Source organism: Phallusia mammillata, chromosome 3 (assembly GCF_965637545.1).
Source record: "Phallusia mammillata chromosome 3, kaPhaMamm4.hap1.1, whole genome shotgun sequence".
NCBI lineage: Eukaryota > Metazoa > Chordata > Ascidiacea > Phlebobranchia > Ascidiidae > Phallusia > Phallusia mammillata.
Window position 1 is genome coordinate 6,787,171 of NC_137254.1, and position 144,179 is coordinate 6,931,349.

The 144,179-nt window shown below is 36.7% G+C and overlaps 7 protein-coding genes, 5 long non-coding RNA genes and 1 pseudogene across 19 annotated transcripts in view; 7 read left to right on the top strand and 6 right to left on the bottom strand.

Moving 5' to 3' along the window:
* Nucleotides 1-6,067, top strand: part of LOC145219371 (uncharacterized) — a 13,249-nt gene extending 7,182 nt beyond the window's left edge. Inside the window, exon 6 of the mRNA XM_080086744.1 lies at nt 4,719-6,067. Within this exon, the coding sequence (XP_079942870.1) occupies nt 4,719-5,595 (877 nt within the window). The 3' untranslated portion in view covers nt 5,596-6,067. The remainder of the gene's footprint in view (nt 1-4,718) is intronic.
* Nucleotides 6,068-13,534: 7,467 nt separating this feature from the next.
* LOC145217402 (uncharacterized) lies at nt 13,535-16,120 on the bottom strand. Of its 2 annotated transcripts, none has more exons than XR_013857383.1 (3): nt 15,077-16,120; nt 14,829-14,932; nt 13,535-14,530 (listed from the first exon to the last, which is right to left on the bottom strand). It is a non-coding gene; the product is annotated as an uncharacterized LOC145217402 (long non-coding RNA). The 2 variants fall into 2 exon arrangements; XR_013857382.1 differs by having other exon boundaries at nt 13,536-14,530; nt 14,833-14,932.
* An 11,739-nt stretch (nt 16,121-27,859) lies between these two features.
* On the bottom strand, nt 27,860-29,606 carry LOC145217403 (uncharacterized). 3 transcript variants are annotated; one of them, XR_013857385.1, is made up of 5 exons: nt 29,566-29,606; nt 29,431-29,484; nt 28,629-29,278; nt 28,270-28,376; nt 27,860-28,125 (listed from the first exon to the last, which is right to left on the bottom strand). It is a non-coding gene; the product is annotated as an uncharacterized LOC145217403 (long non-coding RNA). The 3 variants fall into 3 exon arrangements; XR_013857384.1 differs by having other exon boundaries at nt 29,431-29,585; XR_013857386.1 differs by having other exon boundaries at nt 28,219-28,376; nt 29,431-29,585.
* Nucleotides 29,607-31,979: 2,373 nt separating this feature from the next.
* On the bottom strand, nt 31,980-33,116 carry LOC145217392 (phosphomevalonate kinase-like). Its single transcript, XM_080084667.1, has one exon. It carries the CDS (start codon nt 32,841-32,843, stop codon nt 32,475-32,477), a length of 369 nt encoding a protein of 122 aa, XP_079940793.1. The 5' UTR covers nt 32,844-33,116; the 3' UTR covers nt 31,980-32,474.
* Nucleotides 33,117-33,179: 63 nt separating this feature from the next.
* On the bottom strand, nt 33,180-33,990 carry LOC145219372 (dihydrofolate reductase pseudogene; annotated as a pseudogene).
* A 13,955-nt stretch (nt 33,991-47,945) lies between these two features.
* LOC145217393 (uncharacterized) lies at nt 47,946-49,127 on the top strand. Its single transcript, XR_013857372.1, has 5 exons — nt 47,946-48,032; nt 48,124-48,206; nt 48,423-48,600; nt 48,725-48,813; nt 48,874-49,127. It is a non-coding gene; the product is annotated as an uncharacterized LOC145217393 (long non-coding RNA).
* Nucleotides 49,128-54,167: 5,040 nt separating this feature from the next.
* Nucleotides 54,168-56,200, top strand: LOC145217355 (uncharacterized). The gene has a single exon (XM_080084608.1). The coding sequence runs from the start codon at nt 54,753-54,755 to the stop codon at nt 55,731-55,733; it is 981 nt and encodes a 326-aa protein (XP_079940734.1). The 5' UTR covers nt 54,168-54,752; the 3' UTR covers nt 55,734-56,200.
* Nucleotides 56,201-56,639: 439 nt separating this feature from the next.
* On the top strand, nt 56,640-62,170 carry LOC145217377 (uncharacterized). 2 transcript variants are annotated; one of them, XM_080084642.1, is made up of 4 exons: nt 56,640-58,342; nt 58,702-59,157; nt 59,508-59,708; nt 59,803-62,170. In XM_080084642.1, the coding sequence occupies exons 2-4, from the start codon at nt 58,772-58,774 to the stop codon at nt 59,804-59,806; spliced, it is 591 nt and encodes a 196-aa protein (XP_079940768.1). In that variant the 5' UTR covers nt 56,640-58,342; nt 58,702-58,771; the 3' UTR covers nt 59,807-62,170. The 2 variants fall into 2 exon arrangements, with proteins under 2 accessions (XP_079940768.1, XP_079940767.1); XM_080084641.1 differs by having other exon boundaries at nt 58,768-59,157.
* A 9,114-nt stretch (nt 62,171-71,284) lies between these two features.
* Nucleotides 71,285-79,955, bottom strand: LOC145217398 (uncharacterized). Of its 4 annotated transcripts, none has more exons than XR_013857378.1 (4): nt 77,992-79,955; nt 77,569-77,803; nt 77,061-77,288; nt 71,285-76,977 (listed from the first exon to the last, which is right to left on the bottom strand). It is a non-coding gene; the product is annotated as an uncharacterized LOC145217398 (long non-coding RNA). The 4 variants fall into 4 exon arrangements; XR_013857379.1 differs by lacking the exon at nt 77,061-77,288 and having other exon boundaries at nt 71,285-75,311; nt 76,315-76,977; nt 77,992-79,933; XR_013857377.1 differs by lacking the exon at nt 77,061-77,288 and having other exon boundaries at nt 71,285-76,561; nt 76,764-76,977; nt 77,992-79,918.
* An 8,028-nt stretch (nt 79,956-87,983) lies between these two features.
* Nucleotides 87,984-89,290, bottom strand: LOC145218784 (G-protein coupled receptor GRL101-like). Its single transcript, XM_080086185.1, has one exon. The coding sequence runs from the start codon at nt 89,288-89,290 to the stop codon at nt 88,121-88,123; it is 1,170 nt and encodes a 389-aa protein (XP_079942311.1). The 3' UTR covers nt 87,984-88,120.
* A 14,165-nt stretch (nt 89,291-103,455) lies between these two features.
* LOC145220258 (uncharacterized) lies at nt 103,456-104,792 on the top strand. Its single transcript, XR_013858056.1, has 3 exons — nt 103,456-103,572; nt 103,766-103,813; nt 103,955-104,792. It is a non-coding gene; the product is annotated as an uncharacterized LOC145220258 (long non-coding RNA).
* Nucleotides 104,793-106,571: 1,779 nt separating this feature from the next.
* LOC145219373 (uncharacterized) lies at nt 106,572-112,949 on the top strand. The gene has a single exon (XM_080086745.1). It carries the CDS (start codon nt 106,572-106,574, stop codon nt 112,947-112,949), a length of 6,378 nt encoding a protein of 2,125 aa, XP_079942871.1.
* A 19,651-nt stretch (nt 112,950-132,600) lies between these two features.
* LOC145219374 (uncharacterized) overlaps nt 132,601-144,179 on the top strand; it is a 15,962-nt gene continuing 4,383 nt past the window's right edge. Inside the window, exons 1-3 of the mRNA XM_080086746.1 lie at nt 132,601-133,614; nt 135,179-135,956; nt 138,651-139,322. Of these exons, the coding sequence (XP_079942872.1) occupies nt 133,091-133,614; nt 135,179-135,956; nt 138,651-139,322 (1,974 nt within the window). The 5' untranslated portion in view covers nt 132,601-133,090. The remainder of the gene's footprint in view (nt 133,615-135,178; nt 135,957-138,650; nt 139,323-144,179) is intronic.

Sequence of the window (144,179 nt, forward strand, 5' to 3'; positions counted from 1 at the left end):
GTGTGACTTGACAGTGCTCTCTTTGAATTTTTTATTTGAGTTAACACGCAATCTATCTTAACTCAGTAGAGAAACGGAACAAGATAAAAAAATAAACGATTCAGACTACTGACGCATGTTATCAATAAAACGTTAGGGCTTAAGAGCTAAAGGGCAGAGTCTTAGTGTTTTGTTTTCGCTACCTATACTTCAAACGCCTTCGGTTTACGGCAACTTAAACAATCGGTATTAGGTGTCGTACCGTGTCGAATATTTTCTATTTAATTCCAAACGTTTTTTTTTTTTTTTTTTATGGTACCTGCCCAAGCTCGTAGAAAAAAACGTTAAAATAATAAAATTACTACGTAAAATAAGTAATGGTCTGAACTATAGTATCAATGGACTTTAGTAGAAAAGTGTAACGTGGTCAGGCACGTAGATAAAAATATTGAACAACGTCACCTTTTACAAATCGCTCACACTAGTAACTGGATAAGTTTGACCAACTCCATTCCTGACCGAAAAGACCAGATAAAACTATGCGCAGTAACGCCTGACCTAACCTTACCTTCAACCACCTTTCATTCGTACTGCGATTTTCGGTGCATATCTTAGTTTAGTAGATAAAATGTTTGAAATCATTTTGAGCTCACATCAGCCGTTTGTGGCAATAAATCACCACACAACTGTATTGCTACTTGACACGCAGAAAAACGCACCGTAGGCGAACTCTCGCTTATTTCTGCGCGATTTAAGAGCCCGAAGTCTGTTAAGCACGAAACAAGGCAGGAAAAATAAAGCAAACAAAGTTTTTGTAGGTCTGAGTGCAACGTTTGTGCCTTTTGGGGTCCCTTTGCGATACTGTTATCTAAATGCGAACCCCTTTGAGTTATAAATATTTTTGTGCTTTTAATAATCAATCTCGTTATGCGCGAATTAACAAGTTGTCGCGAACTCCCTGTTGAGGACCACTGGTCTAAACAGACTTAAAGCCTCACACCTACGGCTCCGTACAAGCAAAATGCACCATTGGTAAAAAGAGCTCAAAAATAAATTTAGATCTTATCTATACTTGCTAATATTTTCATGTCTCAGACAACTCCTGTGTATCCCAAAAAAATGATGAACATTTTTTTTCAAACAATGCTTACTCAGTTGCAGTTTACAATATGCTTTAATACAGCTTTGACTTACTTACACACGTCTGTTTGTTGCGCGTGTCTGTGCTAGCACAAAGAAAGCAATAAGTAACAAAAGGCCAAATAGAAAAGTGTTTACTCGTTCGTTACTTTGACTACAGCGAGATATATTGCTTCAAATAAAAGTTGCAGGTGTTTCCCGCATTATATATGCAGGTGAATATTGAACACTTTACAAACCTGAGCAATTTTGCAAGCGCTAATGAAAATCTGTCCTTGCAGTTAGTTTGGCCAATTTCAAACCAATATGATATATATATCGTACACGCTTGTAATCGGAAACGCTGAAAAACAGAATTGTTGCACAGCTGACTGTAATATTGCGAACCCAGCAGACATGGGGCAATTCGTATTCATCATTCGTATTCGAATGCATTCGAATATAGGTTTTACCACCTTCGTGCTGTATTCGAATGATTTTGGCTTTCATTCGATAGTGCATGAATACAATTCGAATGGTTGATGTTAATTTTTGAGTAACAATTCACGAATACAAAAGCTTGAATAAATTCATTCGAGTACAATTCGAATTGTTGTAGGTCTTTGCCAACTTAAGAATTGGCAAATTCGAAAAAACGATATTTTTTTACGAATACAATTCAAATTGTTGTCCGTCTTTAACGACGTAACAATTCGTAAAATCGAATACATGACTACATTTTAACGAATACAATTCGAATTGTTGTCTGTCTTTGGTAACGTAACAATTCGTAAAATCGAATACACGACTACATTTTACGAATACAATTCGAATTGTCAAATACCTCAAAATATAGTAGTCGAGAATATGTTGCCACATATTTTTGCCAAATAGATTCGAATACAATTCAAATTGGCAATGATCTGTGACCTGATTTGACAAGTTTTGTTTATGTTACGAAACAATGACACATAGAAGTTTGTTTGTGACGTTACATAAATGGAATTGTATTACAAAGCTTGCAACATTGGTTTGTTCTCAGCACATAGCGTGTTTGTGAAGCGAAAATCTCATGTTAATTACATCATTCAAGCTAATGTGGCAAAACAAAGCTCGTTGGTTTACATTTTCACCAATAAATTTGCAATTCATAAACCCATATGTTACTTTTTGTTCGAATACCATTTGAGTTTCGGGGCTCTTTCATTTTGCACAACTACAAACACCCGAATCGGTGCATTCGAATGCTATTCGAATTGTTGGCTTCTTACAACGACTGTATTCATGAATACGAATACACACTTGGGGTTTATTCGGATAGTATTCGAATTACACGCTGCTGTTTTTGGTCAAACATTCATGAATACAAATACTTGAAACATTTTATTCGAATACAATTCGAATTGCTGTCACCTTAACATTACGAAACAATTCGTGAATACGAATGCTTTATTGGCATTATTCGAATACAATTCGAATTGCTGAAGTTCAAAAAAAGTGTAAGTATTCATGAATACGAATACATGGTTTGGTTTATTCGAATAGTATTCGAATAACATGTCGTCGTAGTTAGGTCAACAATTCACGAATACAAATACTTGACTCGTTTTATTCGAATACTATTCGAATTGCTGTCACGCAAAAATTACCAAAGTACTCATGAATTCGAATACAGTCATGCAGGTATTCGTAAAGTATTCGAATACAGGACGCGTGTATTCGACCCCATGTCTGGAACCCAGATGGTGTCGGCAGACTTATAAATTTTGATTTACAGATTGTTGATTTTGCATTAGTGTTTGTCCTGTTTGCAATCGGTGCCTTTAATTTTGAGTATTGGGATTTAATTTGAGTATTGGGATTGAATATCATTTGGTTGGTTTACATGATATGTTAGTGCTTAATGCTTTATACTTCGGTCTTTATTACATCAGGGAAGTAATGGGTAGTACGAATAAACTGCTGATGCCAGGCATACTGTATCAACAAATTTGTAGCTCTTCCAGCAGTTTTGATTATAATATGCCGACGTTTCGATGTCCCATACGAGAAACCTTTATCAGGGTAATGACATAAATTGAGAACACAAAGTTGTTACATGGCAACAAGGGTGGTAAAACACACACAATACGCAGTGGTTAAAAAAGCAGTGCGCGCCAATGATCGAGTGATAACACCTAGCTCAATGCTGCAAAAGCGACCGATAAGTTATCGGCATTAGAACGTCCGTTTTAGCGTTCGTCATGTTGGTGCGAAAATGTATGTTCCGCGACTCTAGGAAACCTCACTTGTGGAAGTCGGTTTCCCTGCAGCAGAAAAATTAATGGTGTGATTACTCACATTAGCATGTTTTGCTAATGCCGATTTTTTTGCATCTTTCTTGACCACATCCCTTTCATGTTCTTTTTGGCGTGTACTCAAAGACCTTCCCGTCTCGCCGCGAAATCTCATTACACTTTACACAGGATATTGCGTACACCACGCCCTTTGTTGCGTTTGGATCTATGGTGACTTTGGATTACGACAGCATCTGACGTAGGGTGTTGACTGGTTTAATCCCTCCCGAGTCCCCAAAATCGGTCAACATGCGACGGATTACATCCGTTAACTTAGGAACGTAAGGCAAAGTGACAAAAGCACGCTCTTTGGACTGAATCTTTTTCCGTGCAATTTTGGTTTTTCGGTCACTGATAATCACACCATTAACTTTTCTGCTGCCAAGGTGTTAGCGAGGAAAACTGATTTCCACAAGCGAGGTTTCCTAGATTCGTGGAACATACATTCTCACACCAACACGATAAACATTAAAATGGACGTTCTAATGGCGATAACTTATCGGTCGCTTTAGCACCATTGAGCTACGTGTTATCACTCGACCATTGATGCGCACTGCGTTTTTTTACCACCGCACTTGTGTTTTACCGCTTTTTTGCCATATAACAACTTTTAGTTGATAATTTATGTCATTGCGCTGATGAAGGTGTCTCGTATCGGACATTGGAGCGTCAGCATACGATTATAAAAACTACAGGAGCTAAAAATTTGTTAATGTGTAGTATGTTTCACCTTAGCACGTATTTTGATGGAAAATTTGAGTAGGATGTAAATATATTTATGATATATATGCAAAAGCTTTGGTTTAAAGGGTGGTGGGACTTCAACTGTAGGTACCTGGATGTGCTGGTTTGTTTGTAGACAAAAACAAGAATATTTTATTCCTGGATACAGAAATTTGGATGGTACACTTTGTTTAAGCGTACATCCAGTATTACAAAGTACCCACAGTTTTAAAATAAATATAAAAACAGATGTTCTAATACCGATTAGCTATCGGTCGGATTTGCAGCACTTTTTATCCATTTTTTTATCCACGTTTATATCAACGTATTATCGTCCGTTTCGCGGCATTGTCTTTTTCGTGTTCACTCTCTTGCTGTTATAAGAACCACGGGTTGGCTAGCTGACGTTACCCTTAGGTAGACGCCCAGTGTAAGACGTCGAATGACTTCTTTACATTTTTTAGAGGAAATCAAACCCTATCTTGTTTCAGCTCATAACACCTAAATCGTAAAATAGCTCAAACATTTTTTGTTTATAATACCTGAATAACTAATTTAAAGAGAGATGACATCAACGGATTTGGGCGTGGATCAAGCTGATACTTGTGATCAAAGGTTTTTGGAAGGTGGAAATGTAAAACGACATATGCCAAAACACCGCATTGAGAAACTTCGTCGATGTGATATTTGTAAAAAAACATTTGCCCAACGTTGGATTTTAAAAAGACACATGTTGACTCACACCAAAGAGAAACCTCATCGATGTGATGTTTGTGAAAAAACATTTGCCCAAAGTTGGATTTTGAAAAGACACATGTTGACCCACACCAAAGAAAAATCTTATCAGTGTACTGTTTGTGGAAAGACATTCACTCTGCTTGGAGTATTAAAAAAACATATGGTGACTCACACCAATGAAAAACCTCATCGATGTGACGTTTGTGAAAAAGAGTTTGCTCGTAAAGGTGATTTGAAAGAGCACATGCTGACACACACCAATGAAAAACCTCATCGATGTGGTGTTTGTGAAAAACGATTCGCTCGTGGTGGAGATTTGAAAAAACACATGTTGGTTCACACAGATGAGAAACCGTTTCGATGTGATCTTTGTGATACACGATTTACACAGAGTGGAAATTTAAAAAGACACTTGTTGACTCACACTAAAGAGAAACCTTATCGATGTTTTGTTTGTAAGAAACGGTTTGCCCGTGGTAGTACTTTGAAATCACACATATTGATTCACACCCAAGAAAAATCTCATCGATGTGATGTTTGTGAGAAACGGTTTGCTCGTGGTATAGATTTGAAAAGACATATGTTGACCCACACTAAAGAAAAACCTTATCAATGTGATGTTTGTGAGAAACGGTTTGCTCGTGGTAGTACTTTGAAATCACACATATTGATTCACACTAAAGAGAACCCTCATCGATGAGGTGTTTGTGTGAAAAAGTTTGCTTGTAGTGGAGAAAATTAACATGTTGACTCACTCTAAACCACTAATGAGAAGCCCGATTGATGTATTGCGATTTGTTGTCATTTTAAATTTAAACAAACACTTGTTGACTGACAATACACAGTGACTTTACCGATATGATGTTAGTAAATGGACATGTTTTGGCTGAAATATCACCTTTTTTCGACTTTTATTTTACCAATGTGAATAAAACATGTATCATACAGAGTAACAATAAAAATCGTTACGTTTTGTACATGTAACGCTGTTCACCAAACCATTTGAATGCACTGTAAATTATGTGAACAAGTATGTGCCAGTCGATGGGATATTATGAGATGCATCCTATTTCTGTTCATCTTGATGTGTTTAAAATCATATAATCCGCAGAGAAATTCACATCTCGTAAATTGCACCGCGAACCTTTTAGCAAACATGACATCAAAATTAACGTGCATCGTGTTGTTTGACGAGGTGATAAAATCCACAAATTTACGACCGTTTAAACAACAACCGCATGACATAGTTTACTTTGTGGTTTAGTTTTCCCATGTTGGTCGCTGGTGCAATGGATGAATAGTCAGCAGTCAAAGTACTTGCCAGGTTTCATATCCAATTGCATTGTAAGATAACAGTTTCCAAAGGTTTTGTTGGATTAATCTTTAAAAAAAAGTTGTTGCGATGCAAATAGTTGAAGACAATTACCTAGAAACACGCGTGTGGACGTTGACTATATCCTACTTTACAGAAAATATTAATAGTTCACAATGGTCTCGTTAGTGCGCTAAAGACAGGGTTGCAACACCGTCCTTGTTTCTAAGATTTCTCCTTTTTTGAAGGGTAATGTTTCAGAAATGGCCTTCACGTTTTTATTGTATTCAGGTTTACTGTGACATGATAGCTGGTGGTGGTGGATGGATTCTCGCGGCCACTATCAACGATAATGATTTAAGTTTAGATTAAAGTTATAGTGATTTGTGGTTTGTTATGTCGTCAAACAACAACGAAAATGTTATGGGTGAAAAAGAATATTTTCTTCACTAGAAAATTGTTCTTTCGTGTTTCCTTAATTTCAGATGATCAAATTTGGATGAAAACGAATACATTCGGAACATTCGACAATTGCACCAAATCAGATTTCAAAAGTCAAACTTATTATGAATATCAGGCAACTATTTTCTTGTATAATGCATTGTATTTTTAATCAACTGCTAGTTTTTAGGAAAAATACGTTATGTTACGTTATATTACCAATCAAACACCACTGGAGGTTAGCATAAAGCAGAGTGTTTTGCAATATCAAACAGAGAACGGGTTGATGCAAATATACGGAGGAAATTTGCACGAAGTGTTTAACTTTCGGCATCCACTCAAACCAAAAAATGGTAAGACAAACACTTACAATGTTGTTTTTGCAGAGAATTTAATCCAATAAATTATTAAGACTGTCCGTGAAAAAAAAATTACTGTTAATGTAGATTTACCTGCAAATGCAATGTTTGATATCAGCACCGATTGAACCATTTTAACGTAGTACCATGTAAATGTATTTGGCATTAAATCAACTTTTTTCAGTTTTTTATCCCGATGTGAATTCGATGTTGGATCGACTTCTTTATCCAAGTGTTATGGAATTGAATGATTAAAAAATTAACGAAGTATGTTATTGTAGATTTTCTTAAACCCAAGTCAAACTTGCTATTCTTGCGATTACGAAGCAAATTGTCAAACTGGTTACCTACTAGACCAGTGGTTCTTAACCTTTTTGGTGCGGTTTCCCATTAAAGTAAATCACCAAGTTCAAATTTCCCCCTCTGTTATTTTTATAATGATGTTTTGTGCCAAACATTAACAAAAAAATTGGTCTTTAATCGAAATAATTTTGTGAAGCGATTTGGTCGGGACCTTAAAGGGATATACTGCTATTTTATTTAGTTTGATTAGTGATTTCTTGAGAAAGTCATCGTGTGGAATTTCGAAAAATCTCACGTGCTTGCATTAGTCATTTATTGCATCACAACCAACAGATCAAATGCATTTATTCGCGAACAATAACAAAGTCATTGATACTTTTAGTAATGTCTGTGACGTAACAAACGATTTTTGGATTTTTATGCGCCTTGCAAAACTAGATGTAGTTAATCTTACATGTTGTTGCGGAAAATATTGTATTAAATTAACTTTCGACGTTTAATTTCAACCCACGGGCCCGAGTTTGGTGACATAATAGGTGTAGTAAATGGCCTTCGTAACCTGCTTAACAACATAGCGCTTATGTTGGTAAATTTACGTATAGCGTATAGATCGTGATAACGATCAGCTTCGTCTGGATCTCTGATGATTAGTTGATTGAAGCTATACGTTGTGGTAATATACCTTCGGTTGGTATTGAATGAACTTATTTGCACGGCAATGTCTTTAGTCAAAACACTTTCAATGAATTCTTCCCTAGGCGGGAGTTCAAAATAGTCTGCTAGAACAAACAGTCTAGCGCACCAGTCTCTGTATACGTTTCTGTAATAAACCAGCGGACGGCGCGGTGGCACGCCAAGCGGTATTACGTGTGGTAGATAAAGGCTACCTGTACTTTCGTCCTCACTTTCAGAGTTTTCTTCATCAATCAATGTCATGAGTCTCGATCAACAAGGGTTTTGCACCTCAGTTTGTTTATTCAATCAACATGCTTATTCTTATTCAAATAGAATGTTTAAGAAACAAAACAAGTCGTTAGAAAGTAATAATAACAACCTTTACTCATAATTTCAAGTTCTACTAACAACAAACATATTACTCTAAAGTAACCATTTTGGACAGCAAGCAAATTAAGTTAACTGCTATTGGGCTAAAACTGTTGTGACCAATTACATTAGCGGTGCGTTTTATCAATTCATAACACGTGGCATTAAACTGCACAACTATGCTCTGGCCATTGGCTCTTGCACAAATTTCCACAGAAAGTAACGTCCAATCACAGCGCGGTACAAAACATACGGTTAAAGCTCGCAAACACCAGATCACAAAGTCGTCTCTGCATCCTAATTAACTGCGACAGGAAATATTACAAAGTCCGAACACGATTTGTCAATACAGTGGGATTTGGTTGCTATACATTTTAACTTCCTCGCAGCCTTTGAGCTAGCGAGTCAAAACCGAGCTATTTTGGTAAACAAATATTGCAAAGTTTGCACAAATTATGTCGCAACCGCTACACTTCTGATTCACATAATTTCCCTCTCAAACCATCCCACTAGTGGGAAATTTCCCACCGGTTAAGAACCACTGTACTAGACTATGGTTTAGATCAGTGCTTTTCAACCGGGTGTATTGTACACCCCAGGGTGTACCATATTTTTCAAATGGTGTACCGCTCTGACGGGGTGTACAGTTGCAATAATACAGTATAATGTATACTTTAACTTATTTACCTATGACTAGGTATCGCAATAGGCAGCTTTACGTTTTAGTCTAGACTGACTGAACTGTACTATACATGGTACAACTGTTTCTCAGTTGTATATATCTTGTAAATAACAATATTCTATTTGTGACGTCATAATTAATTCATCATTGAACAAACAGAACTTTTCCTAAAAATTGTTGTTTTTTCAGTAGAGAGTAGATTACAAATTAAAGTTTTTACCGAATTGTTTCCTACAAAAAATAGATGGTAATGGATTTACATTGTGCTTACCTCATTCCAGCTGGGACCACAGATTCAGTGTATTACAAGCGATTCTATTTGAATAAGGTATTGAATAGGCAATAGGAACCATGACTCTTAAAGAACTGCAAACTGAACTGCAAGAAATGCAAAAGAAATTGGATATTTTATTCAGCGTACAAAAAAATATTGAAGAAATTAAAGAAGCTTTACATGAGGCAAACACAGAGGCAGCATTAGTAAGACAAGAACTACTGGACACAAAACAAGAGTTACGTAGATGCCAAGAACAAACAGGAAATGTGCAACAAAAACTAAACAGTACTATTTACAAATTGGACAAACTTGAACAATATGGACGGAAAGAAAGCATACGGATTTATGGACTACCGGAATCAGACACTGGAAATGATGATGGGGAAAAACTTTTACATGATGTGGCAAAGCAATTGCAAATTTCTTTGTCGCCATCAGATGTTCAAAGAGCCCACAGGGTTGGCAAAAAGAGAGAATCCCGCCCCAGACCAATAATTGCCAAATTCGTATCCTTTAAGAAGCGTCAGGAATTCATGATGAAAAAAAGGGAACTTAGAAACCAAAAAATTTATATAAATGAAGATCTGACACCTATAAGGTACAAACTTATGTATTACCCAGTGGCGGCTCGTGCCTAAAATTTGTGGGGGTGCTGCTCCAAATTTTAGCCTTTGTTGAACAAATATTAGTTGGCAATATATAGAAAAGCCACATTTCTAATTTTCTAGCCATTGTTTTGTGTACAAAAACAAGTAATACAAATCTTAATCGGCAACTCCATTGTGACGTAATGTTTGTTACGCAATAATGTACACGAGTGTAAACCGCAGACGGTATCATGGGGGAATTTTGTTTACTTGCACAGCGACGGACTAAACTTAATAACATGCACGAAAAAAGTGGCACAAAAACACACGTGACACAGACTCGAAACGAAGCGGTTATAAATACGGTAAAACACAACAACAGTACATGGAAAAAAATATTAATAAATGAGTCGAAAAAGATCGAAGTATTTCAGTTGGACAACATTAAAGTAAAACTGGTTATAACAATGACTACTAACTAACACACTTGCTATTCAGTCATTAATATGGTCATGTATCATTTAGGTAACTTATAGCCACAGTCAGCATCTTCAACATATTCTATGACACTTCACAGATTATAATTGCCACAAAAAAACTAGCCATAAAGCTTTTAATTTGTATCATAACTGATAAATTTAACGACCACATTACATTTGTGTCAGAACTTGTTTATTTTATTTAACATCTTTACTTAACTTTTGTGTACAACTATTAATTGTTTTTAAGGCTCTTAACTGCTATACTTGCTGCTTTATTTGGTGGCAAGTAGCTTATAATTCCTTTTTTTGAAGTGCAAAACTCTCCAAGCTTTGAAAATTACAACACTCTCACTTAAATTTAAAACATAGTATTGAACCTTGTGCTTCTATTTTACAACTTAAATGAATCATAAAGTTATAGTTTGAGCAAAATAATGGATAGCTTCTTCCTTGATTTCCAAATGACAACTAAGAAACTGTTTTTTTTTCTTCTATTTAGTGCTATCACTGCAAGTGCAAGTCTTTTTGGAAATAATGGTGTTCCTTAGAAAAGTTTGCATCCTTTTTAGTGTTGACAAGAACCGTTATGCCTTTGAGAGACTCATGGAAATTGCTGGCTAACTGACTTTTCTTTTTAAAAGTTTCAGTAACTTTTCTAACAACAGGATATGCTTGGTGGTAACTACTATCTCCCCTGTAGAATGTTCATTCTTGAGAAAAATTTCCTGTGAAGCAATTTAGCAGTTACTGTTTAGAGAAACAGTACATGTCCATTATATCAATACACAAGATTGCACTTGGCTGCAAATACTGTCCACATGGTGTGTTAAGAAACCAAAACTTGAAATTGTCATCACTAAGATATTTCAAAATTCCTGTTGCTTGTGCAATTTTTTGTTCTGCATTTAATATTGCCTAAATTTCAGTAAGGCATTTAACTTCACAGTCACAAAGCTATTTTTTCTTTGTTAGCATTCAAAACTAAAACTGAGTAGTTCTTGTGGTTGCTTATTCCTGCATGACATATTAGGAATAGCGGATGTTTTATCCCAGTTTTCTTAACTTTTTATTCAGGTTTTTATTATAAAGGTTAATCGTGACTTTTCAAACGGTTAGATGACCTTTTTTTCTTTTTCAAGGTGGTAGATACACTTTTTAAGTAGATACACTTTTTTGGGTAGATACACTTTTTTTCACCCTTTTTAATTCAATGATCACTGCAAAAACTAAAGCCCACTTACAGTCATCTTAAAAAAGCCACGACTAACCTTCAAACAATAAATTAAAAGATGACAAAACAATTATTTAACTGTACTCACAGTCGAACTTAAGAATATAGCAAACGGGTTTGGTTTTGTAGCACAGTAAACCCGGAACAGACAACACTGAACTACAGGCCGGTTCACACGCTGCGTGATTGGTGGAGCTGCGCGAGCCGCAGCACCCTGTCGCCTATTTCGCCCGGCATGTAGCTTTCCCAAGTGCGCATGCGCACAAGTGCAAAACGTCATGAAACGTCACGATTAGTCATGAAACTGGAGCTGCAGTTCCACCATAGATAACATATTAATGCCATAATTTTTTTAAAAAAATGAAAAAAATTCCGATCAAGGCGGAAATTTTACTTATAAAAATTATACTTTAGAATAAAAAATAAGTATCATGAAAGTTATCTGTAATGTTGTGGTGGGAATTTTAAGCCGCCGCTGGTATTACCTGAAACAAACCCCAGCAGTGGAAGCAACTGGCAGTTCATATGGTAGAATCAGTATAAAAGTGAATGGAAAGTGGCTGCAAATTGACTCGCCAGAAGACCTTCTGAAAACTGGACTTGAAATTGATTGGAATACAGTACAACAAATCTATGAAAGATAAGTTTGTTTTGGGTTTAATGTTTATGTGGTTTTTGTGTGTCAAGTAAATATGCAATGGATTCCGGAAAAAAAAAATATTACACAAAACAATACTGATTGTGATAAAATAAGAAATGAATCATTTGAAAACATGGGACAATGTAAAGTTGAATCAATAGGAGCATTAAATCGATCAACTGAAACACAAACAGATAAAACACTGACAATCCTGCACTGCAATATACGGAGCCTAAACAAAAACAAGCACAAACTTGAGGAGTTACTAGCAGAAATGAAAATTCAACCAAACTTTATTCTATTGTCAGAAACTAGAATAAACATAAGCCAAGCCCCATTTAATTTTGACATAAACGGATATTGTTTTTTTCATTCTGACTCCACTACGAAGGCAGAAGGTGTTGGTATATATGTCAACAAAGACATTTCAATAAAATTAAGAAACGATTTGCATATTCCCACCGTTAATCAATGCGAAGATTTATGGCTGGAAACTAAGAATAGGAACAATAGCACCATTATCATAGGTGTCATATACCGTCACCCTAATTTTGACTTTTCAGATTTTGAAATTGGCTTTGCAAAGCGTTTGGACCAAATTCAACAAAACAATTTCACATACTACATAGGAGGGGACATCAACATAAATTTGCAAAATGTCAGCTGCATACCGAAAATAAAAAACTACATTAACACAATTCACAGTACTGGCTGCAACATACCAATCGACAAACCAACCAGATATGGGCCTTTTAGTCAGCCATCAATACTTGATCACTTTTACACAAACACTAGACATATGGTATCTCCTGCAATTATAAAGTTTGACATATCAGATCATCTACCAATTATTTTATCAATTACCTCCACACAGACACTTCATACCAAGCCAGTTTTATCATACACTCGCTCATTAAAAAACTTTAACATTGAAAACTTTTTGACAGATCTGGACCTCCGGTTGTTGTTTGAATTACAACAATCAGAGAGTACAAACATCACAGATCTAGAAAACAAATTCACCTCTTTCATTAACATTTTTGCTAAAACCTTGCATGATCATGCACCACTGCGCCCCTTGTCAAGAAAAGAAAACAAACTTAAACAAAAACCATGGATTTCAAAAGCAATCCTAAGGTCAATAAAAATCAAAAACAAAATGTTTAGAGAATGCTAAAAAACTAAAAGCATTACAAAAATTCAAAAATACAAAACCTACAGCAACATATTGAACCGTGTTAAAAGGGTGGCAAAGCAGGAATATTACCACACACAGCTAAAACACAGTGCAACTTCCACACAAACATGGAAAACTATAAAAGAAATAATTAATAACACAACAAATAAAACAGTCATTAATCAGATAACTAACAATGGTAGCAAAATCACAGACAGCCTGAAAATAGCACAACACATGAACAAACATTTTGCAGCAGTAGGTCAGACACTGGCACAAAAAATCACACCCACACAAGAACATTTTACAAAATTTTTAAAACAGCCATGTCCAAATTCCTTTTTTCTGCCACCCATAATCAACATTGATGTACAGAGACAAATTCAACTTTTAGCTGACAAAAAATCACAAGGTCCACATCACATTCCAATTCGGTTTATAAAAATGGCAAATGAAGTCATCACACCATATTTAACAGACTTATATAATGAATGCATAATGTTGTCATATATTCCCAAATGTTTAAAAATTAGTCACATCACACCAATACCCAAAAATAAAAATCCGACCACATGTTCAGACTTTCGGCCAATCTCCATAACTCCCATTTTCTGTAAAATATTTGAAAAACTTTTACTAGCTCCATTGACAAAATTTATTGAAAAACATAATGCCATCTCTGAGCACCAATTTGGGTTTGGTCGACAACACTCAACAGACCTACTAACAGCTGACCTTTATGAAAATATTTTGCATAGCTTAGACCATAAACAATACCATTGCACTATATTCATGGACCTCTCCAAGGCATTTGACACAATCGATCATGGTATTTTAAAGCACAAATTACAACATTATGGTATACGTGGTGGGCCGTTAGATTTGCTCATGAGTTATGTGACCAATAGAAAACAACACACAAAAGTCAACAACACTTTATCAAATGCATGCACACCATCACACGGATTACCTCAGGGCAGCATTTTATCACCACTATTGTTTCAAATATATGTCAATGATCTACCACTATCCAGTCCCCTCCTATGCAGATTATTCGCAGATGACACAAAATCTTTCAGTCTGACAGCTCACTAACAAGCCTAAACAACAAAATTCAATGCGGAATTACAGGAGCAGACATTTGGATGCGGTGTAATAAGCTATCAATTAATTACCAGAAAACCAATTTTATGTTATTTCATAATACTCGTCCACCTGATCCACTACAATTTTTGGTTACAATGAATAACCAACCAATTTTAAGGACTAATGTCACCAAATACCTTGGACTTTATATAGATGATAAACTTACATGGAAAAATCATATATCATGCATATCATCAAAAATAGCTAGGTCAATTGGGATAATTGCTAAAATAAAAACTTTTGTCAACAAACCTACACTTTTAACTCTGTACTATGCGTTGATTCATCCACACCTTCAATATTGTGTGTTAAACTGGGGACGTGCTTATCCTACCAATTTGGCCCATATTCAAGTACTGCAAAATAAGGCAATAAGACTCATAAGTAACACTGACATCAGAACACACATGCAGCCAATATATAAAGACCTACGGATACTTGACATTAATGACATGCTTCATTTGGAAATATATAAATTTATGTACAAATTTGATAAACACCTTCTGCCTTCGGTGTTCAACCAATATTTTATACCAACATCCCAAGTCCACGATCACAACACCAGGCAAACCAAATTCCAAAACTATCATCATCCGCAGGTACAAACAAACTCAGGTCTCAAATGCCTACAATACTTTGCAATTAATCTTTGGGCCCAAGCTCCAAATTCCGCAAAAACACTTGGGTACTCAAAATTTGTCTCCCATGCAAAGCGCAGTATCATACAATAAACTTGTTGACAAATACGCCCTTGACAAAAACGCACATGTTGTTTTGAAAAAAAATCCCATGCGGCAGAAGAATCCTGTTGCAAACATTGCTTATTTTTCGTTTACAGTTTGTTTATTTTTTGTTTACAGTTTGTTTATTTTTTGTTTACAGTTTGCTTATTTTAAATTGGCTGCAACGATGTCATCTTTTCAGCTCGTGTTTTTCGGTGTCTTATTTATTTTCATCTGTTCTCTCGTCATCGTTTTTGTTTTTTATTTCCTCACGCAGCCTATTTTCGGTTCGTTAACTATTTATCCACCCGCTTTCTACTTTTTGTATACATTTCGCTTTACTTAGTTCGCTACTGCAATGCAATTTTTTTCTTTTCATCTGCGTGCTCTTGTCATCGTATTTCTTTTTTTCTTTCGTCATCGTATTTCATTTCCTCACATATTTTCGGTTTGTTTATTATTTATCTAAACGCATTCTATTTTTGTTTACACTTTGCTTACTTAAGTTCTCTACTGCAATGTTGTTTTTCAGTCCATCATATAAAGTTACGGTTAGCAGTTTTTTATCAATTTTTCCTCTTTTTTTCTGTTCCTTCGTCATCTGTTTATCTGCTTTCCTTTTTCATTTCCTTATGTGCTTTCGGTTTGTTTATCATTCTTTCACCTGTACTTCTTTTCATAATCACATCACACACATTGTTTTTTGTTCTATGCGTATTTTTCCCCATTTGTCACCGGTTTTTGCTATCGTAGTTCGTTGTTAGCTGATCTTTTTTACTCTGGTTTTCCTACCACAATCGTCTTTTTCGTCCCGTGCCCTTTTTCGTTTCTTCTGTACATTTTGTAGTACACTTGCTTGTCGATCCATCTCTTTTTCGTTTTTGTTCTTTGCTTAAATGTAAATAGGCAAATTTTTCCGATGGGTGATTATTTTCTTACCTTTGTATGTTTTCTGTTTTGTTTATTCATTTGATTGCCTGTTTTGAAATCAAGGGTGGCTGACAAGGTGACCTTAGGGTCTTTCGCCACCCTGCCGCTTAAACAGCGCAAAAAAATAAATTACTTACTATTACTTACAAGTTTTTTTGACCGGGGTGTACAATATTCAAGTAAACGTTAAAATGGTGTTCCACTTTAAAAAAGGTTGACAAGCACTGGTTTAGATTTCGGGTAACTCTGAGAACTTTTTTTTCCGTTCTTAATTTTAACGTTTCTATTCAACTATAAAGATGTGACCTTGGCAACATGATGCGATCCAATCGAACAATGCATCCTTTCTTTGCTCTGTTTGCGGTGGGAAATTTTGATCACTGCTTCGACTATTTCTACTTTCAGGTGAGCGAATATTGAAACAAAACATTGTTTTCGGGTATTTTGCGTCTTTGATATTTATAGGTAAAATCATACCGATCAAAAACAGATTTAAAAGATTAAAAAAAAGGAAATCAAACTCTCAACAATTTCTTTTTACATTATGAAGCACAACGTAGAAATGAGACGACATCTGCCAGCTTGTGTGATGTTTGGTTTTATGTCATTAATATTAAGGTACGTTGGGTTCGTATTGGCAAAATTGGCGAAGCTTTAAATAGGTTTGACGAATTATCTCGTATTCAATTCTAACGTTGTTGCTACAAAACTTACTATTGGGACGATTTCTAATGTGTTTGCTAATCGGCTACCAATCGATTTGTATTGATGCTTTGCTTGTAAACGAAATTTTTAGTTTTTTGTTTTGTTGGATCATGACTAAACGAAATGCAGCTACACCGTATTCATGACATAAAATATTAGACAGTGTAAAAGATTTCCTAAAGATACGATAGAAACTAAAGATTAAGGGGACATTATAGTTCCTGTTTTCGAACTAATTGTACGCTGTTTGTGACGCGAATATATATTTGCACCATTGCCATACCAGTTTGTATTTTCTTTTGGTCATTTTTTTCTGTGGTAAACGAATGACATCACTGCGAACGTTAAGCGAACTTTGGCCGACAAAGGAAATTTGTGTGCACTCAACGAGGTAATTTCCAGTTCGTGGTTCAGTGCATTGCTATATCAGAAACGCTTTGATCAATAATAACATCTGGCTATTAGTTTAAAGTGAACTAGAAATGTAGACTTTTGTAAAGTGTTCTTCTTTCCCGCGCTTGAAACTATCCGGCGGCGGCTCCCCCATCCCCCCGCCCCCATTCGTGTTATACTCACTGCGCTCCACATACTCACTTTCTTGTGAGCTCTAGTCACATTACGCCTTATAATACGATGTAACTACAACGCGTTTACCCATTATCCACCGATTGTGCCCGCAGCATATTTCCCCCCTATAACGTTTTCACTTTGTGCAGTTGTTTCCGGCTTGGTGATTGTTTTAGTGCAATTGTTTTGCATCAAGCGAAATAAATTAATCTTATTGCTCTTTGTTTCATGCGCCCTGTAAGCACGTCTATTATTACGCTTTGTATCAACATTAAAAATCGACAAAAACGCCCATTTTGCATCCAATTAACCCAAGACAAATGTAGTTTTTTTGCGACCACTTAAAAACTGTTTGTTTCAAGTTGAAGCAACTCAATACCAATTTTATTTTTATTTTCCTTGTAACGCGGATATATTTACTACAGTGCAATAACAGTTTGTATTTTTATTTATTAATTTTGGTCTGCGGTGAACAAATGAAATCACAGTCTACGCGAACGTTGATCCAGGAAGGAATTCTCTGTGCACCCAACGTGGTAATTCCCGGTTCGTGCTTTTGTGCATTGCTTCCCGAATAATGTCAAACAGACTCCATTATGTTCATAAGCGTACAGAATTTTCGAAACACACATGCCAACTAAAAAGAACGTAACAAAACACAGCAAACACTTTGTTACATGCACCAGTTAATGTTTAATTAGATATTTGTGTTTGTTTTAATGAGCACAGTTGCTCTAATTGTCCGTTTAATGTTGCGTTGTTAAATTGGTTGTGGTAAACTATCTTGATATTTTTAAAGAATTTTTGGTTTACAATTATACTGCGCCATACCAAGTATTGTTTCACAACAAACTGGTTGTGAAGCACGTCTATTATGAAACTTGACACCTACTCTGTACCATAATTTGCTTTTACATCTCTATTAATGACAGCACCCCACTGCGCCTGATAAACACGTCTATTACTACGCTTTGACAACATTGGAAAATCGTCAGAAGCGCACTCTTTGCATCCAATTCACCCAAGACATATGTGATTTTTACAACCAAAAAAAAATTGTTTATTTTTAGTGGTAGCAACACCTTAATACCGATTTTAATTGCATTTTCCTTGTAACGTGGTTATATTTACGTCAGTACCATAACAGTTTGTAAGTTATTTATTTTATTAATTTTTCGTCTGCGGTAAACAAATGACATCACAAGCGAACGTTGACCCAGGAAGGATTACTTGTACACTCAACGGGGTAATTCCCAGTTCGTGCTTCGGTGCATTGCTTCTCAAATATGCCTGGATTGCAACAGCCACGGTATTTACATTGAGACATGCACGCTTTGTTGCGAAAGATACGTTGGCCAAACGAAAAATACGTTTACAACAAGGTGGCGTAGTCATCGCGCAGCATGGAAAAGATTTGCCATCACATAGCACCAACACAAGGATGACAAAGCTGCGCTTTTTCGCCATTACGAACAGAAGCATATGTCTGCGCTCGTTAAAAAAACAAACATCGCACAGTGTTTTTCGGTCATATTGCAGAACAACCTGTGCTACAAAATTTAGATATGGCCGAAGCAAAGTGGTTGGGGTTGATTAACGGCAAAATAAACATACAGCGCATGATACTACCGCGTGTTCGCTAAATTCGTTTTCCACGCATTCCCCTCAACCTAATTACTGTCTTATCTTTTTCTGTTTTGCAACACACCTGCAGCAGACTTGACAGTCCGATAGTAAACAGTTCGGCGTTCACTCTCGAAAGTTTCTTCACCAGTTGCATGTTATACTGGCAGCTTGTTTTAGTATTTTATTGTTTTTACTGTTTTACTATGCGTTTCTAACAGTATTGTATTCGCTTACAGAACTGAAGATGAAAAAACGTTTTGGTGAAATATATGTTCCATGAAACTATTGTGTACAACGATTGATTCTGTTTGGCCTAGGGTTTATACACTGGGTTTTGAATTGCTTCTCAAATAATATCTATCAGAAAACAAGATTAGAAGGGGGTTATTGAACATTCAACGTCAACTAAAAAGGTAACACTACACACGAAATACCGAAACACTTTGTTATTTGCACCATAATTTGCTTTCATACCCTTATCAAAGACAGTAGCCCACTTTGTTTATGCGTATTTTTAAAACGTCTAATACTACGCTTTGCATCAACATTGGAAAATCGACAGAAGCAGATGTGATTTTGACGACCAGATAAATACGCTGTTTAATTTTTGTTGAAGCAATATCTTAAAACTGATTTTTGGCTTATTCTTCTTGTAATGCGGATATATTTTCTCCAGTGCTATACTAGTTTGTATTTGCTTGTCTGCGGTAAACAATGACATCACAGTCTAAGGCTCTAAGCGAACGTTGACCCGGAAGGAATTCTCTGGGTATCCAACGGGGTAATTCCCAGTTTGTGCTGCAGTGCTTTGCTTGTCAATAATAGCAATCAGGAAGTAAGCTAGGAAGGGGATTATATGGATTCCAGTATATTTATAATCAGCGTGCAGACACGAAATTTGTTCAGATAGGAAATATTACTGGCGTCTGAACGTGAGAAATTCAAACAGCTTCTGCCATTTTTTAACCAACTGAAAAACTTAGCGAGAGGAAAATTGTTCTTAATGCCGCACTGAGCAGGGTAACACATACCCTACCTAACTTTTTGAATGCCAGGCGTCGCTTCTCCCTTGTGATTTGTAATGTGGTGAACTGTTTGTTTGATGCGAATACTGACTTGCAGTGTGGTGTGCTTTAGCGATTAGTTAGGTACAGTTGTTTCGCTTGGTGCTGACTACAAAACGAAGTATTTATACAAGTATAAGTAAACAAAAGGTAACGTTTAAGTCAATTTCCTTTTTTTATTCTTGAGCTGAAGTAAATCAAATCACCTGACTGTGTATTTTCCACTGCAGCTAAGGTATACAAATCATAAGCATGCTGCTGTTGCTATTGTTTCTATCGATTTCTGTCCGATGCACGGAAGGTGAATGTCCATCGAGGATCTCACTTTCGCTGCTCGACCTTATCCAAGTAAGTTTCACGGGTTTAAATCATTGCTATAGTTAACGACACATCGTTGTAGCAAATTAAATTTCTAAAGGTTTTTCAACGTTTCAATTTTTGACTTTTGTGTAAAACTTATTTTTGCAATTTTCTCCACAAAACCAGAAAATCTCCTGGCGTGCGAGAAACCGTACCACAGTCCCAACTGCACCTGCCCTTCTTCAATGTTCGAATGTGCTTGTCACGAGTTTGGTCGATGTGGGAACAAACCAGGATGTATTGAGATGTCTCATGTAAATGACAAGTTCAACCAATGTGGAGATTGGAGTGACGAGTTAAGTAACATTTGTCCTAAAGACAGGTTTCAGTGTGACTGCATCAACACTACTTGTAAAGGTGTTCTCGGGTGCGTCGAGAAGTGGAAAATATGTGATAGAAGGATAGATTGTTTGGATGGGAGTGACGAAGTAAATTGCACTAGTTGTCCAGCCGATAAGTTTAAATGTGATTGTTACAAAACAAACAACTGCAAAAATGACAATGGTGGTTGCATCCACAAAGACAGGTTATGTGATGAAGATAATGACTGCGGCGATTGGAGTGATGAAGTTAATTGCACATGTCCAGCTCATAAGTTTGAATGTGATTGTTATAAAACAAACAACTGCGCAATTTACTATTACGGTTGCATCGACAAAGACAAGCAATGTAATGGATTTGATAACTGTGGCGATGGGAGCGATGAATTTAATTGCACTACTTGTTCAGCTCATAAGTTTGAATGTGATTGTTACAATACAAGCAACTGCGCAACTGGCTATGGTTGCATTAACATGGACGAGCAATGTAATGGAGATAATGACTGTGGCGATTGGAGTGATGAAGTTAATTGCACTTGTCCGGCTGATAAGTTTGAATGCGATTGCTACAAAATAAAGAATTGCACAACTGACAATAGTGGTTTCATCTACAAATACTCGCAATGTGACGGAAGGAATGACTGTGGAGATTGGAGTGATGAAATTAATTGCACTTGTCCAGCTGATATGTTTGAATGCGATTGTTACAAAATGAACAACTGCACAACAGAGTATAGTTGCATCAGCAAAGACTGGCAATGTGATGAAGAAATTGACTGTGGAGATTGGAGTGATGAAATTAATTGCTCTTGTCCAGCTCATGAGTTTGAATGTGATTGTTACAAAACAAAGAACTGCACAGCGGTATATAGCTGCATCAACAAAGACGAGCAATGTAATGGATATGATGACTGTGGCGATGGAAGTGATGAGGTTAATTGCACTTGTCCAGCTCATACGTTTCAATGTACATGCGTTGGCACGAAGCAATGCGATATCGGTAAAGATGGAAGTTGTATTGACAGATCTTTATTATGTGATGGAAATCGTGACTGTTTTGATGGTAGTGATGAGACACATTACACATGTAACTGCTCTGGAGTTTCCGGAAGATGTCCGTGTGATCCTGGCAACAAACATTGTCCATCTACTGGCAGATGCATACCTATGGGCTGGTTGGGTGACACTATTAAGGATTGCTATGATTGGAGTGACGAGCAATGTTCAGTTTCCAACTTCTCTTGTCAATCTTGCACAATGTTTGCTATAACTTGTAAGAGTGAACAACTTGCTAGGTATCTTGTACATTCCACAGTTCCAGCAGAGTGCAACACAGTAATCCAACCATCGTGTGCTGATAACATTAACAGTTGTAGAAGCAAAAATGTTATTTGTATCTCTTCCAACTGCACAAATACAGAAAGATTCTGTCAAAATATTTTTATGTGTGAAAACCAAAAAATAATTTCTGGAAATCATTTTTGTGACTCAGTTAGTAGTTGTAGTGACAAAAGCGACGAAATCAAGTCAGGATTTGGATTTAAATGCTCTGGATCATCGAGAAGTGGTCTTTGTGTTTTGCCTCAAACCAACGTTTACGATTCAGTGGCTCAATGTTCTGATAAATCTGATCTTTGTTTTAAAAGTGGAGAGTTTAGATGTTTTCAGTGCTTGGATAAAAAGTTGATCATATCACCGAAACAAGTTTGTGACGGTATAGTGGATTGCTTCGATATGTCAGATGAGTGTTTGTGTTTGAATCAAAGTTTGTGCGATAATATAAGGGGTGCTTGTCCATCAAATCAGATGCATTGCCATAATGAATCTGTATGTTCGGATCATAGTGGAAAGTTGTGTAACCCAAGCGTGGAATGTGTTGATCAAATAAACATGAAATACTGTTCTTCTCCATTAAAAAATAATTTGGAACAAAGTCAGTGTCCACCAGAAATCGTTGAAGGCCTCGGGCTTGACGAAATATTTAGATGTGCAAAAATAGACAATCAAGTATTAAGAAGAGAATTTCAGACTTGGCTAGTTTTCGGATATGAAGCCAAAGTTTTGTTGAACTCAATATGTGATGGAAAAGTTGAGGACAACCTGGGGTTATATGGCGAAGTGAATTGTCCCAATATGTTTTATTGTTTCTCAAAAGGAGAGATCAACATAAAAAGCACTGAGGTGTGTGACGGAAAAGCCGATTGCGACGATGGCTCAGACGAATTGACAGCACTTTGTAACAAAACTCGTTTTTATTGCAAAAGCAAAGACGTAATTTCCATTGATAAAGAAATTGTTTGTGACGGAATTATCGACTGCGACAATGAATCTGATGAAATCCGATGTCAATGTGAACATATAAGGTTTTATTGCACAAATAAACAACCTTTGTCGGTTGAATTAAAACTGGTGCAGAATGGAATTCTGGATTGTTCTGACGGAAGTGATGAATGCGTGAACTTGGCTGGGGACGCATTTGCAGACGTCAACGAAATGATTGCCAATCCAATATATCGGGCGATTTTCTGGATATCAGCTGTGTTAGCTTTTGGGGGAAATTTGTTTGTGTTTGTTGCAACTGCTCACAGCTTATGGAACGCAGACAGAAATCAAAACGTTTTCATTAACACAAGCGTTTTTATTCTAAACCTTTGTTGTTCAGATTTCCTCATGGGAATTTATCTATTTGTAGTTATAGTCCAAGGAACTCAATTTTCTGGCTCGTATTGTTTGTTTGATAAGAAATGGAGATCAAGTAGTTTGTGTTCGGGAATTGGAGCACTTGCAGTTGTTTCTTCTGAAGGATCAGCCCTTACCATGAAAGCAATGACCACTTTTCGCCTTGTATCAGCCTTCAAACCATTTGCAATTCGAAATGTAGGTGTGCTTACAGTTTTACTTGCTGAATTGTTTTGCTGGATTTCAGCTGTTGTTTTGGCAACTCTTCCTTTACTGAAATATACTTCAGGATATTTCACAACTGATGTCTGGTTTCCAAACAACATTTATGGAAATGACTTCGTCTCACGGAAAAACATGTCCCTTCTTGCGGAAAGGATTACTGGTGTGGAACCGGAGAGTTGGAATGATGTGAAACAAACTGTTAAGAAAACATTTCCTCGCAACCCAATGAAAGGAGAGTTTGGATATTATGGAGAAACAAGCGTTTGTATGCCACGTTACTTTGCCACAACCAGTGAATTTGCTTGGGAATATTCCACCTTCCTCATTACAATCAACTTCTTTATGTTCATCTACATGGTGGTTGCATATGTTTTAATCTACAAACAGAGCAATCGGATGAAAGGATCCAGGAGCAATGATGTCAGTTCCAAGATGCAGAAGAGAATTTCAAGATTAATTTTGACCGATTTCTGTTGCTGGATTCCAATTTGTGTTTTGGGATTTTTGAGTATTGGAGGAATCAAGATGTCATCAGATGCTTACGTGTTAAGTGCTTGTCTGTTGCTTCCAATCAACAGCGCCCTAAATCCCTTGCTATACTCAAAAGTATTAGAAGACCAACTTGCCAAGGCAAAGAAATGGCTGTTGGAGAAATTATCCTCCGTACGAGCATCTACCAATCGCTCATCTGACTTAGTTGTTAAACACAAAGCTGGTGCCGATGAAGAAGGCGACAGAGTGATCGAGATCGTTGAATAAACACAACAAAAATAAACTTTAGCAAATATGCAACAAAAAGTTGTTGCAGTTGATTTATTCAATCATGTTGTACTTGATCTGATTTTTACCATATAATTACGCTTGTGTAAATACACATTACGTTTAAAACCATCACTTTAAGTAAAGTATGTTGTCCAAGAACTTTTGATTTGGTTATGTTTTAAACTAAGTTAGGGCTGCCATACGTCAGGATTGTCAAGGAATTTAGTGTTTAAATCTGCGTCAGGGAGAAATGTTAAAATGTACTCAAAAGTCAGGTTTCAGAAAAAATATAAATATGCTATGAAATTAATGTACCAACGGAGAAAAATTCTAGTAGTTATTCTAGTAGTTATAGACGCTACAACCGCGTCTATACCATGAAACTGCAAGAGGTAAACTAGCGGCGCACAGGTTAACGCACAAGTTTAATGTTTCGTTTTGCAGTGTGTGTCCGAGCGTAAAAATACCTGTTTGTTACTAGTTGTCTCACAATACGCGTTAAATACAGAAATTGAAATTGGTCCGAATAGTTTTTAGTGTCAAAGGCTGGCGACCCGCGATATATATGCTTATTATTTCAAGGATAGTGAGAGTAGTAAGCTTAGCCTAATAAACTTAACTAAACATAAGCCTACATCGTTCAGACGTTTCGACAATCCCTGTTGTCATAATCAGTGCAGGTTGTAATTTCTATATTCTACGGTAATTTAACGTCAGTTTGTGCAACTAAATAAGTTTAAATCAAAGTGAAAATGAGAATCGATCGTCTCAATTGCCAAACAATAGGCTTTATTGCATGCCAACTAACAAAAACGCAATTGTTCGCGCACAATGGTAATGTTTTTGTCTTGTCTGTAATGTCAGATACGGATCAATGTTATGCAGAATTTTACACACCGTAACTAGCCAAAATCATGCAATCAAATTTCCCTTTTCTGAAAAAACACATTCCGGCTTAAGGACACAAGCCCTCGAAATAATGGCAAAGAGACCGTTTAGAGAAAATAACGAAAAAGTTTGAGAACCACTGGGTTAACGCAACTTAGATAAATTTTGTCAGGGATTGTGTATTATAAAATATGGCAACAAAGCTGTCACATTGATCACTAGAAAGTTGCCAGGGATTTGAACCACCAATCAGTAACATCACTAAGAATAGGGATAACACTGAACTAGCCGAACATTCATTGAAAAAAAACTGTTGCAAAACACCAAGATTGTGACTCACTTCTATTTTTATTTGAAATTGCAGATGTGGAAAAAAACGCAAATGTGATTTACAGTTCTTTGGTGAAAGTAAAGTTAAAGGCCTTGTTTGTATTCTTAAATAAAGTAGATTTTGTGTTTAACATCTACCAGTTGTGGAAGACTATTCAAGTTAAGCTATGTATAATTTGATTTTAGTTTTAAGAATCTCTTTCACTATTTGTTAAACACACCCACATTTCTCAAATGTTATTCTCTGTCCTGGTGAGTCGTTTGTTTCAAGAATTAAACCCTTCGTGTGGAGAAAACTTCCACACTCACGTTTATAATCCTTCTATCAATCTAATTTTGTGTGCAAAGCAGATTTCTTTCAATTTAATTTAAATAAACATTGTTCAGACCAAAATTTTCAGTAGTTAGGTGGACATAAAAAAACGATCATTTTATCACAGTTTCTGAAACAAAAAAAAATGAAAAAGTTTAGTCCAAAAGCAAAGTTATAGCTCAGTTAATTTGCCTTTGATAAATAGGGTATAATATAAATCGAATGCCCTAAGCTGGGTTTAAAACAGATACAAATTCTGTTCGAAAAAGTATTTCAAGCCGTAATAGATCTTCCCAAACTGTTTTTCGCAAAAATGCGTATGTTGACATGCAGTAAGCTCTTATCGCGGTAACCTTGATACTTAATACCATGCGTAAGCAAAAACACATGTAATCTTATCTTGGAACAGTACACGCAGTGACTCGCAATTGCTGACAAACATACAAAAATGAAATTACTGTATATTGTAGCAGAATAGCGTAACCAACTTAAAATAAAACGGCTGGAGCGTAACTGCAAAAAAATATTTTAAAACATTTAACATTGCTTGACATTATTATAGGAATTCTTGTTCCTTATAGTTGGGTGGGTCTTAGAAAGACAAAGACATGGTTGCATGCTTGCAGCTTGTGTTGATTAGATTTTGCCAAATGCCAGTACCTACTTTAAGTTTTGTCGTCGTTATTTAAACAATCTGTACGAATGCAACAGCTACGTGCCAGTGAAATGCTACTTGTTGCGTTAAGACTATATGATTAAAAATGCACTAATGGAAAACTCCCCATCAATATTTTTAGTGAAACAAAAGCATGAATTCTGCCCCAGCAGTTTAATTTAAACCAACTAATAAATCACAATACTTGCAATGCTTAAAACTGTTTGCATTAAACTAAACACAAGCAGTTATTATTTTAATTAAATACAACATTGGAAACATGTAGTTTGCCACTTGACGTGACATGAGTAATCAGTTCACGATTCATAAGTGAGACTCGTACGAAGGGTTGTTGACCTCTGCTTTGAAGGAAGTTGGAACTCGTTAGCGATGACAAGTGGCAGTTTTGCTCAACGACATTCTGACTACAGCTGAAAGTGAAAACTCTTTTCAGTTGTTTCAATATGTGAGCAGAGTAAACGTAGAAAAGTTTAGTATCTTTATGCGTTTTGTAAAACAGTGATAACGAATTGAGGTAGTGTTTTTAAGAACAAAACAATTTTAACTAATAAAATTGCGTATTAGCACATCAAATTTTCTTGTCTATAACAATAAAATTGAACATTTTGTAATTCGCATGTTTATACCGGGCCGAAGCTCTTTGATCCAAATCTGACTTCCACATTTTTAACTTTGGTGTAGCTTGCGTGTGTGTTCATTGCTTGCCATGATGAAATGCAGCAACACACAAAAGAAATCGATGCCACTATTGCCAAGTTTACATGAGATCTGAGGATTTCACACGATCCCGTTTTCCGTGTTGTTTCACTTATATCTGGATTTATCCTAACATCAGTTAATCAAGTTTATATTTATACACACGAACACCTAGGCTAGGGTAAATAATTCACTTCTGAACATAACAATTCAAACCAGTGTCAGGTTTGCAGATGTTTAGGCATAAAATGCGTCACTTTCTGTTTCGGCCTGCGGAAGTTGACAGATGTTGTTGGCTGATACTGTGCTTGTAACGCTAACGTTAAACAAAGACGTTTGATTTTACGTTTTTGAGACGTTCCACGCAAACGTAATATTTTTCATGTAACGCTAACCTTAAACAAAGACGTTAGACTTCACAAACCTGCTGACGTAAAAATGACCACAGACAACAACGTAATCTACGAACATTTGTTTGAGATGCACCAGAAACGTTTGCTTCCGACCTGGCTGCAACGTTGTTGGTAGTCCCTAATCGGCTCTTAATGTCCCAAAAACGTTCACACATAACCAATTTGCAACAAATGTTTATTTTGTTCATGAAATTCGCTGTTTTACTCGTCAGATGAGTCAGACAGGACACGGGTGTCATCTGTTGAGCTATTGTGGCAGGCAGATTGATGTGACTGTGGACAAAAATAATATTCAAATAAATACCCATATCTAGTTCGTTAGATCCTGTACACTACCACATAAGAATGAAACAAAAATAAACAGACCTGAAACCAACGAAAATAAAACATTGCGTAACAGGTGATAACATTGATTACTTTGATTTTCGACCCTCCTGGCCTATTGGGCGCATGTTTCAGTACTTCCGACATCTCACGCTGCACTTCTTTCATTGTGGTGTGGCAATGTATCTTCATACAGGCCCCTTAAAAAACAATATGGGCACATTTACACCTGTTTTGTACGAATGCAACTTTCGGAATACAAAAATCCTAAAGAGAAAAACAACATTTTTTCAGCACTTTTCTGTGTCATAAGCACATTTTAAGTTTTAGTTTATTTACCCTCATTGAGCGACAGGGTGGTGAAAGACGCTGAGGTCACCTTGTCACCCACCCCTCCCTTACTATTCTAAGGCACACGAAAAACAAAGCAAGTTAAAATCCATACAACTTACTTGCCACCAACTTGCAGGTTCTGGTAGTCAAAAAGGGCTTCTTTTGCTTTCTGCTTTTTAAACTATGTTCTGACCTTTGGGAGTAAGTCCCCAAAGTTTTTAGAATTCTTCGCACTGTGTCTCCTGCTGTGTGACCTCCTAATCGTTACAGACTTCCAATCTTAAATGCACAAATAAATGGTAACATCCGGACACTAGAGATGCTAAACAGACTTGACAATTTAAAGTTAACACTATTTCCAAAAAAACATTTTTTTCGATGATATTGTGTGCAGTGATTTCAAATCTCATGTGGATTAAAACAAAAACTGAAGTAAAAGTTTCAACCAGTGATCAAAATAATTGTCACAAGAGTATTTTGGCGCTTCAGCCCTACAGTATCATGGCACTATTTAGTGGAATCCACTTACACCTGGACTTCCTAACAAACATATAACCAGCACATTTTATGCATATTTTTACAAAACATTTTCTACATACTGATGCTTTCTGGAATTGTTTATCTTCAAATTTAGTTTCAAAATGATTGAAATCTTCCTGGGTGTTCATTTGATGTTCAAACAAAACATCACTCTCCTCGTCGTTGTTGTGCTCGACTCTCAACATGTCTATTATGATTTTTTGTTGAGCTAACACTGTATCAACTTTTTCTGCAAGTATACACAAAACAACAGTGTCATTGAGTGGTACTGATTTTCAATGATAGCGAAGCTATAGGGCTAAACAAAATTGCTGTCATGCCAAAATTGCAGGAAAAAAATATGCAGTACCGACACCCAAAATATAGTGCAAGTACGAGTACCTTCAATTCTTTTTTAAACATCTCTTTCAGCATCCATTTCCTCAATTGTGACCCCTAAATGGCAGATTGCTTAAAAATACGCTACCACAACATTTAAGCATTTATACACTAAGTGTGAAACATTCTTTAACACACCTGAGCATTCAAATGAATCGGACAGGATCTGACTGCTGGATAATTAATTTTCAATATGGTCTGCAACAGAACACTTTAAATATAAAATACCTTTATTTGTGGCATCACAAACATTTGGCCTTTTTTGTGGTATGGAACTTTCTTCACAAATAAATCTGTATGGTCTCTTCCGTGATCGTGGAATGTCATCAGCATCGTCAGCACTTTCTAAATATCCTTGAATTTTAAGTGCATATTTAAAAAAGTTTCATATATTGTGACAATTTCTAAATCCGATAATAAAGCAGAAAGTATAGCAGTTAGGAAACTGAAAAACAATTTATAGTTGTACACAAAAATTAAAAAAGATGTTGAATAAAATAAACAAGTTTGGGCATAAATGTAAGAGGTTGTTAAATTTGTCAGTTACGATACAAACAAAAAGCTTGATGGCTAGTTTTTTGTGGTGGCAATTATAATCTGTGAAGTGTCATAGAATATGTTGAAAATGCTGACTGTGGCTATAAGTTGCTTAAATGACACATGACCATATTATTGACTGAATGGCGTGTGTGTGAGTTAGTAGTCATTGTTATAACCAGTTTTACCTAAATGTTGTCCAACTGAAGGACTTAGAACCTTTTCCGACTCATTTATTAATATTTATTTCAAAATACTGTTGTTGTGTTTTATCGTATTTCCAACTGCTTCGTTTCGAGTTTGTGTCACGTTTGTTTTTGTGCCACATTATTGAGTTTGGTCTTTCGCTGTGCAAGTAAACAAAATTCCGGAATGATACCGTCTTCTGTTTACACTCGTGCATACATTATTGCGTAACGAACATTACGTCACAATGGAGTTGCCAATCGGGAATTCGACTACTTGTTTTTCTAGACAAAACAATGGCCAGAAAATTAGAAATTTGGCTTTTCTATATATTGCCAACGCATATTTGTTCAATAAGGGCTAAAATTTGGAACATCGCCCTCAGAAATTTTAGGCACAAGCCGCCACTGGTGTTATCAATCGCGGACCTCTTAGTTATTTTTGTGCTTTTAATAATCAATCTCGTTGTGCGCGAATTAACAAGTTGTCGCGGACCCCTGTTGAGAACCACTGGTCTAAGCTTCAAGCCCCACGCCTGTATGCTGGCTCAGTACAAGCAAAATGCATCATTGGAAAAACAGATCAAAAATAAATTGTGGCCTACTGTCCATAATCACACGAATAACTTTTCTGCTGGCAAGGTGTTAGCGAGGGAAACCGACTTCCACAAGCGAGGTTTCCTTGAGTCGCGGAACATCACAGCAACACGATGGACGTTCAAACATACGTTCTAATGCCGATAACTTATCTGTGGCTTTTGCACCCTGATCTAAGTGTTAAGTGATCATCAATCGACCATTGCGTTTTTACCACCGCGTTTGTGTGTGTTTTGCCGCCCTTGTCGCTATATAACAACTTGTTTTGAATTTTTGTCATTACCCTGATGAAGGTGTCTCGTATGGGACATTGAAACTTAGGGATATTATAAAAAACTACTGGAGGAGCTAGAAATTTGTTCATGTCTTGTATGTTTCACCTTAGCACTCATGTTGATGGAAATTGTTAGTATGATGTAAATATAGTTCAGCTTATACCTTTCGAAAGGTGACAAATTTGATCAACTAAATTTGTGTCAAAGATTTCAACGAAACCCATTTTGTATGACTCTTTGGTGTTCTTTCCGACGCCCGTTCATTGATCTGTCCGGCACTTTGATATACAAAGGCTTTGGTTTAACGGGTGGTGGGACTTCAACTGTAGGTACCTGGCTGTGCTGGTTTGTTTATAGATAAAAACGAAAATATTTTATTCCTGCATACAGAAATTTCGACACCCCTGAATGGTGCAGTTTGTTTCAGCGCGCATCACAATCCAACCAGTATTACAAGGTGCCTACAGTTCAAGATGAATATAAAGACAGAAGTTCTAATGCCGATTAGCTATCGATTGCTAATCAGTGCTTTTTTATACGTAGAGCTTTCGCAACTCTTTTACCAAAATTTTTATAGCAGAAACGTTAAATTGCTGATAAGCACATAATAAATGAATAACTACTGCACTAAACTAAGACTATACGTTGTTACAGGGTCTATTAATGTGCATATTTTACTCACATGATGATTTGTTTTCCAGTTGACGCATCAAATATTTCATCGTCGTCTTCATCGCTATCGGGAACAAGCTTACAGCACTTAACTACGATTTTTATCAACGCTTTTATCTTCGTTTTCACTCAAAGGGTGCTAACGCCTATGTTGGGTAGCTGACATTACCTTGATGAAGACACCCGGTATATGACTTGGATACGTACATTTGCCAGATGAACAAAGCAGTTGTCTTGTTTCAGCTCATAACATATTCATCGCAAATCACTTCAACCATTTTGTTTATAATACCCAGAATAACTTATTTTAGGAAAGATGACATCAAAGGATTTGGGCGTGAAAGTGATATTTATGATCAAAGGTTTCTTGAAGGTGGAAATGTGAAACGACATGGGCTGAAACACAGCCTTGAGAAACTTCAGCGATGTGATGTTTGTGAAAAAACTTTCACCCAGAGTTGGATTTTAAAAAGACACATGTTGACTCACGCTAACGCGAAACCTCATCGATGTCATACATGTGATAAAAGATTTGCAATTTACAATACAATTAGGTGCAGCATGACATCATAAATAACTCTTTGCTGGTCCATTGCTAAAGCTGCTATTGACAGTGTTATAGGTTTGAAACTAGGATTACTGAGCCAAATCAGTACAATAGTTTGTACTGTTGCATAATGCTTGGCTTAAACATAGTAAGAGCAGTGCCACAGATTTTAACAAAAAATAAAACAAGAAGCATAGGCAGTTTTATGTATGATATTGCAATTATGATGGGTTTTTAAGAGTAACTTTCTTTTATGGTATTAAAAAGCTTCAAAATGTTTTCATTTGTAACATAAGTTTGCATGTTGTCATCATTGTTTATCACAACATTCCAGGTAAGCCCCTCATCCAAATCATATTCAGATTCAGCATCATCAATTCCTGTCACAAACTGCCAGCCCCTAGCAATCTGTGTTGTTTTACTTGCTGTTATTCGAACAAAAATAAGTTTTGTGTCGGGAAAGTCCCTCTCAAAAAATGTCAAATCTGACTTTCGGCGAGCATCAGTTACAATCCAAACCTGTTTAGCTGAAAAAGGAGCAATTGCCAGTTTGCAAAAATACTCTGGGTCATTGTTTCTTATATCCTCACCCCAGGCTATCATTTTCTCCCTGCACAACTTTTTGTATTCACTGGACTTTAGTAGTTCTTTATAATTTATCCCATTACTTTGGCAAATGCAAACTTTAGGGGTGCTGACAGTCTAATTATACCACATCTTTCTGTTCCAATAATGTGGGATACTTTCGTAGCAATGAAGTCTTTTCCACTTTTACATTTGCCACTAAAAATTACAATAATGTTTGGCATGACCAATTAGGTGTTAGCTTATTCAAATAGAATGTGTAATCTTTTTTTATAGTATTTCTGTACTGTATGCAATAGAAAATTTACATCAAACTTGTTTTGCTACGTATAGTCACAAACTATAATGCAAGCATATGTACAACGGCAGTTTCTTAAATTGAGGTATTTCAATGTACAACTAGCAGGCCTGCGAAAAAATGCACAGCAAACTGAACATTGGTACTCCAAGTACATGAAAAAAACGCACCTATATGTGATCGCAATGTAGGCAACATAATTGACACAACAAAATTAGTAACACATAAACTTCAAAGCACATATGAAAGATTTAGGTATTTAGTGAATCAATTCAAGAGGGTTTATGTTTTTGGTAAACTTTAACTTTCCACTTAGTACCGTTTTTTTTTCATGTACACCCTGTGGTACGTTGTCAAATTAATCTGTTGGGAGCAGCTTAAACGTTCATCCAGCTTGGGAAAAATGTGTCACATTTAAAATCAGCCATGACCCTTGTAAGATAAACTTTACCACAATAAGGAGACTCTTGAATAACTTTGTAAATGTCAGCACCTCCAATGTTGATTACTTCATGTATCTTGTTTTGCCATTGTTCACATGATAATAATTGAATTAAATTCAAATGGCCGAACAACGGCATCCGCTCCAGGTGTGTTCAAAGGTAGTGTCCGACTCATAACAATGTTGTATCGATTTATCATTGGTTTAAAAGACTTGGGTATGCTATCCCAATTTTTTCTTCCCATTACAACAGCATTCTTCTTGCCCTCTGGTGGTGATCCAGTTGATGCTTTGGTGAACCATGCCACTTCCATTCTTAACCTCCAAAGTAAACTGGCATTTACTCAAATTCCCCAGTTGTTACAACAAGCAGCTAAAGAGTGAATTTCAATACTTTCATGTTGCCTAAAATAGTTGATTCCAACAACAAATTATTCCTAATTTGTTTATTCAAATAGAATGTATAATCGACGTCCTATACAAGACGTCTTCATCAGGAAATGACATAACTTGCAGGACAAAATTCTTATATAGCGACAAAGTGCAAAACATATGAGAAACGGTTTGCTCTTGGTAGTGCTTTGAAAATACACATATTGATTCATACTAAAGAGAACCCTCATCGTGATGTTTGCGAAAAAAGATTCAATGTCATTTCAAGTTTAATAAGACACTTATTGACTCACAATAAACACTAACTTTGCCGATTTGATGTTCGTAACAATATTTGCTTTGATTGTAAAACACCCCTGTTCGGTCTTGGTGTCCAAACAATGTGAAAACAATCATGTACTACACACAGTCGCAATGTAAACGCTGATGTCTGTCATATGCATAATCATCTGTTTCACAGCAATTACATATTTAATTTCGTTCTTGCTAATACCAGTCTTGACAAACTTTTGAGCTATTTAAAAACTACAAATTAAGCAGTTTTATCTTACTTGGTTTAATAAGAATTCATCGCTAAACCAAATGATCATGTTTTTGTGGTGTTTTCTTTTGACCGGTGAAATCTTACAGGGTTTAAACAACAATAAATTTTGCTGTATGCCGTAATTTGTGTTTTCGTGCAACTCATACAAACACAGAACATGAACAGTGTATTAATTTTGAAAACATACTACATAAGGATTCGAAATCAGCACAGAGAAAACAATTTGAGACGTTTGGCCGAGTATGGCACCACAATCAAAACTTTTGTAGGTTTGTGCGCGCTCTACGTATAGTTTAAAGCTCCACATCCACCTATTTCCTGGCTCAATATAAGCAAAATGCATCATTTGCACAAAAAAAAAACTTTTAATTTTAAATCTTATCTATACTTGCTAATATTTAGATGTCTCAACTCAAATGTATCACAAAAAATATATGCACGTTTTGAATCAAACGATGTTTACTCAATTGGAGTTTACAAAAGGCAACATGCTTTGATTTTTTTAACTTTACTTACTTTACTCAACTTACTTAGCAATAACCAGAAACAAGCAAACTTGATTGGTGTTTACTTTTTGGTTACAATGGCTACAGTGAGATATATTGCTTCATATTCAAGTTACAGGTGTTTGCGCATACACACGGGTCTATATTAGCGTATTAGACAAACATAAATTTTGCCAGAGCTATTGAAAATCGTTCCCAACAGTTGATTTTGCCAATTTCAAATATAGATGACCTTTGTAATCGGACACGCTGGAAACAAAAAATGTTGCACAGCTGACCGTAATTTGCGAACCCAGATAGTGCTGGCAGACTTACACATTTTAATTTGGAGATTGTTGATTTTGTTTGCAAGCCAGTGCATTGTTCACAGGATATTACGTAAGCCACGCCCTATTGATGCGATGTTTGCGAAAAAGGATTCAGTGTCATTTCCAATTTGAAAACACACTTGCGTGCATTACTAATTTACAACGCAGTATTATCTCAGTGGACCGTGCGAAAAACGGTTTGTTACATACCACAGCTCGACCAATCAGATCGCCACATTCGATCACGTGACATGATTTGACAAACGAACAATATATGACTGAATATGAAATGTGAAGTTTCAATAAATGTTCATTTTTTAATGTTTTTGTGGCCTGTGTACCACAAATGACTTTGAGCGCCGTAATTCTTAGGGTGGCAGTTTTGCTTTACTTACATCTAATGTGTTACTGGTGTCGTTTAGCAAGCGCAGGAAATAACACGTCATTCAGCTCATATGGTGAGCCATGTCACGCATGCAAGGATGGCAGTACGGTACGGTACGCAGGAAATTTTATCAAAAAGTCCGGTACGTAGGTACGGTACGCAAAGAACGCTGAGGTACAGGTACGGTACGTGGTACGGTCCTTCACTAGACCGTACCACCGTACCAAAAGCGTACCGTACCACCGTACTGGTACGCATAATAAATGTTGATTAAACGGCCATTTTTGAATCGTTACCATTTGCAAATAATATCAAAATTGTCTGAAACTTGAATTTAATTGATTTCGTCACAGTGTTCCTGTACCAAAATAGTGCTTAAAATTTTATGACGTCACTGCTTAATAATTTGTGCCTAATATGCAAAAGGACATGCATAGGCGACGAGTGGGCGGTGTCGGGGTGGCGCCGACACCTTGGGTTTGTAAAGCACGGTGTCGGCCACCGTGGATATTTTGATTTGTTTGTAGCGGTAAATCTGAAAAAAATTGGGAACAAGTTTGCTCTCAAACAATCAAGCTGGAATAAAAGCAACAAAACGCTTGGAAACTGCAACCGTTGGCTGTCCCTGTCTGGCCCGCGTGAGGTTTAAGTAAACTAAAACATCAATCCAATATAGGTATATTTATGCTATGCATGAAATGCTACAATTTTGCTGTTATTTTAAAAAGCCATTTGATATGTATGATTACGTAGTGATGCACGTGCGTAGGCGAACAGTTACGTGTGATGCTGGTCAAAATCGTCATAAAACACAAGTTGTTCAACCCATTGTTACGCGGTAAAGCCTAGGCTTAAAATAGCACTATATATAGTCAGAATAATACAGTTTAAACGCGAATTTGATCAACCTAATTGAATAAAACTTTGGGTTTAAACATTTCAGCGTAATATTGCAAGCTAAATTGATATTTTTCATGTCAATTTGCCTGCTTATTTTTTGTGCAAACTATAAATATTTGCATTACAATGCTCAAATGTAGAATAAAGTTTAACCAAGTTATCGTTGGTTTGGCCCTCGGACATAAGTCAGGTTTTTATGTGGCCCCTTTCAAAAATTAATTGCCCACCCCTGCTTTAGGACGTTTATGCGATGCAAGAGCAACAATTTGATGACACATTTTTAAAACGTTGCTAAATAATAATAACGTTAAAGCAAAGTGTTTCAAATAAATATTATTTTAAAAAATGTTTTTTTTTTAAAGAATTCAACGAATGTTACATTCTATTGATAGTATCTTGGACTTTGACGTGGGTTCGTGTGGTTGCACACATTGGTGACGTTATAATTTACCTCCGCCACCTCGCATTTTTATAAAACTCGGCGCCTATGGTCACACGTACCGTAGACGTATTATTAAAATGCGCACATGACACGAACAGAGATTAACTCGGCATATGTAGTTGATTCTCCAGTTAGTTGAAAAAGCTAGCTAGTGTTGTTGTCTCTTTCGCAGCAATGATTTTAAGAAACATGCTGTTGAAAATTACACTCTGTCACTGCACGAGACCATCATAGAAAACGCATCAACCTTTCATTTCGAATAAGCTGGTTGTAGTGGGGCAGCTTGTTTAGAGTTCAGACACCTCTCCTTTAAGTGCATGTCATATTGTCATAAAATGTATCCAACTTAATCTCGATTGGTTTATTTGAAAGTACGGTACGCAAATTTTCGTACCGTACCTTGAGTACGGTACGGTGGTACGGTACGCTTTGATTTTTGACATTTGGTACGGTGGTACGGTACGCTTTACGTACGAGGTACGTGGTACGGTCAACGCAATACGTACCGTACCGTACTGTCATCCTTGCTTAAAAGTGTTATTTTGCCTGCGGTAAAATGATGCTGAAATAAAGTTTGCGCGCTCATTACAAAATACCCAGTTGATCGCTTGCGCATTTTGCATTGCTTGAGAAGCTGTTTAATGCCTGCGGAAGGACGAGCCTTGTGCGTGTAGCAAATTACCTGGAGAGTGGTATGCTGTGTATTTTCCATGCTTACGTAAGACCGGTGTTCAATTGCTTGGGCATTTTGCAATCATCGTCTTTAACAAACAGGTCTGGGCTTTTGAGGCGTGCTATATATGTGATAAAAACCTTTTTCTTTACATCTGTAATTTTAAAACAAAAAACAGGAGATAATTGTCGTGATCTGCAATGCGTCTGTCGTAGCGAAAAGATTGTTTAAGTGTATAAAACTAGATTAAAAATTACATGCTGCCCTCGACATAATTTCCAAAGTGCAATTTGCCCCCCGAACCCCACGAGTTTGACACCCCTGGTATAATGTGTTGGTTGTATATGTTTTTCCTAACAATCAAACCTTCGGGCCTAAACGGGCTTTCAAAAACATTTGGGTTCGGGTCGGGTTTTGGCTTCAAATTTCAGGCCCGTTTAAAACTCTCTTTCTACTTGCACGACTTTGCAAGCTTAAAGCAGTTTTGCTAATAATATTCGTGCGATTAACAACAGCGCTTGTCACATGCACGACTTTGCCGGTTTGAAGCGGGTTTCTAACAAGATTCATGCAATTAACAACAGTGCTTGTTACATGCACGACTTTGCAAGCTTAAAGCGGATTTTTTAATAAGCTTCGTGCAGTTAATCACAGCGATTGTTGCATGCACGACTTTGCGAGCACAACGTAAGTTTATACGCAAGCTGTTTATATCCAAAACTTACACTATACTTGTTAGTGTAAAGAAACATTAAGTTGTTTTGCAATTAAAACATACGTACAGTTTGTGGCGAAAACCGGCGTTCATCATTTGATTTCAGAAAATAAGCTGGATGAGACCGGTGTGTAAGATCGAAAGATAGAAGGGTGCTACGTATAACCTGTCGTTTCCGACTATAAATATTCTGCCAAATGGTGGTTTATTCAGAATGCGGGGGTGTTTGGTTAAGTTCGCAGTGTAAAGTAGCTCGGGAGATATTTAGTCTAACAGAATTGTGACAAGTTTGTTTATATCAGTTAAAATATATTTCATTTTGTGATGTTTCGCTTTTAATTTTAAATTCTTTGCAACGTCAATTGGATAAAATCAGCCATTTAGTCCAGGGGTGAGCAAACTATTTCAGTAAGAGACTACATAAAAAATGGTTCGGGCTTAGTTTTTTACGCTTTGTGTCAGTATTTTTTGAATAAATTTAACTAGCTAAATAGCCAGCTAAACGGGCTTTTAAAAAACGATCGGGTTCGGGCTCCAATTTCAGGTCCGCTTACAACTTTGGCCGAACCAACAATAATTTGAACCTAATTCTGCTCAGTTTTAATTTTTATTATTATACATATAACAATGAAATATATATTTTAATTAGTGACTACTGGTTTTCAGAAGAACAAGAATATTCTGTAATGCCATGGTTTTTGTGTTCTATATTTAGGGTGCGTGCCACGGTTTTCGTGTTCTGACTTGGGTGTGTCACGAGTTTTTTGCTCTTCTGGGCCACCGTACAAAGGCAACGAAACAATAAATCAATTGACACATAATGGTACAAAGTTTTAAATGTACTGGTTTGCTACGTGGCTGTGTTAATTGTTATTAGATTTGTATTAATGTCACATTTAATTTCGACATAGTTATGAGGGTATTTTTCATGCTTACATAAAACCGGAGTTTTAATGCCTAGCCATTTTGCAATCATCGTCTTTAACAAATGTTACCTCGCGGTTTCTTTCGGCATTTTTCAAAACTTCAGTGAAAACGGTGCCCCCAAAAGATCTATACGTATGTATGCTTTTTGTTTGATCAAAACACGTAATAACGCTTTACCTACATGACGTCCCACCGATAAAGCGGGTTTTCTAACGAGCATCGTTAAGTCAACCACAGCGCTATCTACACAGAGTTGTAAGTCGGGTCGGGTTCGATTTTTTTTCGAATAAATTTAACTAGCTAAGTAGCCAGTTGCGAAACCTGACCTAATGTCAAACAGCACCAAAACGCCTTGTTGCAGACCAATTAACTATTTTTGTCTAATGTGTTTGTTGTCAATGTCTTTCCTAAGGCTTCAATCTATTGGCAAGTCAACCAAACTTTCCGGCCTAAACGAACTTTTCAAAAACGATTCAGGTTCGGGTCGGGTTTTGGGCTTAAATTTCAGGCCCGTTCAAAACTCTGTTTCTGCATGCACGACTTTGCAAGCTTAAAGCAGATTTCCTAATAATATTCGTGCAGTTAATAACAGCGCTTGTTACAAGCACGGCTTTGCCGGTTTGAAGCAGGTTTTCTAACAAGAATCATGCAATTAACAACAGCGATTGTTACATGCACGGCTTTGCGAGCTTCACGTTAAGTTTATACTCAAGCTGTTTATATCCGAAAGAAACATTTAGTTGTTTTGCAATTAGAACATACTTACAGTTTGTGAAGCAAATGACGTTCGTCATTTAATTTCAGAAAACAAGTCGGATGACACCGGTGTGTAAGATCGAAACATAGAAGGCCGTGCTACGTATGACCTGTTGTTTCCGTTAAAGTGACTATAAGCACAGTATACTACGATAGTGGCTTCCCTTACAGTAACGCGCTTTATTGAGATTGCAAGTGGGTTGAGTTAAGTTCGCAGTATAAAGTAGCTCGGGAGATTTTTAGTCTAACAGAATTGCGTCTAGGTTTATTTATATCAGATTTTTAAACAGGTTTCGTTTTGTGATGTTTCGCTTCTTATATTTAATTCTTTGCAACATCAAGAAGATAAAATCAACCATAATCAGTATTTTAGTCCAGGGGTGGGCAATTTTTAGTAAGAGACCACATAAGAAAACGGGTTTCGGGCTTAGTTTTTACAAAAAAAAACGGGCCTGATTCGGGCCTGACGCTTTGTGTCAGTATTTTTTTAAATAAATTTTACTAGCTAAATAGCCAGGTGCTTGACCTGACCTAATGTCAGAAATCTCTAAAACGCCTTGTTGAAGACCAATTATGTTTGTTGGGTTGGTCTTTCGTGAGGCTTCGATGTATATGCCTGTCAATCAAACTTTCGGGCCTAAACGGGCTTCTCAAAACCGATTCGTGTTCGGGTCGGGTTTCAGGCTTGTACTTTCGGGTTCGAGCTCCAATTTCAGGTCCGTTTACAACTCTAGACCAAACTAACAATAACTTGAATGTAATTGTGCTGTATAATTTTATTATTGTAAATACCATTGAAATATATATGACTACTGCTATTTAGAAGAATAAGAATATTCTGTAATGTCATGCTTTTTGAGTTCTAAATTTTGTGTGTGTCACGAGTTTTGTGTTTTGCGCTTCTGGGCCACCGTACAAAGGCAACGCAATAATAAATCAATTCAAACATAATGGTACAACGTTTTAAATGTGCTGGGTTGCTCTACGTGGCTGTGTTAAATGTTATTAGATTTGTATTAATGCCAAACTTATTTTCAGCATTGTTGTCGACGAAATTTTTTGTCGCAGTATTTATGTTTACATTGCAATAGGATTGGTATTAAACATTTTGCAAGAAGTTGGTCTAAATCAGTTATTCTCAACGGGGGCGCCCCACCCCCCATACCAATTCATTAGTTTAAAGATTTCCAGCATCTGAAACGCCTTGTTTCGGACCAATTGTATATTACGGTCCAATGCGTTTGTTGTCTTGGTCTTATCTGAGGCTTCAAGTACAGTTGAAAAATAATTTGGTTTTGTCCTGATTTATTTTCGTTCTCCTTGCCTGACAATTTCATTAGTTTAAAGATTTCCAGTATTGATTGTTTGTTTGAAATTAAAAACGTTGAATCGTCGGCGTATTGTGGATTTTGGTTTCAATTTTTCCGATTTTAAATCAATTTGGATTCTTATTTTTATTTACAGCATTAATTAGGGCTTGGCACACGGCCACTCTTATTATTTTTTTTTTTTTCAGTTGTTGTATCATTTACGTTGTTTTTGTTGTTCATGTATAGTAGGCTTATTTTACCCCTGTTTTGTACATTCATTTATGTTTAGGGTCTTTAAAATTTGGTGAACGTATTCATGATCGACGGTATCAAATGCTTTCTCAATGTCTATCATCATAAATGCGAGAGGAGTTTGATTGTTTTTGGGTTATATTCCAATGCAATTTGCAGGTCGTAATGGATATGTTGTATATATCTATTAATCAGAACGCATTTTTGACTAATGGAAATTTTTCAATAAATTCTTTTTGTAGTCGCACTGAGACGGTTTAGCTGACAATTTTTTAGTCTGCGTTTAGAAGGTAAATCGGGTGCCACTTTTTTGGGTATTAGCTTGACTTTTGAGGGCAAGGGGGGAGTTTTTTTGTTAAATATAACTTGTATACACGTTCTACAAAATTTTCTTTAAGGGCCAAAAAAATAATTACAAAATTGTTATCGCCAGCGAAACGTTTTCAATCATTAGTCTTTTAGATATTTCTATTCCTTCTTGAGTAAAAGGTAGTCGTGTAAGTTTCTATTAATTAAGTCGTGTAAGTTTCTATTTTGAAACTTCCAGATTTGTTCATACTATTTTGTTTTTGCCAAATACTTTTCTAGAACTGACGAATAATTTTATTCTAGTTTGATTCAATTTTATTATTCTTTTAGGGAAATCAAATGCTGGTGGTTTCCTGTTTAATTCGTTTGGTGTTAAAAAGGATTTATCAGCTCTTTTTTTGTTTTTTGCAATCTTTAAATCTTTGATTCGGACGTTAATTTTAGCTCCATTTACAGTTTGTTCATTAATTTGAAATAAAAATGCATCACCCAAGCCTTCCCTCCCACGAACATGTAAGCACGAAACAAAATAAAGAAGAATCGGGTATTTTTTCTGGGAGTTGTAAATTAATTAATCAGTTAGATGTAATGCAGAAATGATTTTAAGTTTGCGCATCCGGTTAAGTTTAAAAAGGTGTTGCGCAAAAATATTTCTGTACACAACTACAAGTAACAACACTTAACTAACATTACATAGGTAGGAGGTTTTTTTGCAGAAACAAAGTAGACTCTTGTAACACTTGCTACATAGAAATCATAAACATGCTGTGGTTATTACTTCTATTGTTTTTCGTCGGATGCGCGGAAGGTGAATGTCCGGCCGAGGATTTCAGTCTCGCTCCTCGACCTTATACAAGTAAGCTTACCTCGATCAAAACCAATCCAAAAGTTAATATCACATGTTTTGTAGCAAATAAACTGATGTGTTTCTTTCCAACTTGTGCATCATTTTACTTTTTGCAAAAACTTTTAATCTTATTTTTGCAATTTTATTCACAGAGCCTAAAAATCTCTCGGTGTGTGAGAAACCGTACCGCGGTCCCAACTGCACCTGCCCTTCTTCAATGTTCGAATGTGCTTGTCACAAGTTTGGTCGGTGCGGGGATAAACCAGGATGTATTGAGAGTTGGAGGGTAAATACCTGGTGGCACGACTGTGGTGATTGGAGCGACGAGTTTGGTGAGGTTTGTCATGAAGGCTGGTTTCAGTGTGACTGCTTCAACACAACTTGTAAAGGTGCTGTTGGGTGTGTGTGGGAGGGGTGGCGATGTGATGCAAAGATAGATTGTTTAGATGGCAGTGATGAAGTTAATTGCACTTGTCCAGCTAAAATGTTCGAATGCGATTGTTACAAGACAAAGAACTGCACACATGGCAGTGGTGGTTGCATCGACAAATACAAGCAATGTAATGGATATAATGACTGTGGAGATTGGAGCGATGAAGTTAATTGCACTTGTCCAGCTAATAAGTTTGAATGCCCTTGTTACAAAACAAGGAACTGCACATCTAGAGAGGGTTGCATCCGCAACGCCTGGCAATGTGATGGAAGAAATGACTGTGGAGATTGGAGTGATGAAGTTAATTGCACTTGTCGAGCTCATAGACCGTTTGAATGCCCTTGTTACAAAACAAACAACTGCAGAGTTAGATATGGTTGCATCTACAAAGACAGGCAATGTGATGGAAATAATGACTGTGGAGATTTGAGTGATGAAGTTAACTGCACTTGTCCAGCTCATAAGTTTCAATGTGCTTGTGTCGACACAAAAAAATGCATAGGTATGGAGGGAAGTTGCATTGATCGATCTTTATTATGTGATAGAAATCGGGACTGTTTGGATGGTAGTGATGAGACACATTACACATGTCACTGCTCTGGATTTTATGCCAGATGTCCGTGTGATCCTGGTAACAAACATTGTCCATCTACTGGCAGATGCATACCTTTTGACTGGATTGGTGATGGATTTAAGGATTGCTATGATGGAAGTGACGAAATTTGTTCAGTTTCCCACTTCACATGTCAATCTTGCACAATGTTTGCCACAACTTGTAAGAGTGAACAACTTGCCATGTATCTTGTACATTCCACAGTTCCAGCAGAGTGCCATAAAGTAATCCAATCAGCATGTGCTGATGACATCAACAGATGTAAAAGCAAGAATGTGATTTGTGTCTCTTCAAACTGCAAAAAAACAGAAGAGTTTTGTCAGAATTATTTCATTTGTGAGAACCAACAAATCATAGCTGGAAGTGATTTTTGTGACTCAGTTAGTAGTTGTAGTGACAATAGCGATGAAATAACGTCAGGTTTTGGGTTTAAATGTTCTGGATCAACAAGACAAGGGGTTTGTGTTTTGCCACAAACCAATTTTTACGATTCAGTGGCTCAATGTTCTGATAAATCTGATCTTTGTTTTGTCAACGGACAGTTCAAATGTTTTCAGTGCTTGGATAAAAAGTTGATTATATCACCCAAGCAAGTTTGTGATGGTACAGTGGATTGCTTTGATATGTCAGATGAGTGTTTGTGTGTAAATCAAAGTTTGTGTGATGACATAAGGGGTGATTGTCCATCAAATCACATGCATTGCCAAAATAAATCTGTATGTTCAGTTCAAAGTGGAAAGTTGTGCAACTCAAGCGTGCAATGTGTTGATCAGATAAACACGAAATACTGTTCGTCTGCAAATAATTTGGAACAAACTCAGTGTTTGCCAGAAAACTATAAAGGCCTTGGACTTGACGAAATATTTGAGTGTGCGACAACTGACAACAAATGGTTGAGGAAACAGTTTCAATATCGGCTAGGCAGGGGAATCGATGCCAGAGTTTTGTTGAACTCAATATGCGATGGAAAAGTTTTGGACGTGCTGGGGTCACGTGGTGAAATGAATTGTCCAAATATGTTTTATTGTTTCTCAAAAGGAAAGATCAACTTAAAAAACACACAGGTTTGTGACGGAAATGTCGATTGTGATGACGGCTCAGATGAATTTCCTGAACTTTGCAACAAAACCCAATTTTATTGTAGAGGCAAAGATAGGGTTTCCATTGACAGAAAAACTGTTTGTGATGGAATTATCGATTGTGACAATGAATCTGATGAAAGCAAATGCCGTTGTGAAATAAAGAGATTTTATTGCACAAACAAACAACCTTTGTCGGTTGATTGGAAACTGGTGCAGAATGGAATTCTGGATTGTTCAGATGGAAGTGATGAATGTGTGAACTTGGCTGGGGACGTGTTTGCAGACGTCAATGAAATGATTGCCAATCCAATATTCCGGGCAATTTTCTGGATAACAGCTGTGTTAGCGTTGGGAGGAAATTCTTTTGTGTTTATTGCAACTGTTCACAGTTTATGGAATGTAGACAAAAACAAAAACGTTTTTATTAACACAAGTATTTTTCTTCTTAACCTCTGTTGCTCAGATTTCCTCATGGGAATTTATCTACTTGCAGTTATAGTGCAAGCCACACAATTTTCTGGCCTGTATTGTTTCTTCGATAAGAAATGGAGATCAAGTAGTTTGTGTTCGGGACTTGGAGCACTTGCTGTGGTTTCTTCTGAAGCATCAGCCATGACCATGACAGCCATGACCACTTTTCGCCTTGTGTCAGCCTTTAAACCATTTACAATTCAAAGTGTAGGTATTTTTAGAGTTTTACTTGCTGAATTGTTTTGCTGGATTTCAGCTGTTGTTTTGGCAACTATTCCTTTGCTGAAATTCACTTCGGAATATTATACAACTGATGTTTGGTTTCCAAACAACATTTTTGGAAATGATTTTGTTTCCAGGGAAAACATGTCACTTCTTGCAGAAAGAATTACCGGTGTAGAACCCGAAAGTTGGATTGATGTGAAAAAAACTATCAAGAAAACATTTCCCCGCAACCCAATCAAAGGGGAGTTTGGATATTATGGAGAAACAAGTGTCTGTATGCCACGTTTGTTTGCCACAACCAGTGAATTTGCTTGGGAATATTCAACTTTCCTCATCACAATCAACTTCCTTATGTTCATCTACATGGTTGTTGCATATGTTCTCATCTACAAACAGAGTAACCAGATGAAAGAATCTAGAAGCAATGATGTCAGCTCCAAGATGCAGAAGAGAATCTCGAGATTGATTTTGACCGACTTCTGTTGCTGGATGCCAATTTGTGTTATGGCATATTTGAGTATTGGAGGAATCAAGATGCCACCAGATGCTTATGTGTTAAGTGCTTGTCTGTTGCTTCCAATCAATAGCGCTCTTAATCCCTTGCTGTACTCTAAAGCAATAGAAGATCAACTTGTCAGGGCAAAGAGATCGCTGGTGGAGAAATTGCCCTCTCTACAAACATCTACGATTCACTCTTCAGATTTAGCTGTAAGATACAATGCTCGTGCAGATAAAGAATGCGACAGAGTGATCGAGACCATTAAATGAAATCAACAAAAACTAAAACAAACCAATACAATATTAAATATCCCACAAAAGTTTTCTAAGTGTAAAATCATGTTGTATTTGATCTGATTCTCATCATGTTTTACATATGCTTGTGTGAATATCTATTACTGTTGAAAACTTCTGAGTAAGGTATGATTTGTAATAATTATAAATGGAAAGGTTTAAACTGTAGCGGTCACGTGCTTTTAAACCATCATTTTGACACTTTGGTTTGGCTAAGCATTAAAGTAATGGAAAATTTTAACTTTGCAACCATGACTTTTTGTTCCATGGAATTTATATGCTGCTTTTGCGACATATGGTATCGAGCGGTGTAACTTTACTGTTCCATGTGTTCTCATGATTCAGTAACTATTGGAAGCACATATTCAGTGTCGTTGTTACATGTTCCCGTCTTCCTCATATGTTCCAACAGCCTGACCATAAGACAGGCTGTTGCGTAAACCGGGTGTTTCGAAATAGTTTTGCAATCCATTGTAGTGCTGCAAATCTTTGCAAGCGTTTAACTTAAACAAACTAATAACTGATGTGAGTAAAAGAAGGTACTGTTCTGGAATGATCGCACGAAAAACGAGTATCAGTTTAAAAGCCAATGTTTATCGTTGATCTCTCTCTTTCCATCGTATCCGTTCCTTGATATAAATGAGACTTGATGTGTGTTGCGTAACCAGAATAAAAGACAAGAACTAAATTGATCTTTTGTGGATCATGTCGGCTCTATGCAGCAAGCGTTGAGAATCGTAATAATGAACTTACTCGCTACTGCAGACAACCGATACGAGCCACGAGAAGCAGAAGTATCAAGCTTTCAAGTAAACAATAACGCAGCACACGCGAGCACCCTCGTCACCGCAAAACTAAGTGTTATGTTGTAAAGGAAAGGTAAATGCATAGAACGAAAGGTATTTCAGGGATAAACAAAAGTTTACATATTGAAAAGAGCGATGATAACATTTATTAGGTTATTAATATTTACTATTATGGCGTTTTACCGTATAAATTTAGATGCGATTTTTAGGTTTTTGCCGAAACTTTTATAATTTTTTGAATTCTGCATGCTCGACTTGGTACAGGTGTGAAATTTTATCCTTCTAGCTGTTTTTGAACAAAAGATATGCGATGTTTTGTGTGGTTTGCTGGAGCCCTATTTCCACGGTTTACCAGGGTAAGGAAATTATAAAACAAAACATTATATCTTAACAAATTACATTGTTTGCATTTGATGTTTCCAGGTACATTCCAGCCGACCAAATAGTGATTCAAAAGTTTTGTTCGAAGGAAATCACGCTCTTTGCAATCACTTTTTACATTATAAAGCGCAGAGTAGAAATGGGACTTTGTATGCCAGCTTGTGTGATGTTTGGTTTTATGTTATTAATACTAAGGTAAGCTAAAGGAACTTTTGTTGCATTTTCGGGTTAAAGAGTTAAAGTACTAAACTACATATGTCAACCTAACAATAGAGCGTGTTGTTTATCGCGTAGGTTTGGAATTCAACAACAGAACATTTTCAACAAGCTATTATTTTGGATTTAGAATTCGTGAAGCTGTATCCAACACACTTTTTGGATACACAATAATTTCAAGGTGAACTGTTGTTTTGTTGCAGTGATATTGTGTATAATATTACTAATATGGGTATCATACTATTTTTGTTAAATTTGACTTTCCTTCATAGAAAAAATGCTACTTCGATAACCGAAACTAAGATCAACGCTGTAACCTACAAAATATTGGAAATAATTTCAGAAAATGACTTCTGTGAGTAAAAAAGTTGAAAAGAACCTATGCTATCCTAATGCATTGTTTGACTTGTTAATAATTTTAGACGATTCTCATTATTTGAATTTAGATATCATGAACTGATATCTACGTAAGTATGTTATATTTTTTTTCCTTTATTATTAGTTTTGTTTTCAAATCTCACTTACATTCCCAGTCATCAACAGGACGTTTTTATCCATTTTGTTCTTTCAGGTCAAGATTGCTTTTATGATGATGACGTACTTTCAGTACCAGTTCAATTTTCCATCGGAAACGATTCAGTTGCTAACTCGATGCTGCCACCAAGTGTAAAACCTCTACCGACTGGTTTTGTCCAGTTTCGTGCTTATGGAAGAACTGGGAGCGTCTACGCAATGTGCCCTGCTGTCAAGTAAGTCGCTTTTTTGGTAAACTGTTCAAAATATACATACGATAAGCGATTTGAAGTTAAGAGGTTCACAATGGTGCCTAAACTAAACAAATTGAATTATTTATCTATTTTCTGAATTATTTAGAGTGAACGATTGGAGAAGCGAATTTGTGTGTATTGGAGGAATGAAGAATCCAGATACTTCCTATTTGGATGACTGCAATGATTTTACAAGTAAATTACCATTTTGTGCCCTATCCATTAAAATTTTTGACTTATTTTAATTAAACCTAGATTGGAAAGGAAAGCCGAACACTGCACTACAAGAAGTCACTCCAATTAATTATTCTCATTCTCAGAGAGATTTGGATTCAACAATTATGATATTTTATCGATAAACACGATAAATTGAAAACTGTAAACAGTTTTAATGACTTTGTTGTGGTTATCATTGTACATTTCAAATTAACTGATTTAACCCTTTCTTATTTGTGTTCTAATCTTTGAATTAGAATATTTCAATCCATGTTTAGTTGAATAAGTATGTGTTTTAGTGATCATACTATTGCTTCTCTCATACTTTAACTTCAATTTTTTTTAAATTATCAAAAAAAGTTCGTATCTCTACACCACCCTATACAAATTGTTTTGTGTGAGAGCTTTTGCCTTTACTTTAATTCAAACTCGCATTAAGTGTGTATCAATCTAAAGTTGGACATAAAATTTCAAACAGCCAGGCGTAGGTTAAACTGTTTACATAAACGCCCTTACTTCAGATTTGCCAGCGATTTCAATTTCATACAAGGTTTTCCAGTCTTTGTCGCATGTAAGGCATTTGAATGACGATCGCCTATTAATTCAATGCTAAAAATGAAAGTATATAGGCCTATACTGACAATTGATCAAGTGTTTCATCAATACAAAACAAATGCTTTCTTATATCAAGTGTGATTAGTTGCTTGTTCAAGACTCATGTGAAAACTGTGACATATTTAATATCGAAAGTTGTACTGGCGTCTCAAAGATCTTGTCTATTTTTTTCCATGGGTTCAGTAGTTTCTGTGACAACAAGACTTGTGTTGAACAGCCATTAGTTTCGTATTGTCAACTAGTTCAAAGTGCGTCTTGATGCCTGTTTGATATGCAACGGTATTACGGGTGTGATGTTTGTTTTAAACAGTGGTTAATGTATTGTCAACTACTAACCAGGTCAAAAAGTATCTTGATACTTATTTTATATTCCACCGTATTACAGCAATGTTGTTTGTATTGTTGGCACAGTGAGTTATTGTTTGCTTGCTCGTATGAGACACCTCCCACTCGACCAGCTTAACACATTTAAGACCGTACGCGGTTGAATTAAGAATCTAGTCAGCACATGCCTAGTTACTAATACATCCTTGTACAAACAACATTTGTGATCGAACGCGTATAAATTAAAACTTCGGTGTACATGAAAACCGGTTAAAAGTTATATTTTAAGAACTGTGTATTAAAACGATAATTTTGAATACATATAGTGTAATTAGCAGTCTGTTACGTTTTGTTGTTGGTATTGCAAGCAAATGGTCAGGCAGTTTTGTTCAGCAACTTGTTCGTCAGTTTTGGGTTGATTTGTACGTCACCGATTTGGGTCACATAAGATCAAACAAACCAGTAGGTCGCAGTAACTAAACAAATTTTATGGAATATTAAAATAAAACAAAATACACGTGGAACCAACGTGCAACTCCTACAAAACATTTACTCGAAATGTTGTATTGATTAATAGACAGGATTGTTTCTTTGCTTCTCACAGTTTAAGTAACAACCATTAAACAACATCCCCACTTGTTGGAGACTGTGTGCATTTAAATAAAACTCTAGTGGGCAAGTTATGCACTTACATTTTTTCAATTTCTGTAATAAACGCAGACCGGGACTGATTGCCAAAAACATTGTGCTTTCGTTGAATTCCATTAAAATCCATATGCGGTTTGCAATGATTCAACGGACAAATGAGCGACAGAAACAGGGCGGGCCCGATCCGGACCGCGACAGGAATTTGAGCGGCCCGCAGTCAGTTACTGGTCTTACATGAAAACGTGGCCCGTGGCCACGGTCTGCAATCCCCTACTACAGCGATGGCGAACCACTGACCCGCGGGTCACAAAGTGACCCACAACATGAATTCCTGTGACCCACTTGTAGTTTCAAAAATTTATACTGATTACTATAGGTAGGGTTACCTGACTTTCAGGATTAAAAACCAACGCAGCAGTTAACTTTAAGTCCTTTGTCAGATTGCCTACTGTCTCAAAATACAAATTGTTGAGTCAATTGTGAGGCAACAGATATGTTTATTTAAACGTACAACTTGAAACGATATGTTGTGCCTTTGTTGACGCAGTTCGGTTCAACCTATTCATGCGAATCTTTGTTTTCACACATGAATTTCATAAAATCAAGTGCCAGGAATCGTCTCAGCTCAGATATGACTACTGCGTGTATTAAACTGAAAACTACCTAGGATTGCAAGACTTGCAGAAAAGATGCAGCAACAAGCATCTAAGCATTGACATATAATAAAATATGTGACCCACTTTGTTTTATTTCCGAATTTAGATATCATCTTTGACCCATTTAACGAAAAAGGTTCGCCATCCCTGCCCTACTACTTGCTCACTGCGTCAAATTATAGATGTACGGACAGTACGCTCCCCAATAGCGAAAAAAAGTTAGCCGACTGCCTTCTAAAAGTGTAATGCCCTTATCTCGTTACCACCCTAAAACCTTTTTCTTACACCCTTTTTATCACAGTAATTATTTCTTTGTTTCGGGGCGACATACCTTCGCCCCAGGTCAAAACTACACGTTAATTTCCCACTATAAATATAAATTTTCACGCAAAATAGTATCAGGCACTCACTGTTAAACTAGTAACCACTTTGTGTACGTTCGTTTGTTTAAGATTACAAGACAAAGATTAAAGATTACTTGCTGCAAAGTAAGTAATTGTGTGTGGTGTTTTGTTTAAGTTACTTGTATTTTTCTATGACGTCTCTTTCAATAAATTTTACTAACGCTCTTAAGTATTGTTTTGTTATACTCCCGTGTAGTCAGATCGCGCATATTCTTTCTTTAATCCTAGTTGCTTAAATAGATACACAGCGACATAACTGCATCGCAATAGTACATAAATCGCAACACATGTATCGATTCTGGAATCCGGTCCGCCAACGACTTCATTTTTCCATATCAGGCCCGCCGACTGGAGAAGTTGCCCGTCCCTGGACAGAAATCTGTAATAATATTATGACATTTAATTCCTGTACGCAGAAGTATAATTGTTGAATGAGTTGCCAATATTTAAAAAAATTATTTGCCAATTCATGAAATAATTTAATAAGTTTGTGGACATATTGATCAATTGTGCTTATCGTCGGTTAAATGATTTGCAAAAATTAAACATTCACAGACATATCGGCCATATATATATTCTCATTGAATACATTCCCGGGAGCTTTAATTTAGGTTATTTGATCGCCTAAGATTGATTGGAAAATAAATTAGCTTTGCATTGCGTTGTAAATAGTTTCTGGTCTTCTCATGCTTTTAGAACTTAACAAATGTATATCGTTCCTTTCTAAAGTCAAACTCGGTAATAAACCAACAAGCACTGGATTGTGACGACGATCGCTTATGGTTTAAAAAAGTGGCTTTCTGACGTGTGTTCGAAAGGTATTTGCTTGTTTGTCACATTGGCTACAGCGAGATGTATTGCTTTAGATTAAAGTCACATAAATATCGCGCAAAAATATGTACACATATGTTTTTTTATTAAAGCACTGGAGAAAGCATTTTGATTTTACCAGCGCCAGTGGACTGTGTCCGATTAGTGGTTTTATAAATGAGGCTTGTAATCGGACACGTTGGAAAAGGAAATTGTTAAACAACTGACTGCCGCATTAGGAAGCCAGGGCAAGTTAGACTGTAGTTAATCGCATGCGTTTGCTGAATAAACAACTTGTGCAACTCCTAACCGTTGCATGCGCTTATCAAAACAAACTTTCATTTGCCATTAATGTAGCATATTGGCAATATTAGGGCTACACAAAGGCATTGCATTTTCGTTTTTTATAGAGATTTTTATCTGCAAGCACGATGACATTGTAAGAAGGCTTAAAGCTAATTCAAAATTTACGTGAATATTGACACGTATACGTATAATAAACCAGCAAGCACAGGATGGTGACGTCGCCCGGTGGGTCACAAAATAAACCGTCCATAATTTGATATCACTGTACTGAAGCACTGGAGTCATATTGATTTTAGCAGCGCCAGTGGAATATGTTCTAACAGTAGGTTTGACCCAGTTTTGGACCAATATAACTGACGCTTGTAATCGGACACGCTGGAAAGGGAAATTGTTGCACAGCTGACTGCCACATTTTGAAGCCAGTTGATGTCTGTAAGCTTATGCGTTCAGTGGAAAAAGGGCTTTGCACAAAGTTTATTACATAAATGTTAGGCCTATGTTTGGTTTTGTAAACGTTGTAATGTGCCACATAGTTCTTTGACTAAGCAAGTCAGATAAAGTTGATGTTTTGATAATAAATTTTGCTTTCATTTTAAGCTATAATTAGCACTTAGAAAGTCTTAAATACCGGAGAAAGTCTAACTAGATCATAATCTCAAGGACGTAATTTACATTTACGTAAGATTATGATTGAAATTTAGTAACGTTATTTATGATAGCTTTGGCAGTTACTTCGAACTTGAAAGGACAACTAGAAGCAATAAAATGTAGTGGAATGCAACAGAATTTATTTTATGTTAACTTTCCGAGTATCACAAACACTTTGCTCTAAATATGGTATATATAGGCTCACGGCATATGTCAAAATGAAAACACTTCAAGTCTGGCCGTATGCGAAAATTGAGATAGATGTGACAGTCGCTTTTTGCCCAGGCCTTTTAAACTATGCACCATTACCAATACTTTGGTCTACTCGTAGAATCAGTGGACTTTATTTTCACATTTGAATTGGGTTCATCAAATGGGTTTTGTAAAAGTTTGTTACCTCTCAACAGCATTACAAGCCTTCTTTAATTTGGCTTTACTGGATATTGCGTGCTATATTAGTGCCATTGAGTCTAACATGTTATTAAGTTCTAGACCAGTGGTTCTTAACCTTTTTGGTGTTGTTTCCCACTAAAGTAAATCACAAAGTTCGAATTCCCCCCTCTGTTGTTTTTATAATGATGTTTTGTGCCCAACATTAACCACAAAAATTATTCTTTAATCGTTTTTTTGTGAAGCGATCTGGTCGGGACCTTAAAGGTACACTGCAATCTTATTTAGTTTGAATAGTGATTTCGTGAGAAAGTAAAATCGTGTGGAATTTTGAAAAATCTCATGTGCTTGCATTAGTCATTTATTGCATCACAATCAACAGATCAAATGCATTTATTCGCGAACAATAACAAAGTCATTGATGCTCTTTGTAATGTCTCTGACGTAACAAACGATTTTTGGATTTTTATGCGCCTTGTAAAACTAGATGAAGTTAATCTTACTTACATGTTATTGCGAAAAATATTGTATTAAATTAACTTTCAACGGTTAATTTCAAACCACGGGCCCGAATTTGGGGACTTCTGACTCACATAATTTCCCTCTAAAATAGTAAAATTTCCCACTAGTGGGAAATTTCCCACCGGTTAAGAACCACTGTTCTAGACAAACCTTTTGTAATTGGACACGCTGGAAAAGGAAGTTAGCGGCAACTCAAGCCAGTTAGCGGCAACTCAAGTTGAGATTTGTGATTTGTAACTTCAGACAGTAATTGCATTAATGTTTCTTCTGTTTGTAAGGCCACGCCAATAAGTAGGTAAATTGTGCCTGCGAATTTGTCCACAAAAAGTTTAGTTGAGTTTCGAGATCCAATATAATTCATCTACTTTTACTTAATACAAGTGGGTAAGTATTATTTGTAAGCATAGCACTTGCGCTTTTTAAATTTGTGATGTTGCGTTCTAGGATGTAATAAGTTTGTTCAATCAAACTTGTACCTAACCATTTCAAACATAATGTTCCGTTGTTCTTAACAGAAGGGGCGGCAAATTTGGTAATACCTTAGTTGCAGCAAGTAAGACAAAACATTTTTATAATACCTGAAGAACTAATTTGAATGAAGATGACATGTCTGGATTTGGACTCAGAGGCAAGTGAACTTTGTGGTCAAAGACTTATTGAAGGTGAAAATGTAAAACGACATACGCTGAAACACAGCAATGAAAAACCTCATCAATGTGATGTTTGTGAAAAAAGGTTTGCTCGTGGTGGAGATGTAAAAAAACACATGTTGATTCACAATGAAAAGAAACCACATCGATGCGATGTTTGTGAAAAAAGGTTTGCTCGTAGTGGAAACTTGAAAAGACACATGTTTACTCACACAGAAGAAAAACCTCTTCGATGTGATGTTTGTGAAAGAAGGTTTGCTCATGGTGGAAGTTTGAAAAGACACATGTTGACTCACACTAAAGAAAAACCTCATCGATGTGGTGTTTGTGAAAAAAGGTTTGCTCAAGGTGGTTATTTGCAAATACACATGGTGATTCACACTAAGCAGAAACCGCATCAATGTGTTGTTTGTGAAAAAGGGTTTGCTCGTGGTGGATATTTGAAAACACACATGTTGACTCACACTAAAAAGAAGTCTCATCGATGTGATGTTTGTGAAAAAGTGTTTTCTCGTAGGGGATATTTAAAAACACACATGTTGACTCACACTAAACAGAAATCTCATCGATGTGGTGTTTGTGAAAAAAGGTTTGCTCGTGGTGGATATTTGAAAACACACATGTTGACCCATACTAAAGAGAAACCTCATCGATGTTATGTTTGTGAAAAAAGGTTTGCTCGTTGTGGAGATTTGAAAACACACATGTTGATTCACACTAAAAAGAAACCTCATCGATGTGATGTTTGTGAAAAAAAGTTCGGGTTAATTTCCAATTTAAAAAGGCACATATTAACCCACACCAAAGAGAAACTTCATAGATGTGACGTTTGTGGAAAAAACTTTAGTGATATTTCCAATTTAAAAAGACACATGTTGACCCACACTAAAAAGAAACCACATCGATGTTATACTTGTGATAATTGATTTGTCCAAAGCGGAAGTTTGAAAACCCACATGTTGATTATCACAAAAAATAAACCTCATCAATGTGATGTTTGGGAAAAGTCATTCAATGTCATTTCATCTTTGAAAATACCCTTGTTGACTCACAACAAAAAGTAGCTTTTCTTGTGTGATGTTCATTACAATGTTTACTTGGGGGTGAAAATTGCCTTTTTGTATGGATTTTATTTACAAACAGTTTGAGAAAACATGCATCACACAAAGTAACTATAAAAACGGTGACTATGTGTACAGTTAACGTTGTTCACCAAAATCCTACTGCAAATTAAGCAAGAAATGTGGGACCAGTCCATGGGATATTCGAGTGCTTTACATTGGAAATTTCTTCGGAATATTGCAAAAAAAACAATATTTGGGTTTGTTTCATTTTGCGATCGTTTGCTTCATGAACTCGGTTAAAATGTTTAATTAAAATCAATAGCAACCAATCATGAAATTGTTTAATATTAGCGACTCAATTACAAACAGGTTCGTTTAAACATGATGGTAGGCTTCAGCATTACCTTCCATTCCATACAGAAGGTTCAATATGAAAGTAACCGAACCAAAACCGAAAAGCTTTGAAAGAAAACGTTTCAGACTACAGACCTGTGTAGCAATAAAACATTTAGACAAGAAAAGCTAAGGGCAGAGTTTTAGTGTTTTGTTTGCAATAACGAGATTTCACCTTAGGTTTGGGGCAATTTACACAATCGATTTAAGTTGTTGACTACTTTCTGTTTAATTCGGAACGTTTTTGTAGTTTTTTATGACACCTGCCCTAGCTTATAGGAAATACAAAAACGATAAAAATACTAAATTACCACGTAATATTAGCAATGGTCTGGACTATAATATAAAACAAATTCTTTCTTACTGTAATTTTTATTTAAGTTACCACGCCTTGCCACATGGAAGTTGCTTGGTAACCTGCGGATTGCCAGAATGCAGAATTGTTATAACTTTAACGAAGTCAGACATATGGAAAAATACTGACCAGAATTAGGTCGTTAACACTAGTAACTGCTTGGGTTTTTATAGCTATGGTTTAAACTATGTAAAACAGGGGTGTCAAACTCGCGGGCCGCATGCGGCTCGCGAAGCCCTCCAATGCGGCCCACGAACGCTCACGAACATCAGCAACATTTGTAGCATTTGTCACATTTTTATCTAATTATAATCAATTATTCTTACCTTTTAAAGTTAAAGCTGTTATTTGAACGGACATTTACAGAAATTTAATTCATAAAAATATTGAAATTCTGTTATGAATAGAAACGACAGAAAAACAGTTCCTCAAAGCGTTAAGTTGCAGTCAGGGAAATTGGTAAACTTTTTAAACAGACAAACCTGTGAAGTACTGTAAATACGTTCCACTCTACTTAGAAAACTTGAAATAAAACTGAAACACAACTGAAAATTTTGTAGTGAGCAGTGAGAAACCTTTGGGAAATATTCCTATAGGACACGTTTTGACAAATGAACAATTGCTTACTCCGTTGCAGTTTACAATAGGCAACATGCTTTAATTTGACTAACTCAGCAATAAGCTGCAACAGGCAATCTATAAAGGTGTTCGTTACGTTGGCTACATCGAGATATATTGCTTCAGATGAAAGTTGCAGGTTTTTCGCTTGTTACATATGCAGGTAAATATTGAACACTTGACAAACCTTGGGCATTTTGCCAGCGCTAATGAAAATCTCTCATTGCAGTTAAGTTTGGCCAATTTCATATCAATATGAATGGCGCTTGTAATCGGACCCGCTGGAATACAAAATTGTTGCACAACTGGCTGTAATATTGCGGACCCGGATGGTGCCGACAGGCTTATACATTTTGATTTGATTGCATTAATGTTAATTCTGTTTGCAAGCCGGTGCATTGTTCAGAAAACATTACAATGCCCCAAAGAATCTGTAAGTTAAGTTTGCAAACTAGTTTAAACATAGTAAAATTTGAGTGTTGAGATTGAAGAAATTTGTTGCTTACATCTTATGTTAACCTAATGCTTCATACTTCGGTCTTTATTACATTGGGGGAGGTAATGTGCAAAAGGAATAAACTTTTGCTGAAATTTGTAACTCTTTCAGCAGTTGTTATTATAACTTGCCGACGTTTCGATGTCCCATACTAGACATCTTCATCGGGATAATGACATAAATTGAGAATACAAAGTTATTATATAGCAACAAGGGTGGTAAAACACACACAAAACGCGGTGGTTACAAAAGCAATGCGCGACAATGATCGTGTGATAACACCTAGCTCAATGGTGCAAAAGCGACCGATAAGTTATCGGCATTAGAACGACTGTTTTAACGTTTATCGTGTTGGTGTGAAAATGTATGTCCGGCGACTCTAGGAAACCTCACTTGTGGAAGTTTGTTTCCCTCGCTAACAGTTGTGGCAACATGAACGGTGGTCGCTAACAGTAATGGAAATAATATATGACTAATAAAAAAGTTACATTTGAAAGTGCTAATAAATTTAGATAACCTAGTTTCTTGTTTGCCAAATTGCTATCAAAGCTGCTCATGGTACATTTGTTATTCGTTGCACCGATTAACTTGTGCAACCAACATGGACCGGTAAGCGTTTTAGTTTATTTTAATTTTAACTCTCACTCATGGTTTACTTGTGCAAAACACCGTGTAATCTACTTGTTGGCTTGTAACACTCAATATGATTTGTGAACTGACATGTTGTGAGTTTCATTTTTCCAATCAGAAAACTGTTTCGTTCCACTATTGTGTGCAACCACAAGTGAAGTGTTCACATGCCTCACAATCGCTAAATGAGTGTGTAACATCCAGCGTAGTTGCCAACAAAATTAAAATTTGAAGCATAGACGCTGCTAAACGGTGATTATTTGATTGACTACATGCCGTAACAAGTTTGTTCAACTAGATTTGTGTCAAACAATTTTAAGATTTACTTCTTGTTTTAGCTGAAAACATAGTGCCTTGAAGTCAGATAAAACATTTATTATAATACTGGAACAACGAATTTGTAGAGAGATGGCATCTCCGGATTTCGACTCGGAGCAAAGTGATATTTGTGATCAAAGGCTTTTTAAACGTGAAAATGTGAAACGACATATGCCAACTTCCAGCATTGACAAACTTCATCGGTGCAATATTTGTGAAAAAAACTTTGCCCGAAGCGGAATTTTGAAAATACACATGTTGACCCACACTAAAGAGAAACCTCATCGATGTGACGTTTGTGAAAAAAGGTTTGCTCGTGGTGGATATTTGAAAACACACATGTTGACCCATACTAAAGAGAAACCTCATCTCTGTATTGTTTGCGAGAAAGGGTTTGCTCATTTGGGAAATTTGAAAACACAGATGTTGACACAGACGCAAGAGAAACCTCATCGATGTGACGTTTCTGATAAAAGGTTTGCTCGTATAGGAGATTTAAAAAAACACACTTTGATTCACACTAAAAAGAAACCTCGATGTGTTGTTTGTGAAAAAGGTTCCGTATCATTTCAAATTTGAAAACACACATGTTGACCCACACTAAAGAAAAACCTCATCGATGTGATGTTTGTGAAAAAGGGTTTGCTCGTAAGGAACATTTAATAGCACACATATTGACGCACACCAGACAGAAACCTCATCGATGTGATGTTTGTGAAAAAGGGTTTGCGCGTATAAAAGATTTGAAAACACACATGTTGATTCATACCAAAGAGAAACCTCATCGATGTATTTTTTGTGAAAAATGTTTTCGTACTCTTTCCAGTTTGAAAACACACTTCCTCACCCACACTAAAGAGAAACCGCATCGATGTGCTACTTGTGATAAAAGATTTACCCAAAGTGGAAGTTTGAAAAGACATATGTTGATTCACACTAAAAAGAAACACCATCGATGCGATGTTCGCGAAAAAAGATTCAATGCCGTTTCAAGTTTGAAAAGACACTTGTTGACTCACAATAAGCAGTAAGTTCAATATGATCATTGTGTGTTTGATAACTTTGTTAACTATAACGATACACACTTTTTGATTCGTGTTTGGATATGTATGTTTTTGTAGGTAGCGTACGATTCAGCTATTTTTCTATCTACTGTGGAATACGTCCGTCTAGTTTGTGCCCAATATAAACGACGCTTGCAATCGGACACGCTGAAAACGGAAATTGTTGCACAGCTGACTGCCCCATCGCGAAGCTAGTTGATGCCAGTTAACTAACTTTAGTTGATAATTATGATTTGCAGATAGTCACATAATTGTTTGCTCTGTTTGTACGGCCGATGCTTGGATTTAGAAACGTTAAAATGCGCCGAAAAAAGATTAATTTGTGTATTCGTAATGAATAGAATTCAGTTTCATTTTGGTAATATTTTAGTGCTTAGTAATTCTGTCATTAATTCGGTGTAAGTAAAGTGTGTTATGTTCAACTTCATGCTGTTTGAAATTTGTGGCATGGCGTGAATGTATATTTGCTTTACATTTGACGCAACAAGTTTGTTCAATTAGATTTGTGTCAATTTTAAACTTAAGATTTCTTTGTTCTTAGCAGATGAGCGTCAAATTATCTAAAAAATTGTGTAAATCCTAATATCTTATTTTAGCTGAAAACATAATACTTGTAAGTCATATAAAACAATTTTTTATAATACCTGAACCAATAAATTGAAAAGGCATGAAATCTTTGGCTTTGGGTTTATATCAAAGTGGCGTTTGTGATCTAAGGCTGATTGAATGTGGAAATGTAAAACAACATACGCTGACGCACTGTATTGAGAAAAAACGCATGTTGACTCACAGTAAAGAGAAACTTTATCGATGTGATGTTTGTGAAAAAAGGTACGCTCATGATAGATATTTAAAAACACACATGTTGATTCAAAAACTGTATGTACAGTTACCATTGTTTACTAAACCATTAAATATACTGTAATTTAAGTAAGATATTAGGTGCCAGCAAATAGGATATTTTAAAATACATCCTATATTGCTTTACAATATTGCAAAAAAACAACACTTGGGTTCAATCACGCGTCTTTAGCTTCATATACTCGGTTGAAAATATTTCAATAAAAACCAAGCATAGGAGTTTTCATTTAACCTTTTTAAATAAGTAAACAAAAAATATTCGTTTAAACATGGTGACAAGCATGGTGGATGTTTTCGTTTTGTTTTATTTTGTATTTTATTTTGGTTTTTTATGTCATTCAAAAATACAATAACTGTTGGATTGGCAATAAAATAACAGTGTGTTGATTTTACAAAACTGCTTGCCTCAAGTCAAGACAAGATTTTATTAGCATTGTCACTAAATCATCACAATTCCACAGGACAATTAAAAGATTCAACCATCAATGAAAAACCTATTTTGAAAAACTGGGCTGTGGGTGTTCAGGCGATAATCTAGGCAAGATTGTGTATCCATCACTGATGCCACCCCGAGAGACGAGGTCGTAGAAATGAACATTATGGGACTGTTTGTCCCAGGTGAAGCATTTGATCAAACATTAGGCTCAGGTAAAGTAGCTGACTTGACTAATTCCCTATGAGCACTCTTTCACGAGTATGCGACATAAACTGTTTGCTGTGGCCAATAGCTATGCAATAAAGCAAAACCCCAAATGACAAAACAAAAAAGATAACATAAACTGTTAACTGACGTAGACCCAGCAATCGGACGAAGGATTTAAAACCCCTTTTTTATAAAAGGCTTTATGTTACAGCTGCAACTTTCGGTCACTAAAAAAACACGAGCGGTTAGCAACTGCACATCAACCAGGAACACGAAGAGTTTTTTTTTAATCCAATGCTGTTTGATAATGGTAGAAGTGCATTAGATCGCTTTGCATGGTTTGCTCAGCGCAACAAGCAACATAATTCATAAACATGTAGTGTAATATGGCCTTCCGTTACAACAATGCACCTGCTGCTACGTATTGAAACTTTCCGAACTGAGTGACACAAGTTTCTATTTCAGAAATTATTGTTCCGACTGACTCATTCAACGATTCATACGTCTGTTTTGAATGCCAAAATGAAACGTGGCATTTATACGTAAACATCACAATACTGGCTTACGTAATGTTTGATTAAAAACAAGTTTCAAAAAAACGATTAAAATGATCTTGCACCAAGAAAATACTGCCGTTAGCTGAAAACAATAAAAGTTGCCGGACGAAAACGTGGCACGATTATAACACAATCACGCGTTTACTCATTGACGTAGTGCTATGGTTCCACTTACGTATTTCCGCTGAAAAAAAAATCATTGTTTCCAGGGATTTTCAAAATGTTTCATTACCAGCATATATTCTTCGATATATATAACGAAACCAACTTTAAGTAGACAAGGCATTTTCACTACTGAGTAGCGCTTTTAAATTAAAACTTGTAATTTTCAAAAAGAGTCGTTTTCAAAAGTATTTATTAAAGAATCAACTAAACCAGATAAAAAAAATTAAGTTTAGGTTTTTTACTTGTATTTTGCGATTTCCATTGTTTAGTTAACATTCAGTGAACGCTAACGAGAGTTGTAAGCAACGAATATAAAAGTGGGTGAAGTCTACTGCAACTGTGCACATTTGAGTAATTAACAGTTTACCTCAATAAGACCAACAAACTTTCGACCCATAATGAGTAAGACAAGTGCATTTTTATAAAATCGTAGCCAGAAGCTGTTACCTTTATTTCTGTGGTTTATTCACGCACTGACTGTTTTGTGTAAACCGAACTGAACTGATTTGTGAAAAACAAAAACAAATACTAGGTCGCTCAGGTAAACGAATCGTATACTTCCAGTTAGAATAAAGTTATGCATATTCCGCCATAGTATTCTGGCATCGAACGTGTAGTTTTCAAAACGGTAACAAAATATTTTTTTCTTTAAATTATAAGAAATGCCTCAAAAATTTTAATACCATTTGTAATATTTTGGTAATTTATGATGTGGATCCTACCAAATGGCAAAATCACCCTCGTTACATATTATACATTTTTGGACTTGGTAGCCTCTTTTTTAACACTGTTTTAGGCAACATTTATACATGCAAATATATGTATTTATTTTACCAGCCACAATTACTTTGTGTCGCAGATTAAACAACAAATGAAATGATTCGTAAATTACTCTTGGTTTTATTGATGTCCGCGTATATTCAATGTATTTGTGGAGCGGTGTCCAAAACAACACAGGCTGGACAGGCCGACGCGGACGCAGAGGCTTCACAGTCCAGCACGGCCGCACCGACCAACGCTGCCGCAACGACCAGCACGGCCGCATTGACCAACGCTGCCGCACCGAACAACGCCTCCGCACAGACTAACCCTGCCGCACCAACCAGCACGGCCACATCCACTGCACAGACCAGCACCGCCGCTCAGGCATTTGATTTTGATCCAATAGTTTGTGTTTTGGTAACTTTGTTGTGTAAAGTTTTGATTTCCTAATGTTGTTGTTTTGATAATACTGATTTACGTTATTTGGTTCTTCAAATGCTCTTGCCACCATGAAAAATGTGGAATTATTAAAGGGAAAAATGTGTATTTTTGCGTACACCTAACAGTAATGAAAATACTAAGCGAACAATTTGTGTTAAAATAAAGTTTATCGAAGTGACATTTTTACGTCATCATAAACATATGCTGCCATTTTAATTGAGGCTTTTAACTTGAAGCGATTTGACATTTTTTTGAAATACGAACAACGAAATGCCCTTACCTTGCCGTCTCTGAGAAAATATTTGCCATATCGTGAATTTTGTACTCGAAGCCTTTCAGCAAACAATACATCGTCATTAATGTACATCGTGTTGGTTAACGAGGTTATAAAATCCAAAAGTTAACGACTGCTTAAATAAAAAGGGTGTGATACAGTTCACTTTCTCTTCCAGTTTGCCTAGTATGTGACCACTAGGCTGGGCATATCAGCAGCAGTCAGTCAATGTATTTGCCAGGTATCGTATTCGATTGCATAAAAGATAACAATTATAATTAACAAAATTTCGCAAAGGTGGGTAAAAAGTGTTGCATAAATCTTGGAAAGAAAGTTGATGGTGAAGAAACATTAGAACACAATTTCCTAGAAACAAGCGATAAGAAACAATGGAAAAGACATTTTGATATTTCTGATATATTTGAATGTTGAATTAGTCTGATGTTGTTAGATAGGCAAGTCTAATACAAATAAACTAAAAGTGTTTTTTGATTAACTTGTAAATAAACTGAGAATAATAATAAAGGGCCAAAAGGCTTCTTGACTAAACGGTTGGCCTACAGGAAATATAGACGTTGAACAAGCTGGCATTGAGTACGTTCTTAGCTTGAGAATGTTTTTCATTTAAAGCAACTCGCCGATTAGAGTGTGAAGATGCCGATTGCCGTTATCAACCGTGCAACCATTTCGGTGTCCTGGGAGCCAGATTTAGCCAGATTAAATTTGCGCGTCCATAAACCGCAACTTTACAGAAGTTATTGATTTTAGGCGAAAAAATTATGTTTGCTGAATAAAAAAGCCAATGTGGTATCAAAAAAACAAAAAAAATTGAACTGTCTGAGAAGAACCCAGATATTGGGATACGCATTTGTGCCGTTGAATATAGTAAAGTAGCAACGACGCTTTATTATATTTTGCCAAAATGACGAAAGAACTACTTGAACAATGTAGCTTTCTCAAAGTATTGATCGCTACAAAATTGGCTATGCGAGATGGCAGTGCCGGATTAACCATTAGGCAAAATAGGCACGTGCCTACAGGCCAGTCAAAAGTCCAGGCCTTTTTTTGATTTGGCAACACTGATAGTTCCATTTTTTTTAGTTGGCAAACTTGATTTTTGGATCACTTTTAAAATGTGCCTACAGGCCCGCAGACCCTTAATCCTGCGCTGCGAGATGGATGTTACTACATACTTTCTAATGTTTAATGTAGATATACAATCAAATACTAACAGTTTCAGCATTTTGCAATTTGTACGTTTGTTGGATTTCAAACCTTATTAGTAGCAAGGGTTTGCTCCATATTCTAAAACACTACTTACACGGACACTCGAGTATCAAACATGACATTATCAGGATTACTAGACTGTTGTAAACTAATCTAGGTTTGTAGCAAGATGTCAAGACATTGAATATGTTACGTTTCAAAATCTTCCGAACTTAGAAGCTTTTACCTTAAGAAAAACATGAATTTTAACTTTACAGCGTTGGGAAGCACTGTTGAACAATTTTAAAATCATTAGGCTACTGCAGTAAACCTTCATGAACAAACATGCGGCTGGTGATAACGTACGTGTTTCCAGATAACGAAGTCAGCTTATCGGACGTTCAAACAATAAGATTCCGACCTTTGCTACTTTCTGTTTAGGCTAGCGCACATTAGTTGATGTTGGTGGCAGGTGCGCAGCAAGACATTCAACAGAATTTTTAGCCGATTGCACCGAAAAATACAATGTCAGCATGTGTTAAGACAAAATGCGCTGAGGATTGTATGTTTGCGAACATTGGTCGAATTCGAGGTTGTTGTTTTCTTGCAAGTAAACTGGGGTTAAAGGAATATATGTGGTAACATAGGTCAACGAAAAAAGAATTGGGGGAGGAAACTCGCGGTCACACTCTGTAAACTCGACATATATTTATAAAAAAATCTTTCGGCTGCCTAAAATGTATAATTTAATGTCGAATAACAAAATGCAAAGTATGTATTCTTTCCATATGCTACAACAGGTTTGATATTTAAATTGAATGCTTTAGGATCGCGAAAGACAAACCATTTGCAAATTCTGCAGAGATTAAAAATGTCTCCGACTTACGCAAATAGCGATGCAAGAGTTTACGAAAGCATTAAAATTGTTCTGTTTAGCCTATTAAAACGTTGCTATAATTTAAAGTTTTTGATGAATTAATGTTGTCATCATAGTGCTTTTTGAAACCTTTTGATAATCAAAGGCTATTTGTGCCAATTACGTTTTGCTTTAAATCAGATACTACTGCAACTGTTTATGAAGAAAATATTGAACGAGAGAGTCCAACAGTCAGTACGCTATTATTATTATTAGGACAGGATATTCGTTTGCTTTTTACCCGTTCACATTATGCTGACTCTTAGGGTAGACTAATCCAACACACCGTATCTCTTACTCCTTAAATAAACAAACTAATCGCTGCTCAACTAAATCAATGTGACGTCGAACTATACATTAAAGTTTCCAAATCTATGTTTTCGACAAAGTACAACGGGTCCTACTTGCACTTTTGGGCAAACCACGCAAATACTGCGATTTAATAGCCTATGTATTGTTTTGTTACGTCACATACGAAAGCAAAGAATAGTAATTGTTCGCGAACAATATTTGAAATAAAAGTCCAAATCCGATAAAACATTATAATGCAGTGAAGACGACTAATTCTTCGAAAAACACAGAAAACAAGTCTAGCAGTTTCAAATTAGATGCTAGCCTAAAGCGATACGTTTACCCAATTTTTTACTTTTTTGTTGTTGCTTCAACTTTTATGTCAAGTTGCGGATGTGCACTGAAATACTGCCTAATATGCAGATATAGCTGAAAACCCGTCTCTTCAAAAGTTCAAAGGTTGTCGCTTGTCATTATATTCTTGGTGTGTGTTCTCATAATCCATGCTGCTTTGGGACTAGTTTTTGGAAATCTTAATTTTACCAAAACCAGGTTCGTACATTCAAACAGACTAATCTCATTTTGCTCTTTGAAAGTTAACTCGTAACTATTGAAATTTGCTGATCGAAATTGATATTGCATCTTAAGTCTTCTCTTAACACGTTAGTGGACTTGTTGCAGAACGTTAATGAAGAAATTCATCAAAGTAAGTTGAACAACACAAAATTATTATGAATCTCCTTGATGAATTCTAAAAACCATTTTTTGAAAGTATATATTGAAGTTAAATTATTACTGTTGGAGCTGACTTTATACAACTTTTTTTGGGAAAACTTCTGTTTTTTTCACGAGTTTAAACTAATACAATTAGTATCGGTTTATATATTAATAAGCTTTCTTAAAAAATGGCTATAAACCCAACCATACACATGAACACGAGGGTAAGTATTTACAATTTATAACGACAATTTTTTGTTTTATTGTTATACTGTTTTATTGCTTTTTTGTGATTTAGCACTCAATTTTACATCGATCTCAAGAAACTGATCATAGCACATGGGCGATATATATATATATTTCTTTATTTAAACAAGCAGGATTTTTTCGTCCATTGGTTTTACTGTTTGATCAGTTAGTTAAAAAAGGCAATAAGTGATCGTCAGTTTATGCCATGCTGTTTATGGTTTTGAACCACTACTAAAATTGTCGTTTTGACCAGCATTTCTTTAAAATTAGTACAATCACTGTTACATAGATATTTTACTTGCAAAGCACCACAAACTACGGCAAAGTCAATTTCGAACACAACTGAATCTGAGGCAACGAAACCTCCGCTTGGTACTTTCCCTAATCCTGCCCGTTCATGTGTTGAACTGAGCGAAGCTGGTTATCAAGGTGGAACCTATGTCAAACAACCGTCACTAACACCGTTTGAGGTACCATGTCAAACATGTTCAGCTTGATCGTAGTAAATTTCTGTGTTAAAAGTGTTTCTTTGTCCAATAAATCGTTTTAAGATGTAGGTTTTTTAAGATTTATATTTTCTGGCCCTAAACGTTTCTTGTACTTTAGGCTGACTGTGACATGATAGCTGCTGGTGGTGGATGGATTCTTGCAGCAACTATTAACGACAATTTCAATATAACAGAATCTTATGATGACTTTTGGTTTCTAACGACGTCAAACAATAACCAGAATGTCTGGTAGACTATATTATCTGACGTTAACTAACAAAATACCCATTGCATTTTTACTTACAGATTATAAAAATTGGATAAACACAAACATATTTGGAACATTTGATACTTGCACAAGATCAGATTTCAAAAGTCAAGCTTACTTCGAATGCAAGGTGAATGAAGTGGCAAACAAAAATTCCTAATAAATTACAGCCGTACGACTTTGTAGGGAAAAGACATTATGTTACGTCATGTCCCGATATTTGTTAAAATTTTATGTGGTAAATTTATATACGTTTTTGGTTATACAATTTTATAACTGAGCTTATCATGTTTAGCAAACCTAGTTATTTCATGAACTTAAGATTTCACACACACATAAAAAAACAATCACTTGGATTTGTATCGTACCCTTATTCTTTGAATTCGATTGTGTTAATTCAGCAATTAATTGGAACCCCGATCATCGTAAATCTTCCATTTCTCTTGGGTATCAAACCTGGGTTGGAAAGCAATGTTTAATTTTCACCTCTATTTAAACCAGTTTGCTTTTTATTCTGCAAACTTTTTATCCCGATGTGAATTCGACGTTGGGTCGACTTGAGGCAAATTCAACCGACATCGCAAGTTTCATCACTGATTTCTATTTTTATGACTACGGTACATCTCCTTATTTGATATATGATAGTAACTTGTATGCAGATTACGGCATGGAGGTCATTGTCATTGCCAAACTTTCCTAAAATTGTAATAGTTTCTTTTTTTAAATTTAGATCACCTTCGATACAGACGGATGTTTTGATTCAGACGGAATTAATTCTAATTGTCAAAACTCCACAGTGTATTATAGACAAAGTTGCGGGTAAGTTAACAAGTGAATAGTTTTGCACTTCCTACTAAAATTTATCTTTTGAAACATATAGATGTGATCGCAGTAATATCATATATTCAAGCCGAAAAATTTACCCATTCTTTGTCTTGTTTGCTGGGGGAAACTTTGATCATAGCAACATTTACTTCAATTTTCATGTAAGTTAAAATTTAAGAAGTATTCAAAAATTTAAAATGAATGCTCCATTACTGAAAATCCCAATTGCATTCACGTCGACCATCGTCAGATCCATTAAATAGATCCGGTGAAAATCACACTCTAAACAATTTCTTTTTATATTATGAAGCTATGGGTCATCGTATGCCAGTTTGTGTGATGTTTGATTTTACGTTAATAATGCGGAGGTAACTTGTTTGCGTGGTATGTTTCTACTTCAATAACTATGGCGTCATTTACTCAAAATATTTGAAGTATTGAAATACATGTAGCTATTAACCAAACAGAAGTCATTGTAAATTCAGGATTTATACGAAAGAGAAGTTTCTAGATAGAAGATTCCTATGGTTTAGGTATATAAATTTTGTTTGCTGATAATTTCGCAGAATTGGAAATCATCTGGTATGCCACAAATACATTTCATGTACGATTTTTCGGATCCAGAGGACTATTATTTTCAATGGAGAATTAATGATCCGGTGTCCAATTCACTTTTCGGTTACACAATGATTTCATGGTAAACTAAATAAAAGTTGACATTGGATAGTTTACGGTTTAATTCCAAAATCGATTCAGCACATATTTTCAGGGTGGGTGTAGGAATGATTCATGAAATAGAATTGAACGCTGTCACCTACAAAATGTTGGAAATTGTCTCAGAATCGAATCAATATTGTGAGCTCACGCAATGTTTTGTTTACAAAATTTGCATTTTAATTGATTTTAATATATATTTGCGCTAATCCATTTTGGGTAATCTGCATTTATTTAGCGTATACCTTTCCATACATGACAAAGGTTGGTTACTATTTTGAATTGTTGTTGAACTTTCAACAAGCGTAATATATTTAATATATGATTGTGCCGTAATCGCTGGTCTGTAAAAAAAGCTTCCCAGCATAAAATTTATCCCCACTTCATCGTGAGAACTGCGTAAGAATCCAAAATAAGGAATAATTTTATCATTTTAGATCCGGATTGCTTTCATAATGATGATGACGTACTTTCAGTACCAGTCAAATTTTCTATCGGAAACGATTTAGTGGTTAACTCGATGCTGCCACCAAGCGTAAAACCTCTACCGACCGGTTTTGTTCAGTTTCGTGCTTATGGAAGAAGTGGGAGCGTCTACGCAATGTGCCCTGCTGTTAAGTAAGTCTAGTGGCAATCAACCAATCGAAAATCCAAATACCGTTAGTAACGTTTCCCTAACTGCTGTTTTTCTCACAAAAGTTGACACTACATTAGTTTGTTAACTATAAAAAGAGACAATAAAATGTTTTTTGAGTTCAATAGGTTTTGTCATTGCATATTTAAAATCATATTTTTAGAGTAAACGATTGGCTAAGTGAATTTGTTTGTATTGGTGGAATGAACAATCCAAATTCTTCCTACGTAGATGACTGCAATGATTTTACAAGTATACTATCAGACTGTTCTCCATATTAATTATTTTATTGTAATTTTGTTTTTAATCAATGCAGATTGGAACGGATTACCAGGTACCTCGATGAACAAAACGACTCCAGTTGATTATGCTTTTGGAATAATTTCTAATGTGTTTGCTAATCGGCTATCAATTACTTTGTGTTCATGTTTAATCACTACATCATGCATTGTTGCATAACGGTATGTTTTGTTGCGTTTGTCAGTATCCTTTGTTTTGTTTTTAAATTATTAAAGGCCGATTGTGTTGAACATTCAGTTAAGTTTATTTCTCTTGGTTATAGCGACACAAAAACACTAATACAATCACCAAGACGGAAATAGATTCGCAACCTTAAAGCGTTGTGGGGCCCTTAACAGTGGCGGTTACAATTGTTGTATAATTACTAAACGCGGCTTACTAACATGTAAATTACTACACTTTACATCATTTCGTAAAATCGACAGAAACGCTTTTTTGCATGCAATTAGCTGCTGCAACCTGATTAATTAGTATTAAAGTTAAACATGTAACAGTATTGGTTTTGAAACAGTACTGCCTGCCTACATGAAGAACCGAAATCATAAACTTTACTTGTAAAATATATAGAAGCAAATATCTCAGGACGCGTGGTCATATTTGTCGACAGGCTAAAAATTCAAGATCAATATCTTTCCTTTAGGAATCATTTGCAAATATCTTAAAAAACCTTATCCAAGTAGGACAGACTCAACTGCGACGTTGAGTAGGTTCCTATGAGCATAAAGCTTGGTGTTGCATAGAATATTACGACTATATCGGTTGCAGGTAGAAGGATATTCTGAACAGTTTTAAATATCAACATGTTTTATTATATGCCTAAATGACTGATAAAACATTTAACAAATTTGTAGCTCTTCCAGCAGTTTTTATTATAAGATGCCGTCGTTTCGATGATACGAGACACCTTCATCAGTTATATCAAATTAAAAACACAAAGTTGTCATAAAGCAACAAGAGAGATAAAACACAAAAAACGCAGTGGCAGCTATCGGAAGTTCTACAAATTGGCCTGGCAGCAACAGTATATTTACTTAAAACAATGTTGTTAAAACAGTCATACGATCACACTCCAATAGATTCTACTTTTTGTGTTTGCTATATGTAAGTTCTTTGCATTTGAAAAGTTGTTTAGTAGAAAGCGTTGGTGCCATATTCTAAAACACAATTTTACGAACACTCGGATTTAACACATAACATTAGCAGGATTACTAGACTGGTTTTAAACTAATTTAGGTTTGTGTTGTACAATTCATACATAAAAGCCCAACGTGAAACTGCAAAACATTAAGTCCGGAGATTTTTACGACTTTAACAAACATTGGACAACTTTGCCACGGTTTTTTTGTACATCATTTGTGATAACGACCCTTTTAAAGCGATAGGTTTATTACCGTTGAAATCACTTAAACGTCATGTACATTACTTTCTGTTTAGCATTTGGAAAACGATGGGTCAGCAGTCATTTAAAACAGTGCTTTTCAACCGGGTGTATTGTACACCCCAGGGTGTACCATAATTTTTAAAGGGTGTACCACTTTGATGGGGTGTACTGGGGTGTACCAGATACAAAATAAAATATACCCATGACTAGGTATCACAATAGGCAGGTTTCAGTTTAACAGACTGACTGGAGTGTACAATATATGGCACAACATGCATATCAATTAGTGTACGTAGATTTTGAGATACAAAACTCTATTTGTGACGTCATAGTTTAACATTTCATTTCATAATCGATGTTAATGGTAGTTCATTTTGAAGTAGAAAGTGGATTATGGCTTGTTGGTATTTTGCTCATCATTATTTCTGTTAGGACCACAGAATCAGTGTGTTACAGGGTTGAACATTTTTTTCACTGGGGTGTACAAATTTTGAGTGAACGTTGAAAGGGTGTACCGCTTCAAAAAAGGTTGACAAGCACTGATTTAAAACAGTCAATAAATGTAACTCTTTGCATGATATAAGATTAAGTGATTTGAAGAGATGATATGCGTTGTGTATTTATTAGTTTAATCCAATTCACCTTTTGTTAAAATATACACACATGTTAAGAAATGTGAATACCTTTCAATTTAAATAGGAAATGCAAGAAAAGATTGAAACACATCAGTAATTAAGAATTCTAACTGAAATGAACTGTGAGAAACTTTTAGGATATTGTCTACAATTACACTACGTCTTATCCATTGTGTGACTTGGCCCTGCTATATTTGTAATATTTTGTTAAAGTCATCTCAGCAGAATTAAACGAAATAAGATCAAAATGGATTCAGACTACAGACGTATCTTAGTAATAAAATATTGAGACTAGAAAAGGGTAAAGGGTGGAACCTTTACGATTTCGACACAATGCTTTGTAAGGTGTAATTCGTAGTAACGAGCACTTTCTGTCACTTGTGGATTGTTTCTGCTGTCTGTACTGCTTGTGAGAAGAGAAATACGTGTACTGAGTAGTTGCACAACAATACTTTACTTACCAAATACCACAGCAAGACTCTTTTTTCTCAGTCTCAAGCTGTATGTTAATGATACATACATCAAAAGTCAACATAAAATCAGATCAATTGAAATGCATACCTTTTAGTTTCAAAGTTGGATATCAGCAAATGATATGTTGTCATATTGTAATTAGACCTATGTAAAATTAAAACCAAAGAGCTATTCGCCAAATATGTCACACCCAATTTCACTGATCCGTTTTGTCAGTTGTTTTTGCGACAAGGCAAACACGCATTCTGTTCTTTGTGTGACTCAAATACTATTAAGAGACTATTTTTTAAGCAGGTTGTAAAACAAGGAGGTAGAAAGACCTCTCTAAAGGTTTATTGGCAAACAAATTTTCAGAAAACTATTTGTTCTACCTCAAAGACTAAGACTTTCGGTTTGAGCTGACACATATTGTAGCTGTAGCAATGTTGTTTCCTTTGCTTTATTCCACAATTGCTTGCAAGCAGAAAGCAGACAAAGAAGCTATAGTTGTCCAAAATACGAATTTAGTAAAAGGTAATATTGTGAGTATCTTAGATTAGTAGAACAGTCTTGCCTAGTGTCTATGCATCGAAATATAAGGAATAATGTAAGGACATTATAGACAATGAACAAAAAAGAAACATATTTCAAAGTTGACGGGCAAACTTAATCAAGGTCTTTTTCCGACGTTCTTACATCGAAAATAAGCAAACATTTTTTATGCCAAATATTTTTTAATTTGTGTCTAAGAGATTTCTCAGATTTAGAAAAGTTATTAATGTTCAAATCATGGCGCATATTTACATAAATCATGGTGATGACACGTACGAAACGGTCGGAATTAAAGAAGGACACGCGATGAAACAAACTCTCAAAAGAGAACCAGGTATTTCAAACTTTAGCGCTCTTTTAATGTATGATTTAATATGGTATATAAAGCAAATTTTGTTACGACAGAAAGTCGACCAGGATTCTCAAACATATACGAGGAATCATCATCAAATGCTCGTAATGTAACAGGATTGCGGCAAAATGAAACTACAACAAGAGATAAAACTACTCACGATTTTAGTAAGTTCTCAATAAATTCCTTTTAGCAAGCTGGCGCCAGTTTTTTTAGTTGCTTTTTTATTTTGAGTTAAGGTCAACCATACAGTAAGATTTTTAAAGATAAGTCTTGTGAAGTAAGTCTCAAGCTCTGTAACCTAAGTTCGGAGAAAGAGTAGGTCGACGTTAATGGTCGTTAGTTAAGATAAATTTAAAACTCAATATGAAACCGAAGAGCTGTAGCAATTACACATTTACAAATGTTCAATATTTTTAGGCAATAAAAGTGCTCAATCACGTCACGAAACACCTAAAAAAATGTTGGAATATGCGAGAGGTGTGCCATCTGAATACAGTCTTGGTGTTGGTGGTTGTGATTCTGGCTGCTTTGGGACTCATTTTCGGCATAATCAATTTCACAAAAAGTCAGGTGACTCAGCAGAAAGAAAATATCAACTGCCTCTGTAACTATGGTTATTAAAGTTGTTTCTGTTTGTCTTGTTTCAGAACGCAGAAAAAGCAAAATCTGAAAGTAAGAGTTTCAAATTGTTTTTTTCATCTGTGAAAATTTTATAGTTGGTAGCGTTAAAAAAGTACTTAATTTACTTCTGGTAAATGCTTAATAAATAAACACTAAACCAGAGAATGGCAAGAATAAACTTGGTCTTTGGGAATATCGCCCTTTTATAAAGCAAAATGAAAACAAATTATCCATGAAAAGTTTTAGCACCACACACAACTGAACAAACAACTAACACAACTGAATCAGTGACAACAAAACCACAATTTGGTACTTTCCCCAATCCTGCCAGTTCATGTATTGAACTGAGAGACGCTGGATTTAAAGATGGAATCTACGTCATAAAACCGTCACATACAGCATTTGAGGTAAATAATGTTTTGTTTGCGTTTCAAAAGTCATTTGCTGAAACAAAATTATCCATTACTTTAAAGCAGATGCTTTATTCAACAGCAGTGCAATAAGACCACCCAACAATAAAAACGCGCTTGTAAGGCAACAACGTCACCGCGAGAAAACGGCATAACGCACGTTTTGATAAACACGAATGTAAACATGCAAAAGTGGTCGCCATAACTTTAAATTAAGCTTTCACGAGTAATAAAAATTCAATCAGTTGAAAGCTATAGAAAAAGTTGGTCACATTTGGTTTTAACTTCAGGTTTACTGTGACATGAAAGCTGCCGGTGGTGGATGGATTCTCGCGGCCACAATTAACGACAGGAATTTCAATATGACTGAAGCTTATGGTGGATCGTGGTTTCTTGCCACGTCAAACAATTACCAGAATTACATGAGTTAGTTTGACAACGTTACATCAATGGCAAAAGCTTATTATTAGCTTGTTAATTCCAGATTACCAAAATTGGATGAACAGAAATTATTTTGGAACATTCGCTACATGCACAAGATCAGATTTTAAAAGCCAAGCTTATTATGAATATCAGGCAAATATAATGTGGTGTGAAATTCGTACTTTTTTTGTAAAACGGAGAAAATCTTTTAGGGAAAAAACATTATGTTACGTCATGTTCCAAACCAAACACCACTGCAGGCCAGCAGGGAAAAGAGTTTTCTGCAATATCAAACTGAAAACGGTTTTATGACAAATTACGGAGGGAGTTTGCATACAATTTACAATTGTCATTATCCGTTGAATCCAAGAAGTGGTAATATACTTAACTTTTGCGATATTTTCTTCTTAGTTCTCATTTTTTGCCTGCACATTAAACATGTGAGTAAGTAAAATGGTAATATAGGCGGCGAATGAGATTGTTGGCGGGACAGGGTTAAAAGTGATCTTTGCATGGATGATTTGTTTGATTACAGTTCTGGATTAGTTTAATTTACTAATGACATTCCCTATTTTAGCTTTTTTCCCCGATGTGAATTCAATGTTGGATCGCCTTGCTGCAAAATCCACAGAAATCACAAGTCTAATTTCGAACTTCTATTTTTACGATTATGGCACTGATTCGGACAGCTTGCGTGATAGCAATTTGTATGATTATTATTATTATGAAGGAATGCGGGTAAGTTAACTGCATGACCGTATTATTGTGAAATTACAAATAAAAAGTGTTGACACAGATTTACTTCCGCACAAGCCAATCTTGCTATCCAAGCTTGTACCAAGCAAACTGTCAAACAGGCTACTTGCAGTATGAGTTGGATTATAAGTAAGTCTAATATTGATTTGGTTTTAAGTTTAACCGGTTTCACGCCAAGTTTTGCTCTTTGCCAAACATTACAGATGTGATCTCGGCAATACGAAAAGATCGAGCCGAAAAACGCATCCCTTCTTTGCCTTGTTTTCTGTAGGAAACTTTGATAGCTGTTTTTACAACATGTTGCTTTGGGTAGGGGATGTTGTATAAATAATTTGTTAGAATTTGTTTCTTTATGGTTGATCTGTTTAGGTACATTCTGGTCGAGCAAATACTGATTCAATAGTTTTGTATAAGGGAAATCACACTTTCAACAGTTTCTTTTTACATTATGAAGCACAATGTAGAAATGGGACTTTGCATGCCAGCTTGTGTGATGTCTGGTTTTATGTCATTAATACTGAGGTACGTTGGTTTCTTCACTTTAGACTTTTTTATGCTTATCCACTAACAAAAATAGGCAAAACATAGACTTGTGTTGTTAACGTACAACATTACATCATAATCATATTAACGCAACTAGCTTGTTGTTTATCACGCAGAATTGGAACTCACTTGGAACGCCTTTAACAGAACCGTACAACTATATATCCTCAAGATGGTATGAATTTGGATGGAGAATTCGTGAAGCTGTATCCAACACACTTTTTGGTTACACAATGGTTTCAAGGTAAACTGTTGATCACTGCAGGATGTGAAGTGATATTACTAATACAGACATCGTTATATTTTTGTTACATTTGAATTTCCCCCATAGAAAAAATGCTACTTTGATTACCGAATCGGAGATCAACACTGTTACCTACAAGATATTGCAAATTATTTCAGAAACTGACAATTTCTGTAAGTTAAACATTTTAGAAACACTCAATCTCCAAGTTTGTTTTGTTAACAAAATTTTTGCAATCGGTTTTGAATCATTCACAATTGATCCAATTATAACTATCCTAAACCAATCGTCTCCTTTATGCATTATTCTTTATGTAAATCAATATTTTAGTCACCGTGTTTCAGGTCCGGATTGCTCTTACGATGATGACGTACTTTCAGTACCAGTTCAATTTTCGATCGGAAACGATTCAGTGGTTAACTCGATGCTGCCACAAAGTGTAAAACCTCTACCGACCGGTTTTGTTCAGCTTCGTGCTTATGGAAGAAGTGGGGGCGTCTACGCAATGTGTCCTGCTGTTAAGTAAGTCCCTCTTCAGGTACATCATACTGTATAAAAATACAACTGTAAATATAGTTGATTTAAAATAAACATTAAAAAGTTAATGGGCTCTTATTGGAGCCTAACATACGCGAAATCTGAATTGTTTAGAGTGAACGATTGGAGAAGTGAATTTGTGTGTATTGGAGGAATGAAGAATCCAGACTCTCTCTACTTGGATGATTGCAATGATTTCACAATTAAATAACTTTTTCTTTTCCATTTGGGTTTTTCAATAAAACATATTTGATAAAAATAGATTGGAATGGATTACCAAACACCGTGATGCAAGAAACGACTCCAGTTGATTATGCTCATTCTAAGAGAGATTTGGATTCAACAATTATGATGTTTTATCGATAAATATGTTCTGAATCATTGCATTAACTATCTTTATGATGAAAATGTAGTGCTAGTTATTGTACATTTCTAATCAATTAATGTGATTTTTTTCTTACGCTTTTAGTAACCTTGTACTATTCGCGTTTAACATGTTTTTGTCCAGCATTAATCACAACTTTCTGCGCTATAAATGATTTTGCTATTGTTACTTAAATAATTTGTGCAAATGCAACAACGGCATGGTGGTCAAAACTTACTTCTGCAGTGAGTCTGTGCAAATGCGAAGGCAAGACACTGTAGCGATTGCGACATAGTTTGAGCTATCTTTGCAATAATTGTTTACCAAAGTAGCTCGTTTTTGACTCGCTGGCTCAAAGGCTGCAAGGAAGTTAAAATGCATAGCAACCAAATCCCACTGTATTGACAAATCGTGTTCGGACTGCTGTACCCTAGCCAAACCACAGGAGTGCATTTTTTTGCCTTACTTGTTGCCTATAAAAAAAGAACAAAATATAAATATTGGCGACAGATTTTCGCGAATGCTTACCAACTCTGTTAAATGAATAAAATAAAAATAAAAGACAACTGTAGAGGGTCAAGTTGTCCACTCATTTGTTGTTAGTCGAGCGAAAGCAGTGGTTATCAAAAATACAACAACAAAATTTATCCGAGCTTTTTACCTGTCGATATTTTTTTATCTATTTTTGTGTGAAGGTAAAGTAGCTTCATCTAGTTGTAAAACAACAAAAAAATCCTTTAATTCAAATCATCAACAATGTCGTTTAGTTTGACAAAAGTAATTTTAAGTTTGTAAATTTAAAAAACGTTTGCGCATTCGTTCGGTAAAAGAGATATATTTCACTGTACAATGTAGCTATGATAGCATGTGTTATGTCATGAAACTGTAATATCATGAATTATGTCACATAGGAAAGAAAATGCGAAGATATTTTTTCGCCTGATGTGCATTTTTGAACTTTTAGAAAACACTTTCCACTTTGCAACAACAATAACACTTTCCCATTTGCAACTACAACACTTTCCACTTTGCAACAGCTAAACAACACTTTTCACTTTGCAGCAGCTAACCAACACTTTCCACTGAACGGCAACTAAACACTTTCCATTGGACAAACACAACAACGGATTTTCTAGCACTGACGTTAGCTAAAAACCCTACATCATAAAACAATGTACCTCTTTATGAACAAATCTGTGCGAAATAATACGTTTTTGTTACTTGCTACTGCTGAAAACCATCCACAAGCACTACTTACAAAACGAACACAACAAAATAAACCCTAAATGACAACAACACCAGTAAATAACTTTCACTAAGTCTGAAAAACCTGACGCTTCACTGCAAAGCTTTTCTTTCTTCTCAGTACAGATTGTAGTTATAAAATAAAACACTACACCTTACGAAAGTTGCGAGCTTCACTCATCATTCAAAGTTGTTTGTTTGCTTCACAAGTAAGTAAAGTAACAAAAGAAATGTTTCAAACAATAAGCTTCCAACTGACAAGAACTCGGTCCGCAAGAGGCTAGTTCTCAAAGAGAATAGAACGTCTCTTTGTTTGCTTAGTGAATATATACCATTGTCCTTAAGATAACACTCGAGCCCGTGATTAAGAGACTTTGACCGCCTCGGAGCACGGAGATGCGGAACAGAAGAACCGCGCGTCGCAGGTATCGCCCCACGCAGCGCACGTTCAGTCAGGGTGCAAGTAAACAACTTTGACCCAGAAAAACAAGTCCTAACTTGCACAAAAACAAGTCGAAATATACAATTTATAAGTTTCGAACTAAAATATGAGACTATGAAAAAATATCTTTTACAACATTTTGAGCTGTCGCGCGGGCAGAGCCCCCGAACTTAGAATAACCAGATGGGGCTTTTTGAAATAGGCATGCTCTGCAGAAACAATACCTTCAACAGACTTAGGCAAAAAAAGATTAAATACTCTAATTTTACGGTAAACCAGTAAGGAATAAGCTACTTGCCTAATTAATCACTACTAGCTCGTTAAAAAAACCACAGAAAAGTAATAATGTAATTATTACATCATCAGCTGGTTGAGGGCACAGTTTAATCCGGACCAGTACGGTAAGTCACAGAAATCGTCAATTACATCGTAATGTCTTGGTGTGTGGTCTGCCCTTGACCTTATGACACATTTTAATGCAATAGCTTCCAAACTGTGCGTACTACTTGTAAAACATGGTTTCTGTATTTTTCTTGTTATCTAACTTCTTTTAAACCTGGCCGTCTCTACCTACACTTTTTACACTGACAACTTCTTTAAAGATTTTATTACAAAGCACTGCATGCTAAACTGCCAGCAACCAGTTTAGGAATAAATTATTAGTTTATTTTAACACTGTTAATCCTACGTAGCAACAATTTGTACACTGGAAAATCCAATTACTGCTAAGATTTACCAAATTTGTCATTCAACTGGTGTTATGCTAAACAAAACAATAGTTGTTTTTTCAAAAACTTGTATTTTTGCTGATGCTCTCGCCCACCAGAACGGAATTGCGAACACAAGCGTTCTTGAAAATCAACTGGTATTTTGTTTAGCATCACACAAGTTAAATGACAAATTTGTTAAATATGTAACCTGGTGGACGAAACGCTTGTTCAGTATTTGTACTTCTGATATATTTACCATAAATCTGTCGCCAAAATGTGTTGCAGTTTAAATCAAATGTTAAACGCCTGTCTGCAAAAAAAAAACATCTGTAGCGAATCTAAAATAGAAGCGCACCTGTTACTACAATCAAAAGAACAATAAAACAAAAAAGAGACAATTAAATAAAGCGATCTTTCCATTGTGACGATAGTTCTAGAGTGGTGTATCAATTACCGTTCACTTCAAAGAACTATTGACTTCAAAAACCGCGCAAATCGGTTTGAAACAAAGATTTTGACACATAGACGAAAAAGCTTTGTGATTTTCTGTTTTACAGCGAAATCAATTTTATACCCAACTAAAAACGGCATTGCGTTGTGACGTTTTTGCGTTTCTTTTCTCCTTTGTTTATTGTGTACTGAACTGATTGCATTCGGAAGGAGATGTAGAGTTTCTGGATGTATTACATTCATCGTCCACTCAGTCTCCGTACGGTTTTATTCTCAGAGATAAAAAAAAAAAAAAACTTCTGCATCAATCCGGATTTTTTTACAGGGTACCTCCCACCACCCCCTTCGCATTTTCAAAGCAATTGTGAAAGGCGAAGCCACGCGTCTACGTGGACTTAACGAGCAAGGTACATACTATACAGAGAGTCTCAACAAGCTAAAAACGAAATGTATTCACTCGTGTTTCCCACCTAGAACAGTTGACAAAATTTTGTCTGAGGCAGTGCACTGGACAATGGACACACCGGCACCAGTCAAAAAATCAACACTGACGGAACCATTGGTCTGGGCTACGGCTTTTCCACGACTGCTACAACAAACACATAAAGAAAAACAGCTAAAACCGAACGCAATGGTCACCTACAAGCGACGCTCAACGTTAGGCAGAATACTTACTAATTACAGGCAACTGGCATCAAACCGCACTACAAGGGAGCCCGGTATTTCAAAGCACTGAGGACACTGTGCTCGTTGCGGAAACTACAAAAATAACACGTCGATGATAAGCGTTGTAAAGGAGATAAAGACGGAAACAGAAATTTATACGTTAAGGCAATGCCTGGATTGCAACAGACACGGTATTTACATTGCGACATGCACGCTTTGTGGCGACAGATACGTTGGCCCAACGAAAAATACGTCTGCAACAAGGTGGCGTAGTCATCGTGCAGCATGGAAAAGATTTACCATCGCACAGCACCAACACAAGGATTACAAAGCCGCGCCATAGCGAACAGAAGCATATATCTGCGCTCGTTAAAAAACCAAACATCGCCCAATGTTTTTCGGTCATTTTTGCAGAACAACCTGTGCTACAAAATTTAGATATGGCCGAAGCAAAGTGGTTAGCGTTGATTAATGCCAAAATAAACATCCAGCGCATGATACTACCGCGTGTTCGTTGAATTTGTTTTCCACGCATTCCCCTCAACCCAATTACTCTCTTATCTTTTTCTGTACCTTCGCCCTTTTTGTGTTTTGCAACACACCTGCAGCAGACTTGACAGTCCGATAGTAAACAGTTCGGCGTTCACTCTGGATTGTTTCTACGGTGGCCCACAAGTGCAATTTAACATTTTTTTGGCAGACATTTATTTTTCAGTGCAAACATTGATTTTTCGATGCAAACATTTATTTTTTAGTGCAAACATTTATTTTTCGATGCAAACATTTATTTTTCGATGCAAACATTTATTTTTCAGTGCAAACATTTATTTTTCGATGCAAACATTTTTATTTCAGTGCAAACATTTATTTTTCGATGCAAACATTTATTTTTCGATGCAAACATTTATTTTTCAGTGCAAACATTTATTTTTCGATGCAAACATTTATTTTTCGATGCAAGCATTTATTTTTCAGTGCAAACATTTTATTTCAGTGGAAAAACTTTTTTTGTTGCAAACGTTTTTTAAGCAAACATTAATGGCTTCATCATCTAAGACTTATACGGCGTGTCAAAAATTGCAAAATGACATGGTAGGCATTGCGCAGCCTACAGCCGGAGCTTTAGGATGCCGTCAAAACCGCCGGCTTAGCCCAGACCCTGCATGTTTAGTTAGTTAGGTCACCGCTTAATCAGGTCTTGTCCGGGCCAAGTGTGCTAAGCGATGGCTAAGTGCGGTGGTTCCCAACCTTTCATAGATCGTGCCCCCCATTCAAGTAACCTTCAGGACCTGTGCCCCCAATAAGTAACCTTCTAGATAAAAAGAACTTACTTAAATTAAAGTCCAGGATTTATAGGGATAGTAATAAATTTCTATAAAACAGACAAACGGCATATATATTAAAATATGGGCCATGTGTACCTTAACACGGACAGTGGTCACGTTTTACAAATTGCTATGGTCATGAAATTAGGTAAAAAGGCTAATCCTAAAAATAGGTAACGGCAAATAAACTTTTTAGTTCCAGAATCGTTAAAAATTCAGCTTTAATCACATCAAATTAAGTAGGTATGGTACTTGGTGGCCCCAATGTGCCACGAAGACCGAGTGACAATTTGTCGATTAAATCAAAAATACGAATGAACATCCATATGTGATAAATCCAAAGTCAAGACATCTGTAACATATCCTTAATTCTGTGCATTGCGAAAGAAAGCGGCTACGCCACGAAGGAAAAAGGACTTAATGTCTCTTGGCGAATGTTTCTGCTGAACCGACACGCGTGGCCAAGAGGGCCCCGGTTGAGAATTACTGACGTAGTTCATTGAACAGGGGCTAAGTCTAAGCGAGTTAAGTCTGGGCTTAGGGAACTAAACAAGGTCAACTAATGGCTTAACAAATTTAACATGGGCGTAAGGGCTATATGGACAGATTGGGGGCGAAGCTGGCTGTGCGAGCGAAGCGGGAGTACAGTTTAGGCGTAACCGGGAAGAAGAAGGCTCAATAAGGCCATATGCAGCAATGGTTTCTAAAGGACTAGGTCGCTTACTAATAGTGCACAAATAAAAGCAATTTTACTTGAATTAAATATATGTGTCGGTTTACCTACTTCACTCTGACATTACAAAGCAAAATAGTTCGATGTGACGGACAATTTGATTTCTTTGAGAAGTTAACACAAGGGGTAGTTGAAGTATTGAACTATTATTTTAAACTAAACAATAATAGGAATTGTGATGTATATTGCTTGACAATGAAGCCTATTATCAAGCTTTAATGAAAAAACAACACAACATTTTACATGTCCTGCAATGCAGCTAAGACAAACAACTCCAGCGTTTTGGTCTTTGGCACACTGTGCAGAGAGTAAGCTACAGACAGAATGTAAATGTGGACAAGTGCAAAAAAAATTTATCTTAACTTTAAATCCACAACATACTTGTTATTATAATTTGTACTAACTATAGAAAGTACTGAATTGTTTAGTGGCCAAGGTTTACAACCAATTGCCGGTGTAATGTATAGGTTTATCACGTTTCCACCATTTTGAAAAAAAATTGACACACCCTGCAATTAAACCTAAAAAAAATGTTTGCACTGAAAAAAAATGTTTGCACCAAAAAAAAAAATTTTTGCACTGAAAAAAAAATGTTTGCACCAAAAAAAATGTTTGCACTGAAAAATAAATGTTTGCACTGAAAAATAAATGTTTGCATCAAAAAATAAATGTTTGCACTAAAAAATAAATGTTTGCACTAAAAAATAAATGTTTGCACTGAAAATAAAATGTTTGCATCGAAAAATAAATGTTTGCACTGAAAATAAAATGTTTGCATCGAAAAATAAATGTTTGCACTGAAAAAAATTAATGTCAGCCAAAAAGTTGTTGAATTGCACTTGTGGGCCACCGTAAGTTTCTTCACCAGTTGCATGCTATACTGGCAGCTTGTTTTAGTATTTTATTGTTTTTACTGTTTTACTATGCTTTTATAACAGTATTGTATTCGCTTTACAGAACTGAAGATGACAAAACGTTTTGTGAAATATATATTCCGTGAAACTATTGTGTACAACGGTTGATTCTGTTTGGCCTAGGCCTTATACACTGGGTTTTGAATCGTATTGATGTAGAGAACAGTAATCACCGGAAAACTGCTACTGTAGGTGGATTTCAGTTTAAACTAGACTTTATTTATCTCTAAAAATGCTTACGGTTAGGACTGTTAGGGTCGAGGTAAGGTATTAGCATTTAAAATTCAATAAAACTATCCCAAAAAAATTAGGGTCTCCCGTGAGGTATGGTGTTAATAGCTCCAAAATTATCGTGTATTGACGTCATGAATCCCTCAGACCTTTATTGGCCCTGGTGCGACCTTTAGCCCACTCTAGCGGAGCCTGCATCAAATCGTTTCAAAATGTACGAATTATGATGTACGAATTTCAAAACAAAAAAATTCATAAAATTTCCTTTTCTAAAAAAAAAAAAACTGCAAAAATATTTCATTAAAACAAAAACAACCAAAATTTAATTCAAGTCATTTTTGTTACCTTTCTGATCATAATGCAAGCTTTTCCAAACTAGTACAACTTTTATAAACGTCTTTTTAGAAAACATTTGAATTTGATTTTTGTGCTTATTAAGTCCCGTATTCTTAATGTTGGAAAGTCAATTGATTTGTTAAAAATAAACCCACCTCAAAAGGTTATTCGGAGTAAAACCGAATAATTTCGAAAAAAAACTAAAAACTTTTCTGTAAGAAATATTTTAAAAATTCGTATTTTGTTGATGCGAGGCCTGGCGTACTATGCTTTGTATACTGCAGTGATTTAGGTCAAGTCAGGGGAATTTTTTTAAACAAAACTGGCCTAATGCGGGCCTGACTTCACATAGCGGGCACATTTGTGCCGTAGATTCCCCTCGCTTAATCCAATTTTCAGGTTTAATTTGTTTTAAAAAAAGTCAGGTTCGTTTGCTAAGTAACATTTTTGTTGCCCAAACGCCTGAATTTCGTTGACGCAGAATGACCTAAAAATTCTCTATGGTCAAATATTCGGAGGCTGTTATTAAATATTCGACAATGAATATGGTGCCGTAAGAAAATGCTTAGTTTGCCCAATATTTAATTCAGCCTTGGTTGAGGCAATAAAATCTCAGTAAGCAGCGAGTTACAACTTTTGCCTATTTGTCACATAACGCTTGTAGTAACAGTGTAGCTGCAGCGCGTTTATCATCTATCCACCAATGGTGCGCTTACCTTTGTTTAGCCTTACCCTGACCTATATAGTCCCGGACTTTTATACGTTTTATAAGTAGAAAGTGTAGATTGTGTATTTTAGAGAAGCCTATTGTACATATATATTTAAACTTTTGCACTGTGAACTTTCACCCCAGTTGACCCGGCAGTTTACCCCAAAAATGTGAAATTTACCCATTTTCACCCCTTTTTTAACTCGAGAAGTGTTTATTTTTGTCCTCACAGGCTTGTCAGGTCACTGTTAATTTGTGCCCAATTAGTCCAGTAACTAATCTTACAGCCTAAAATGTGTGTAAAACTAGTGAAACTGTTGATTGCATACAGTTGATGCCCTTACTTCAAAATCTATTACAATAACGCACCACGCAGAAGGCACTGATAATTTTGAGCAACGACTCAAACGCTCTTCATGCCGCGTCAGGCATGTAAAATCAGTTTTGTAGTTCACAGTACACTAGACACGGAAAGTTTTTTGTATTGTGTGTTTAACCGCAAGTAGTTCTCGTTGTGCTTAGCGACATGCTCTGTCGAATATAGACTTTGGGAACTTAACTGTAGTGTTTGACGTCATATGTGTAATATGTGCAGCGATAAGTTTGTTTGGTCCAAAAGTCTGATTCGGAGTGTCTACCCTAAGGGTATGTGTATTTTTCTTGCTGTTTGTTTTACATCAATCTAATGAAATGAATTTTCTCGCTTGTAGAAATCAGCATTGAAATGAACGGAATATTTTAACAATATAACAATTAACAGAACTGGAAAATTTTATTACAACAAGTATAAAGACCACATGGTGGAAATATCTACAGCGCTTTGTCTGAATTAAACACAGGCGCATTTATAATTTAAACCATTTATGTGTTGTTGGATCTTATTTTCCAACAGTAAAAAGACTCAAACATTACAACAGAAGCTTTTACTATACATTGCTTTTACATAAGCACTGTAAACCATTGAATGCTATTTTCCAAATTTGCAATTTCATCTTAAGAGGGGTCACAACTTAGTATTTTGCAACATATGTTTTTCTGTATTTTTGGTTAGTTTAGTGCAGGGTCGTGCAACATACGGTCCGCGAGAGCTATTTGTGTAACCCACGCTGACTGCGTCAAGTGGTCAATTGTTTTATACTTTTCACTGTTAAATCACAGGAAGTTGTTGTTTAGAATTTTGACATTTTATTGCAAGGAAAACTGCTACGGTTTAAAATTTTGCCCTTATGGGCCCTTCGAAACAACCCAGGGACCCTTGAGAGGGGCAAACTGCAGGTTGAAAACCACTGCAATAAATAAATGTTGATCAAAATGTATCAAATTGGCCCTCAGCATCATTATGGGTTCCCTTCCTGAAGGGGACACATATTGATTTTACTCAAAATGTTTTTGTTTTTTTTTCTTTTGTTTTTTTTCTTTTTTTTCTTCTCCCCAAAGTTTGTCCGACTCGTTTTTCCATCAAATCCTTGATGGATTTGGATGAAATTTACAGAGATGGTAGATGTAGTTATGTAGATGTGCATCCCACTTTGTTTTTGTTGATAACCCCAGTATTTACCCCGCTAGCCCCCTAAAATAGTTTTTCCCCCCGAAGTTTGTCTGACTCGTTTTGCTATCAAATGCTTGATGGATGTGGCTGAAACTTACACAGATGGTAGATGTAGTTATGTAGATGTGCATCCCACTTTGTTTTATTGATAACCCCAGTATTTACCCCGCTAGCCCCCTAAAATAGATTTTTTCCCCGAAGTTTGTCTGACTCGTTTTGCCATCAAATGCCTGATGGATTTGGCTGAAACTTATACAGATGGTAGATATAGTTATGTAGATGTGCATCCCACTTTGTTTGCCTCGATAACCCTAGTATTTACCCCGCTAGCCCCCTAAAAGGGGTGAGTTTGTAAACAATGTCAGAATTGGCTAAAATTTGGATAGCTTGTAAAGTATGCCAATTATCGTTATTGCACCATTACAGTTCAGGGGTTGTTAACAGCCCTTTGACGTCAGAAACATTGACGGTTGTTTCTCAAAACACCTCTAGTGGTTGAAATTTTAAACGTTGGCAGATTGGACTGAAATTTTGCAGTACTATTGATTAAGTCACTGTGGTTTCCTACTTTTAAGTTTGTGTGTGTTGAACCTCAATTAGTTATCCTACTTACTCATTGTTATCTGTTGAAATGCATTACCTACAACTTTGCATGTGTGGGGACCCACGAGTTTTTGCTTGCAGAAACAACAAAGGTTATAAAAGACAATGGCTAATATGGGACCCAATATAAATAAGTGTAGGAAATATATTAATGTTTCACAATAAGCTATAGTGTATGTGCAAGGGCAATATGTGCTAAGCCACCCTTCTAGTTTTACATGTAAATTGTGGCCCATTGTGATAAGCAGTTGAACACCTCTGGTTTAGTGCTATCCTTAACCATAGTGAGGTCGGTGTTTAAATCTCAGGCAACTTCTCAGTGGTCAATGTAACAGTTTTGATTTTCTATAGTTGATCACAATTAAACCCAAAAGTTGCGTAGATGATTTCAATCCGGTGATTGTTCAAGTGCTATTATGTAGCTTTGCTTGCTATCCTTCACTGATGCTTGTGTCCTATTGTACTCATGAAAATTTATACAGACTCTTTCAACCGTTACTAAACCTGGATATTTGTGTGCGTATTGTGGTAAAACTTGTTCTTAATTACAAAGTGTTTTTTTTTCGACAAAGGGCAAACTTAGTTTCTATTCTGTTTTAAATGTAACAATCATTCTTTCTAGATTTAAAAATAAAGCTTAAACCCTGAAATTCCTTTTTACTATGTTTGTAACTTTCCTGACTTGGCTCTTGCCTAAATAATAACGCATAGAAAAATAGTCAGACATTATAAGTCAAATTTTCACATAATAAATTTACATATTTACATAACAATATATACATGACGAAAACCAGATCGAGTATAACAAGATTTACCACTGCGAAAACTGCAACAAATATTTGTGGGATATTTACTATTGTTTAAGTTTATGGTTGTTTCATTCTCTGATCTCAATCACTCTGTCGCCTTCTTCATCTGCACGAGCATTGTATCTTACAGATAAATCAGATGAGCGATTTGTAGATGCCCGTAGAATGGACAATTTCTCCATCAGCCATTTCTTTGCCCTGACAAGTTGATCTTCCAATGCTTTAGAGTTAATCAAGGGATTAAGAGCGCTGTTGATTGGAAGCAACAAACAAGCACTCAGCACATAAGCATCTGGTGGCATCTTGATTCCTCCAATACTCAAATATCCCATGACACAAATTGGAATCCAGCAACAGAAGTCCGTCAAAATCAACCTCGAGATTCTCTTTTGCATCTTGGAGCTGATATCATTGCTTCTGAAACCTTTTATGCGGTTGCATTGTTTGTAGATAAGAACATATGCAATAACCATGTAGATGAACATGAGGAAGTTGATTGTGATGAGAAAAGTTGAAAATTCCCAAGCAAATTCACTGGTTGTGGCAAACAAACGTGGCATACAGACACTTGTTTCTCCATAATATCCAAACTCTCCTTTGATTGGGTTGCGAGGAAATGTTTGCTTGATGGTTTTTTTCGCATCGTTCCAACTTTCTGGTTCTACACCAGTAATTCTTTGTGCAAGAAGTGACATGTTTTCCCTGGAAACAAAATCATTTCCGAAAATGTTGTTTGGAAACCAAACATCAGTTGTATAATATTCCGAAGTGACTTTCAGTAATGGAACAGTTGCCAAAACAACAGCAAAAATCCAGCAAAAAAATTCAGCAAGTAAAACTCTAAGAAAACCTACACTTCGAATTGTAAATGGTTTAAAGGCTGATACAAGGCGGTAAGTGGTCATTGCTGTCATCGTCAGGGCCGATGCTTCAGAAGAAACTACAGCAAGTGCTCCAAGTCCTGAACACAAACTACTTGATCTCCATTTCTTGTCAAACAAACAATACAAGCCAGAAAACTGTGTGGCTTGCACTATAACTGCAAGCAGATAAATCCCCATGAGAAAATCTGAGCAACAGAGGTTTAGAAGAAAAATACTTGTGTTAATAAAAACGTTTGTGTTTCTGTCTACATTCCATAAGCCGTGAGCAGTTGCAATAAACACAAACGAGTTTCCTCCCAAAGCCAATACAGCTGTTATCCAGAAAATTGCCCGGTATATTGGATTGGCAATCATTTCATTAACATCTGCAAACGCGTCTCCAACCAAGTTCACACATTCGTCACTTCCGTCCGAACAATCCAGAATTCCATTCTGCACCAGTTTCCATTCAATCGACAAAGGTTGTTTATTTGTGCAATAAAATCTCTTTTTTTCACAACGGCATCTACTTTCATCAGATTCATTGTCGCAATCGATAATTCCGTCGCAAACAGTTTTTCTGTCAATAGAAACCCTATCGTTGCCTTTACAATAAAACTGGGTTTTGTTACAAAGATCAGGAAATTCATCTGAGCCGTCATCACAATCGACTTTTCCGTCACAGACCTGAGTGTTTTTGATGTTGAACATTCCTTTTGAGAAACAATAAAACATATTTGGACAATTCACTTCACCATATAACGACAGGTCATCCCGTACTTTACCATCACATATTGAGTTCAACAAAACTCTGGCTTCAGTTCCCCTACCAAGCAGATACTGAAAGTAAAACCTCAACAGCTTGTTGTCATTTCTTGCACATTTAAATATTTCGTCAAGTCCGAGGCCTTTAAAGTTTCCTGGTAAACACTGAGTTTGTTCCAATTTGTTTGCAGACAAACAATATTTTGTGTTTATTTGATCAACGCATTGCACGCTTGAGTTGCACAACTTTCCACTTTGAACTGAACATACAGAATTATTTTGGCAATGCATCTGATTTGAAGGACAATCACCCCTTATATCATCACACAAACTTTGATTTAAACACAAACACTCATCTGACATATCAAAGCAATCCACTATACCGTCACAAACTTGCTTAGGTGATATGATTAACTTTTTATCTGAGCACTGAAAACATTTGAACTGTCCGTTGACAAAACAAAGATCAGATTTATCAGAACATTGAGCCACTGAATCGTAAACATTGGTTTGTGGCAAAACACAAGCACCTTGTCTCGATGATCCAGAGCATTTAAACCCAAATCCTGACTTAATTTCGTCACTATTGTCACTGCAACTACTAACTGAGTCACAAAAGTCACTTTCAGCAATGATTTTTTTGTTTTCACAAATAAAATAATTCTGACAAAATTTCTCTGTTTTTTTGCAGTTTGAAGAGACACAAATTACATTCTTGCTTTCACATCTGTTGATGTCATCAGCACATGATGGTTGGTTTACTGTGTTGCACTCTGCCGGAACTGTGGAATGTACAAGATACCTGGCAAGTTGTTCACTCTTACAAGTTGTAGCTAACATAGTACAAGATTGACATGTAAAATGGAAAACTGAACAAATTTCATCAATTCCATCATAGCAATGTGTCTCATCACTACCATCCAAACAGTCACGATTTCCATCACATACCAAAGATCGGTCAATACAACTTCCCCTTATACTGATATCGCATTGTTTTGAGCGAACACATGCACATTGAAACTTTTGAGCTGGACAAGTACAATTAACTTCATCACTCCAATCTCCACAGTCATTATCTCCATCACATTGCCAATCTTTGTCGATGCAACCCCCCGCTATATCTGTACAGTTCTTTGTTTTGTAACAATCGCATTGAAACACTTTATTAGCTGCACAAGTGCAATTAACTTCATCACTCCAATCTCCACAGTCATTATCTCCATCACATTGTCTGTTTTTGTAGATGCAACCAAAACTGAATGTGCAGTTCTTTGTTTTGAAACAATCGCATTCAAACTTATGAGCTGGACAAGTGCAATTAACTTCATCACTCCAATCTCCACAGTGATTATTTCCATCACATTGCCAGTATTTGTTGATGCAACCACCCCATAGTGTTGTGCAGTTCTTTGTTTGGTAACAAGGACATTCAAACTTATTATCAGCTGAACACGTGCAATTAACTTCATCACTGCCATCTAAACATTCTATCTTTCCATTACATCGCAACTCCTCCCTCACACACCCAACAAAACCTTTACAAGTTGTGTTGAAGCAATCACACTGAAACTTGCCTTTAGGACAAACTTCACCAAACTCGTCGCTCCAATCACCACAGCTGTTCAATCCGTTATTTACCCACCGCAGTCCAATACATCCTGGATTGTCCCCACACCGACCGAACTTGTGACAAGCACATTCGAACATTGAAGAAGGGCAGGTGCAGTTGGGATCGCGGTACGGTTTCTCGCACACCGAGAGATTTTCAGGTTCTGTGAAAAAATTGCAAAAATAGGTTTTACAGAAAACTAAAACAAAGCGGAAGTTGGAAAGAAATACATAAGTTTATTTTGCTACAAAACATGTGCTATTAACTTTTGGATTAATTTTGAATGGAGGTAAGCTTACTTGTATAAGGTCGAGGAGCGAGAGTGAAATCCTCACTCGGACACCTTTCCCTCACTCGGATACCTTCCGCGCATCCGACGAAAAACAATAGCAACAACCACAGCATGTTTATGATTTCTATGTAGCAACTGTTAATATAAGAGTTTAGTTTGTTTTTGTACAAAAACTCTTGTTTTATTCTTGTCTACCAAGGTAATTGAATTAATTTACAACTCCTAGAAAAATAAAAAAATATACCATGTTCTTTTTTTGCACTTTAATGTTTGTGAGGGGAAGGCTTGGGTGGTTCATTTTTATTTCAAGTTAACGAACAAACTCATAATGGAGCTAAAATCAGAACCCGAATCAAAGATTTTTGGAAACGAAAAAGCAGATAAATCCTTTCTTAGCACAGAACAAGTTAAACAGGAAACCACCAGCATCAGATCTCCCAAAATGGATGATAAAATTGAATCAAACCCGGACAAAATTATTCATCAGTTTTAGCAAAACATTTGGCAAAACCAAAATACCAAAACAAACCTGGGCAAAGTTATTTTATCTTCCAAATAATGACCCACACCCTTTAATTAATAGTTACACCTTTCACTCCCAGAATAAATCCACAAGTTTTCAAATAGAAACCTACACGACTTAATTAATAGTTACACCTTTTATCAAAGAAGAAATAGGAAATATGTAAAAGCCTAATGAACAAAAACTGTTCTCCGGGAATAACGGACTTTCCGTACAACTTTATTCTTATTTTTAGCCACTTCTAAAAGGAAATTTTATGGAACTTGTATAAACAAACTAGGAAAACCAACGTAAATTGTACCACAACTAACAAAATATATATCAAAATGGATTTAAAATTAAAACCAAAATCCAACAATTCGCCGACGATTCAACGTTTTTATTTTCAAACCAACAGTCAATGCTGTAAATCTTTAAACCAATGCATTTGTATTGTCAGGTAAGGGGGCTGGGAAAAATAAATGCAAAACCAAATGGGGTAAATTTGAGATCAACCAGTTTATGTTTTGTCAAATTATTGTGTGTATAACAGTTTTCATTACAAACGATTTAAACGAAACTATCGACTAAACCAGCGCTTCTAAACCGGTGGGCCGCGACGTTCTTTCTCGTGGGCCGCAAAACGTTTTAAAGTATTATCATACCAAAAAAGAAATTAAAAAAGTTACACAGTTTGTGTGAACATACTTTCAAGTTTAACTTTATTATAAAAAACAAACATTTTACTCAATATTAAAATGCCGCATAATTTAAACAAAGCTTTTAATACACACCCAAATTGCAATTGTCGGGTCACAACAGTACTAGTATTAGTTGTGAAATCTTGATGCCAGAACTCTCTTTGTTAGCTTTATTTGAACCCAGAATACATCAAGTACGGTTTCATGAAGGCAGGAAGAAAATTTGAGGCAAAAGTACAATGTGTTAAAAAAGTGGTTCACCAAAAAAAATTTTGTTTAAAAGTGGGCCGTGAGCTGGAAAAGGTTGGGAAGCACTGGACTAAACCGAAAACGGACAAATTACGGCCCGCTGGCCACATCCAGTCATAATTAGACGTTTTAATCCCTGCCTGACCGCGTGATGTAAAGTAAAATTTAACCGTGCTGTGCATGAAATATGGCAATTTTGCTTTTATTTTGAAAAGAATGTCATTGTTTTAAAAAATATATTTATGTAGTGACGCACATGCGTAAGGGAACAGCTACATGAGTCTATCTACAAAACACAAGTTGTCCAACCCTTTGTTACAGGAAAAAGCGTACAAAGTTAATTATTTCTGTAGGAGGATTTTCCTACACTACATTTCACACATTTACACAAATATTTACAGAATATTCTTATTCTTCTGAATACCAGTAGTAACTAATTAAAATATATATTTCAATGTTTTTTTTACAATAAGAAAAATTAATACCGAACAGAATTACGTTAAAGTTATTGTCGGTTCAGCCCTCCAACACAAGTCAGCTTTCTTATGTGCCCCTCAACTAAAATTAATTGCCCACCATTGGACTGAATCGTCTGATTATGACTGATTTTGTCGACTTAATGTTGCGATGAATTAAATATAAGAAGCGAAACAACAAAAAACGAAACCTGTTTAAAAAACTGATATCAATAAACCTAGACACAATTCTGTTACACTAGAAATCTCCCGAGCTACTTTACACTGCGAACTTAACTAAACCCACTTGCAATCTGAATAAAGCGCGTTACTGTAAGGAAAGCCACTTCCGCAGAATATTTATAGGCACTAAAACGGAAACGACAGGTCATACGTAGCCCTGCCTTCTACCTTTTGATTTTACACACCGGTGTCATCCGGCATGTTTTCTGAAATCGAATAACGAACGCCAATTTGCGTTACAAACTGTATGTATTAATTGCAAAACAACTAAATGTTTCTTTATGGTTTGTAAGATAACGCTTTGAATTTAAACTAACATGTATAATTGTAAGTTTTGGACATGTAAAAAGCTTGTGTATAAACTTACTTTAAAAAGTTTGCAAAGTTGTGCATGTAACAAGCGCTATAGTTGACTGCACGAAGCTCGTTAGGAAACCCGCTTTAAGCTTGCAAAGTCGTGCATGCAACAAGCGCTATGGTTGACCTCATGAAGTTTATTAGGAAACCCGCTTTAAGCTGGCCAAGTCGTGCATGTAACAAGTGCTATGGTTGACTGCACGAAGCTCGTTGAAAAACCTGCTTTGAGCGTACAAAGTCGTGCATGTCACAAGCGCTATGGTTGACTGCACGAAGCTCGTTAGGAAAACTGCTTTAAGCTTGCAAAGTCGTGCATGCAACAAGCGCTACGGTTGACTGCATGAAGTTTATTAGGAAACCCGCTTTAAGCTTGCCAAGTCGTGTATGTAACAAGCGCTATGGTTGACTGTACGAAGCTCGTTGAAAAACCTGCTTTAAGCTTGCAAAGTCGTGCATGTAGATTTAAGCTTGCGAGAAAGTTAGTGACACTTTTATTTTACTTCGGATCTCCACTTTGCCCAGTTTAAAGGCTTCAACACATGATAGGTTATAAATTTTATTACTTTACCTTACGCAGGTATAAGAAGCCCGTGGTGATAATAAGCTGGAATCCAATAAGCCCCTTCCAAACTTGCTTCCTGATTGATATTAATTGAGGAGCAATGCACGGTAGCACGAACTGGGAACTACCTCGTTGGTGCATTAAGTTTGCTTCCTGGTTTAACTTTCGCTTTGACTGTGATGTGATTTTGTTTACCGCAAAAACAAACTAATCAAAGAAATCATAAACTGTTGTGGCACTGTAATAAATACATCCGCGTCACAAAGACAAGAAAAATATGTATTTCTGTCAAAAAAAAAAGTTTATGTGACGCGTAGTATAATGGACATGTGTATAAGGTTTTAGTAAGTTATGGTACATAGTAGTTCTTAAGTTTTATAATAGAAGTGCCACACAACCAGTTTGCTGCGAAAGGATGCTTGGTGTGGGGCAGTGCAACTGTAACCGAAAAAAATCGAGATAATCAATTCACAACCAATGTAACAATACAACATATGGACAATTATTGCAGCAGTGCTCAATAGTGTTTTGTGTTTCCTACTCATTTTCAATTTAGTTCATTTGTTTCGTGGATTCTTAAATTATTGTAAGTGTGACTTCAGTGCATTAAAACGTACACAGCCTAATAATTCAAATCAGTACTCTTTAAACTTTTTAGTGACACGGACCCATAAGGTGTTTTGTCAACCCCCCCAAAAAATATTATGACCATTTTAGTTTTACTGAAAATTCACTGAAGTGCATTTCCATGTTGCTTGGATTGTTTTGTTTTTTTTTCTCGCAATTCGTATACAGGGTAGCGAGACTTTGGTTATTATGTCACAATTGATCATTTATCTAGAATTTAGATTGCACATGGAGCGTTACTGTCCGTAACAATATATTATGAATCATTTCTGTTTAAATTGTTGCATCAAACCTCGTAGAAGCACTGCGGATTCCTTAGAATTCCCGAAAACCCTGTAACCGTTACATGATAGAACCCCAAGGAGCCTGGGGTTATTGAACACGCTTGTTCTACGATTTAGAAAACATTACTCAGAAAAGTTGAGTGAGTCAACGCCAGTCTTATATTTCCCACGTCCACGCGGAGATAAATCAACTGGAATCAAAAAACCCCTTCCAAGCTTGCTTCCTGCTTAATATTAATTGAGATGCAATGCACAGGAGCACGAACTGGGAACTACCCTGTTGGTGCATTAAGTTTGCCTCCTGGTTCAACTTTCGCTTAGACTGTGATGTGATTTTGTTTACCGCAAAAACAAATTAATCAAAGAAACTGAAGTAGCCTATATACATCCGCGTTAAGGGCTGTGATGTCAATTGTTTACTGCAGACAAAAATTAACAAAATAAAAAATCTATACATCGTAATAAAGTGCGACAGAAAATGTGGAAATCTACTTAAATTTAACCGTTGAACTATTTGACTTCCTGGCGAGATTTGAGCGAGCTCGTCGAAACAAGCTAATTTCGTAAACAACAGTTGCCAAATTTCTACCGTTGCAATTGCTGCATGGTAATATTAACTTGAGTTCACTTGTATTGTTGAATGGAAACAACGGCCAGCTAATGGTGTAGTGAAAACTCATCAGTTTGTAATTTATGTGGGCGTTAACACTTGGCTACATAAACCAATCGGTGGCCTTGAAATGAAAGCCGACTAATTACCTGGCAAAATATGTTGCACACACTTTTGTTTTCATGGTACAACTGCAGCTTACAGCATTTTCTTTGCAGTCCTTATGAAGTCACAGTGGTGCTTTATTGGAGATGAAAACGATCCAATTTTGTAATCGCCCCATCCAAGCACCCCTGATTGATATTAATTGAGGAGCAAGGCACGGTAGCACGAACTGGGAACTACCCCGTTGGTGCATTAAGTTTGCTTCCTGGTTCAACTTTCGCGTAGACTGTGATGTGATTTTGTTTACCATAAAAACAAATTAATCAAACAAAATTTAAACTGTTATGACACTGGAGTAAAACAAGAAAATTTAAAAATCAAAAAACAAGAAAATTTAAAAATCGGTATCGAATTGTTGCTACAACTAAAAATCAACTGAGATGCAAAATGTGGCGCAAATTATGTATTTCTATCAAAAAAAAAGTTTATGTGACGCGTAGTATAATGGACATGTTTATAAGGTTTTAGTAAGTTATGGTACATAGTAGTTCTTAAGTTTTATAATAGAAGTGCCCCACAACCAGTTTGCTGTGAAACGATGCTTGGTGTGGCGCAGTGCACACCCGTGCATTTAAACATTCGTTTAGTTCGACGCACCTAAGCCCCCCAGTGTCAAATAAAAAATAAGTGGTGATTTAATTGGGTCGTCCATTACAGTAGTTCACAAAGCTTTTTAAGAACTGAGTACCGCTTATTGTGTATTTGTTTGACGGTTTGGCTTACGTATTCGTGCAGATTCTCTTTACTTAGATGACTGTAATGACTTTACAAGTATCAAAGTTTTCTTAATGTGTTGTTCAAAACAAATAAAAAAGATTATAAGTTTTCATAGTTTGTCCTATTCAACATTTGTTTGTCCAAAAATTATTATTTTTTCTTTAATCTATATCGGAACGAATTGCGAGGAACCTTGTCGAACGAAACGACTCCATTTGAATATGCTGATTCGTTAAAAAACTTGGATTCAACACTTATGATATTTTCTCGCTAAATGGATCTTAAATTGGGTCACTTTTACTGCTTTTCATGGCAATATTGATCAGTTTCTCCTTATGTGTAAAAATTTTGCTGATATATGTCGTTGATATGAAATAAGCTATTGCTGCCAGGCATAATGTATGACCAAGTATTGCTCATCCAGCAGTTTTATTGTAAGTAATTACAATAAAACTGCTGGATGAGCAATACTTGGTCATGTCGTTGATATGTTTGACCGTCCGTGTTTGCAATACTTAATTCTGTATTCTGTTCTGTTTATAATGGAGAGTCGATAATCACGACTTTATGCGGAATATGTTATAATACATTCACAATGTTGATTATTTCAAATACACCAATGATGGCTTTGCTATTAACAGACTGTGTTTGATCACTTCTGTGACCATATTTTATCATTTTCGCAAGCAAAACACGCAACGTAATTTAGCGCTAAGATCTACCAGGGTCAACTAAAATAAAAAGGCCTGTCATACAGATCGTTTGAATTAATTCGTTAAAAGGAGGCAAGCTCTTTATACACCGAAACGAAACTTGCAACTATTGTCATACTACTATCAACGACAACTTCAATATAACAGAAACATATGAGGATTTGTGGTTTCTCACGGCGTCAAACAAAGACAAAACCTATCTGAGTAAGCAACATTTCTGCTTGTATTCTAAAAAAAACACTTCTTTGCAGATTACCAAAATTGGATAAACACAAACACATTCAGGACATTTGATACGCGCACACAAGAACGGACTTGGTCCAGTTTAAGTCGTCGAGTTTATTATGAAATATCAGAAAGTCGAGTTTATTATGAATATCAGGCGAGTATCCTGTGGTGACTGCACTGTGTTGATAATCCGAATGTTACGTGTTTAGGGAAAAGACATAATGTTAAGTCATGTGCAAAACCACTGGACGTCAGTAGAGAGCAGAGTTTTCTGCAGTATCAAACTGAAAACGGATTTTGGCCAATTTATGGAGGAAACTTGCATGAAACGTTCAACAATCATTATCCACTTGAACCTGCAAACAGTAGGACAAATATGAGCTTTGTTCATTAGTTTGAAACACGAATCAACGAAGTATAAACAAGGCAACCAGGGCTTGTTTTTGGCTGTTGTACATGCAAAAAACACGTAAGCAATTAATGTGATTCCAGCCCACTAAACGCCAGTCTGTGAAGATCTGAAACAATAACTATTTCAATTATTTTCAACAATTTTATTTCCAAATATCTGTTTGTATCTCGGGCCAACATCTTGTTACCATCTGCACTGAACCCGTGCATGTCGAAACAGTGTGCACTACCTCTGCATATTACCTATATTTCAGTTTTTACATTGCCAGTTTTTTATCCCGATGTGACGTCGATGTTGGAGCGACTTGCGGCAAAATCCATAGAGATCACAAATTTAATCACTGATTTCTATTTTTACGATTATGGTACTGGTGTTGATCGTCCTTATCAGCTGCCCGATAGCAGTTTATTTATGTATTCTGGAATGCGGCTAAGCAATTAAATCGCCATTTGTTTGTGTAATTAGGATAAAACTGTTGATTTAGATTGAAAGCGTCACACGGCGAGAGCGTTATCCAGATATAGATCAAATTGTTGAAGAATCTATTTTCATAACGGAGAGGATTATAGGTTGGTAAAAGATATGATGATTTTTGTTGTACTTATTTTTTTTGGGGGGGTTCTAAACAATACAGATGTGATTTTGGTAATTTCGTGTGATCTAGCCGCAAAATGCATCCCCTTTTGCCTTGTTTGCTGTGGGAAACTTTGATCACTGTTACGACTTTTTCTTTTTTGAGGTAAATACATAATGCGTTGATATATTGTCCAATTCAAAGGTTTCCTTTCTCCTTAATTTATTAGGTTTATGCTTCTTGACCCCAAAATGATTTTAAAGTTGTATACATAGGAAAATCACACTCTCAACAATTTATTTTTACATTATGAAGCAGGATGTAGATATGGGTCAACAATGAATACCAGCTTGTGTGATGTTTTGTTTTTCGTCATGAATACTAAGGTAAGTGCGGTCTTTAGGAACTTACTTTAGTTCTTCATTGACTTCTGTAAGATGTGGCGTAATGAAATTGGCTGACCAGTTGTTTGTGAAGTTTAAGATAATATTTAACCACGTATATATTTTTTTTCACACAATAAAAAGGGAACGTTCAGAAGACCATGGCTTCAGCCCCTTTACATAATGGGTGTATTTGATTTTAAGACTTAAATCAGGAAACCTGATCGAAACATCTTTTGCATCAATTAAGAAATCTTAGTGCACGATCAAGATTTTCCATAATTATCGAACTTGTATCTATTTATTTATAGGAGTAATTCGAAAACCCTATTATAGAATTGTACAACTACACACACAGAACTAGCTATGATTTTGGATGGAGAATTAATGAAGCGGTCTCCAACACACTTTTGGGTTACACACTGGTTGCAAGGTGCACTTCTTGTCAAGTAATATGAAATTATTGATTTTTTGATGTTTGACTCGATAGGAAAAATGGAGTTTTAATACCAGAATCAGAGGTCAACGCTTTCACCTACAAAATATTGGAAATTATGTCGGACATAACCTTTTGTGAGTATTGTTTTGGTAGCAACACATTCAGTACAATTATACTGTTTTTATATTTATGGCTTGTTGCAAAAAATAATCAACCATCAATGTTAAATTATTTTTCAAATCTTATCTGCATTTCATAACTGAAGCTTTCTGGCACTTTTTGTCACTTCAGGTCCAAATTGTTTCTATGGTGACGACGTACTTTCAGTACCAGTTCAACTTTCCATCGGAAACGATTCAGTGGTTAACTCGATGATGCCACCAAGTGTAAAACCTCTACCGACCGGATTTGTTCAGTTTCGTGCTTGTGGAAGACATGGGAGCAGTGGCGTAGCAGCCACTTGGCGGTTCTGGCTCTGCGCCAGGGGCGGCAGGCTGCAAGGGGGCGGCAAAATGAGATAAAAGTCAATATTTTTCAAAAAACGTTGTTTTGTTCTTATAAAAAAGGAAATTTTATCAGGATTCTGAATTTGTAACCTTTTTTCATAATTCAAATTATTTATTTTCAAATCTCACTTCAAAGTGAGGCACCAAAGACCTTTAGGGGCACCCCCAGTTGTAAAGCACACAGAACATGGTTGTCTCTTACAAACACAAGTCCCTTGAGGAAAAAAATAACTCAAACAGCTAGATTCAACCATTTCCAACAGGCTTTCGCTGGAGCGAGAAACTAATCTTTGTTTTTCCAGTGAACTCAGTATCAGTGAGGTTGTGGTATGAAAAGATGTTGCTCTTTGTGCTAGGAATTCTGAGACGCGGCACATTATTTGTAATTATTTTTATTGAAAAGATTGCTTGAACATGAAACTATTTCAAAATTTGCTGCAGTCTACTTAGGGCGGCATTTTCAACGAAAGCCAGGGGCGGCAGCATATGCTCCTACGCCACTGCATGGGAGCGTATACGCAATGTGTCCTGCTGTTGTATAAGTACTGTATATTCAACAGTATCAGGAACCCAATCGTATTACTAGGTTATTGTTATAGTTGCAGATCAACATTTAAAAAATTGTTTCAAAAAAATTTCACGATTTTCGTGCCGCGTTTGTTTGTGACTTCATAGGTGATCATTAAATAGGGGTAAAATTCATCTGATATAAGCACGGTTTTTTTTAGAAATCAAACACTAACTGGTGTGAATAGTCTAGAGTGAACCATTGGAGAAGCGAATTTGTGTGTATTGGTGGAATGAAGAATCCAGACTATCGCTACTTGGAAGACTGTAGTGATTTTACTCGTAATTTGTTGTTGTTGCGTTTTTATTATGAATAATTTTCGTTTTAATTTTTTTTTTGTTTAAAAATAGACTGAAACGGATTACATGGAACCACGTTAAACGAAACGACTCCAGTTGATTATGCTCATTCTCAGAGAGATTTGGATTCGACAATTATGATATTTTATCGTTAATAAGATTTAAATAACAATTAGGATGAGAAGATTTTGTAAATTGATTAAACAATCTATCCCACCAAAGTAATGATGATAACCTTTCACGTATAATAATGTGACATTATGTAGTGTCAAGTACTTAAACATAATATTTAAACCTTTTTATTTGTAACTTTGCAAAAATGTATCAAAAACAAGCACTGGACGGTAAAACCTTTATACAAAAAAATTCTCACTAGTTTAATAAAGTTTGGCATCGAATAAACTAGTATGATTCTTTTTATACGTTTGCTAATTCCCTACTATAAAATTTTCATTCGCGTTAATATTAAAACTCTTTTTGTGTGTGATGATGTTACGCTGTAACTCTTTGCTTATTTCTTAAATAATCGGATCGTGCCGGCAAAAAATATACTGAAACATTCTGCCAGGACACTGTCCACAGTTTAAGGTTTATTGTAAGTGATCCATCATTTCAACTCAAGTCTGTAAAGAAAAGTATAACCAATAAGATTGTTTGAATAGTGCTTTGGAAAAATGCTTCTCTGTTACATGCAAAGGGATCTTTAAAAAACAAACTTAACCTAATAATAAAATAACTTGTTTTTAGTTTTCCAGAATTTTTTTGTTCTAGTACTTTGGAATCCGTTTGTCAACTAAATGATTTGAAACAAAATCAATGTTCTCGATTCACACGACCTAAAAGGTCCCCATAATGTTGCTGGTGATAAGAATTGACCGTATAAGGTCGTATTGCTGCAACCAAATCTCTACAGAATCTTCAAGGACCTATTTATAATTTGTTGGTGACTTTTCAACAAATTTAGGGGATTTGTGGTGGGAAAACAGCGTCATTAATGCTTAAATGCGCGTTAGTATGTCACGATTACGAATCATGATGATGAGTCACATCGCGTATGATCTGGTGGTACGTTATTTGTAGGTTTAAATTTTAAAGATTACATCAACACATAGCTGATGCAAAACTGTTCATTGTTCTATTGTTAACACAGTTTTATTAAAATAATTTGCGTACTAACTCTTTGTCTAGTTTTTTTGAAACTCTGTTTCCTACTGGTGTTTTCGGAGAAACTTCTAATGTTACCTTTTACTCCCAGTTTCACTCTGAAATGAAAAAGCAGGTTGGGCATCTCTTCATTACTGCGAACTTTTTAAAAATCTTATTTATTCCTAAAATTGTTTGCAAGGTAGTATATATTTATGCAAAAATAACACGAAATGGCTGCATTTGAAGGGTATTGCTCTCTGTGGTTTATTGCACTGCAAACATAAATTTGAAAAACAAAGTTGACACATAACTATTTTGCAACGCTACCCCCCCCCCCCCCCCCCCCTGTCATCTGCCATCCGTGCAACGCGTGACAAGGGTTGTCGACACCTGTGTTGAAGGAAGTACGCACTTGTTTGGATTGACAGCAGTATGTAGTTGAGGGACAAAGAAGGTGTGCTATATTAAAAAGTTAAGTTGATAGTATGAATACTATTCGCTTCTGTTAATCTTTTCGATGCACAGATGGAAGTATTTACTTTTAAAACACTGGTTATTTCACTTATGTGCAAGAAATAAGGAAGCAGATGCGCTTAGCAAACTGTCAAATGTCGTTAAGACCACCCTGTTTTTAGCTTATGGTGATTTGATTATAGTGGTGATCTTTACGTTCACAATATTTTTAACAGATTTTCTTAGTCACTTAGATATTTCAACCTGCATACCCCAGTATACTAAGGTGTCGCGAGTGATTGCCAAGTGTGCCTTGAAGAATATTTATTTCAGAATCTTCTTGCATATGTTCGAAATGCCTTGCACATATCAAGAATTTTACTTTAAATTTCTTACCAAAAGCAATGTCATTTTATTTTTGATACTTTTTTCGTTTCGATTAAACACATATTTTAAGTTTCTGTTTAAGCTAACTGTTGTTGGCTGATGAAGTGGTTGTGTCATGAGTCATAGCAGCCAGTCATAAGTCTTAGCAGCCATGGGGCGTAGCAGCCAGAGCTTGTACGATTACATAGCAACACGTGATGTGAGAGAGTGCAAGACAAAATATATACTAGACCAAACTAACTAAATCACGTAGCTAACGATGAAATCCAGTAATTGTTTTTACGTTTAGCAGATTTTGGCAGGAATTAAACATGAATCATGATTATGAGAATAATGATGCTGGTGCTTACAAAAATATTGGATTGAATCGAGGTGACATTCGACAAGCTGCAACTAACAAAAAGAAAACAGGTACATTGTTCGAAAAAGACATTTAAACAATCGTTGTTAAAAATATTTTTAGATGTGCAAAACGATTCCATATTAACTGATTTTTATTAATAAGCTTTAACAGGCCCACTATTTTGCACTATAAAAACGTAATAAAGGATTAAGTAATAAAAACTTTATTTATGAAGTATTTTACACAGGGCTTATTTTTCAGATGAATATGTTCCAATGAAATCTACAGTTGAAATTGTTCATGATTATGGTAAGTGAGTTTTTAAAACCCCTAAAACAAAAAAACAAACAATTTAGGCCATAAGTTTAATTTTCACTACCCTTCTAAGTTTGTTAACGTTTTCCCTTTTTCCTGATGAACGTTTTTATGTTCATTGTGTATACTACGCAGAACCTGTTACAATTTCAAGTATTCAACCTCAAGAAAAGTCTTCAAAAACTGTAATCATCGTCTTAGTTTCTGTAATCGTACTCCTTGTTGTTTTATTATTAGTTGTTGCATTAGTCTTTTCCCTTACAAATTTTAACGCGAGTTAATCACTGATTCTTGATTCTGTTGTTTATCTGCATTGCATTTATATTGTTTGATTTGTTTTTTGTATAATTTTTATAATTTCTCATGTTTTTAGCAATTGTCTATTGTCACATTTGATGCGCTTTAATCTTAATTTACTTGATCAATAACAATAATGTTGTGTTGTAAAAGCTTGCTACATTATTGATTAATTCAATTGTAAATGCATCAAGGGCGTTCGTACTAGCAAACAAATGCTGTGGTATTTCTGCTGTTTCTATTGCATGTTAGATTGCAAGAGGCGTGGTTTTTCGTGCACTTAAAAAGTGGTACATCGAAATGATTAGTTTACATCGATATTTTGGTGTCTGTTTGTTTGTTTGCTTCAGTTATCTGTTTGGTACTAGCCGAAAACGACGAAAACGCTTAGTGCACAAAATCATTTATTAACTAATATAGTTAGTAGATAATAAGTAAGCGTTTAATGCACATTGATACAGTGGTATGATATTGTTATATGCGCTCAAGCAGCATATTCCTGCTTAAAATCAAATCCATTGTTTCAAAGTATTGGTAGCTGATCCCATGAACAGTATGGGTTGCAATGCACATGAGTAAGTGCAACGATAAACAAATTTGGGACCATCCAGTTAAATTGTTTGTTACATTTCACTGAACAAAAATCTAACCCAATTAAAATAAAGATTTATCATGAGCAGGTCAGCGTTTGTAATGTATCAGATACAGTTCGTGTGCAACCTTATGTGAAAATTATATTAGAGGTATAACGGTACACTTGCAGAATGAATTTCGATTAACTTGTTAATGATACATTTTCTTAAAATTGCTTCTTCTTTCTGTTGGACATGTTATTGTCTTACCAAGTATTGCTCATCCAGCAGTTTTATTGTAAACAATCGACGTTTCGGGGGGTGCAAACTCGCACCACCGTAGCGATAAAACAAGCTCAGTGGTGTAAAAGCGACCGATAATTTATCGGCATTAAAACATCTGTTTTAACTTTCATTGTGTTGGCGCGTGAATGGATGTTCCAGGACTCTAGGAAACTTCGCTTGTGATAATCAGTTTCCTTCACCAACACCTGAGCAGCAGAAACATTAATGCTGTGGTGGTGAGTCGTTGCATGGTTTGCCAACGCTGATTTCTTTGCATCATTGTTGCACACATCCCTTTCGTGCTCCTTCCGGCGCGTATTTAGACTTCTACCAGTCTCACCAATGTATATTTCGTCACACTCCCCGCACGGTATAGCATACACCACACCCCTAGTTGCAGTAGCATCTAGAGCAGGGACGGGCAACTTCTCCAGTTGGCGGGCCTGATATGGGAAAAAGAAGTACTTGGCGGGCCGGATTCCTGAATCGATACATTAATCGCGTATTTATCCAGTGATTTAAAACCGATTTTTGACCACCTAAACCAAATACATTCAAGAACATCACAAATACAATACAGTCCAAACAATCTAACTGATGTAACATAAAATTATCCACCACAGCAAATTTAATTCATACACCACAGACTTGCTGAAACACTAACTAGGCTACGCGTGTTGAAACAAAGGAATCCGTGAAAGCAGGCCACACACATGGTTGGCAGTTATGTCGTAACAATGGACTTATGGTTTAATGGTAACAACGGTGGGAAAGTTTTTACTATTGGTGTTACGGACAAATTCACAATATTTAAATGTGATTTTTATGCTTTCTTTCCCAAGTGCAACCATGCTTAACGTCTATTCCCAAGTGCATTGTTCTTTGTTAGTTTTGGGCCAATCCTAACTTTTATATGCGGTCATGTGACTAAAACGTGCTTGGACTTAGCCACACCTTGTTCTAAAAGTGCAGTTTGTATGTTTTAGTGCAGTAATCTGTTAGAATCGACTTAGTTTAAATGTTTGTGTGTTAACCAAATGTCAGCAAGTTTACAAGTATGTTAATGTATAGCCATGTGAAGTGTTTCTAGTAACTTTTCGTTTGTTATTGTTGTTTGAATGTTTAGACGATAAAGCCAACACCATAATGTCAAACACCTAGGTACTGTGAACTTCAGAAATCTCAACTGCTCAAGTGCTTAACTGCTCAACTGCTCAACTGCTCAACTGCTCAACTGTCTCAATTTCCTCTATTCTGTATAGTCTTGACATCCACTGTGGCGCAATTCAGCTGTTTTGGATCTTGGATACGAACTGTATTTGTTGTCATTCGTGCACTGTTCTTGCACCTTCATCGCCATAATATAACACTGAAAACCACAGTTTGTGCAGTCTAGAGGGCAGTTGTGAATTACTGACTCATTGTACCTGATGATGGTACCAACGAAGGCATTAGCCTAGGTTTGCCTAAAGTGAGCTTAGGCCGTGACTAGTCCTAAAATTTTGGACGTCACATCATTTCTGAAGAAGCCAGACCCCTTTCTATTAAGAAAGGGTGTCTGAAATCTGCTGTCTGGCATTAGTGGTGTTGCAAATACAATGCCTGGATCAAATTCTAGCACATCCTCTCATGAGGATGTGGACGGAGTGCTTCAAGAAAAGTTGCATTCCTTGAAATCATCTCGGAGTGGGCATTTGGGTGCTGTTACCAAAGCCGAAAATATTGTTTGTAACTTGATGCTAGATGTTTCTAATATCAAGGAAGTACCAGCTGCAAAGGAAGCTTTTGATAGTGCACTGACAAAGTGCTTGGACTGTTGCAAGGAATACCATTCTGTGATTCCAGATTCACTCTACTCTCAGAAACAAGAGGCAGTGGACAAGATCAAGTCCCTGGAGGAAAAAGGGGACAACATAAATTCTATGTATCAAACATTTCTACAAAATGCTGCTGTGGAGTTGGGTTCTACTGGTGGGCATTCGAAAAGCTCACATCACTCAACTGGGTCAAGATTGTCCTCTAAATCCAGTTCACATCGTTCTAGTAGAACAAGCTCAAGATCTTCACACCACTCACACCATTCCAAGGCTCCTAGTTTGAAATCATTCCACTCTTCTTCTTCAATATCAAGCAGAAGCACTACATACTCAATGAGGGAGGTGCGGCGTGCTCAGCTAGAAAACAAGCTGACAGAGTCAGAGGCACAATTAACTCTCCAAGCATCAGCTGATGCTGTTAATGATGCACTGATGAAAGCTGAGGAGATAAAACGTAAGGCCAGAGAAGACGAGGAGGCCTTAAAGATGATGCTTGAAGATGAAAAGGAAGAAAATGCCCAGCGAAGAAGGGCAGAAGAAGAGGCAAATGCCATGCGTAAAAGGGCAGAAGAAGAGGCCATAGCCAAAAGAAGAAGAGAAGAAGCTGATGCAGAGAAAAGGGCGATTAGAAGAAAAATGGAACAGGCTGCAGCTCGACGGAAAAGAGAAGAGGAAAGGGCTGAAGCAATTTTAGCCAAGGCAAAAATGGAACATCGACAAAAATCTTACAATGCACAGTTGAAAGTGCAGCGCAAGAGGCATGAGGTTGACCTGGTTGTACTTGAGGCTGAACCAGTGGGATCCTGTGATTCTCGTCATGAATACAGGTTGGATATGCCCCCACTAAATCAGATAGATGACGCCACGGTGGGAAGCTCTGCTTGTCTACAGCAGTCTGCCCATGACCTAGCTCCGATGGACTGTCCAATGCCTGGTGAAATGCATACCATTTCTGGTTTCACCCCTCTAGCCACAGCAAAGCTGCCACAGCCTGAATATCCTGTCGCTCATCCAGCAGAACAGCTAAATGTTTCTGCCGATCCATACTTGCCTGTATGTACACAGACTGACATAAAGCAGGAGACTCACAGTCCTTCTATGGGGCCGGTCTCCAAGTACAAACCTCAGCCAGATGAGAGCTTCACCAAAGATGACTTTCACTATGGAAAGGCCATGGTGGACTTGGTGGAGAGTACGAAAACCATGCTGCATGGCTTTACACTGCCCAAAAGGGGGCTCCCAAAGTTCTATGGGAATCCAATGAATTACCACAACTTTATGAAGAAATTTGATGAGATGATCACAAGGCATTTTCCTGATCCTGCTGTACAACTTCAGTACCTTGTAGACATGTGTGAAGACAAAGCCTATGATGTTGTCCATGGATGTTGTGCCACGAGCCCACCTGAATTGGGTCTTGCTACTGCTCGGGAGTTGCTGAGAGATAACTTCGGGCGCATGGACTTGGTGGTAAATGCACATGTCAAAGAGTTGACCAAGGGTCCACCAATTAGGACTGGGGACAATGAAGGTCTTCGTTCTCTTGCTACAAGTATGACAAATGCTTTAATGGTTTTTCGATCTTTGGGTTGTGAGTCACAGTTGGACTATTCCCAATTCCTAGTGGACATATTTCAGCAACTACCCAAGCACATGCAAAATACATTTGTCACAGAGGCCAGTTCACTCTACCGAAGGAATGGAAATGTGACATTCAGCAATCTGACATCGTACCTCAACCAGAAGGTGATGGATTCCAACAACATGTTTGCGGATGCATTGACAACAGTTAAGGAAAGGGATCCAAAGAAGGACAAGCCCCAGAAGAAGAAAGAACATGCTGTGTTCTCTGCACAAACTACTTTGGGCTCCACATCATGTGAACATGTTGACAAACCTAAACCTCCAGATCAAACAAGGAAGAAGAAGCCACAACCATGTGTGGTTTGTAACAAACCTCATCCATTATGGGTATGTGATGAGTTCCAGAAAAAGAAACAGTTTGACCGTTGGACAACAGTCAAGAATAACAACTTATGCTTCAACTGCTTTTCACCAGACCACATGGCAAATGAGTGTGTCTGCTCCAGAAAGTGCAAGTCTTGTGAAAAACCACATCATACTCTACTTCATCGTGATGAACAGCGAAATATAGAAAAAACATCCACATCGACTGAGGAAAAGAAGAATGCTGAAAGTCCCAAGGAAAGCTCAACGACATATGTAGCCACTGTTACTACACCCCCTGCAGGAAGGGACAGGGTTAGACTCAAGGTGGTGCCAGTACATGTGTGGGGAAGGGATCTGAATCGTGTAGTGGAGACATATGCATTTCTGGATGAGGGATCTGACACCACATTCTGCACGTCAAATCTGAAACAGAGACTCAAGCTTGAAGGAAAACAAGTTTCCAGAAGACTTAATGGCATAAGTGGCAGTAAGGATCTGCAGGGATACGAGGTCGGACTGTCCCTACAGGGGATTCAAGAAACAGATTCAATCCGTATTGAGAATGTACTGACGGTGGATGCTCTACCAACACTGAAGAACAGTATACCTACAATGGAAGATGTAAAGCATTATTCTCATCTGAGGGGATTGGACTTTCCAAAGTTACCTGATGCAGAAGTGGATATTCTCATTGGGGCCGGTACGCAGGAAGCCCATTCTATCAGGGAAGTGCGAACCGGGAAGCCAAGACAGCCAACAGCTATTCACACTGGACTTGGGTGGACCTTAGTTGGCACTGATGCATCAGATGCATCAGAGGACAGTTGCAATGTTAACTTCGCCACAATTGGCAATAATGAACTACATGACATGTTCCAGAAGATGTATAATCATGACTTTATGGATGACAAGTGTTCAAATGATGTCTCTCTATCTATGGAGGACAAAAGGGCACTCGCCATGATGAATTCGACTGTGCAAAGGAAAGGCAAGCATTATCAGCTTGCGCTACCATGGAAGAATAAAAATGTAAAGCTACCTTATAACCGTGGAACAGCCGAGAAACGCCTTCTTGGTTTAAAGAGACGATTAAAGACAGATCAGTCACTGTTCCAGAAGTACAGTGAAAAGATTAATGACTCGCTGAAGAATGGTCATGCCAGGAAAGTACCAGATGGAAAGGATCCACACCCGGGAAAGACTTGGTACATTCCACATCACTGCTGCACTGGTGGAAAGTTTCGGGTTGTGTTTGACTGCGCTGCCAAGTATGCAGGCACATCCCTCAATGAAAATCTCTTACAAGGACCTGATTTGACCAACAACCTTGTTGGTGTTCTTCTTCGTTTTCGCCAGGAGAAGATTGCATTGATGGCTGACATTAAAGGAATGTTCCATCAGGTTTTTGTGGACCCAGATGACTGTGATGCTCTGAGGTTTTTGTGGTGGCCAAATGATGACTTGTCCAAGCCACCTGAGGATTACCAGATGCTGGTGCATCTTTTTGGGGCAACTTCTTCTCCAAGTTGTGCCAGCTTTGCATTGAGAAAGGTTGCTGAGGATAATGAGAGCAATGCAACAAAGGAAACAACGGATACTGTCCTGCGGAATTTTTATGTAGATGATTGCCTGAAGTCGGTCAAGACTTTAGAGGAAGGTTCCCAGCTAGTCAAGGAACTGGATGAGCTACTTAAGTGTGGAGGATTTCACCTTACCAAGTACCTGAGTAACAGCAAAGAACTGTTAATGTCTATTAATGAAGATAACCTTGCTCCATCAGTGAAAGACATGGACTTGGATGGATTGCCAATCGAGAGAGCTTTGGGAGTGTACTGGAACACTGGTACGGACTGCTTCGAGGTCAAAGTGAAGTTGAAACCAAAGCCCTGCACAAGACGTGGAATTCTGTCAACAATAAGTCAGTTGTTTGACCCCATGGGGTTTGTGCAACCCTTTATCTTGCCAATCAAAAAGCTTATGCAAGAATTATGCAAAAGAAACATAGGATGGGATGAAGCTATTCCCACCGAGTTTGAGGTTGCCTGGAAAAAGTGGCTGGGCAATTTATCACTGCTGGAATCAATTACTATTCCTAGATGCTTTAAAACAATGGACTACATAAGTGCTGAGCTCCATTGCTTTTGTGATGCAAGCGAAACTGGTTATGGAGCTGTTTGCTACCTTCGCCTGGTAACTGGTGGTTCCTACCACTGCTCATTTGTGATGGGAAAGTCCAGAGTTTCCCCTTCAAAGGCAGTTACCATTCCCCGGCTTGAACTCACTGCTGCAGTGGTTGGTGTTAAACTAGCGCAGTTTGTGATTCGTGAGTTGGATCTTGAGTTGGAAAAGGTTGTGTACTGGACAGACTCCACTTCTGTGCTTCAGTACATCAGAAATACATCACGCCGCTTTCCGACGTTTGTTGCCAATAGGCTGGCTGTGATTCAAGCAGCCACAGAACCAGAACAGTGGAGACATGTGGATACAAAGCAAAATCCTGCAGACATTGCATCTAGGGGTTTTTATCCTGACCAGGTGGACAAGGCAAAGGCATGGTTATCCGGTCCATCATTTTTGTGGAAAGAAGAAAGTTGCTGGCCAGAACAGCCAGCTGTGTTACAATTGCCAGAAGACCATGAAGATGTTGAAGCCAACACAATTGTAGTAGAAATTGTGCAAAATGGTTTGGACAACTTGCTAGACAGATACTCTTCATACAATGCTTTACTCAAGGCCACTGGTTGGTTGTTGCGGTTCAAGCAGTACATGATGTGTAAGTTTTCAGAGAAATTACGCAAACCTGCACCCAAGGCAGGTCTGCTGACGGCAGAGGAAATGGAAACAGCTGTCCATCAAGTGGTGAAGCTGGTTCAGCATCAAGCATTCGGATCTATGTCATCGGATCTTAAGGAATACCAGAGCTTTTCCCACTACTTGGAATCTCAGCATTCGAATGGATTACATATTCGAAACCGGGCTCTTGGTAGACTTAGCCCTATGAAAATAAATGGCACTATGAGAGTGGGAGGTCGCCTACAACATGCAACTCTGCCGGAGGACATGAAGCACCCTATGATCTTGCCTAGTCGTCACCATGTTACTGGGCTGATTATACATCATTACCATCAGCGAGAAGGACATAGTGGAACTCAACACGTTCTAGCAGCCACCCGTGAGAGGTACTGGATTCTCAAAGGCCAATCATCTGTTCGTCACTACTTGAAGGACTGCAGAAAATGTCGTTTTTGGAAAGCACAAGCTGGTAGGCAGTTGATGGCACCCTTGCCGGTTTGTCGTGTTGAGTCTGGACAGTTACCCTTTACTCATGCAGGGGTTGACTACTTTGGCCCTCTAATGGTAAAAATTGGACGCAGTCATGTGAAACGATATGGCTGCATTTTTACTTGTATGGCTACAAGGGCTGTACATTTAGAGCTAGCTGGCTCACTGGACACTAGTTCATTCATACAGGCACTTCGTAGATTTGTGCTGAGAAGAGGATCTACCACTAAACACATATATAGTGACAATGGAACCAACTTCATTGGAGCTGACAGAGCACTCCGCGAAGGGATTAAAGCATGGAATCAACAACAGATACATACAGAGCTACTACAAAAAGGAATTGAATGGCATTTCAATCCCCCAGCTGCCAGCCACCAAGGTGGTGTATGGGAGAGAATGATTCGCTCTGTGCGAAAAATTTTGCAGTCACTGACTGGAGACAAGATATTGTCTGAGGAATCTTTGAACACCTTCCTGATAGAAGTGGAATCGATCTTAAACAACAGACCACTGACACCTGTCAGTGATGATCCAAAGGATGGGTCTGCTTTGAAGCCCATTACTTTGTTAGCTGGTGGAATTGAAGCTACATTGCCACCTGGAGAATTCATCAAAGCAGATGGCTACAAGAAATCCTGGCGGGCAGTCCAATGGTTGAGCGACCAGTTTTGGAAGCGCTGGGTGAAGGACTATTTGCCACTTCTGCAAAAACGCCAGAAGTGGTTGCAACCTGAGAAGAACTTTGAAGTTGGAGATGTTGTGTTGGTAATGGATGCCAATACAAAACGAGGAGTATGGCCCAAAGGACTGGTCGAGGAGGTCTTTCCAGATCATGACGGGATGGTGCGGAGAGTTCGAGTCAGAACTTATGACTCAACTTTGATGAGGGACATTCGAAAGCTGTGTTTACTTGAATGTGGCTAAATTTCTACTTTCTGTGCATGCTCTTTCATATTTGTAACCTTTTCATTCTTCATTACACCAACATATATGCCTCTTCACATGTCATTCTTGCTAAGTCTGTACTACCTATATGTCTTTCATCTTGCCTTATAGCCTTATCATGCATGTTAGTGTTGTGTAGTGTGTTCTTCATAAATTGTAAACATTCCGAATACCTCTTCAACTAAACATTGTAATGTCTGTACTGATAACAACCAAGTATTGTGAAAGTGTTTTGTTTTCTAAGCCTTTCTGTGTTTTTTACCTTGCCAAAATCTGTCATTGTTTTTTACCTCCTAGAACAATATTTGGTGCAAAATTTGTAGTTAATTGTGAAGCATTTGAAACTGTGCATTTGATACTATTCTTGTCAGTATGTAACATATTCACTCAGTCATAGTTGTGTCTTTGTTTTGTTTTTAAGCCCAGGATGGAAATGTTTGTGTGGGTACTTTGGTTTGGGTCAGTTACCAAATTTGTAATCACAGCTCTCTCTGTGACCAACCTTCCTGTGCCTTGTTCTTTGTCCGTTTTTGTTTTGAAAAATGTTTCCATGCTGTCTGACATTTTTGGGGCCGGAATGTTACGGACAAATTCACAATATTTAAATGTGATTTTTATGCTTTCTTTCCCAAGTGCAACCATGCTTAACGTCTATTCCCAAGTGCATTGTTCTTTGTTAGTTTTGGGCCAATCCTAACTTTTATATGCGGTCATGTGACTAAAACGTGCTTGGACTTAGCCACACCTTGTTCTAAAAGTGCAGTTTGTATGTTTTAGTGCAGTAATCTGTTAGAATCGACTTAGTTTAAATGTTTGTGTGTTAACCAAATGTCAGCAAGTTTACAAGTATGTTAATGTATAGCCATGTGAAGTGTTTCTAGTAACTTTTCGTTTGTTATTGTTGTTTGAATGTTTAGACGATAAAGCCAACACCATAATGTCAAACACCTAGGTACTGTGAACTTCAGAAATCTCAACTGCTCAAGTGCTTAACTGCTCAACTGCTCAACTGCTCAACTGTCTCAATTTCCTCTATTCTGTATAGTCTTGACATCCACTGTGGCGCAATTCAGCTGTTTTGGATCTTGGATACGAACTGTATTTGTTGTCATTCGTGCACTGTTCTTGCACCTTCATCGCCATAATATAACACTGAAAACCACAGTTTGTGCAGTCTAGAGGGCAGTTGTGAATTACTGACTCATTGTACCTGATGATGGTACCAACGAAGGCATTAGCCTAGGTTTGCCTAAAGTGAGCTTAGGCCGTGACTAGTCCTAAAATTTTGGACGTCACAATTGGGGAGCGTTACTGTCCGTTACAACTGTAATTTGACGCAGTAAGCATATAGGGGGAATTACGGCAGACTGTGGCCGCGGGCCACATTATCATGTAAGACCTGAAGCTGAAACTGTCTGCGGGCCGCTCAAAATCCCGTCGCGGGCCGGATCCGGCCCGCGGGCCGTATGTTGCCCGTCCCTGATCTAGAGGGTATTTTGGGTGCGACAGCATCTGACAGTTGCGCTGGTGGTGGCTTGTATACGTTCACGATGTAATTACCACGGACGTTGGTGCAGAGCCATTCGATCTCCGATGGTGTTGTAGATTGACCTTTAGGCGTCCAGCTCAGGTTTTCTCGTACGAACGTGGCAAGGCCGTGTGTTCTGCTCGGGATAAAGTTTGGGAGTGTTAGCTTGTCTGATGTTGTCCGATGTGTTTCCTGGAGCAGGATTATCGAGACTTTGTTGTTATTAGCAAGCTGCTCGACGATGTTAAGCTTGCATGAAGCGAGTCCTTCCACATTTAGCTGCATGATGTTAAACCCAAGGCTATTGCTACAAGGGCTTTGTCCTGGGCTTGACACCTGGCTGTTTTGTGGACGGTTCTTCGTGGAATTTGGACGGTGGTCCTTATGACTGCATCTGTTCGGCATCAGAGATCGTCTTTATGCAGAGAACTTAATGCCTTAACAGGAGGGGCCGCGTGCAGGCTGCTGTAAAAATGGCTATTTTACCTAAACAATCTTAAACCATATCAAACTGATATTCAATCTTTTGATATAAGTTTGAGTTTAGTGCAAGGCAGTGTTACCAATTATTTGTTAAATTTAGTTTGGTGTTTTGGCAATATTCGCAAACACCTCATTTCCAACCTTGCATTGGTTAAACAGTCTTTAATTTCGAACCCTGCGTTGCTATCGAGCGCAGAATTTAATTGCACTAAATATGTGTGACGTAATAATAGAACAGGAAGGCTGGATTGGCGCCGATCGTTGACGTCAGATGCTTGCTGCATAGCTGAACAAATTGCCTGTTGCTGCCATCCTTATTAATCAGTGTTTAGAAAGCGAAATTATTGTTCCAAATTAAAGACTAACGCTCAACACTGAACATCTTTTTTAAGGTTTGCTCGGTCACTCGAGTGACCGCCATACACACTTCTAATCATATTGTATGTAAACCTGATGCCACAAAACAAACGGACAGACCGACGTAGCCTGTGTAATCTCCCATATCAGTTTATAATGTTACAGTTTGTGGTAATATTTAGCATGACTCGTAAGTAGCAGAAAAAGTTAGTACTTACGAAAGCAAGTGTAACTCAAACATAAGATAAAACTCAAGTTTATTAAAAATACAAGGTTACAAGGTTTTTGACAGTTATTTGTGTTAAAACGGTTCTTTTGATCAATAAATCATCTGCAAAGTCATTACTACCCACATTATGTATAGTTTCCAAACTTTTTTATTAAAATGCTCCAACCAAACTGATCCTCTTCAACTATTTTGTTAAAAATAAGTGAAAATAAACAAAAAAGCACTTAAGTGTCAAATTGAGTAGAATTAGGGAATTACCTTACCCTACAGGATGAAAGCTAAAATGTGTGGCATTTAGTTTGTTTTTTGATCATTCTACTAAACCCCATGTACTGTTTGGTCAAACAATGACCGTAACTCTACGTTTACACTTGTATTACAGGCTTACTGTGACATGAAAGCTGCTGGTGGTGGACGCATTCTCGCGGCCCCCATCAACGTTTTCTGGGTGAAAAAAAAAACTTTGCTGTAATTTACAGTAACTTGTAGTTTCTAACGACGCATGACAAATTAATCTTTGGTAAACTAAAATGTTTTGTTTAAGTTCGCAAAATGTATGCTTGCTTAGTTTTCCAGGTAACCAAAACTAGAACATTTGCTACATGCGCAAGATCAGAAAAGTCACGGTTATTTCGAATACAAGGCAAATGATTTTCTGAAAAATGTACATTTCACAAATGGGCGGTTTAGTGAGGCAAATACATTATGTCATGTCATTTTAAAACAAACATCACTAGAGACCAGCAGAGAGCAGCGTTTTCTGTAATATCAAACTGTAAACGGATTTATGCAATATGAAAGAATTTTTTAATCACTATTTTTTTAGAGGTAAAAAGTCAATTAATAATAATAAAAACTTCTTCAAAAACTCATAAGCTAACCTGCATTACGAGTAACGACGTTTTCCGTGCTATTAATGAGAGATTGAGCATTGTGAGTTTTGCAAAGTGAGGCATATTCGTAATTTCTTTTTGAATTTGTCAGCGTTTATCCTGTTGATAATTCGATGTTGGATTGCTGCAAAATCTACAGAAATTATAAATGTAAATACTGATTTCTATTATTATCAATTTGGTTATTACCCTAAAGAGCTGCATGACACCCTGATGAGCTGCATGAGTAAATTGTTTGATGAAAAATATAGAATGAGGGTAGATTATTTAAATCGCCATGCTTTTTTTTATGAAATTTAAATGAAAAATTGTTGGTGCAGGTGTATACCAATGTTACGCCTTTTCTCGGTTCTGCTGTCATAACGGGCTGTCAGTACCCAATACAAAACTTGTATTTATAAGATAAAAGAGCAAAACGATAAAAGCAGCGCAGGCACACACTCGCGACAGAACCACCGCTCAACACCAGCTCCAACTCCAACTGCCGGCTTCCCAGCCGCGTGGGGCCACGTCCCCTCGACAATTCGTTACAGCAAACACGACATAGAGATATGTTATGACGTCATATATAGGTGACAAAATAAAAACGTAACACCAACACAGGTCAAGATTGTTATCCAGACTGATTTGAGAAAAAAAGAACAAGTAAAGCAAAAACAGTTTTTTGTTAAAGCTGGCATGCCCTTAGTACGTGTCTTAGTATTACTACCTGATTGGACTTATGCCTATATTGTCACGGTAATTAAAATGTTTATTGCTTCACGGTTCATGTTATTTCATCCCAGATAGCAATAATGCAACAGTTATTGTTTATTACCTCGGCAGGTCGTATGATCTGGTGACTATCAAATACCTGTTGTCGGACGCACAACGATATCCGCAGATACAACGTTTCATGTTAAGCAATAATGGTAGCTGCGACGTTAGCACTCGTATATTAGCCAATATTACACAGCATAGAGCTTTACATAAGTGGACTTTTTCGCCTGTCTATAGGCCATCTTACCGTTGTTTACCGTTGTTTTTGTCAATCTATTATAACACCCATCGGGTACAAATTAATATTGTCTGAAATCTGTTGATAGTTATAGGTGTACGAAATTATATAGGTATAGAATACAAATTGAACCAATTTTGCAACCGTTCGCAATTTTATATATCGTTTCATTAAACTTTCACATTTTTGTAATCTTAAATTTTGCCAAGCACTACCACATATTCACTCATGCTTGACTTTTCTTATATTTTAGACATTTCGAACATACGACTGATTTTTATTAAGTGGAAAAATGTGTGGAAACTTGGGTTAGTTTGACAAAGTTAGCATTGTTACCAGTAACATTCGGACCGAATTAGGAGGGTGTCAAAAAATATTTAAAATACAACCGTGCCCTTTTTGCCTATCGTGATGTTATTCGTAGCTGCAATGTAGTCAGTCACCTTCATTTATTAATTGTGAACAGGCCCAGTTATCATATCTGCAATATTTTATTATGGGTAAATAAGGCATTTACGCAATGCAATAGAGCTATCAATAGCAACAGCAGGCGTCTTGATATGGAATCAAATCAAAACAAATCTGTTCACCTTTAACTATCTCTATGCAATGGTTGTGACGTAATAGAGGAACAGTGACGTATTTCGAACGCTTTGGTCGATTTTCCATCTTTTCTTGCGGAAGCCGACATGTCTACACCTCTACGTAGGCGCAATCTGCTCAAATTCCTTCTAAATAACAACAAAGGATCTATTATAAGCGTTTGTTGGCCTATGCATTAAACGTACTTAACAGCGTTGGGTTTAGTATGACTTGTTTGCAATTGCGATAGGACGTGATAAATTTGCAGGCAATAAGACAACAGGAAAAATGTGCATTTAAAGCCTAATTGCTATTTTTTGTCTAATATTGCAAATTTAGAAATGTGACTTAACGGAGCTCGTTGGGGTAACCGCTTTAGGCTTGTAAGTCGTGCATGTAGCAAATGCTATGCCGATTGACTGCACGAAGCACTTTTATATTACGAAGTAGTGCATTGTGTAGGCGGTATTCTTGCTTGCCTTTAAGCTTTTTAGTTAAACAGCGTAAAGCATACGCTCTTTTTAAGTACTAAGCTACAGTTGACTGCACGAAGCTCGCTAGGGAACCCGCTTTAAGCGTGCGAAGTGCTGTATGCAATAAGCGATATAGTTGCCTGCACGAAGCTCGTTAGAAAATTTCGTTTAAGCGTGTCCAGTCGTGAATAACAGCATATCTTGGTGCAGAAAGTTTATGATAACAAAAAATTTAATTAGGGCAAAGTCGAAAAATTATACTTAATACGTGTAAGCTTTACACAAATTACACCTGATCACACCATTAATAACTGCTTCTGTTTTTCGTACTTGGAAAAGAAAAAATGAATGGTTTGATAAACTAAGCAGAATGAGAAAGTTGATATTTCATCTTTTTCTTGTTTGCTGTTTTCTGGAAATCAAAGGTCGGTGCTTATATAATTTATAGTTCGAATAACAGTCTGCATAACTTTCAGAAATGATATTATGCTTGCTACTTTAAGTGGTTAGACAAAAAAATAATTATATATTGTTGCGTACTACATTACTGTTAACTACATAAAACGACACACTTATTAATTTTTAACCAATATCTGTTCTATAAAAAAAGATTTAAATAATATTTTCACTTCATTGTTAGTTTCGGTGGTGATGTTGATTATGGGTGATATATTGAAGCTTTTTTTGATAATTCATTTCATTGCTGCAATGCTAAATTCTTTACTATAAGAAGTAAGTTAGTAAAGTTTTTTGTTTGATTTTCAGGGTACAAGATAACTTACTGCACAAAACACACTTTAATTCCAAGCATCAAGCCCATACCGTGCATGTCAGGAAGTGATTGTACTGATCTAACCGGTAAACTTTATGTGCATACACTTTACTTACTACACTGATGCACATTGTCTTAACAGACTATTTCAATGTCAACCAGAATGACAAATCTAAAGATAGTTATGCAATCAAAAACAACACCCAATCGACAAAGAAAGGCAAGAACAAAATTATACTCTGCATATTCTCCGCCAGATGCACGTGTATTTAGGGTATAATTAAAACAAAAATCCGACATCTGAAAATTTGTATCAAAGCGGTAAAAAATTATAAAGTTCCAAAATGTCTGGTATGAGGTTCACTGGAAAAATGCTAGCTTTTTTAAGATTAGGATGGGGCGCATTCGCCGATAATGTGACAATTTGATTTCCGTTGTTATCAATGAATAATAATCGGAACACTATTTGAAAAAAATCAGGTCTGATATTTTTTTAAGAGATTAAAAAACTCCGCCAGAAAGTTTTATTAAATTTTTATGTCATTTTAACATGATTAATTTTGTACTTTTCAGAATGTTGCTACACGTATTACCCCAAGGCATGTTACGATTCATCAGCGACTGGAATAATTGATAGCGGTAATTTATTTTATGCATTCTGAAGAAAACCAGTTATTCTTCTCAGCTAGAAACAAACTAAAAAATCGACAGTAGGCTTGGTATGTTTAAATCGTACACATATCAAGTAAAAACAATTTTTAACTTTCAAAGTTTCATTTGTTTGGCCTAAACCTTGTTTTTCTTGTATAAATTGCATAAATCGTTTATCCATTTCTTTTATCTTTCACAGTTGTAGGACAAACTCTGTAAATAATTGTGTTTGTCCAATAAAAAATACTATTTGTTGCATTTAGAAAATGTTCCAGAATGCAAACTTAAAGGTATAGAAGAATGGAAATCTGCTAATAAAACATATTATAACAAGTTTAGAATCTCAGAAACCTGGAAAGAAGAGGAAAGTAAGAATGTTAATTCTAACTCTATGACCTTAGTTAGTAGGTTGGGTGGGCGCTGGCAACAAAATATCCATATATTGCAGTTTTCAAAGAAAATAAAAATCTTAGGTATTTACAAATAACTCCACGATCTGGTTCGTACCTGTATCTCAAACAATGTGGTATCATTTTATATTAAAATTCAATATTCGTCTTTTCCTACTAAAAAAACTAATTTTATGTAGGTGCACAATTACATCCATAAGACAGTTTCTTACATTTACACTAATAACAACAAAACTGAAGTATGGTCATTAGCATTACTAAATTTCTGCAAAGAATTGTTTCCGTAGGGTATTGGTTAACTTTTTTAAAAGTACCCGTAAAGTTATTTGAATTGTACTAGTGGGATTCATTCGACACAATTGCACTCAACAACCACAGCGCCAGAAATATCTGCCCAGTGTTAAAACATTATTGCGCAAAACTGCAAATAGCACAATTCGTAAAACATGGCTAAACGTGTTGCAGCCAAATCGCCGAACCACTAGTGTTGGATAAAAAAGTTATGGCAGTTTAACAACTGTATGGTTATTTAAATCTTAGTTGACTGGTTTGTTTATATCTTTTGTTTTGTAAACGCCTTGTTGTTTTTCGCCTTATTAGCGATTATGGATCGTTTTTTAATTATGATTTATCTTGAATGTTGTGTTTGTAGATGGAAACTTAACTATGGACTTTGACGTGAGCCCCTGTGACCTTGAGGAAAGCGAAACGATTGAACGTAAAAATTGCCATATTTCAGCATTATCTATGGAAATGTGAAACTGCAGTTTCTTGTTTCAGAATGCCCCAAACTTCAGAGTTACGACGGGACTTCAGAGTGTTACAAGAAACATAGCTGCCATCAAGGTGGAAATGTTTGATGATATTTTACATGCGCTATATAAACTACCTTTGTGCAAAAAATCACAAATTTCGAGTAACGCTGCCGCAATTACTGAGGCACTCTGCATCATCTGTTTACCAAAAAAGTTTTTTTTGCAAAAGATTTCGCTACCCATTTTTTGGTTATGGAGACTTAGCCCAGTTGCCCCAAACATACTTTTTTAGTTTTTAAAAAAATGTGTTTTAGGCGAAGATATTAACTACTCTAAACGAAGTGCATTTATCGAGCCACTGAATGGAAGTACCATCGTTTGCAATGGTTAGTGACATGCATAAAACAAAAGCATTCATTGCTTTTTAGTTTATATTGTTGGTTATAATAAAGTTTACTCCAGAATAACCGTAGTTTTTAACCCTTTGGAAGATACTAATAAATTATGACAAAGGTTGGGCAAACCCTGTAATAGTGCGTATGAATTTTAAGTACAACTTCTTTACTAATTAGCCAAATGGTTAATAGTTCGCATCCCGCCTCAACCAGATACTTAAACTATCTCAAAACATTTTTTTCAATCACGACCGCAAGCCTTTATGTGTTGTTTCGTCAATAAAAACGTAAAAACAACCAACCAACGAAATATTCCTGTTTTTGCTCATTAAAATATATTTTATGTGTGTGTTTTAGATACAAAGACGGGAATGGAACACACGGGTAAGTGTAATTAAACTACAACACCTTTATTCCCATGTACAAAATATTTTAAGCTTGTCCTGTTTAATGTAGTTGAATTCCTAAACCCTTTGAAAACAAACTGATAGCGGTCTACACGAGTTCTTTAGCTCTAAATTATACATACAAAGCCGAAAACAAATTTGTACTTGGGCAAACCCCTTAGAAAAGTATTTCCCCAACAACTACTTGCTACTACCGCCGAAATCACTTTACGAACCCGAAAGGGAGATCCTGTTACCCCATTAGCTTTAATTTGCACGTTAGCAAAATAGTGGGACCCAAGTTGAATAACGCTGGTACTCGCAAACTTTACTTACTCGCTGAGCTTTCATTAGTATTTTTCAAACTTATAGTTATGTTCCCGTACATTTCCCTAACTGTGTGTCAGATATGAGGTTAACTTTGATATTCTGTGCAGGACCCAGATGTGGACCAGGATTTGGCCTTTAGAAAACATTCTGCTTTGATGACTGCACCAAGGTGATTGGTAAGTAGCTGATTTGTGCATAAACAGTCTGAAAGTAATATTGACTCGTCTACGTTTGACATGTGTAAGTTTTATTTCTGACAAAATCTTGTGTTTCGTACGGGGACGGAACGAAACGAGATTACGATGGTTCTGTGCAAATTATTTATTTCGTGATATTGTTCCTGACCCATATTTTCATTTCCTTTCGGTTTGACCGAAATAAGTTTACAACGTTTTTCTTCAGTAATTCGGCGAAATTAGTCAGCATTATTTTCATGTTAAATTTGCAGGTCGAAAAAAAAGGAATAGTGAACAACGCTATTTCGTTCCGGTATTTAAGCCAAAATGATGATTGAAAATAATAATGATAGTTATAAATAATTATTTATTTCGTTTCCATGTGCCGCTCCGTTCCGTTATGAAACGCTTCCATAACGATGCTAACAATGACGCACTTTGATGCAGAAGTTTCAATTGTAATCAATAATACAGCCCTTTTTATACATTTTGTTCCTACTAGGATTGCGACTACTCTGTATTGACGAAAACATTATTATATATTATCATAAAAAATCTTCTACATAAGGACTTTACTAATTTATATTCACATCTTTTGGACAAATACAGTATTTACCTTTGAAGGAAACGCATCTTTAAAGGAAAGTAGACTCGCAACACAACTACAGAACAATTTACAATTTTTAAAACAAAAAAATTTACTGTTTTTTGACAAAGGGAATCGGGTGAACTTCGGGTGAGTTCAAAATAGCGATTATTTTCAATTTTGATAGCTGCGAAAACGAAACAATTTAAACGCCAGTTATACCTGCCTGTAAGCGGCTCTAACTTCATTACGTGAATCTGACAGTACAGAACCGCTCCAAACCAGACAATTTTTGAAAACAGTGGCCGAATTAAGCCCTTGAGTTATATTGACTATCGTATAATTATAACAAAACATTCAGCGTTAAATCATACCAAAACACGACCTGTCTTCTTAGGCGATTTGAATAAATATCTAATATAAGTAAGCTGCGGACAGTGTAGGGTAAATTGATCCCGACTGAAGGTCTTATCAGCGTAGCTGGTGACAAGAATGAAACAGAATTGGCGAGGCATGGCTTTTTAGCGTGTTACTCCCAAAAACTGTGGTTTGAGAGTGCTGTATGGCTACACTGGCCAAAATGCCCAATGTCTTCTCACCAGCCGCACAACTTGGGCCTTGTAAGTGGAAACAGTGTGTGCTATCTGCGGCTTACTTATAATTAATTATCTGGGTGCTTGTATTACCAAAATTCTTTTACAGATCCAAAATGTAGAAGATTTGTCAACGAAACTTCAGCCGAAGCATTTTGCAAACTAAGATACAAGAAGACCAATTTTTCAATTAGTTCATCATTTGAAGATGTGATCGCCAGCAGTCTTAGTAAGTTTTGTTTTACACACGTTAACACCATGATATCAGAGTGTATAAATATATATTTTCAGGTTTTGTATTCATCGAATACGACGATTGTCCAGTTCCAATTGAAGGTAACAATTGGTAGCGTGTTTCCTAATTGGATAATTGGTAGCGTGTTTCTTCAAAACATATGTTAATTCGATTTGTTTTTAAGATGTAAGTTTGCTTGAGAAAAGGTCAACGTTTAAAGTGTTCTAGAACATTTTATTCAACAGTTCCCGTTTTACCTATGCAAGCAGCAGAAAAGTTCTAGACTTTCAACATGTTTTCCTGAGAATACATGCTACAAAAATTAAATCCAAATTAAAAACGGGTTAAAGTTGAAACCATTGTATTTAAAATTGAAATTTAAACCAATCGGGTTGAAAACTCCTAGTTTGTGCAAATGTTCCAAAGGGTCTGTAAATGTAAGTGTTTGAAAAGGTGCAGTTGTGCATTTGATGAACCCATAAAAGTGTTTTTTGACTTGTTACATTCTTGCAGAAGTTTTACAGAAGCTACAAGTTCAGAAACCGACTGACTGGGTTGGGTTCGATAACCTCGAATACATCATTGAGAAGTTTGGCCGAAATCATCCCGATACCTACGGAACAACCTACAACCTGACAGATGCCCAGTTACATGTCGTGGTTACCGATATTGATAAAGAGACATACAACTCCCTTCTCGACCTTGAATTAGCCCACATCGATTTTACGCTACAAACAATTAACGTTAGTCGAATCGTTGTTGCTGTGTTTGTCTATCAGATCAATCAAACCAAAACTGTAGATACCGAATCACCCAGTCGAAGTTCACTCGCTATCACGCGGTACATTGCTATAGATAACTCATCGTTTATTGTTATTGCTGGTTGGGATGCCCATAGCTTCCTGCCTGCATCCAACTACACTGCAGGAAGCGATCAGTTGCCAGGAAACGCAAGCTTTGTCGTAACCCCACCATCGACACAACCAGTCTGCAAGCAGATCGAAGAAGAAAAGAAAAACACAAGCAACCTGAGGATCACAAAGCTTCAACACGTCTGTCGCTTCTTCGATACAGCTTTAAGGAAATATTCAGGTTTAGGTTGCGCCACAATTACTAATGACGTAACAGGTGACGTCACTTGCGTGTGCAACCACCTGACCGTTTTTAGTGTTCTCATGGCAATGGAAACAGTCACTCTCCCTCATGGCGTAAAGGTAACAGCAGTATTGCAAAAAAAGAATTATTTAAGGTTGATGATGTTATTAGGCTGATGAGCTGTTACCAAATCAATTTAGCTCAAAACAAATGTTTTAAGGTTTTATGTAATGCAGATCACATCTTACACCACTGAAATTGCCTCCATTGTGGCATTGATAATCACAATAGCAATCCTTCACCATTTCAAAGGCGAAAACGATCGGGTTCCAGTTCAAATCAACTTGTCAGTGGCTCTTCTGCTTCTTCACGCAGTGAACATATCCCATGACCTTGTCGTCCTGCATGAAACCTCATGCATGGTATTTACAGTGGCTAACCATTATTGCTTGTTGTCATTAGGTAAGATGCATGTAATCATAAACTATTAGGTAAGATGCATGTAAATCATAAACTAACGACAATAGTGCGCCAGCCTTTTTAAGGGTTTATACCAATTCAAGCTTATTTCCCAAGCATGTCGAATATCATGTAAATGGGCCTGCCGTACTGTGATTTGTGTATAATGGTAACGTGCTAGTTGGTCTACATGAACCTTTCAGGGTAACTTCATCTGTTCATCTTCGTTAAACGACAATACTCATACGTCTAAGTTACAGTATACCTTTGAACAAAAATCTATTAAAGCTCATCTTGAAACTTGTTTGTGTTTAAGGATTCTGGTTTCTTGTGGAAGGCATCCGTCTTCTGATGGCCACCTCATTTCCCTACACATTCAGAACCCAAGAACCCGATAAACGTCTCAAAATCTTCATTCTGATGGGCTGGGTCATTCCAGCTTTCATCGTGATGCCATCTGCGGGAGTGGGATTTCACTACGATATCTATATGAAGCACCAGCCATTCTACGAACAGTGTCACAAGTATTCAAACCAGTCTTCATCCATTCCCAAGTATGACAGATGCTGGTTGGATCCCGGTACCCCGATATTTTATTCAACGGTCGTCGCTCCTCTTGCACTCGTCCTCCTTATCAACTTGATGATCATCGTGAAGACGACTCATGTGATTTTCAACTCACGAAGGATGCGCAACAGAGGTGAAGATCCTGGAACGGAAGACGCATTGAGGGCAGCAAAATCGTTCATTATCTTTTTCCTCATGCTGGGTGGAACATGGACTTTGGCATTTTTCACAGGTTTTGGTTTTATAATACACAACTTTTTTCTAAACTTACTTCCCAAACTGAAGTGTGGAGCGTAGTATTCGTTTTGGCAGAGTGCAATTTTAACTCCCGTTTATGGCAAGATGCGTAACGTCTGTGTACATTACAACGCTATATCCTCTTTTTGTTAGATAACCAAACGTTTACATCTTAGGACAACTTTTGGTTTTTCAGCCTGTAAAATGTACCTTAAAACATATTTTGCTATGTCGCAGCAAACCTATTTACCAACTTTGAATTAAATGGTTTAGTGAATGTCACGATGCACCCCTAAAAGAAAAGCTTATTTTATATATCATAGTTTTATTTAAATTTAATACGTGAATCACTGCTGTAAAAAGCATATTTGTTTCTGCAACGACACTTCAAACGTGACGTTTATGTACATGCACAGCTTAGTGAACGGGTTGCAGGGAATCGTCGTATTCCTCCTGTACTGCGTCATGGATGACGTCATCAGAAAGAAAGTCTTCCCATGCAAGAGTGACGGATCTGGGTAGCAACCCAATACTGTTAAAGGACGTAGGAAGAAACCACCTGCGCAACCCTTTGTATTGGAACGAATTGAACACTTTGAGCCACCAGATTCAAATAATGAGTAAATGGGGAAGTTGGGAATGGCAGTTAATTGGTGGTTGCATCATAAATATATTTGCATATGTCTTGTATCTCGTTTGATTACGTCTTACGTGACGACCAGGCTTAAATTATAAGTTGGTCATAAATGGCCGATTGCAATCATTCTCAGGTTGACTGCGTAAACAATAAGAAATGTATTTCAATTATTGAAGCATTTGTATTGGCTTTTTTCTCGTTTGCATTGTCTTTTTTTTCCTAATTTGCGGTAATATCGTGTTGTACTTTTATTAGAAGAACAACTTAAAGCTTGCAAAATGCGTTTTTTGCTGTCACGCTATTCCTGCGAAAGTAGTAAGTAAAGTGTGCGGTTATAGTTAAACCAATCACAAAGTAGTTTTTTTTATTGGGTATGAAATTTGTCAGTAGTCCTGAATATTTACAAACATGTAACTCTTACTATATTAGTTTGAGTTTTTATTAAGCTTTCGATTTTACTTTATCTCATCAGGGTTTGTGTGTTTCACATTTTATAAAAAATTGTCGCAGCTTTAAACGACATAAGAGGTTTAATAAACTGGGTAAATATGTATTATGGTTCGTGTGTCATTTTCCTTGCCTTTTTTCTGGCATTTTTTGTTTTCGCTAATTTTCCGCATTTTATTCCTTAGTGTATCACATCGTGAACTCATCACATGAAATGCATAAAGTAAACAAATTGTGGCATAAAGTTGGGCTCACCAATAATATATTTTAGCTATGTGATACTGTATAATGCTTTAATGCAGCGCTTCCCAACCGGTGGGCGTGGGCCGCGAAGCTTTTCAAATTATTACCATACCAGTATGGAAGTTTAAAAAGTTACACAGTTCGTAAGAAGTTCTCACTGAAAACGTACTTTCAAGGTATCTATATTTTTCTAAAATATAATATTGCTTGCTATGAAAGCCGCATAAGATTTCACGTGAAAGAAAGCTTTGTCACGCTAACAAAATGCAATTGTCACGTCACAACAGTAATTAAACTGCGATTGTTGCTTCACAACACTACTTGTATTAGTAACTATAACGGAATCGTCTTATCTTGTCAAATCATCAAGCTCAGGCTTCACATTAACAAAAGTATTGCCTGTGCGGTTATTATTTTTCTTTCTTTATTATAATTCTCTTTCCATTGTGATTTTGTCGCAATATTAAACGGTGGTCCGCCAAAATTTTTTTTTTAGGAAGTGGGCCGTGAGTTGGAAAAGGTTGGGAAGCACTGCTTTAATGTATACTGACAACTAAGTTTCGAGGGTGCACTATTTTCTCCATTTCTGCATTTTTTAGTCGACCGCATACCGCACAAACAAGAACTTTCGATTGCAAGAAATTTATGCTAACATGTGTGTTTGAAACGTACGTACTTGTTGCGGTGCATTTATGCACTTAAACAATGCAGTTGTGCTTAATATTTCAACTGAACTTGTTTTTTGAATGATCCTTGATTTGTTTAACAAATTATATTACATATACACACTTTACTGCATACAATACTACATAACGAGAAACAAACAAGCCAATATATTTGTGTAGAACATGACGTTTCGAAAGCAAATTGCGAAATAATTCAGCAAACTAAATGTAATAACTAAGGCAATTATTTTTTGACTTGTCCAAAAAAGTCAAAAAAATGTCAAAATTTATCGAATAGGTCAAAAATTGTTTACAAAGTCAAAATTTTTTATAAAGTCAAAATTGTTTACAAACTGCATTGTTGTGGTGTTGTAGAGGTTGCACTGTTAGTTATCTTTTTATTTTACACTTTGTAACCTACTTTATACTGTTGTAAATGGCCCATTGTCTGCTTATTGTGAATCATAAACCAATAAGTGAAATAATTAGGTTGATATGGTGTGATGCTGAACACACGTGTAAAATTTTTGGCTGGTCCTAATTAAATTATTTTAAGGCAGATATGGGTTTGGTGCAGCTTTTGTTTTGGTTTTGCATTAGATACTTCATGTATCTTCAGTTTAGAACAGTTTTCGTAGTGTCTTAGCTGCAGTTTTTTGGTAGTGATTGCAATTAGCTCATTTTCCTTTTCAGAATAGGCTAGGTCTGTGTTCAGATTAAGGTAGTTAGACTTTTGCACATTAACTGTTTACTCAGCAATTTGATTCGAGCATAACCAGGATCTTGTTGTTTTAATAAAGGCTGCTGAATTTTTATAGCTGTTTGTAATTTTCGAAATGCCGAAAATATCAAATACACACAAAAACAAAACTAGGATTTACATGCAAGAGTGTCCAAAAGAGATTTGCAGGAACCCGAATGGCGAACTGTTTTGCGTCCTCTGCTGCCAATTAGTAAACTGTGAAAAGCGTTTCATAGTGTAAAGCCACCGTGCTCAGCAAAACATCAAAAACTGCTCCAAGTGACGGAGCCTGCCGACACAAGTAAACCAATGCAGTCTTTTATTCAAAGTTCAAAGAAGGACTTCATGACTAAGTTGGTTGGGGCCTTCCTAGCGGCAGACATCCCTTTGTAAAAGCTACAAAACTTAAAGATTAAACAGCTGTTCACCGACCTTGGGCAGCCAGTGCCGTCTGAGGAATCCTGTCGTGCGCATGTAGACAAGTTAGCTGTAGGCGAGGTAAATCTAATCAAGGAGCACCTCTATGACAAGCAAGTATTTCTAGTAGTTGACGAGAGCGAAGATGTCGGCAGAAAATACTTTAATATACTCATTGGTGACATTGCAGTTCCAGAAAAGACACACATCTTAGATTGCAGACTTGTGGAGACAGTGAACCAGCACGTAGTGGCAATGAAGATTGACGACGCACTGAAGAAGCTGGACATTGAAAGAAACAATTTCGTTCTTCTGCTTTCCGATGCAGCCAGGTATATGACTGCTTGCACTACCGCAATCAAAATCCTCTTCCCGCGACTCTTCCACGTCAACTGCTTGGCTCATCTTCTGCACAATTGCGCTGAGAAAGTGCGCGGTAACTTCCCAGAGGTTGACAACATCATTGCAACAGTCAAGGCGGTGACAGTGAAGAACAAGCACCGGCGCTACAAGTTTAATATGATCAGCAGTCCGCCACAGCCAGTGCTTACTCGCTGGGGGACGTGGCTAAAGGCTGCAGAATGGCGAATAGTTACTTGTATGTTTACGTTTTTCTGAACAACAGAATATGTGAACTTGGGCAACACGATGCGATTAAGCCGATCAAGCCGAAAAACGCATCCCATAATTGCCTTGTTTGCTGTGGGAAACTTTAACCGCTGCTTTTACGCAAAATACCTTCTAGTAACGGAATACTCATAAATAAATTATCTGTATATATTTTTTTATGATTAATGTGCACAAGACACAGACTTAAATAGAAGCTGACAAAAAAACGGTTGTCATTATCAGTGAAAATAGAATGTACAAGCAGAAACAAGCGGGTTTATATTACAGTTAATATAAACGCGCTTGTTTCCGCTCGTACATCTTATTTTCACTGATGTCTGTTTCATAAAATGAATACGTTTTGTTTTACATCGCTGGAAATTTGTTTTTTTAGGATCATCAATGTGTTCAGGTTGTTTCTTATTGACAAAATACGGAATTAAGTGTTTGGTACAAGGGAAATCACACTCTCAACAATCACTTTTTTACACTATGAAGCACAATTTCGAAATGAAAAGTAGAAACGATTGGTGAAAGACAACATAGCGACACAATTGCACTAAAACAATCACCGAGCCAGAAATAACTGCGCAAAGTTGAAACGTTATTGAGCGCAAATAAGTGGAGAGCACAAATGGTGGATGATGGCTAAACGCGCTGTAGCTACACCGTCACTATAAGGCGTTAAGTGTCTGGGGATCACAAGAAAGTGAGGTTGGCGCGTTGAGAATAAAAACAACTGGAGGTGGGACGTTGGTGGAACAAGTCGTGTGAGCCCTCTAAACTAACCACGCGTGTTAGGGAAAGAGGGTGGGGTTCCAATCTTAAGGTAAGCTTGCAAATGCGCCAAACGTTCTTGACCAATTGCGAAGCGATGGTGTTTGCCGTAATGGAACACTTTGCCGGGAGAGTTGACGACCTGCCAGTGAGTCTATTAATAATGATCCATGTTTTACGGCTGGAATGTGTAAAGTCAATGGACTCCACCGCTTCTCTCAAGCGATGTCGACGTTGCTCGTTAATATAGGACAGCTGTAGTGTGGCAGATGCTTCCGTCTCGTTACCATATGATGCAGTAAAAAAGGCTCTATAATAGCGTTCGCATTCGCTGTCCATACACGGCGTGTACGTCTCTCGATAGCCCCGTGGAATGCTCCTTATGGCCGTTCCCATACGAAGATTACAGAAGTCCTGGTACGCCAGATTGAAATCTGTTTTTGTTTAACTTGTGAAACTGGTAATTTAAGTCTTAGCTATGTTTAGTTATTGGAGTCAGTAAACAGTAGTGTTAAATATTGCATTCGCTGAAAGTGGACATATCGGCCATTATATAATATATACATTCACATTGTAAACATTCAGGGGAGCTTTAATTTACGTAACTTGAGGGCTTTAGATTATTTGGAAAACAAATTCGTTTCGTATTGCGAATATTATGAACATTGGTTGGATAAACTGTCTGCAAAAATCAAACGTTTGTACGTAATTTTCGCTACTCTCGCGCTTTTAGGACAAAACCAACAAGCACCCATACTCGATTAAAAACCAACAAGCAATTCGGAAAGCATTTTGATTTTATCAGCGCCAGTGGACTGTGTCCGCTAAGTGGTTTGACCCAGTTCGGACCATCATGAATGACGCTTGTAATCGCGCTGAAAAAGGAAATTGTTATACAGCTGACTACCACATTGCAAAGCCAGTTGATGCCAGGAAGCTTGTGCCTTCAGTGGAAAATAAGGCTTAGCAAAAAGTTTATTGCATAAATGTTAGGCCTTTGTTTGATTCTGTAAACAATATAATGCGTTAGATCAATGTCTTCATAAAAAAATACTTTTAATGTTAAGCTCTTCATTTCTTTTGGCAGTTTAAAAGCCGTAAGTGTATTCACGGAATAGTTATTATAAACTTAAGACGTTTTTGCGTTTAAACCAACATGTTTGTTTATAACCAATTATAATTAGTTTCCTAACAATCTGAAACAAGGCGTCATGTACACCCGGGAGAAATCTCTGTGACGTAAACATTACCAAATTAGTCTACAAAACGTTGTGATTCAAATGAACGTGTCACTATTTTTGTGTAATTATTCAATCTTCTGCTGGTGCTTTACATGCAATCGCCCGTTCTTGCGTTCGCATACCTACGATATAGTACTTATACGTTCCCGTTTTCGTTACGAAAAGAGAACGCGTTCTTCTCGGGACAGTCGTCCAGTGTGAATGCTGGGCTGATTGCACAGTGTTGTTTCCCGGAGAGTTGTACGGTTGTTGGATTTAGTTACTTTGAGCTGAGTGCCAGATTGCAGTTGTTTTGGCAGTTGAATGTTTTAGCCTTGTGTCTTGTGTGTCATAAAATTTACTTGGTGGAACTAGGTCATGTTTATAGATTGATTTTGCATTAGTTGGTTTGGTATAGTTTCGGAGTCTTGTTATCGGACACATACAAAACACTATGTTTGGTACTGTACGAACTATTTTGCCGTTTTCGTCCGGTATAAGTTACAAACGTAATCGGACACGCAGGAAAAGGAAGTTGTTGCACAGCTGACTGCCACATCGCGAAGCCAGTTAATGCCAGTTAGTTTATACCTTTAGGATTAGGCCGATTTTTGGTTTCGAAAAAACTTATTTTGCGCCGCACAGCAGGTTTGTCAAGTCATTTTGCTTAACGCCTAATCTGTGTATTGGGATTCAGTTTGAATTTACTTGATATTGTTACATAGTGCTTCGTATTTTGGTCATTACTTCGTGGAAAGGAATATGCAGTACATTTATGGAATTTGTAGTATTACGTGAATATATTTTTGCCTCTACGTTCTTGAGCGTAACAAGTTTGTTCAGTTAGATTTGTGACAAACGATTTTAAAGATAGGATTCGGATGTTCTAAACATATGAGCGCCAAACATAAAAAATTTTGTTCCTGGTATCTTGTTTTAGCTGAAAACACAGTAGTCGCAAGTAAGACAAAACATTTTTTTATAATACCTAAAGAATAAACTTAAAAAAATATGTCATCTCCGGATTTGGTCTCAGAGCAAAGTGACATTTGTGATCAAAGGCTTATTGAAGGTGGAAAAGTAAAACGACATATGCTGAAACACAGCAATGAGAAACTTCAGCGATGTGATGTTTGTGAAAAAACTTTTGACCGAAGTAAAAATTTAGAAACATATGTTGACTCACACTAAGGAGAAATCACATCGATGTGATGTTTGTGAAAAATGTTTTGCTCGATGTGGAGATTTGAAAACACACATGTTGACCCACACTAAAGAGAAACCACATCGATGTGATGTTTGCGAAAAAAACTTCAGTTTCATTTCCAATTTGAAACAACACTTGTTAACCCACACCCAAGAGAAACCTCATCGATGTGATGTTTGTGAAAAATGGTTTGCTCGATGTGGAGATTTAAAAAGACACATGTTAACCCACACCCAAGAGAACCCTCATCGATGTGATGTTTGTGAAAAAAACTTTAGATCAATTTCCAATTTAAAAACACACATGTTGACCCACACAAAAGAGAAACCTCATCGATGTGATGTTTGTGAAAAAGGGTTTGCTCGTATGGGATGTTTAAAAAGACACATGTTGACCCACACTAAAGAGAAACCACATCGATGTGATGTTTGTCGAAAGAGTTTCAGTGACATTTCAAATTTGAAAAGACACATGTTGACTCACAACAAAAGGTAACTTTATCTGTGTGAAGGTTAGTTGAAATTGCTTTATTTTGTATGGATTTTCTTTCTAAACAGTTTTTGAAAAACATGTACCACACAAAGTAACAATAAAAACGGTGATTCTGCGTACATTTAACGTTGTTCACCAAACCATTTAAATCTACTGTAGTTTAAGTTCGGCGCCAGTCGATGGGATATTCGACTCCTTTACATTAGTAATTTTTTCAAAATATTACAAAAAACACTTTGATCCGATTACGCTATGTTTTACTTGATGAACTCGGTTAAAAATGTTTTGTTAAAATCAATAACGACGAAATATTACCTTGTTTATTTTTACTGACACAAATAAAACTCGAGTTTGTTTACACACCCGGGTAAGCTTCAGCATTGTGTATGTTTTCGTTTAATATTGTTTTGAATTTCAATTGGGCGAAAAAGTGATATTTTACTTGTATTGAACAACAATCAACACGTTGATGTACGTTACCTTTGGTTTAGAATTTGTAACACGTTGAGTCAGCAGGTCGCAGTCGTTTATAGTATTACATATAAGTTATGTTAAATTTTATATCGTATGATGATGATTCAGTGGTTATGAAAATATTGAAAGTGTTGAGTGTTTAATAGTTTAATCAAATCAACTCTAGAAAAAAATTGTTGCACAGTTTGCAAGCCGGTGCATTGTTCAGAAAACATTACAATGCTCCAACGAATCTGTATGTTACGTTTGCAAACTTTCGGTAAACAGACCACACAATCGGTAAACATGCGACTGATTATATTCGTTAACTTAGGAAGGTGAGGCAAAGTGACAAAAGCACGCTCTTTGGACTGAATCTTTTTCCGTGCAACCTTAGTTTTTCGGTCACTGATAATGCAGTTCGGGTAGCCGTTTAACTGCAGGGCCTCGTGTACCCTTCGCAATTCAGTTTTACTGCCCATAACATGCTACCGTCCATAATTACACTATTAACTTTTCTGGTGCCAAGGTATTGACGAGGGAAAGGCGCCCGTTCGCTGATCTGTCCGGCACTTTGATATACAAAGGCTTTGGTTTAAACCGTGGTAGGACTTCAACCGTATGTGCTGGTTAGTTTCTAGACTGGATGTGCTGGTTGGTTTCTAGACAAAAACGAGCATATTTTATCCTTGGATACAGAAATTTCGAGACTCCTGGACGGCACACTTTTGTTAAGCGTGCATCACAAACGAACCAGTATTACAAGGCACCTACAGTTTAAAATGAGTATAAAAACAGATGTTCTAATGCCGATTAGCTATAGGTCGCATTTACAACACTTAACTAGGAATTTTATCCACGTTTTATCAACGTATTATCGCCGTTTTCGCGCCAGTGTCTTTTTATGTTTACTCGCGGGGTGCTATAAGAACGACTGTTTGGGTAGCTCACGTTACCCTGGTGTAGACCCCCGTATAAGCGGTCGAAACACCGTATGACTTGTTCACATTTGCCAGGCAAAAGAAAAGTCTATCTTTTTTCAGCTCACAACGTACCAATCGCAGATCAGCATAACGATTTTTTTATAACACCTGAATAACTAATTTAAAGAGAGATGACATCAACGGATTTGGGCGTGGATGAAGCTGATATTTGTGATCAGAGGTTTTTGGAAGGTGGAAATGTAAAACGACATATGCTGAAACACAGCATTGAGAAACTTCAGCGATGTGATGTTTGTGAAAAAACTTTTACCCAGAGTTCGACTTTAAAAAGACACATGTTGACTCACACCAAAGAAAAACCTTATCAGTGTACTGTTTGTGGAAACACATTTATTCGGCTTGGAATATTGAAACAACACATGGTGACACACACCAATGAGAAACCTCATCGGTGTGACGTTTGTGAAAAACGGTTTGCGCGTAAAGATGTTTTGAAAAAACACATGTTGGTTCACATAGATGAGAAGCCTTATCGATGTGATCTTTGTGATACTGGATTTACACAGAGTGGAAATTTAAAAAGACACTTGTTGACTCACACTAACGAAAAACCTTATCGATGTGTTGTTTGTGAAAAGAGATTCAGGATTAATTCAAATTTGAAAACACACATGTTGACCCACACTAAAGAGAAACCTTTTCGATGTGATGTTTGTGAAAAAGGGTTTGCTCGTAGTGGAGATTTGAAACAACACATGTTGATTCACACTAATGAGAGACGATATCGATGTGATACTTGTGGTAAAAAAATCACTCAACATGGAAATTTGAAGACACACATGTTGATTCACACTAAAAAGAAACCTCATCGATGCGATGTTTGTTACAAAACATTTACCCACTCTGGAAATTTGAAAAGACACATGTTGACTCACCAGAAAGTGTAACTTTACCGGTGTGATGTTCATAAAAATGTTTACTTGGGCTAAAACATTGCCTTTTTGTGCGGATTTTGTTTCCTAACAAGAAACATGTATCTCACAGAGCAACAATAATAAAGGTCACCCTATGTACAGTTAACGTTGTTCACCAAACCATTCAAATCTTGCATAAATTATGTGGGAAATTTGGCAGCTGTCAATGAAATATCCGATTGCTTTAAATTAGGAATGCCTTTACAATATTACAAAAAAAATTCTCGTTTGGTGCTGTTTTGTATTTTCAGTGGTCGTATTTCAAAATGACTTTTTACTGGGATTGAACAACAATAAACACGTTGTACATAATGTACATTACTTTCAAAATTTTTATAATATTATAGGCGTTGAATGTTTAACAGTTTAAACCAATTAACTCTAGTTTGACATTGGGTAAAATGTTTAAACAGACAAACCTAAATAGAAAATTCAAGATTAAATTGAAACACATTGGTATCAGAAAATTCTGGGATGAACAGTGAGAAGCTTTTAGGACATGGTCTCCAATGAAGCAAGTTCTTGTCGCTTCATACGCCTTCGGTTTATGGCAAGTTAAAGAATCGGTATGAGGTGTTGACTAATTTCTGTTCAATTCTTTTCAAAAGCGTTTTTGTTGGATTTTATGGAACCTGCCCAAGCTCGTAAAAAACGTTAAAATAATAAAATTACTATGTGAAATTAGTAATGGTCTGGACTATAGTATAAATAGACTATATTAAAAAACTGTAACGTAGTCAGACACGTACATAAATATTGAACAACATAACCTTTTACAAATGGTTATCACTAGTTACTGCTTGGGTTTGTATAATTAGGGACTGAAAGATATAAGTGTGTGCAATAAAAAAAAACTGTTTAAACATGATGCTAAAATTTTTTCCTCATGTTCGTTTTCGCAACAATATTAGTTTGATCAAATTAATATCTGACCGACAAAACGCATTGACAATATGCTTGGTGGTCTATCCTTACCCTGTTACCCCTTTATTTTGCACTTCGATTGTCGGCGAGCACCTTAGTTTTCTAAATAAAATGCTCGACGTCATTTTAGCTCACATAACAGTTTAGGGCTATAAATCATTAAATGTGTATTGTTATATAATTTCAAACCAAAATCGCTTTATATCACGTGGTTTTGTACATTGGTAATCATACAGGATTTTATTGGATGTTATTTCTTAGATTGGTGGAATGCTTATCATACATTCATGCGTTTATACCAAATAGTCCCCTGTGCTGAGTAGCATGCTGTAACACTGGCTAATTAAGCGCATTAAATTGAATTGTCGAACACAATAGATAATCATCATTTATTTTTGCCAACGAACCATGAACCACAGGTTCAAGCTGCTTGACACGCGAAAAAATGCACGGTAGTCAAACTCTCGCTTATTTCTGTGCGGCGATATGAGCGCCCGAAATCTGTTTAGCGCAAAACAAAACAGGAAAAATAAAGCAAGCTAACTTTTTGTAGGTCTGAGTGCAACGTTTGTGCCTTTTTGGGTCCCATTTCGATACTGTTATCTAATTACGAACCCCCTTTGAGCTTTAATTATTTTTGTGCTTTTAATAGTTTAATTGATTATAATCAATCTCGTTATGCGCCAATTAACAAGTTGTCGCGGGACCCTTGATCTAAACTTCAAGCTCCACACCTATTTCCTGGCTCAGTGCAAGCAAAATGCATCATTGGTAAAAAACGAGCTCAAAAATAAACTGTGGCCAAGAAGAAGCAAAAAAATCGGCATTAGCAAAACATGCTACATAACGTTTCTGCTGTCAAGGTGTTAGCGAGTGAAACTGACTTCCACAAGCGAGGTTTTCTAGAGTCGCGGAACATACATTTTCACACTAACACGATAAACGTTAAAACGGACGTTCTAATGCCGATTACTTATCAGTCGGTTTTGCACCATTGAGCTCAGTGTTATGTGATTATCACTCGGCCATTGCGTTTTTACCACCGCGTTTGTGTGTGTTGTGCCGCCCTTGTCGTTATATAACACATTTGAGTTTTCAATTTTTGTCATTACCGTGATGAAGATGTCTCGTATTGGACTTTGAAGTGTCGGCATATTAAAATAAAAACTGCAGGAATAGCCAAAAATGTGTAAAACAATTGTGTATATCCCAACAACTTGTTTCAGTGAATATAGTGTTACTACCAGCACTAGGCACATTGCAAACACGTTTCTTTGAACATCCGGCTTCACCAAGATAATGTCTGCTATCCGATGCAGTCTTTAGCACCCCGAGAGTAAACACCAGAAAGACGTTGGCTCAAAAACGTATATAAAAACCTTTGTTCACCAGTTCCAAGCGACTGATAGCTAATTGACTTTAGAACATCAGTTGTTACGTTAATCTACGATTTTGACCCACGTTTTTATCTTCGTTTTCGCGCCAGTGTCTTCCTCATGTTCACTCTCGGGTTGTTATAACAGCGACTGTGTTGGGAAGCTGACATTACCCTGATGTAGAGACAGCGCGTATATGACGTTGAAAGGTCGGATCAATTGCTTACATTTGTTAGATGAACAAAAAAGTCTATCTTGTTTCATCTTATAACACATAAGTCGTAAAACAGCATAAACATTTTTTATTTATAAAAACTGAATAATTTAAAGAGAGATGAAATCAACGGTTTTGGGCTTGGAATAAACTGATATGTGTAATCAAAGGTTTTTGGAAGGAGGAAACGTAAAACGACATATGCCGAAACACAGCATTGAGAAACTTCAGCGATGTGATGTTTGTGAAAAAACTTTCACCCAGAGTTGGATTTTAAAAAGACACATGCTGACTCACACTAACGCGAAACCGCATCGATGTGATACATGTGATAAAAGATTTGCCCAAAGTGGTGATTTGACAAGACATATGTTGACCCATACCAAAGAGAAACCTTATGGATGTGATTTTTGTAATAAAAGATTTACACACTGTGGAAATATGAAAAGACACATTTTGATTCACACTAAAGAGAAACGTCATCGATGTGATGTTTGTGAAAAAAAGTTTGCTCATGGTGGACATTTGAAAAAACACATGTTGATTCATTCAAACGAGAAACCTTATGGATGTGATGTTTGTGATAAAGGATTTACACAGCATGGAAATTTAAAAACACACATGCTAATTCATACTAAAGAGAAATCTCATCGATGTGATGTTTGTGAGAAACGGTTTGCTCGTGGTATAGATTTGAAAAGACATATGTTGACTCACACTAAAGAAAAACCTTATCAATGTGATGTTTGTAAGAAACGGTTTGCTCGTGGTAGTACTTTGAAAAGACACATATTGATTCATACTAAAGAGAACCCTCATAGATAAGATGTTTGTGTGAAAAAGTTTGCTTATAGTGGAGATTTGAAAATTAACCACTAAAGAGAAGCTCCATTTAAGTATTGCGATTTGTTGTCATTTAACGTTGAACAAACGCCATTTGAATCCACTGCAAATTATGTGAACATTAGGTGCCAGTCTATGGGATATTATGAGATACTTCCTATAGCTCTACGTCTTCATCTGTTTCCAATCATTGGATCCGCAGCGAAATTTACATCTCGTAAGTGTTGCACAGCGAACCTTTTAGCAAACATGACTTAAAAATTGAGGTGCATCGTGTTGTTTGATGAAGGGATAAAATCTACAAATTTTCGTCTGTTTAAACAATAAGTATGAGATAGTTCACTTTGTGTTTGAGCTTTCCTATATTGCAATGGATGAATTGTCAGCATTCAGTCAAAGTACTTGCCAAGTTTCGTATCCAATTGCATTGTAAGATAACAGTTGCACAAGTGTTTGTTCGATGAATCTTAAAAAAGTTGTTGAGATACAAATAATTGAAGACAATTACCTAAAAACAAGCGTGTGGACGTTGAATTTCTTACTTTGCAGCAAATATAAATACTTCACCATGGTTTCGTTAGTGCGCTAAAGACAGGATTGCAAGGCCGTCGTTGTTTTTAAGATTTGTCCTTTTTTGAAGGCTTCAGAAATGGCCTTAACCACTTACCACTCATTTCCCTAAATCACGTCTTTATTGTAGTTAGGTTTACTGTGACATAATAGCTTCTGGCGGTGGATGGATTCTCGCACCCACTATCAACGATAATGATTTAGGTTTGGATGAAAGTTATACTAATTTGTGGTTTGTTACGTCGTCAAAAAACAACAAAAATGTTATGGGTGAAAAAGATTATTTTCTCCACTCGAAAATTGTTCTTACGTGGTTTTTCAATTCCAGATTACATGTTTGTTATCAGCGATCGTTTAAAGCTTTTTAATGCAGCACCATGTAAAGTTAATTGACATTAAACCAAATATTTTCAGTGTTTTATCCCGATGTAAATTCGACGTTGGATCGACTTAATGCAAAATCAACAGAAATTATAACCCAGGCAAAAATTATCTACCCTTTACGCTCGGCCGTTGGCCTCTTGTGCACTGAACGGCAGCCCCTAACTTTTCCCATTCATATAAGTCAAGTTTTTCGATGGCATTTCCATACCTGGTCCTGACTTGGCATAATCATACACCGCCCTCGTCTGATTAATTATTAATGGCGGTTTGGTGCAAAGGATTATGGTACAAAAAGACAAGCATGGCCATGTCACAATTTTGTACGGCGTCGTAGATGTTGCTTGTAAACACTACAGTTTTCATTGATTCGATGCACGTCACATAAAGACAGAAGTTTGACTATTAGGAAAAAAAAGTACTAATCTCTATTGGAATAACATAACATATTGGCTAGTTTGTAATTAAATAATTGCTTAAAGAATGAATTTCATATTACATAAAGCTAGGTGTTGAATTGAATGGATGGTTTGCATAAACGTAAAAAAGTTTTTGTTTTGACGTTCCGTCGACACTTATTACGAAATCGCGTGAATAGTGCCGAACTGTTAATGCAATTTTTAAAGATTTATTTATCAACCAATTGTTCAGCTAAGGGCGTTATGTTTTGGCCGTAAGTGACGCACCCCGCTGGTAGCTACAAAGGCCGACCATCGCACAGTTTTGAGACGTCGATCAATCATGCCTTTGAAGTTTTGCTCTCCCTTTTCGCGCCACAGTGCAACTTTCGAACAAAGGCGCGTTTAAGCTCAAGCAGTGCTATTGGCCAATCGACGAAAAAGGAACTTAGTTCAGTGGTATGACTTAGCTCTGTGAACACATTGTGTTAAAGTGAAAGTTAAGTTGTTGAGGCAGCATGCAGCTTTTCAGTTAAGTCTAGTTTTCGGAATAAACTTCAGGAATATACTTTATTTTGCCTAATCGAACTGCAACATGTTGCTGGACGTCAACTTATTTATGCATGAAAAGGTAAGCACTTGTTGTCCTATAGATTTCGTTGTATCTTTATTTGTACCATAAAAATGTTTTGTAAAATCGATTATATCTATTTTACTTTTTGTTTAGATATCTTCATGGGGCGCACGTCAAACTCAGTTCAGCGGGGAAAGTAAAGATGTGAACGATTGACATTTTCCTAAAACCTTCATTAACACAACAAGGTGCAACCGCTCGTCTTTAGACAATTTGACGACTGCAGCGCTGCAAAATCGAATATTGTGCGTCGACTTTGAGTAACAGTATTTCGTACGTTTAATGTTGATGATTTTTCCTTTTCCGTTCGTATTTGTGGCAATAAAATTAAGATAAAAGCAATATGTGAGTCATAGTCCGTACTCATCCGGAAAGCCGATAGAAAAACTAGCAAGGTGGGTGTCCGGGGCATGTTAGGCAAAGTGTGGCGTAACGACGCAATAAGCTAGGGACTGTCAGGCATGGACCAGGCGAGGGTACCGTTGTATGGCCGTTGGCACGGGACGTACATTGACCAAACATAATCCTGACGTACGCCCCATGCATGGGGGTGTTTCAATGTCAACCCTTAGCCATACATTCATATAAGGTTGAGACACGGTTGTCATGTCCGACCCAGACATGGTTGCACCAGTAAGCCATACGTATTTGGACACGGCCCGGTCATACATTTTTGCTTGGGAAGTTTACTCTCTGATTTCTATCCTTTCGTCTATGGCACCCACCCTTCCAGGCTGCAGGATGGCAATTTGTTTGGAAACGATTACAGAATTGGAGTAAGTTGATTAAACGTTGATGATTTTGTTGAACAATTAACAAAGTGCGTAATGTACTGTAGATCTACTTTAACCCAAATCAAAATTGTTATCCATACGATTATGAATCAAACTGTCGAAAAAAGTAATGTTAACGTTCGCAGCATTACGAACACTTTGATCTACACGCGGAATTAATGGGTTTAACGGCACGTGTTAACATAAAAACACTTTCGGCCTAAAACAAAACGAAAACCGTAACCGAAATTGACATGGATGTGATATATTTTTATTTTCCAAATAATATTTTGTGACAGTTTATAATCGTATCAACAGCGTTGTAAGCTTTTTTTAATTTTAGCTGATAGCAAATTGCATATTTTATTTTGCCGTTCACGTGGTGTAATGCTAAACCAAATGCTAGTTGTTTTATTAAGAACTTGTATTTTTGCCAACGTTTCGCTCACCAGACCGGTCACCGTAGCAGCTGAATGAGTGTGTAACATCACGCCGCGTAGTTGATACCTAAATTGGAATTCAAAGCACAGGCTAAGTATACGCTGCTAAACGTTAATTGATTGACTGCATGCTCTGAGTCAAACTAGTCAATAGCTTACTGTAACACAAACTCGTACAAACGTCGGAGATCGCACCTACACAACTAATTTCTGTCTACATTATTTTGTGTACGCGCAACAACTGGTCATAGTAAGCCAGATTAAACGTCAGCTAAGAAATTTCACTTGCAGATATAAGGCCGATGCTAGGCTTAGAAAACATTATAATGTAACGCAAAGGTCTCTTATATCTGTGAATTTGTTAAAACAAAGTATAATTAAATCCCTGTAGTGGGATTCCATCGCATGTTAGATTTTTCTGGTCTGCTCCTTGTGCAAATTTAAGCGAGATTGACAGATATTGCAATTAATGTCTTACAGTATTTCGTTTGATTATGTTTCTTGATGGTAATATTTCCTAAAATTCAATTGTTTCAAAGTTTGCCTTAATTTCTATGTGGAAAATTTCTGAATTTCTTTTCCTTTATGCTGAACAATGTCGCATCATCAGTGTTTTAAAATATGGTATAGCTTGAAGCAGTTTTTCTTTGCGTTGTAAATATACTTAAGATTCGTGGTTCCGCTCGTAAGAACATATCCTAGAAGCAACACTTTTCAACACTTAACTTTTAAATAAACACTAACAACCCTTAATTTTTCTGCATTAATAAAAGGCAAATGAACCCCGGCTGAGGATTCTCTGGTACTCCGATTTGTACACTTCTCGTCAGCAGTTTGGTGATGACGAGTAAATGACTTTTTCGTAACACACAAAGCAAAAACGTTTGAAAATTAATTTTGCATAATATAAAAACGAATAAATGTAATCAAATAGTTAACATTTGGAAAAACAACTTGTAAACTACTTGTTGGCTTGCATCACGCAATTTGAGGTGTTAACTGACACTTTGTGCAATTTCGTTTCCCTATTCAGAAAAACGCTTCGTCCCACTGTTGTGTACAACCACATGCAAAGTGTTCACACGCGTCACTGTAGCTGAATGAGTGTGTAACATCACGCATAGTTGACACCTAAATTGTCATTCAAAAACCAGTCAAAGCATACGCTGCCAACCGTTCTATTGGAAAAAAACGCCACATATACCATTCGTCCCTGACTGCATGCATGCCCTTGGTCAAACTAGCTAATTGCTTCCTGTAATACAAAAAAGTGAAAACGTCGGAGGTCACAGCTGCATAACTGATTACTGTCTAAATTAGTTTGTGAACGCGATGCAAATGGAAACAGTAGCCCTGTTGAGGGATTTTCAGTAGCGAGGCAAAGCAAGTGGAAAGTTTAATTGGTTTGTTAAGACGATTTTTTCACAGGCTTCATATTTGACCAGCAGTTAGGTTAATTTGAGTGTGTAATATGACTGCAGTTGTAAATAAAGCGAAAGTTAGTATTACTTGTAATATTTTCCACAAATGTAATAAAATCGGCGCAGAAGTGTTTTCACCGATGTGTTAGTACCTGACCAACTGAAATGATTTTTCACATGTCTTAATTAACCGTTTTGACTAATCAGTTACCAGTCCCC

Bases quoted from the DNA above. Each gene is read 5' to 3' on its own strand.
- LOC145217377 (XM_080084641.1), top strand. The intron at 59,158-59,507 runs GTTTGCTCGTAT...TACTCTTTCCAG, and splicing joins TGTGACGTTTCTGATAAAAG to TTTGAAAACACACTTCCTCA.
- LOC145217392 (XM_080084667.1), bottom strand. From the start codon at position 32,843: ATGATAGCCTGGGGTGAGGATATAAGAAACAATGACCCAGAGTATTTT.
- LOC145218784 (XM_080086185.1), bottom strand. From the start codon at position 89,290: ATGATTGCCAATCCAATATACCGGGCAATTTTCTGGATAACAGCTGTA.
- LOC145217355 (XM_080084608.1), top strand. From the start codon at position 54,753: ATGAAGATGACATGTCTGGATTTGGACTCAGAGGCAAGTGAACTTTGT.
- LOC145219373 (XM_080086745.1), top strand. From the start codon at position 106,572: ATGCCTGGATCAAATTCTAGCACATCCTCTCATGAGGATGTGGACGGA.